The sequence below is a fragment of the Agelaius phoeniceus genome, chromosome 3 (assembly GCF_051311805.1).
Source record: "Agelaius phoeniceus isolate bAgePho1 chromosome 3, bAgePho1.hap1, whole genome shotgun sequence".
Taxonomy (NCBI): domain Eukaryota; kingdom Metazoa; phylum Chordata; class Aves; order Passeriformes; family Icteridae; genus Agelaius; species Agelaius phoeniceus.
In genome coordinates, this window is record NC_135267.1 from 21,163,168 (window position 1) to 21,284,542 (window position 121,375).

The window sequence follows — 121,375 nt, forward strand, 5'->3', positions numbered from 1 at the left end:
TTATGAATCATAAACTTACATTCATAATGAATTGGCTTTATATTAAAATTTAGACAAGGAAAAATATTTTTTACTTCGACTGGGACCTTTTAAGTCTAGACTTAATTTTGGAATACCATTTTACTTGTATCCTACTCATATTTAAAAGCTGAAGTTTATTTCAGGCATGTCACCATCACTTTCAAATAGCCAGGAATTTTAGTCCAGCTGAGCTTAGTGTAGATCTTAACATGGATAGGTTTCAATTCCCAAGTAATGTTTTGAAGACAGAAGATCTGGGTCACTACAATGTTCATTCTGCTTCACAGTAAACTGAAATGTGGCATGCACTAAACTTTATTCACCTCAGCTGTATTGCTCTCTAAAAGCTGGAATTTTTCTCAGCTTGCACTAAAATATGATCTACAGACACAACTATGTTATTGGCATATATTGTCTGTTGTACAAAAAAAAAAACCCACTCCTTACAAAACATGGTGTACCAGCTAAGTATAAGCTATACCAACGAAATTATTCTTCTGCCAGGATAAGCAGCGCTTAATTTTGATTCCTCAGTATGGCTGTATTAGTAAACACAATGGAGATCAGCTCCACAAAAGTTCATACAGGTGCCAGAATATCCTGCTTCTCTAGAGTGTCAGCATTTGCTGCAGAACTCATATGTAAAAGGAAAAACAGCTCCCATGGCTCCCATGAAGACCAAATTGACTACACAGCAGTGTGATATTCCAGCTTCAAAGATGGACCAACCTAACCATCCCAGTGGGATGCTGCATTAATGCAGTCTTTCTGGCATCTCACAGCACATCTCCTGCAAGCAACACGGTTTTCCTTTCCAAAAATTAATTTCTCCCAGTAGCTTCTGCAGTTAAAAATCTGCAGTATTTTAGGTATGTGCCAGTGACTTAGATTAAAAATCGTTGCTTATGAAATATAAAAGAAAAAAAGACCCTGCCTGGATTGGGTGTAGCTTTATTTATCATTCATTCAAAAATCATGCTAAGTATAGCTGCCACAGAACTCTCTGGATGCTATTTGAGAAGCTACAGCCACCAGTGTAAAAGGGGCCCCTCAGCATGTCAAGAGTGCCTGGTGGCTAGTCCAGGACTAAAGATTCTGACAGTACCAGTCAAACATCTCTGCCTGTGCTGTGAAAGCACAAGGTTAGAAACAGTTAAGTCATTAAGGGCTTGGTGATTGGTCCATCTCTGTATCGTAACTTCTGAGCCTACAAGAAAGATGGCGAGATTTGCATGGGCATGTAGTGACAGAACAAGGAGGAATAGTTTCAAACTGAAAGACAATAGGTTTAGAGTAGATGCTAGGAAGAAGTTTTTCACCTTGAGGGTGAAAAACTGGAAACATTGAGGGTGAGACACTGGAACAAAATGCCCAGAGAAGCTGTTGAATGGCTTTCCTGGAAATGTTCAAGGCCAGGTTGGATGGGGCTTTGAGAAACCTGATCTAGTGGAAGGTGTCTCTGCCCATGGCAGGGGGATTGGAACTACACAATCCTTAAGGGCCTTCCAACCCAAACCATTCTATGATTCTATGAATCAGTTTCACCCTGTACATCACTGTGACACTGTATGAGACACCAGTCAAAAAAAGGAACTTCCAAACCCATATTCTGTTCCCATAAACAAATACATAGATGAGCAATGCCAACCTTAAGAAACTGGAGGGTAAATTTAAACACCTGATTACATTTGCATAGTTGTGAAAATTTATTAGTTACAGTGTAATGAAAATCAACTTTTTTGGTACAGGCAGAAGTAAAAACATACTTTATATAGAAAAAAAAAATCACAGCTTTAAAAACTGACTTACATAGTTTAAAATGAGTAAATTTGGTTGTATTTCAAGGCATTGGACTTTAATACTTAATTTTATGCCAAACCATCACACAGTGCAAGAAATATTCTGCAACAAATTCCATACAGCAGACTTCAGAGTATTTAGTCTCACAGAATCTCATGGTGGCAAAAAAAATATACTGAATACTTTTCCATTTAAACAGAAAACATTGCTGAAGTTACATTTTTCTTTCTTCACGTACTATTACAAAAATATCAAATTGCAAATTTGACAGTGTATTCTACAAATAAATGCGTCATAAGCAAAAGGAATTGCAACTTTGGCACAGCTACTTTACAAAGTGTATTATAAAAATAAATTATATGGCAAATATCAAACAAAATCAAGCACGTGCCTTAGGCTTTGCAATTAAAAGTGAAATTCAGCTGGCGGAAAGACTGCTGCTCTCTCTCTGATTAGATACTTTTAAAATACCAGCAAGGCCATTGGTTTTTAAAGCTCTACCAAGAAAAAAAATATATATATAAAACCTAATGGAAGCACTAATACTTCCATAAGTAATCAGTAGCACAAGTGACCCTGGTGTTGATGGCAGAGAGCTTCTGCAGTGATCCATCCACAGGCATGGAGGGTAGTGCACACAGAGAGCTCTAGCGGGCGGTAACTCATCTAGAGCTGACGCGTAACTGGTGAATGATGACACTCTCTAAAAGAAAAGAGAGCAAAACATTCGGGTTTATGGAACTACAAACGCATCGCAGCTTACTTTAAAGAAGAACAATTACAGTGGAAGTGCAAGGCATTTTTCTAAAAAGTGTCACAAACATACTCTCACATCACTGCTTGATAAAACTGTCCTGGCTAATGCTAGAAAGGGAAACTAAATTAGTACCTGTTGAGGGCTCAGAGGGCCTTGGCTTCCACTTCAATGTCAAGACCATCATTTGGTTGTCCATAGGGAAAAAGGAGTAATACAGTTGAATGGATTAAAGCAGACGGACACCAAAATTCCAGTTCCACATCCAAATAGGTAGAGAAAGACTTGGAGTTGGGTGTCTAGTATATTTTCTAAGCAAACTTCATCATAAATCTGGTGGCAATTCATAAATAGGCATGAGGAAGAGGTATGGGGTCATTTCTCATTTTTTTAAATTTAAACTTGGTTTATAAACCTATGCTGTGTTTATTAAGCAACTCTTCTTGAATTTTGCTACTGACTTTATGGGGATAAATTTCAGCCACAGCTTGCAAGATTGGGTGTTGGCATTTTCTTTAAAATGCTGGGTTTAATTTGCCCTGTGTGTAGTACCAGAGGTCCCTGACCCTGATTAATCTGCTGAAGTACTAATGGCCTGGTCTTCTGTTCTTCTACCTATATATGCAGCTCTTACAGGCGACCTTTTTAACATAAGAATTTAACTGTCAATTAATGTTTTTCTCTGAAAAGGTGTATTTTATGAATTTCAAATAATGTAACTGTACCAATACTAATTAAAGCATACAGTTATACATTTTCAGAAATATTCATCCTAATTGAAATTACTTTTGTTACCTTCCTTTCTTAATAGTATGAAGATTTTTCAAAATTTAGAGGACCCAAGAAATGACACTTGATATAATTTTTGCCTTTTTTATAAATATATATATATATATTTAAAATAAATATATATATAAATTTTGCAATTTTTTTGGCTTCTGCCTTTGTGTGCTTCCTAACTAATATTTGCAAGGTGTTTCATTAAATTACATTCTAAGAAGAAAGAAAAATGAAAATATTTTCCATGCACTCTTACTGTCAGAACTTTGCCACTAGATGGCAGATCCCAGTGCTGCTTTTCATACGTGGTGAAGTAAGAACAGGGATGAGGCAACGTCCAATAAAATACGTTAAGGCAAATGAAATAATAGAATTTCCCGAATTGAAAGTATTTATTTTCCATAAAATTTATCAATAACAAAATATTTTCAACAAGAAATGTATACCAGTTCCACCATATTTGAGCAGTGAATGTGAAAGAACCACAAACTATTGCATGATTTTACCTTACTGTTCTAACCGTGCTGTTCTAACTTGAAGCTCTTGTGGAATATGATGTTAAAAGCTATATTTACAAATTATTTTCTTAATATTAAAAATATTTTTTAAAGAAAAAAATATTTTTTCAATATTCACTGTGCACATTTCTTAAGGTTTCAAAATTCTAAAAAAATGGGCAGCCGAAAAATATCACGCTCTTTGTTAAGGCTCAGTCACTGAATAAACAGCAAAACTACAGTCGGTGTCTGAATCAGACACCTTTCTCCTACAGACCCAAAGAGTAATTGTGCAGAAAAAAGTAGGAGAAAAAATAATTTTTTTAAAAAATCAAATAATTTCCACTGTATTTATCTTCCATTCATTTTTCACATATCTAGAGAACACACACTCTAAGTTTGTCTCAGTTGTTTCTACTTGAAATCCTTACATACTGATTTGTATGTATGAATATATATATATATTATGTACACACACACACGTCTAGTTACTAAAAGAGGTGTCTGAACAGTTACTAAGCTAAAATTAGAGTAGGGCCAATTTTGTCAGAGTGCTTTTGGGCCACCCTCTGTAGGAATATGATTATATTTGAAGGATATGATTAAATAAATTTTTCTAGGATTCTAGATGGGAATATTTCAAAGAGCTAAGTATTCCCTTAAACAAAACAATTTATTTTAGTGACAGAAAAAGAAAATGAAGTTAATGTAAAACAGCTAATTCTGCTTTCAGTCCTCCTGATGTAAAGCAGAACTTCTCGAGGAAACACATCAGGATACCAGTTCATATAATGAAGCACATCAAGTGACATTTTAACATATAAAGTTTAATTTCTCCTTACAATATATACAAGTATCACCAGATAATACAAAAATGAATGTACCACAGACAATGCACACCCAAGCAACGGAAGAGAATCATACATCAGTATTTCTGTTTTTAAAATCCCAAGGAGAGGTTTTTTTCATTTAGAGAACCTGAGTGTTTCATACCCAAGAGCTGATAGCTCTGCACCTGACAGTAGTTAACCCTGGTTACATTTTAAGGAAAAAAAGCCAAGGTAAGAGCAATGTGTAGGGAGTAAGATTCAAAGTGAAGTTAATATCTATAATGAGAAATATTGCATATGATTTTACCCAAGAGAGCTCAAGCAAAATAAGGAGAAAGAGGGTAACTCACACTGACACAGGGGAGAAAACCATTCCCCTAAAGGAAAGCAAGTTCAAAAGATGAGCTCACAAAAATTCCTGCCAGCAAACTGTGTTTCAAAGCAACTCAATGAAATTGGCCACTGATGTGTGATGGGAACATATAATTGGTCTGAAAACTGTCCTGACTGTTGCAGCTTATGCCAAGTACCTGAAACCCAGCGGGACAGTAGCTTACTCTATTTAAAGACCTGCTCTTCCACATCTGATCAGAATTACTGAATGTATTCATGTATTCTGCATGGCATATTTCAAGCAGTGACATATGACTTGGCATCCTGTTGGCTTGGATCAACATATTAATGTGGCTTTAGAGATTACTCCCATGGTGGTAATTACTATGTGCTGTAAGTGACTTGAGGTTTAAATACAGTAACGTGTTCTCCATGGGCATATTACAAAGAGTCACAAAGTGTTTGGTTTTTGGAAAGTCACACTAACAGGTGTCCCAAAAGGAAAAAAGGTGAGCAAAGTAAATCAAAATCTCTATTTTTCTTCTACCATTTGCCTAGGATGTTTACTATTCTGAGAGAAATCCCTCTAGGCATTACAGTTGAAGCTCTGTGCTCCTTTCTCAGTCACACTTACTCAAATGTATTGATCTACTAATGACTACATTAGCAATACCCCTGTAGCAGTAAATCTGGTGGGATGGGATCTAACTCAGGGAACACAGTAGAAAACTTGCTAGGAACTAAACTTAAAATCAGAGAGATCATCTGAAGAAGTGAGGATGCACCTTCTCAGTCCATGTGTGCTGCTCATGAATGGGCTGGCATTTTCCCTGCTCTTCCCCCTCTCTACCTTACTGCTGGTGCTAAGTCATGTATTACTACTGCTGGGCTTGAGTTATCACAACTGCTTATATGGCCATGTCATCAGCCAAAACAGGGCTTCTCTCCAGCTGACACTGAGTATGACTAAAAGTACAAAGATTACTCTGTCATCTGAGTTCCTGACAAAGCATTGTAACTATCATTATGATTCTGAGTGCATTATTTTGCTACTGAAATTGTTCCATTTAATTACAAAAAATCCAAACAAAATGACAGAAAAAAGTTAAGAGAGAGAAAACATAAGGATGAGTGAAATGGTCATTTAGGAAGGCTTAGTTTATTACACATTATAATCCAGTAATGCAAAATACATGAAAGTCCTGTAAATAAAGCCCTAATATTATCCTTTGGATTGATGTGTCAGAGATTGATTCTTTGGTGCCCAGTAAAATCTGAGGTCTGAACAAAGCTTGTCCTTGTGGCATTTATGACATCACTCTTGTGTCCATTCTTTGATGCTGTATGAAGGTGAGCTCATGCCCTACTCTTCCACACAGTGAGGCACTGCTAAGGTCTTGCTCCTCTTCTCTGCCCTCCTTTTCATTAAACTGGAAAAACTTCTTATTCTGGAGATTCCTATCGTTCTGTCAGGTTTGCATGAAATTGGTTGGTTGTTCAGTGTTATTCATTAGGGAAGGAGAGATGGAAGGATGGATGAACACAGACACTTCATCTTATAAGCCTCCTTTTCAACAGGGCCAGGCTCAAAGGCAGCCTTTGGAACAGGGACACAGATCTGGGGAGGGCTCCCTCCTAGTTCAATATCCTGAGCCCTCAACCACTCCCTTGTTTCTGCTCAGTGAATACTGAAACATTCCATGCAGAACGGCTCAGCCTTTCCAGGAGGGAATGAGAATGCCACCTTCTTCCTCCTCAGCTGTCAGTGCTACTAGTGAACCTGCCTGCAGCTGATGTGGGTTTGAGTCTCCTCAGATACTGTCTCCTACCTTTGAAAAAAGGTTTCAATCAAAAGCTTTTGAAAATAAGCAGCACTACCCCTGCGTTTGTGTGGTATTTGATCTACTAGAAGGCATTCATGATCCTACAGTCATTTTAAAACACCAACTGGTTTCCTGTGCCCTCCTTCTTTCTTTTTCTGGCCTGTGAGCCTGGCACTAAGTTATGTTAAAGCCAGCCTTTATGCTTTTTTGCCAGATTCCTTTTAATTCATATCAGTTCCCCAGTTAAATTCAAACACTTGTGCCGGCTCAAAGGACAACCACATAGTCAGTGAGTACTTTCTTGGCTGGAGGTGACAAAAACAGGACTACAGCTTTTCAGTCCAGTGTGGAGTTATATCCTGACTTTAAGTGACCATGAAATCCTGGCTTGACTTAAAAGCCTCGGAGGAAATACGAGAATACCTGCATTATGGATCTCAGTGAGGTACAGCAGCTGCAGTGCTACATTTAAGTCATAACAGAAACACTGACTAGATAAGGTCTGTGGAAGAACATCAGGAAGATCTTCAGGATGCCTCTTGGGCTTAGGCACTGTTTTTAGATTTGGTTGTTTAAATTGCCTTTTGGAGCTGACCTACTGAATGGAGTATCTTAATGTAGTCACTAAACGTAACTGTCTTCAGATTCAGAGGCAATTTCAGTGTAATACAAGGAGTTAGGCTTGAACTTTTAAGACTTCTGAACTATAGGCTTTCTTTTCTCTTTATCTTACCCTTCTTTTACCTTCAGGAAACAAGAATATCAGGTCAATTAAAACAGATGTCAAAAGTTTTGAGTATAACAAAATACCTGGCTTTAGCTAACAGTTTAACCAGCTGCCCAATTCCAACTCTTTAGACTTATGCTGCAGAGCAAAAGTCCATTTTTGTTGTGCAGCCCCTGGGGAAAAATAGCAGAATCCTAAGTCTGACCTCTCTGGAATTTCTGAAGTCTGTCTCATCAAATCCTATGGACTCTACAGGAGCAACTCCCAGGCTATGCCTGCAATTCTGGCTCTAGCTGTGCCAGTTTGTGTGCCCTAGGTTTCAGGTCCTGTGAGGCTGGCTAGTTTCTTCAGGTGAATTAGTTTCTTAGACCTCAAACAAAAACAAAATTTTCAACCACAGGCACACACAGAACATTGAATATGGCAACAGTTAACTAAGGAATTAAGCTTCTTTGACACAAGAAAGGCTTAAGGCAGCTGTATCAAGCTACATTAGCTTGGGATCATGTTTGCAATATTATTTGACTGTTTTGACCTTACAGCTTCCTTCAGTAACAGTATTTAGAGTGAATATCCAGAAAAAACACTTTTTTTTCCTTTAAATATTTGTTTAAAAGTTTGTATTACAAAAAGAACAGTGAGATCTCAGCAACAATTTATTGACATACTGAGGCTTTTAAGTGATAAGAATTCCTTGAGAGGATCTGATGTATTTCTGACATATTAACTCACATTGCTTGCTAATTCCAGTTTCCAAGTTTTATCCAAAGTACTGGGAATAGGAGTTATGAAAAAATGCTACTAATACTGATCTTATTTTTGGATGTCATAGGAACTAGAACCTTAAAATTAACAGGCATTTTAGGTGCTACACATGTAAAAAGCCAAAACCTACTTTTTTTTTTTAATGTGGCAAAGAAAAAATGCCCTTCATGTGAATAATAAAATGCCAGCTTTACAATGGGATAATTGTCATATCTGGATGTGAAATTGGAAAGCAGTGCAAAGCAGATGGAAAACTAAACATTGCTTGGATTGAATATAATTTTGTTGACCTTTGGTGACAGAGTTCTTCCATCAAATATCTTCTCCCAGACTAAACTTCATATTTCAGTGCATTTTCCTTTCTGTGAATTTTATTTATAATTTATTGGTGGTCTTCCCACCTTGCTTTCTGTTTTAACCACTGGGCCCTTTACAGCTCTCTGAGGTGAGTGAAGCATTATACAACTTTAAATCCATCATTTATTGGTCTGCTCAGCTTCATTTCTTTTGGTTGTGACTTTCTTCTATGAAAACTGATTGCTTAATGGAAATGTGCTTTAATAACTCTACTGTTATTAAATAAACAATCATAACAATCATTAGCATCCACACTATTTCCATGCTGGAAAAATTCCTTAAAACATGCTTGAAAAATGCAAACATACAAATGAGGAAATCACAAAGAGGGAAGGAAAAATGATGAATCACCATGGTATTGTAAGGTAGTCTTCATTTTATGACAAAATATTTTAAACAACTGAAAACTGAGGGTAATTTCCTTACCAAACCCTCTCTCTTTCATTGTGTGTACCTGAGCTATGCCTTCAGATAGCAATTCCTGCCACCAGCAGGCTGTGCTGCCTTACCCTATAAGACATAAGGATGCTTGGCAAGTAAGGTTTAAATGTAAGACCCAAGACCCAACCAGGAAAACTGAAAACCTAGTCAGGTCAATGGAATGAGGTGCTTCATAGCCATTAGTGGTCTTTGGAGCAGGCATAAATTAATTGTATTGATTTTTGCCAGATAGTGTTTCTCAAGCTTTTGCTGAAGACTAAACACCTTCTGGCTCACAAGCCTTCATCTGAGCCCTGAGCTAGCAGTATTCCAGTGTGTGTAAGGTCAAGGACCTGCTTCTAAGTGTTGTTTACAAGTGTTGACTCTCTCTGGAAGAATTAAATTGCTGGCAAACGTTGTGCAACATCCCTCTGCCCCTGAATTTAGTAACTATCTTGAGAAAGCAGCTCACCACTGAGAAATGGTGCTTTTCATGGGAGGCTCCTAAGGAGGAGGCCACATGGTCACATGGTGCCCATCCTTCCTCTCCTCCCCTCCCACACACGAGGTACTGGCTTTCATTAAAACAGGACCTCAATGCACATGGCAAGTCTTCTGGCATTGCTTCCCTAGGCCATGTGGCATTTCAATAATGTGATCAAGGCAGGAAGGAAAGTAGAGCATGCAGCTGCAAAGGTGGAAAGTGATCCATTAAGGTGGAAAACAATCTAGTAAAAGTGACCACACCTCCTTTGACCTACTAAAAAGTGACCAAGTCTATCATTAAGAATTCCTGATACAGATTAATAACTTATTTCAGTTACCCATTCTCACTTCCTAGACTGGAAACCTTAATTGCCTTTTTGACAGCTTTTTTTTTTTTTAACTTGAGTAAGAAAACAAAAGGATTTTGTTATTTAAGTAGTCAGTGCACACACTTATTAGTTTGTTGTTAAGTGATAGCTGCAGGACTTTGTTAGTACAGGCAAACGTGAACAGCTACACAGACAGGGGAGCTGACTTCCATGGCAGCAGTAAAACCTGCAGAACGTACCCCCTGAGCCACCGCCATCAGCCCTGGCCCCCGCCCAGGGAGGCAGAGCTGCTGGCTGAAGATTTCTTCAGTTCTATTTTCATAGACTGAGTCTCAGCACGAGGCTCGAATTTTGTCACATTTCCTGCTCCTGGGGCTGCCACTACTGGCTTTCCTGCTTTCATACCTTTTGACACAGGAATGCGGGTGGGTGTAGGTCTCGGGGATGACCCATCCTGTCCTGTCTGCAAAACAAAGAGACAGAGAAAAATACAGTGAATCAAGGACTTTTTCTCATACATGCTCATCTTATACTTTGCTTTGGTTCTTCATTTACCTCTCAAACAACAATAGCCCAAATCATAGCTATTAGCAAAGTAATATTCACACTTGGAATCTGGCCGTGGTACATACTGCTAGAGTAGGGCCAAAGGTACAGCTGCGATCAAATGAGTTTCCCAGAGGTGAGGTGCAGTGTTTTGAATCAAGGTGTCACAAGGATGGGAATTTGTGCAAATCTCCCCATTCTACAGCATGACACAGTTCAGGATGACCTTAGAGGCTACTACAACATTGGCTTGGCTCTCAGGACAGGTAAAATATTAGCATCTTGTATAGACACTAGCACAGGTCTTCAGAACAGCATAGTCAGGTGAGGCTGATGAACCCAGGGTAACTGCCAGATTTTAGGAGCTGGGGCATGATCACTCAGTATTGTAAATAAAATTGAATTTTATTTCCCAAAGTATGCTGAGCTCATGGCTGGGGCCACTTATTTCTGCACCGGGAAGAGCAGGGGGTTGGGAGAGAAAGAGACAGAGAGAAGACCTGTATTTCCTTTTCCTGTGGCTGTGGCAGGAGGGATGTGGGAAAGGGCTCTCCCAGTCCAAGCACAAATCACAACTTGAGAAACTCTGGTAAGGGTGAAGCTGCTAACCCAGATTTCCAAGGATACCTCAAGGCAGTATGGACATGGTCATTTTACTATCTCTGCCAGTCTTCTGCCCTGGACAACAGCCTAGCAAGCACACTAATCCTCAAGTTTGAGTAATTCAGAATTAAAAAAAAAAAAAAAAAAAAAAATGAACAGCCTAAGTGGTTGGCTTGGGGCTGGCAGACCCAACACAACTCCTGTGTCCGTCTGGAGCCCCATCTGGAGACCAGGCCAAAGCTATCCCATAGCTCTGGCTGGATAATGATGTGCATACTCTTCAAGGTCAAATCTGGAGCTACCTCATATGAACCATGACTTAAAGAAAATACTTATAAACATGACAGTTCTGGAAGGAAAATGGGCTTTATCTCCTGCAGTGTGCAATACAGACACAAATGATAATGGTGACAGCTTCAGTGTCTTGGCTAAATTTCATATGTGATTGACATTGCTGTTCAGATTATGGATAAAGACTTTGATCTCACAAAAGAGAACAATTCTCCTAAAATCCTGTAATCCTAGCTAGACCCACCTGCTAAATGACTATACTCTGCAATTTATGACATATAAGCAAAGTAAAACTTAACTGCTGAAATAGACTGGATTGGGGGCCCGTGTCAGCTGCAACATGCATTTTTACATTTACTTAAAAATGCTCTACAAATGTTTTTCAGCCAGTGGCATCAGAGCTTTCTGCCTGCATCCTGAGCATGCAAAGGAAACCCATTCCTTAATCTTCTAAGAACAGTTCAAAACCCCATGTGTACACTCAAAAAAAAATCACAATTGGAAAACTTGAATGCTGTCTGCCTGACAGGAAGGAAGCCATTTTCAATAACTAAAAGCAACATTTACAATAGCAGTCTAAAGGCTAATATGGAACTCACATGTAGATGTCAAAACAAGTTAGGCCCATACAATTCTGTAGGGCAAAACATGCAAATGCATTCCATCAGCCTTGGAAAATATGTCAACATCCCAGGGAACCCAAATGACAAACATCTTGTACTCCCTGAAAGAGTCCTACAGTGAGTAAACATGAGGCAATCAAATGGAGTAGCTGGAATCTCAGGCATTTCTTCAGCTTTATTCACATGTAAATTATTAACTAAGGATTTGGGCGCTTTCAAGTTACTCATTTCAAGCCTAAATCATTCAAAAGCACTTTGAAAAGAACTCTAACTTGCTTTAAATTTCTTCGTTGCCTTCATTCCAGCATACTAACGTGTTGATTGCATGGAAGCTAATGCCTGCTTCCCAGGCAGCTGCAAAAGCATTTTGTGTTTGCCAAGTGAGATGGCACAAAGGTGCCTCCCCAGCCGGCTGTGCCCTTGGGCGCGGGAAGGGGCAGCGAGCAGAGACACATCCAGCCCGCGTCTGTAGCATCTGCGGCAGAGAACCCACACGACTGCCTGTCTCTCCATCATTTCTTCCGAGAACTCAAAGCCATTTCTTCCAGCTGTTTGTCTGTAGGCTGCTGTCTTCTGGTTGGCCCAGGGCTGTGGCTCCAACCAGAAATTAACCCTTACACAGCTGGAATGGAGTGCCCGAGATGCGGCCCCGTGGGACACTGGGTGATGCAAGCTGGATCTGAGCTGGCAAGGCAAGACATGGTGCTGGAACAGGACCCAGTGAGGCCACACAAGACATTACTGAGACTGAGATGAACACATGCAGCTGCTATGGTGCAGTCATGATCAGCTCTCGCTGCAGACACAGATGTATTAACCTGTGAAGCTGCAGTAAGTTTGGGCAGTCCCATTAAAGGAAAAAAGCAAACTGAACATACAGAACACGTAGCACATTTGAGTAGTTTGTAACAGATCCTGTTTGGTGCATTTTATTGATACATGAAGAGAATGCTTTCATGTACACACTGGCTTCTGGAATATTTTAACTGAAAAAGTGCTTTTCCATCATTTGTTCTCAACCTGATCAGGCCCCAGCTTGCCCTGGACAGAAATGGTTCAGTTCAGTGACCAACAGACACCTTGTGCAATTTGAAATGCCCTGGGCTACTCAAGCAATGTGCACAGAGCTGGTAGACAACACAGATGACCCAAAGAGACCTAGAACTTCTGAATAAGCAGCTGGAAGGTAGGTAGACTACTTGACAGCACCGAAAATGGCACTAAAATAAAGTATGTTTAGGTAACTTTGTCCTGAAAGGGTGGCACTTGAGAATCTAGGCAATATAGTCAGCAGAGCCAGTGGGCAATTCAGCTCACACAGAAGCCAGCCCTGTCTCAGCTGGATCACCCCCCAGTCACCACAGGCCAGCACACAGGGGTCAGTGCTGCCATGGGGAGCACACAGACTACAGACTGACTCAGCTGCCCACACTGAGGCATCTTGTGCCATCTGAGGCGTCCCATCAGCTGCCACTGCAGAAAGGGACGGGTCAGTCAAAACCCTCCCAGCCTCACACAGGCACACAGCTGCCAGCACTTCTCAGCTGCCACAGGCACACAGCCAGCACCACCACACCTCTGCACAGGCAGGCAAGCTGCTCCCTGCCCCTCCAGCAGCTCTAGCAACAGCTTAGAGCACACATGGGACACCTACACAGAGCTACATTTAGGTGCTGGTCTCAAACTAAATGCTGTCCAATTGCAAGTGGCCTTCCAGCTGCACAAACACTTGTCCCCTTCACTCTGGCACCCAGCAGCTTCTCAGCTGGGCCCTCCTGCCCTGGTCACAGGATGCCCTGCATGGTTGGTGCTGTGCCACCGTGCTGGCTCTGCTGCAGCCGGGATTCCCTCTGCTCCCTGCGGATTTGCATGGCACTGGAGTCACTGTGTACCCTGGCACCATAAACAGATGGCACTCAATGCCAGGCTTGTAGGAGGTGGGGAGCACAGGGATTAAGTGATTATAGGACTGACACCCATCATGGTAGCCAAAGAAGATCCACATTCACCAGCAATCCTATAACCAAACGAAAGCCTAAATCAAACAGGATGTAGGCACCGCTGTTTTGGGGATTTTCGCAAAGAATACTTGGGTTTATTCTGTGGAATTTTTTCTGCAAACTATATGAACTGTCCTGGGAACAGAAATTTGGGCCTATGTGCTAAGGGAAAACTAACAAGCAGGCTCATTTTGGTTTCTATATCCTCTGGTCTCTGTGGTCCATTTGCAATAAAAAAAATCATATCCTAGGTCTGCTGTGATAGTCCAAGTATTTTCCTGAGAGTGAGTTTGACTCTAATCAAGCTAAGGAGGACTAAACTCCATTTTTTCTGTTTCTATGGCAACCATCCAAATACATAGGCTGCCATAAAAAAGGCATTAATACATTGTACAAAGCATGTTGTGTGAGGAGAGTTAAGAGAAAAATTAAAACCAGTGAAAGCAGCTGTGTATCAGTTTGTCTTGTACGATTTTATTAACTTAAACCTTCAAAACTGTATCTGTTGGTTTCGTCTAGGGTTACTGAGTAAATGATCACAGCTTGGGTTTTCTGACTAGGAGCAGTGAAGTGTGTTTGTAAAGTTGTCATTTGCAAAACAGATGGTGAATACACTTTTTTTCCTTTCCAAGAGGCTGGGGAGGAAAAGACACATTTGAGCTTGTTCGAAGTTGCCTGCTCAGCTGACTAGGGACATTAAAAAACAAAGGGAAGCATAAGATAAAGTAAATCTTATGGCTGAACTATTTTCCTTACATTCCAAATCTGGGAGGATAAAGTGAAGAAAGAAGCCAGTTTTTAGCCAGGGAAAAAAAAAAAAAACCAAAACAAAAAAGTTCTGTCTGCCATGGTTCACTGCATCATCACAGTAGAGACAGACATCTAGTTAAAAGAAAAAGTTTAAAAAAAAGTTTTCCAGGCTTCTGAGAGACAAAGGAGTTTGTAAATTAATTCAAGACTTTAAAAAATGAACAGTTGCCTCTAATATGTAAGGAAACACTGTATAATAAAGTATCTATAATACTTTATATAGGTGAGAAGAGAGAGCGAGCACATGTGCAATCTCAAACAGATCTGTGTGATGAATGCAAGTTTTCTTAATTCAGAAGCCTTAAATGGGAATGGCAGCTTCTCTCCAGAAGTGTGAAAGTGTATCTTAAACACATTTTGACATTTCAGCTCGGGAAGAGACGGCTTACGAGGCGTGTTGTGGGGCTCTGCTGACTCCCGAGCAGCACAGACAAATGAGTAGGGGATAACTATTCAGTATTTGTCAAGATACAAGAAAAAGGCTGTAACCAATGAAGGTATTGCATGAAAGGTATCAAACAAAAGAGCTTTTCCCAAAGCCCACAGATGAATTCACTGCCCCCTGATGTTGTGGAAACAACAGTGTAAATGAGTTCAAAAAGCAATTAAAAGAATAAATAGAAAAAACCTCTGCCATGGTCTATTAAAGACAAAGATGTGGCTACAGGCTCTGGTTCAGAAAGAAATACCCACCTATTGCCAAAAACTGGGAACAGACACTGAGGGAAACATTACTGTGTGTTTACCCACTCAAAATAATCTTCCCCTAAGCATCTGTTGCAGACTCTGTCTAGCTAAGTAAGTTTTTGGACTAATACAGTACTGCTAGTTTTCTGTTTTGGTTAAATTCTTTCCCGGGGTATTTCCAACTCAAGCAATAAAAACTTATGTCCAGTAATAAACTGGGGGAGGACTATCAATAAATACTGCCCACTATGGTTAAAGACAGGTGAGAAGTCTTTCACTATGAAAAAGAAGCTGGGGTACCACCACAGAAGCCCAAAGAGAAAGCAAAAACAATATGCTACAGGAAGCTCTATTGTAATACAGCACTTACAGAAGTTCAGAGGAACAGAAAGAGCTCTACTATTCACTGGCTAAAGAAGCTTGGAGCTGTAAGCAATGATAACATGTCTGCTTAATTATTCCTTTGGAGCTCAGTAATATAGCAGATATTAACTGAATTATATGGGGATCATGGGATTATATCAAAGAAATGCCAGCCTGCATAATTAGAGTCTAAAGACTTGCCAGCTGAGCCAAAAAACATGAGGTGTATTTTCAAAATTTGGATATTGCACTCATCAAAAATAAAAATACAGTTTCCTGCTCTGTCATGCCCATTATTCTTTGTCCCTCTGGCTCTCACCTGTAATTTTTCTGGGTTGCCATTATGAAAATAACTTTGAAAGGACTTTCTCTGGAAGTTAACTGCTTTGGGAGATAATACCAAAAGCGTACCGCATCCAACACTGGTACAAAAATACATGAATTGGGCAAATTCTGATTTTATAATTAATCTTGAGCCTGGAAGAAATGTAAGGAAGACAAGAGTTTCTCCTCACCCCTCCCATTTTCCCTGCTGGTGTCTCAAACCCGAGCTATGGTTTGTCCTTCTCCCTGCCATGAAGACCACACCATGAGACCACACTGCTTACCACTGATTGTGTTCCTCGTGTGGAAGATGTTGTAACAGGTGTGATGGTGATAGTGCTTGTCACCTTGCTGGCTGCAGGTCGTGGGGACAGGTTGTTCCGAGGCGATCGAAGGACAGTACCAGTCACCACCTCTTTCTCTGCCGCGATGTTCACCGGCCGGACTGTTATCACAGGGCTTGCGCCGTCAGGCACGGCACTGGGAGAACGTTTAAACTGGGAGCCCAAGTGGATGTGGATTTTGTTGTCCTCTGTTGTGATAATGTTGGCATTGGTGTTGTACTTGCGGATTGGAGTCGGGACGGTTTGCTTTTCTGGCGTGACCTTGAAGACAGCCCTGCCCATGGTCATGTCTTGTGACTGTGGAGAGACAGAGATTTCTGCCGGCGCCGCAGATGTCGACACTGTCATGATCTGAATCGGCGATGCAGGTCTGTCAGCGAAGGGTGCTCTCCCTCCCTCTGGGGACTTTTCCCTGGAGAATGTAGTTATAGTGACTGGAGACATGGAACGATCTGGGCCCATGGGACTTTCACTGCTTTTTCCTTTTGGTGGCATAACATTTGGAGAGGGAATGATGGTTATTCGTGGCTTCTGATTTCCCAAAGTAGGAATGACAGTGGTACTTGAAAAAAATTCCTCTGCGGATGGACTGGTTATCTCCAAAGTTGCTGTACTGTTCTCATGGTCTGGTGTCACCCGAATATGAAGAGGTTGACCCTGCTTTGGTGAAAGGACAACCTCCCCAGGATGTGCTGGACTACTGTGGCTTCGGGTGCCTTTATCAGGAGTTGTCTGCGCCCCAGTTTCCCTCTTTTTCATCCATGGTATCCAGGATTTCCTCATAGCAAGCTCATTTGCTGCCGGAGGATATCTCTCAAGCACTGAGGAACGCTCCATGGGTTTTTTCAGACCTACCTGCCGCAGATTGCTCATGATATGATTCTCCTCCTGGAAGGATTTCCTTATAAAGACTGCTGGAGTTTCTTCTTCTGCTGCTTCATTGCTTAGAGCATCTGTCTGCACGCCAGTGGATGTCAGGGGAACATCAACCATTCTTCTCCCGTTCATGCTGGGCCTCAGAGCGCGGCTGTAACGCTTAGAGAGCTCCAGCTCTCTTGTCAGGTTCAAAACTTCCTGCCCCATGCTCTTGTTTTTGTTCTCCTCTTCCATAAACCTTTGCTGAAGAACTGAATAATCAACTTGGAGCTGAGAAAGTTGGTCTTCTTTGTTCATGAGCTCATGGATTTTTTCCTTAAGTGCTTGAACTTCTGCTGTCAAATCTCTGCTTTTGGCCTCTTCCAGACGAAACCTGTGCCTCAGCTCTGCCTCCTGGCTCACGACTTCACCTTTTTCTATTGCTTTCGTTTTGGCAATCTGGAGTTTCATCTCCTCCAACTGTTGAGAAAGAAAATTAGCTTTATCCTGCTCAGTCCTAAATTTCTGCTCTAGCTGATCATACTCATCTTCAGTCTTCATCAAATCTCCTTCAACCACTTCCAGTTGTTTGAGACGTTTTTTCAATCTTTCGATTTCAATGGTAAGTTCCTTAATCTTGTTGTCCTCATGACAAACATGCTCAGCTCCTTTCCTAGTTCGACCTCTTGTAATTTCTCTTTCTACTTCCTCCATACCATCAATTCTTTTCTTTAACAGGTCAACTCTACAGCTTAATTCAGATGATTTTTCTTCTTCACTTCTCAGTTTGCCAATTAACTCATCCCTTTCCTTTGTCAAACTAGATACTTTTTCCTCCATTTCAGATTTCAGTTTCAAAAATTTCTTACTTTCTTCTATCAATTTCTCTGTTACATCCATAACTTTCCCTTGTTCAACTTTAAAATTCTTGTTTAGGCCCTCAACCTTTTTTTCCTCCTGTTTTATTTTTTCCATCATGTTTTTTCGCTCATCAACCAACATTACAGTAAACGACTTCAGCTTTGTAAGGTCGTCTTTTAAGCTTATTTCAGCCTTTTCCAACTTGCTTTCAGATGTCTCAAGGTCCTTCACTCGAGTCTTCACCACTTCCAACTCATTTATCAAATCTTTAGTCAAATTTTTTTCTCTCTCCAAGTTTAAGTGTAGCTGAGTGCATTCTGACTTACTTTTACTGAAAGCCTCTTCCAGCTTCTCTAATTCTGACATTCTTTTCTGCAGTTTTTCCACTTCAAGTTTCAACTCTTTGCTATGATGCTCTTCCTCCTGCAGTTTATTTTTCAGCTCTTTGCACTGGGATTCAGTTTTTGTGATCTCTTCATCCTTCCCCTCCATTTCAAGCACACGCTTACGGAGGTTTTCCACTTCTGCCATTAAGCTAGAGTTCCCACATTCCCCTTTCGCTATTTTATCTCTTAATTCTTGAAGCTCCTCCTCAGTTTTTTGAAGATTTTTGTTAGTTTCTTCTAGCTCCTCTATTCTGCGAGTCAACCCCACTAGCTTGAGCCTTAGTTGTCTATTATGTGACTCTTGATTAGCCAGTTTAGCAGTCATCTCCTCATGTTCTTGACAAAACGATGATGTTTTGTGTTCAAGTTCTGCCTCTAATTTCATCAGTTTTTGTCCATCTTCTTTTGTTTTTGCAGTAATAATTTTAAGCTTTTCTTCTTCTTCCTTTAGTTTTTGAGTTAAGTCCTGTATTTTCTGGCTTTGTTGACCAAGTTGTTCAATATGCATTTGTCTTTCATCCACCAGCATGAGTGCAAATGATTTGAGCTTGACTAGTTCTTCTCTTAGTTTATTGATTCTCTTTGTATGCTCCTTCTCCTTCCGGGCTTGATAGATCTTCTCCTGCTCAAGAAGTTTCTTCAATCTGAAACAAGTCAAAAGAGGTGTGTTAGACTAAAATGTATATATATATATTTTTTTTTTTTTAAATCACATTTTAGCTTTTTTTACTAATTCATTAATAATTAGGTAATTTATTAGTTCTATTTCATTTTCAAGAAATAACTACCTACTACAGTTGTATTCCCAAACCAAGTACTTTGAATTACAGAAGTTGAATGAAAAATACATAAAATCATCTAGAAATCTGAAACACAGTAAGATTTTATACATGTACAGATAACAAATACATCAGGTTTTAATTTCCTTACATTTATTTCTCTCTTAGGATGATGTTATAATATCCCAACAGGACAAGTATTATCTACTCACTAATCCATTTATATGAAATTACAAGGTGAATTCCTCTTTATGTCTTGCATACAGAAAAAATGTGTAAAATAAAGTAAAAGATTAAACTAATTGTTATATGCAGCCACACATAAACAGACTAATCCTGGTTACAAACAAACCAGCAGGACAGAAGATCAGGCATATGAAATTAGCAGGAAGATAAATTTTCCAGCTCAGTCACTATTATGCTAAAAGGTTTCTTCTTCTACATTTCATTTAGTAGATGTTGTGAACCACAAGGACCAGACTAGTCAAACCTTGGCTATAGCTGACCTCATCTGGAAAATGCTCTTCTCTGTATGGCCTCTAAATCTGCGTTTTCAGACAATATAAAAACTTGCCATATATCCAAATTAGGTGTCTCCTCAGAAAGATAATAAAGGCATACATTACCCAGTGGTAGCCATGCAACATGGAGTAAGATAACTATTTTATACCTGTGATTTATCTTCAGGATCTGTTGACACTAACATAGGAAGTTCCTGCACATGTTCTAAGCACAGATTTATGAGGCTGGTGATCCTCAATTGAAAGAGGTACAGATAACACAGGGATGCATCCCAACCAATCTAAGAGCCTTATTGTAAAAGCAGCAGTCTGACTGAGAAAGACACAGGTATGCACACTGAAGTTACTGTGAAATAATATTTTTTTCCAAACCACTGTCACAGCACCTACAGTTCCCACATCCTCTGTCAAGACACAGGATAATTCAAATCCACTTGCTTTGCTTACCCTAAATCTGAGGCTTCTCAGCTTCCTTTTTACAACTGAGATGCACATCCAGGTGGTAATAGCAGAGCAATTAATGCCTGGTAATTAACTTGCAGTAACTGGAACATTCATATCTTAGCAAATATCAACTTTTATCAATATTCTTCTCTTACGTGTTGGATTGTAGATGACAGCAGGTGGAGCACAGATATACATTCCTCTCTGCTACTCCAGCAATGAAGTGGTGCCAAGGGCCCCGGGGCACAATGTCATACACAAAGGATGTCTCCCAGAGCCCTCACCTGAACTCTACACTCCTAGCAAGAGCCAGATTAACTCTGTACTCAGCAACTGTTAATGTTTCATTCCTTGTTCCTGGGGGACTAGAATCAAAAGGAACTAGAAAGAAAAGCTTTAAGGAAAGAGAAGGAAGTCAGAAAGCAGAACACAGGATGCAGTAGGTAGGGAAGGAGAAGGCTGAAGAATGCATTTGAAAACAAGACTCAGATAGGATGTGGGAGTAAGAGAATAGTAGGAACCAGCAGTAGAGAGAAAAACAAACAAACATTGCAGCCAACCTTGCTGGGTCACAGATTATTCTCAAAAGAAAAGTCTCTTTAGTTGTGGCAGCTCTTTGGAAAGGACTGAAAAGGCGTGCTGGTGGATTCCTCATTATTGGTCAAGTTAGAATGTCAGAAGGTAAAAAAAGACCCACTGTCACTCACAAAGCATGCACTTTTCACACTGAAGAGGGAACTTTATTAGCATGCAATATATTCCCTGGCTGCTCTGTCTCAGTGCTTCATGCAAATGTTTCAGCCAAGAACTCTTCCTCATCTCCCCCAGGCTACATTTTTTAAGGAATAGTATGTATCCTTCCACAAAAATAGTTTTCCATGACAGAATAGTGAAGTCGAACCTGGTGGTGCTCTAAATGACACATCTCCCAAAGTCACAAACACAGGAGAATACTTCCAGCCTCCCTTGTCCCACAGGAAAATTTTAAGGTGACCCCTATGAATTAAAAAACCCCAGAGAACTGCTTTAAAAAAAAAATCTTGACACCCAAATGCCTAGAGATGCTTAGAAAACTGTCTTCGATTTGTAATTCCTAGGCCTGCACATGTGATTTTTACCCAGCAATTGCTCCAGGCAATACAAATCAGCTAGGCTGCTTAGCAGAGTGCAAAATAATGCACTGACCATACACGGTTCCACGTGATTACCTGAGAGTCTACTGGGGAATACTGCCGAGAAAGCCACTGAAAAAAATTGCAAATACCTGTTAAGCTAAGACAAGAAAATGCCAGTCATGAGGCTGAGCAAGAGAAGAAAGCATGTTAGCCCTGTCACTGCCTTGCATGAGTGCTAGCAGTGGGGAATAACCAGCTTGGCTCCTCTGGGAAAATAAAGCAACATTCAGCACTTCATTCTGCCTCCACCTTAGCACAGGGAAACTACATGTCTTAGATATGACAAGCCAACTTTCGGAGAAGATACTTATCAATACTTCTGTTTTTCATGTCTATGGGAACTTCTTCTAAAATCTGGGTCTGTGGGGGAGTTGGAAGGCAGCACACCAATGTATGTGTTAATTGCCAAAGTAATTGAAAATCTACACCTTTTCAGTGTTACTTCTAGAGACTAAAATAAAGTTGAGTTTAAGCTTGCTCCTGCTTTTCCATCTTTGTACAACTTTCATACCTCAGTGGTTAAACTGGAATTTCAGAAGGACTGCAAGGTGAAGTTGTCCCCTCTTGACCCTCACAGCACATTTGCTGCTATCAGGCTTTTCATCTGACTGCTGCTGCTAATGTTTGCTAAGTAACACCGATCTACAGGGGCTCCTATACAACACTAAAAGCCCTTAGACTCCCAGCACCTGGTCTTCAATGTGTTAGCCAGAGCAACTGCACGCTGGATTGTCAAGAGGCTGAAAGCACCTGCATTCAGGATCAAAATCAAAACAAACAAAACCTTTAGTACTGAAACATTAGATACAGCCAAAACACTGATAATCCAACAATTTGATACCCCCCAGCCTGCATGTGGTGTCTTTGTTTGTATTTTTTTTAGAAATAGAAATGAGAACTGTGTGGATACAACTGGACAACCTGCATTCATCACGAAGAGTCTCAGGGGTTTGGCTGAATGTCCCCAGAATGAAGCACACAGATGTGATCCAGGTCCCTGCCCAGCGAGGGACCACACTGCCTGCCCTCCTGTGGACAGCCCTGCTGCAGTCTGTGTGGCACCGCTTTCCCCACGAGCTACCACAGGTACCATGGCAAAGCCTGCAGCCCGAGTCAGTCCCTGAATACACAACCTGAACACACAGTCATTGCTGCCATGGCGGTCCTGGTGGTCTCTCCCTCTCCTTACTATCTGTCCTCCCCAGAGTATTTGAGGAACAGGTCCAGTACTCAAGGCAGGCACATTGCCCCTTGCAGTACTGTATAAATAAGCAGCAAACCCTTGGGTACAATGACTGTGTGCAACTGTTAACTGCCTCAGTTACAAACAAATACCCCAGGATGCTGCTGCTCCGATTCTGTTCTATAAAGAAAGACCTGACTGGCATGGTGCAGGATGCTGGAGTACAGAAGCTACTGCTGCAAGCTGACATGGTTCCAGCTGCACAGGGAGCTGCCTCTCCTGGATCCCCACCAGCCTCAGCTGTTCACAGCCACACCAGGCAGTGCTGGGGCAGCAGGAGAGCTCTGTTGGCAGCTGTGCTGGGGAGGCAGGAGCCTGAAAACTTTCAGCAACCAATCTCAGTTGCAGAGAAAGCAGACATTGGACTGAAGGAAGAACAACTATGGAATTAGTTTTAACAACTCTCGTGAATGGTTACTGGAAGTAGCTAGCATGGAAGATGTAGGAGGGGATCGGCAATAACCAGGCTCTCCCTCTCCTCCTGCCTTTAGGTTTGGTGCTGAAGTGTTTCTGCTTCCCCTTCCCTCCTCCAAGCTATGAATCGATCAACAGAAGGGCAGTGGGATGCTGACAGCTATAACTCTATCCCTCTAGTGATGTGCCTTCATTTCTTTAGTCATGGCTTCTCTCAAAAAAACACATCCACTTCCAAGTGTTTAAAACAGAGCATGCAAAAGCAAATAGCCCCCCAAACATTTATTGAAAATCATCCCAGCGTGTGTATCTCCCTTCCTGTTTGTACTTCCAGCAAGATGAGAAAACATCACAGGTACTCAGACAACCTTTTCCACCTCTAGCATGGAAATAGACACTCACCTACACAAGGAAATCCTGGGAAAGCAGGGCAAGCCAGATGCCCTGAAAGGCCATAAGCTGCTCCCATGGTGTGCATACACATCAACACTTGAGCACCACAGTTCAGCTGTGTTGGCCTGTTTTAGCCCCCTGCTCGGCAAACAAACAAAGCCAAGCTTTCCAAGGTGTCTCCCAGTGTTTAATAAAGCACTCAAAGGAGGGGCTAATGTAGAGGGCAATCTGGAGAAGTGGAGAGCTATTTCTCCTGCTATCAAAACTGGCAGTAAGAGAACAGCAGTTCGAAGAAAGAGGATGGAAAGGAGTCAAGCAGGTAAGGTCTCCAGGGGACCTTATTAATTGAGTTCATACTCAGCCTGGAGACCCACAGACTTTCTCATTGCTGCTCTAGCACAAAGCCATGTGACTTCCCACTCCTGTAGTACCTTACTTTGCCATTTACATTCCAAAAGTCTGTTGCTATGGGGTGTAATGACTTCTATCCCATTTCACGGATGGCCAGTAAGTGGGGGTTAAGGCAAATACATTAATGAGGACTTGGTCACTCTAAGGATCAGATGACTGAGTGCTGATGAAGGCTGCTTCCTCCTGAGGGGCCAACAGCATTTCTCTGCCACTCACACAGCAATCCCCAGGGAATTTCTACTGGGAAAGCAAATGTCTTTGCAAACTCATCTTTCCACTTCAAACCCAAAATCTGCTACTGTACATGCAGAGTTAGAGAGACTGGACAACTTCCTAGTGGTAGCTAGAAAGCTGCTGCCCATTAAGTGATGCAAGAGTCTGTAATCCCAGGACAATGAAAACCAGCAAGAGGTGGTTTAACTCAATAAAGGAGTTCCTTTTTTTTTCTGTTTAATGTACAACAGCTGATTTTGAAGATTATTTCTACAGCCACTGGGAAATCCTCCACATGTCAGGACTATTTCCCAGTGCTTCTGTGTTTGGGGCCAGGCTGAGATACCCAAAAGGCTGAATTTTGCTAGTTCTGAGTACTTACAACTTGAGCTGAAGTCAAAGAGAGCCAAAAGGTGGTCAGGCTCTCTAGGAAACAAAACAATAGGGCCTAAGACTCAAATTAGGTGATTAGGTCACCCTTTCGAATCATCAGCTTCAATACTTCCCATGCATCCACCTCAACTGGGAGAAGAAATATGTAAACGAGATCAGATCCCATGGCAAGACAAAGAATAAAGCACATCTGTATTACTTTTCTCCTTACTATCCATTACATTTTAAAGGTAAGGAATGAGAAAAATGTTTGAATAACCTTACTACAGAACTTTCCAACTTCTTGTTCAGTTTATCACAGGGTGAACTCTGAAAACAAACACAAGCTTGTTTAAAGTTCTAGTAAATCTAAAGACAATTTTTTGGGGCTACCTAATGTACAAACTCAAAGTGTAAAAAAGTGCATGCTCGTCATTGCTGAAGAACTGAATTAACTTTGGAAAGTGATTGTATCAAACTATATAACAAAAAATTAATATTCTTGCTGCTTCTAAACTACATGATAGTTTCTAAAATACACTGAAAGTAAAGGAAATGTTTTCTTCCTTAGGAGGACACATTGCTTGTAATCTACAACAGTTTATCTTCTGTTTCTAACACTGATTTTGGAAAAATTGAAATCCAGTTTGCTGAAATAGTTCATTTGTGTTGAAAGTGTCTTACTCCAGCTGAGCAGTGACTGAAGGCAGTATTTTGGAATACAAACACTTACTAAATTCAGTGTCCCCCCAACCCTTCCAGCACATTGGTCACGTAAGAAAAACACTAAAGATCTTTAAGAACAAAACCCGACTGACATCCTTTCAGACTGCACAACAGTATCATCCACATTCATTCCGGAGGTTAGAGGAGGGGAAAGGGAAAGAGCGAAGGCGAAGCAGCGTTCAGCTGAGAGATGAGAATTGCCAAACCTGTCTCCGGGCTGCGGTTATCCTTCCCTGACCCCTCGGTGCGCGCTTCGGGAGGGGGAACCGCACAGCACAGCCCCACCAGGTGCACCTTCCAAGGCTCCAGCCCAACGCTGCATCAGCCCCGGCCGCTCGGCGCTGTCCTGCTCCGTCCGGCCCGCCTGGAGCCGGGGCCGCCGCGCATCCCGGCGCGTCCGCTGCCCGCACACTCCGCTCCAGCCCCGCTCCAGCCCCGCTGCAGCCCCGCTGCAGCCCCGCTCCGTCCCGCCCGCGCCTACGCCACTGCCCGGTGCGCTCGCTGAGCCAGCCAATGGCGCATGCACACGGCAATTAGCGGCGCTCAAATTAAAAAACAATTAAAATATTAAAAATAAGAAAAAAGAAAAAATAGTTATCTTACCTTATGACTAGACCTACTTTTTTTCTTTCTTTTTTCTTAAGCAAGCAAAGCAGAACCCCAGAGGGGCGATGCGGGGCCCGGCTCCGCGGCGCCGCTGCCAGGTGAGGCTGCGCCCCGGGCGGGCGGGGCTGGAGCGGCCGGGCCGGGGCAGCGCCGGGGCAGCAGCGGCTCCCCTCCGCCGCCCCTCTGCCGGCGTTTATTATTGACAGCCCCGCCGGGCTCTCTGTGGCTACAGTTCATAGGTGAACGATTAAGAAATAATAATTTGATCGCAGAGAACCCCTCGGAGCTGGTTTTGCTTAAGTGGACTGGGATGCACGAAGCGCTGCTGCTTCCCAGTCCCAGCTGCCGATTCATTCCGCCGTCTCAACAAAAGTTCCTGTTGCTTTCCTCTTGTCTTGCCGGCGTTTGAAGTGGCAGTACTACTGCTGATACGCGCTGGCTGATCTTAAGATCGGCTGATAAAGGCATGAATACATGAAGAAAATCCCCTGGGGATTTAGTATACGGGCGTGTTTGTTTTTGAAAATCCATGCATAGTAGCAAGCCTAACCAAGTCTGGTGAGGTCTGAAAAGCACCATTCTGCTAGCTCCCTGCTTTAAAGAAGTCCTAAACCAGCCCTTTTGTTCCCAAAACAGCATAAAAGAACTTGAGGATTCCTTCTGTTTCCCTTATGATTCACTGTACTGCTCTCAGTCACTTTTTCAGGCTTTGTGAGGGGAGCTAGGAAGAAGGCTTCCCTTCCCTTCCCTTCCCTTCCCTTCCCTTCCCTTCCCTTCCCTTCCCTTCCCTTCCCTTCCCTTCCCCTTTCCCTTTCTCTTATGCCTTTGCTTTCCTCTTTCCCTTCCCATTCACATTCCGCTTTTCTTAGAAAGAGTTCAAGAACCACAAGCACTGAAAACATAGAATTTCAAATATTTCAAATATTATTATCCACTAAAAATGGATGTGAGTTTACATTTTTGAGAAACTGTCTAATTTAATGATCTCTCATTATTTTTCCTTAGGACTCTCATTCAGTGCACAGAATGGACAGAGCTCATTTGAAAAGCAGGTGCTTAGAGACTGGATTTATGCTTTTTATTCAAGATGTTATTTACCTCACCCTCTTCAAACTCTGCTGAGAACACAATTAATAATTTCTGGGTGGGAGGTATAAGTACAAAAGGACCAAGGTTTTCCTTGGAACACCTGCTCTGGGATACATTGGGTGTGGGTTTCAGAGTGCATGCAGATCACAATCCCTGTGATTTTGCCTGTTCCCAGGAATGGATGCTCCAGACTCCTGCACATCTGAGCCCAGATCCAGTATGCTCCCCAAAATGAGAACCATTCTTAGAGTGAAAAACATTCACAATCCATGTAAATTAGCTTCACATGACTTTACTAGCCCCATGTAGGAAATCTGTCACACCAACACAACAATGAAGTCACATTTTCCAGGGAAATCTAAACAAGTCTTAATCATTCTCTCCCATTTCAATTTCCTTTACCTCATTTACTAAATACTTTCCAAAAGATGAAGCTGGGGTCCTATAGAGAGATTGTTGCTTCCTGTGTGCAAAGCTGATGCATCGTGATATGTTTCTGTTTTTCCAGTGTCAGAGGAAAGGTTTCTGTACAAAATGTGTTTGATTGTGCAATTACAAATGATCACATGCATTGAGCAGACCAATGATCTGCTTACTCTATTTACTGTGTCCCTTGCAATCCCATTGTTTGGTAGAGCTAAACATTCTTTTAAAAGAGGAAATTGCATACACAATGGCAAACACTAAGATATTGACCATTGAAATGTAATGATGTGGCATTATACAGGCACTTTAATAGTTCATCAAAAGAGCTTAGATCCTTTGCATGGCCTGCATAAAAAAAGTCTGCACTCTAAGTTAACAAAATAATTTATAGCAATAGCAGGGTGTCAGCCTCGAGGCAGTTTGATACTAGAAAGGCATGGAGCACTTTGCAAGCAAGTTTCAAAACTATCTGCTGACAGATGGGTTTGGCTGTGATCAGCAGCCAGGAGCGAGGCTGTGCTCCACCGGGCTGCTGGCTCGGCAGGAGGATCTCTGCTCACACACCCCATCCCAGCTGGCTCTGGGCTTGGAGCTCATTGCACAGCCATCCCAGTCCCACTGCACCCACTGCTGAGTCCCAGGCTCTCCTCACCTCTGCACTGCATTGCTAACCCCCACCTCCCAGATCAACAACCCTTCCAGGTGTCCTCTGGTGTCTGCTCTGGCTGTCCTTTTGTCTGGGTTGCCACGCTTGGGCCAGGCTGGCACTGCAAGAGACACATCTTCCCTCATCTGTGTTTTCATAGTCTCAGCTCTGAGCAGAAAGGTCAGGGATGTCAAGAGGATGTCAGAGAAAGTGCAGTGTAGTAGTAGTGAGCCTACGTACCTGCACTGGTTAAGTCTGTACCACCATGAGATTTCACAATTAAAGGATTCTCCCATCACCATTTCAACTACTCTGAGTACCCATCACTACACTGGTACCTGACCTACAGGGAATATCAGGTAGGATGTCACAGCTAAGGCCGAGCAGGCCTTTAATATTTACAGCTTTTCTTTTACAGCTTAGAAATCACATTATGTGTCTATATAAAAATAGAAAGGTACTTCATAAGTTGTTATTTCTCAAGAGTACCTCAACTTTAGGTCACTTCAAAGGCTGGGAAAATTTAACTTGCTCATGAATTTTTTTGTTCACACATTCATTGGGATGAAGTAATTCGAGAAATGCATTCCTGAGTAAAGTAGCATTTACAACATTGTGAGAGCAGATAAGAAAAACAACAAGAAATAAAAGCAGCAGAGGCAATAGATATGAATCCCAAATTTCAACTCATCTTGAAAATCAGAAATTATACTTTGCATCTGGCATGATTGCCTACTACAGAGAAGAGTAACTGGGAAGCAAAAGATGGAATTGGAAATAAATGAAAATTGAATGATGTGCTAATAGACTGCACATTTCTTTGATAAGCTGCTTTCTTTAAAAATTTCCTAACTATGCACAGCAATAGATTCCTCTTGTGGATCTCAGAGACTTGTAACAAATTATTGCCTGATTATAAAATTCTCTGTAAAGAGAGCTTTGTAACCTTCCCAGCAGACTGTCCCTGCTCTCAGTTGCCTCTTTACCTTCAGTGCAGAAACACATGGAACATTTATAGTGAAGGCAGAGAGCTTGTAACTCTCTCCAACTTCTCAAACATGTTAGAAAAAGCCCAAAAATTTCTGTTTGTGCAAAGCAAAGCTTTTCCTAAATTTGTGTTTACTTACATACATGAAAAGGTACACTGTGTGCTTGCCAGACTTTTTTATTTTTTGTTCACAAAAGCTTCAAAGCAGTGAAAATCTTACATCACTATCTTGTTTTTCTTTTTTTTCCCTTCTCTTGGTTAAGTCAAACTCATTTCATAAGTCAGACTTGACCTCCACTTTCTGCTTACAGTTGTCTGCTCTGAGTGCAACAGATACAAACTGATTGAGTGTCATATTGATAGAACAATAAAATTTTGAATATTTAGGGAGGGAAGAGGCTGATTTTAATTTGCTGCTGAAGATATAATGAGCAAGGTGATCCATTTGGAGAAGAGAAATAAATAGTGAAGATAAATGCAATAAATTCTTGAAACATGACTTTGTAGGAAAAGCCTGAGAAAAATACTTCAAGTTGGACTCTGTGCTGTTGTATCTCAGGCAATACACTTTATATGGAATACGTCATTCACATTAAAAAACTTCATTTAGTGAGCTGCCCTGACAACTGGCTTTGTTCACCTTTGTTATTTAAAACAGGTTGTTCCATGCAGCTGTTAAAGAAACTGTGTGCACACAGGTTTTTTTATTACCCCTCAGATCTTTCAGAATAAGTCATGCTGCCTAGGTTTTAAATTATTTTTCTGTTTATTACAGCATGAAAATCACCTTACGTTGGGATCTGCTGCCTTTTGTCAAAGCATGATTCAAAAGTTTAACAAAAGCATTTCTGGGGCTTTTTTTTTTCCCTGTTGCACTCTACCCCCTTCCTTTTGGTTTTCTGCTTTCTTAGCACTTGTGTGTAACCTTCTGATAGCTGGAAAGCTCAGCATCTCCTATACTGCTGGAATTAGTTTAAGTAAAAGTGATTACAGCTGAAGCAGAACCTGCCTGTGTCACAGTTATTGCTTCATAGTATGATTTGGTCATATTTTGGGAATAAGCACCAGGAGTCTCATAGAAGCCTCTTGTGGCCCTTCAACAAGAGCATCTTGGGAGCCAAGGGAAAAGGTGTCCTGGAGCTTAGACAGGGACACTTGGCAGGCTGCCACTTGCTGCCCTCTGTGCACCCACCACTGAGAGTGCTGGCTGCTTCACCTGCCTGTGCTCTGTCAGAGCCCCTCACCAACGCCGTCTGCCTGCTCTGGGCTCCATCCTGGTTCTTCTAAGTTACTTGCTTTTGAGGTGCTAGGTGTTCATGGGGAAACATCAGGTGGAAGAGTGAGCTCAAGACTTTAAAATCAGGGAGAACATGCCTATTCTTAGTTTACCCAGAGAGAATTAGTCTTCTGGGAGTGTCTTGGCTTCTTTTGCTCCAGCTGGGTCTAGGATGTGAAATTAATCCTGATTGATTTTCTCCTTTCTGTTGCTTTTGTTTTGTTGGCCTACACCTGTCTCTTTGCTATTCCTCTTTTTTTACAATCCAGGTCCATCAGTTCAGTTCTTGCCCCATTGCTCTCACTCCTACTGATCTTTTCTGGACATTCTTTTCTTTTGTGTTTCTTCCCACTGACCCTTCCTTCAAGCAAGGTAACCCAGTAACCCACTGGAGTTGAAAGTCACCTGGGTCCTACACCTAAAACTAAAGGTTGTCTACCTCACTGCTCCACATTTGAAACACCACTGGAATACAGTATTTGATAGAGTGAGTAAAACTAGTGGGCAGAGAAAATGAGAGAAAACAGAATCCAAAGAATTCCTGCTTCATTTTCACATCAAACCATACAAGTGATGGTTTGTGTCTGGAGTCACCACGAGAGGGTCACCAACATTGGAAAGTGTGCCAAAAAAAATGAAAGAGTGACAAAATTTAAAATCTGGATTTAGGAAATAGCATCATTAATATTGTCATCGTTTTTGCATGCAATTGCACACACTGGGCTAGTCAAGCATGGAGAAGCTCACACAGCTGTACAACAGCAATGCAGCTTGAGAGCAAGTATCTGTTCAAGTGGAGTCAATATAAAAACTCATCTCTGTCAATGCAGGGTCTCAGACTTTTTCAGAAATGCAGCCTTTGTGTGCACTTGTCCATAGCATATTCAGCCACCTTGGTCACAGTGACCTAAGAATAATACAGTACACACCTATAAAAGCAGAGAAAAATAATCTAATGAAGATTCCTTCTTGATTTTTAATTACTTCCTTGTGAGTGTCATATTATCAATGATTTAGCAAATAATGAATCCTCAGAAAAATTTTCAAATGCTGTAAAAGAGCAGCCAGCAGCTGCTTTTATGATCTAGAGAGGGACCGATAGATTTTAACAACATCAGCATAGAGTAATCCTGGCTGTCACACCTCATCCTAATATGCCATGTGCCAGCTCTCAGTCTGAAAGGTTGTGAAGGTATTTCCATTACTTTTGATGCCAGGACTCTCAGTTCTTGCCCTGAACACAAAAGTCCACACACATTCCACCACATCCATCCCACAGTCCCACCTTTGCTACTGCTTTTTGCCTGTGTTCTGAAGGTGCAGCATAAATAGGCACCTCTCCCCTCAAAACAAAACAAAACAAAACAGACAAAAACCAACCAACCAAACAAAAAACAAACAAAAAAAACCCCCAAAAAACAACAAATCCATTACAACTCTGCAAAACTACCAAATAAACCCCCCTACACCTAAACAAAGCTTTTGGATTACCACATAGCTGTTTACTACAGCTCATGCAATTCTAAGGTTTGCTGATTGCATTAGATTTGTGTCTATTGAGAGACAATTGGAGAAGAGTCTTTCCTCACAGCTCCCCTCCCCAGCCAACACAAAGGGCCTAGACTCACCCGAGGTTTGAGCCTGCTATTTTACCCTCTTACTTCTGGTTCCTCAGAGCAGAATTCAAAAAAGACTCCCATAAATATCTGGAATGCAATCGATGAAGAATTTTAAAAGGAAAAGATAAAGAAAACAAACAAACAAAAAACCAAAAAACTCCCACCAAAGCCCAAAACAAAAATACTGAACCAGTACACATATAAATATGAACGGTCACAGGCATCTGATTTTTGAGCAGATCTGTATTTTGGTTGCCCAGATTTGCTGTTGCACATCCTTGGTAGTCCTGTCATCTTGCCTGAACTGAGCATCATTCTTCACCTGAAGTTATTTGGACCTTATGAAATACATGTCTTTAAAAGCCAGGGCTTTGTTCTGAGGACAAGAGAGACAGGGGGTGATGACAGCCCTTGCACAAGAACAGGACCTGTCAGTGCTTCCATTCAAAGAAACTCTTACTTGCACCAGCCCCTGTGCATCCCTTGCCACAAAAACAGCATGTGTGGCTTTACTTCTCTCCTCAGTCTGAAATACTTCTAGTTTGCACTACCCCTTTCCAAGATCACGTCCTGACTGTAGCCTGTTGAGTATATGAACAACTTAAAAAAAGGACAGGGAAAACTCAGGTTCTGAGATGGAGAGCAAGCAAGGAGAAAGTGGGCCAGTTTCATACAATAAGTGGGAATTAGAAGGTGCTGTGCTTGCCTTGGTCTTCAAATTTCTTTCTTCCATGTCTGTATTGCCCTCTGAATAACTGCAGGGTTTAAACAATCTGGCCTTGTTGCTCTCCAATCAGTTATTCAGTCATCAGCTGTTGACTTCCACTGGACATCCTCACTTACAAATCACTATTATTTTTTAAAATCACTATTATTTTTTAATAATATTCTTCTATTGACATAAGTGCAGATAATGCCTCATGCACAAGGAGGCAAAAGCTTACAGCCTCCTTAGTGGAATCAATAGGCAATACTGACCAAAATGAATGCAGAACACAAAGGCATAATTTGGCTGTGGAAATTATGTAAAAAATTATAGGCATTAAAACTATTGCTATTATCATTGCTGTTGTTATAATTATTATTGTTATTATTGTTATTATTACTATTATGCTTTATTGTTGTTGTTGTTGTTATTGTTATTACAATTGCTATGATGAACCAAAATGCTTACATAAGTTATATAAAAATATTATTTTACAGGAAATATGTATTGCTGACAAGTTAATTTTCTGGATTGCAGACTCCCATGCAGAAACTGCAATTCCACCCAACAAACTGCTGTACGTAATACATTTATATGTGCATGTATAGACTTCTACAGGTACAAGCATTCACGCCTTTCGGAATTCCTACTCTGATTCTATTAATCCCATTAATCAAGAAGAGCTCTACTGACTTCAAAGGAGTTGCAGCAATGCCAGCTTTGTGCTCATAAAAATCCAGCACAGGATTAATTATTTCCTAAGACCTGAAGAAGGTGGATGTAGAAAGCTTGGATGAGCTAATGGTGGGCACGAGGCAATGGTCTCGTCACTGAAAGCCAGTTGGAGCGGCAGCACTGGTTCTGTCAGGTGGGGACACGAGGCAGTGAAAGCAGGACAGACTCTCCTCCATTGCAGGGTGAGCTGTGCCAGTGTCACATGAGCTGTTCTCCACACTGCCTTTCACTGTGACAGACACAGCTCTGCCCCTGCTGCTTTTGGAAACCACGGCTGTGTCCCAGGCAGTAATTTTCAAAATGAAAAAATGTTGACAGCTATGCATCATTTTAAAACGAGTTAAATCATCTAGGAAAAGCCTGACATTTAAATGATGAAAGAGAACACATCTATCCCTTTCTGGTTCCTCTGAAAATGAACTTTTTAAATGGAATTGTACAGGAACTTTCATTCTATGATATATGTACTTATCACCAAGAGATACTTTTTCAGCTATGACATAATTGCTATCATCAGAAAAACATTGCTGTCATTCTGCTATAATTTAGTGTCATTTTCTGCTCATTTCTTTATCTTCCCTCATTAAGGCATTACATGTTACTATTAATCATTCCCTAACATAAGCGACTGCATAACAAAGCTGTGTAATTGATTTTTCAGTTTCAGAGCTTAACCAAAAATTTAAAAATATATTTAAGAAAGCTTATTCTTTTTCTCTCGTTCAAGTGAAAAAGTGTTTCATGTGGATTTCAGTGAAACATTTGTTTGTTTCAGATCAGTCATTTCATTTCCATTTTTGTCATTTTAAGAAAAGCAGGGGATAGAAAGGACTGTATCTTGGCCCAATTCACCAAACCAACCATAGTTTTTTGTTTTTTCAGAAAATCAAATGATCTGCCTGGACCAGTGAATTCCTCTGCCTGCGAAATTTGAATACTCAGGCCCTGACCTACAAGAAGATTCTCATCTCTTTGGTGAAAAGAACCCAAAATTATATAAGTGACTTGTAAAACTATAACTATTTTTCCCAGGAAAAATGAGAACAGACACCCCAAGGAACCAGTGATGTGGCCAGGAAGGCCTCCTTTGAGAGGTGGATTCAGGTCCCAACAAGTTGACAGAAGGATTAAAAGTCTATCATGGTCCAGGTGAGTGGCATAATCACAGGGTTATTTGATATGGTTTTTTGACTAGCTGGTCTTGTGAATTAGGTCACCAGATTTTCTTTGTTGACATTAATAATAGTCTTACACCCAAAATGGTATGTCTTAATGAGTTTTTAAAAAGTTAGTTGAAATACTAACTATGGTAACACAATATTTTAGTCAGGCACCTACTCAAGTACCTTACAAATATGTGGTGAATTACACATTTTGCATTTCTCTGCCCTCACATTTGCACAGGCCCTGGCAAATTTCACAGGAACACTTCGTCTGGATATTTGCACCCCCTGGATTTTTTTACTTCTGCCTTAAGATTTCTTCACATACAAGCCTTAAAAAGAAATGAAAACTGAAATGATGCAAATATAAAACTGAGTATTTCTAATCTCCACTGCTGCTGGAGATGCTGCAGGAATGAGAAGAGATGCACGACTTAGCACCCTTCTGGGGAAAGAAGATGGAGAAAGCATTACATCTGTTTAGGGTTAGGAAAGCTTCCATACAGGCTCACTGATTCAGAATAACCCCCCTAGTCAGATGATGTCTTGAGGTTCTTGATACAACTTATGGAGGTTATCAGACCATACAGAACAGGTCTTGGATATTAGTAGGGCATTAGGGCAGTAGGTCACATACTTCACTAATTAGACTGTGCATCTCTGCACAGGTAAACTTGCATTTAAACACGAAGCAAATATCCAACATGTTCAATTTCAAGACCCCATTATATATTTATACTTGTAAATAAGTGGTATCTATTTAAATTTTTTAGAAATTCACTGAAACCTGGCATTTCAACTGAAACCTGTTTCTAATCTCTCCGAATGAGGAAGCAATTTTCCCTACATGACCCTGATTCAATTCTTGTTTTCTTTGCCTAAAAAATGACAACTTAAAAAGATGGCCTCAGTAGAGCTGCGAACTGATATTTATTTCAGTAGTATAATAACTCTGAAACATGCCAAAGGCCTCCTAAATGTTCAAATTGTTACCTATTGCACCCTGGACAGAGTTTGAGTTCGTGAGTGGATTTTGAATGAAGTAATTTTTTCCCCCTGTCTGACCCTGGGAGCATTTGAATTGATGATTTTAGCAAGCAAACTTGCTAGGAATAATGAAGTACATATAGTTTTGTATAATAATTCTCTCTCAAGGGCTGTGAAGCTGATGCCTACTTAGAAAAAATTTTGGAAAAGTAGCTGAAACAACACATGATGCCATTTTATATAATCCCAGAAGTGACTGAAAGACTGGACAGTTTTGAGGACTATCCAAGTGTAAAGAGATGGATTTGGATTAGTCCCAGCTCACATTGTGTAAGACTTGCAATACTTTCATATTGTTTCTCCACAGTCAGATGTAACTGTTTGTTCTCTCGTTTTCAAATTACCTTTGGAACCATTTTGTTGGAAGCTGGGACCAGATTCATTAGTTAAAACATAAACTTTTAGTCATCTCTGCCTTGCAGTCAGCTAGAGCTGTAAAACAGGACCTGCAAAATGGACTGCCTTCAGATCTACTTAACTGTGCAGAGATTGTATTTGTATTTTCCAGGTTTTAATTAATTTCTTTTAATAGACTACCCCAGAATTTCTTATCTGTGACCCTGTGAATATATTATATTGACAGAAAATAACCAGCTTTTTCAAACCATACTGATAGCATGCCAGCCTGAAAAGAACAAAAATGCAATGCTGCTCTTGTCTTCTACATTATAATATTCAAAGTTTAGAGATGCACTTACTGAAAAGTAGACAGAGTGACTCAGTGCTCTAGTAAGGCCAATAAAGTGCAGTAAAATGAGTAACTGATGTAGGCAATGGTGAAGTCCCTTTGGGATGGCTTTTCCTTTTTTTTGGTCACAATTTGGAAACCAGGACATAGAAACAATCTCCATAGGAGAAAAAAAAAATCCAGAGTACAAATATGGCTAAAAACTCTTGGGGGGGGTGTGAAGAAGATAGCAAAAATATTTCTGTAAAGTCACCTAATTTCCAGACTTCAGAGGAATCACCAACAGATTACAGTTACAGGCCAAAGTCTTTGTTACAGGTTTGGATCTTATACCTCACCCCAATTCTTCTGTATGGGCCTATTCTTACCACAGAATCTGGCTTTATGGTGATAAATCACAGAAATGTATTAGTCCTGAACACTTCATTTTCTTGGCTTGATTGTTCTCTAAACAAGTAATTGACTGATGGATACTCTGCCCTGCTGTCTTCCCGCCAGCTCCTTTATTTTACAGTCTTCATAAAAATTGAGGGAAAACACAAACTGGAAAGGCAACACACACAAAATCCCCAATCTATATCACACTCCAGCCTTTACACTTGCTTGGATCCATGAAATACAGGGAAGCAGAAAGGCAAACACTTCCCAATGAAAGGCTTGGTGCTGCCGTCTCGTGGGAAAAGGGAGAAGGGAAGCCTTGGTACTAAAAGCAGAAATGCAAAAAGGGGAGAAAAGGGAGTTTGTAAACTTGTTAACATCAACACTCCCATTTTTGTTTCAAGAGGGCTGTGTGCTTTATTGCTCACAGATCAGTTTCCTTTGCAGGTGATGTGGGCCCAGAATTACATCACCAGCAGAGCAGCCAAGAGCATCTCGGTGCCAGCATGACTGAAGTCCAGAGGAATGTATTATCACAGACCTCCGAGGGCCTTGCCAGTGCATTCCTTGCTGGGGGTGCTGCAGTGGGGAAGGCAAAGAGGAGACAATTTTACGTGAAGACTGAAAGGGAACTTTGTGGAGGAAAGAGCTGGGGTCACAGTCTTGCTGTCTCCTCTAGGCAGATCTAATTATGGCCATGTACTTCAAAAAGAGGGTTTAACTAAAACCAGATTTAGCAGGGCAATGCTTAGGAAGTACAGACTGAATCCTCAGCCTTGCCTTTGAGGAAAATGTGACATGCTTCAGTGCACGGAGAACACTCACAGTGCTTGTAAAGAATAATTTGAAGCACTGAGGAAAGCAAGAACCAATATTAAATCCTCATCACTTCAGTGAATACAATAAAGTATTCAGCCTTACAATAAAATATATCTATCCTTTAGCACAGACAACACTGAGATACTGGGTGTACATTTCCTGATCACCATGTGGTGGGGTGACAGAGTCTCAGCAGGCTCAGGCATCGTGCTGGAAATGATCAAATGACTCACAAAGCAGTCATACGGATGGATCCCCCATAACAGAGCTCCAACAGAGCCTTTCTGCCACATCACACCCTCTGTTTGGCAACCCACTTCTCATCCATATAAAAGAAATTCCCTGCTCTTCCTTTTTGCAGGCTTTCAGACTATTTCTTCTATCCATCCTGGATGGCAGGACTGGCTCAGTGGTCTTCACCTCAAGCCTCTTTCTGAACCTTTAAAATCAATGGGAGCTTTCCAGTGCTTTTAATATGAGCAAAATGTGCTGTCAGCTGACAGGGTTGAAAGGAGGGCACTAGAAAAAATTTTTGGACATTAGCACCTCTAAAAATGTCAGCATTTTAAACCTCATCTCCTAGGTCAATCAAAACATCAAAGAAATGCTGAGATTGCAAAGATCTCTACCCTTTTCAACCAGAAAAAAAAGCCCTGCTGATCAAATGAAAAAGTTTATATTTGATAAACTAAAGATTTCCCCCCAACCCTGCCCCCAGTTCCCTAAAAGGGAAGGCAGGAGGGCTGGGACTAGGCAGCACAGAGAACAGCCAAGTACCATTTCATGTTAAGCCTGCTTTATACAAGAATTTTTGGGGTCATGAAGTACTAATAGCTGGTTTAGCTGTGCCCGGCTCAGCCCAAAGTCATGCCACCAGCTCCCTCCCCAAAGCACAGCTGAAGTTCAGGAGGGTGCCTGTGCTGGGAAGACTAATTTTATCCCTGGGGCTGCTGATGCCTGCTCTGCTGCTCTCCAAGTGCCCACTGCAAGCCACAGCACCAATGCAGTTCTGACCAGACCCTTCATTCTCCACCTCTCAGACCAGAGACTCCTTACACCACCATCTTTCATCCAAGTCTTTGAGGGGGCCTGGGGGCCTCAGCTCTTCTCCATATTCCTCAGCCTCTTCAGGAGGCTCCAGGAAGATGTCTGTTCTGCATTCCCCAGAGTCAGAGATACCCAAGCACAACTTGATGTTAGAGAAACAGCAGCTGAGGTGGGCAAGCGTTGAAGAGGGAAATTTGATAGCACAGAAAAATAGAAAATACCCTCCATAACTTTCAAACATCATTAGATGCTATTATAGCATACTGTATGGAAATTTGCAAAACCCTTCAGCCACCATGCCTGTAGAAGCGCCCTCCACTAAAATGACCAGATTTCTTTCTTCTCCACCTGGCAAATGGTCATCACTACTCTTTTCCTGTAACATGCAAACCTTTTCCACAATCTTTCTTCAGGTCAGTTGCACCTGGTCTTGCAGAGCCAACAGCAAAAGTGAGGCCCTTCAGCCTTCTCCATTTACCCCCACATCCCCAGCTGTCTACATTTTGAATATCCCAGTGCACAATTTTGTCTTTTTCATATTTTTCACGCATCATTATTTTTGAGAAATCATGTTTTCCTGTTACTTCCTTCCTGTATGAGGCTGGCCTAATAATTAGTCACTCATAGGAACTGTTTGCTTTCATAGTATGTTGTTGTAGATGGATTAGAGATAATGTATGAAAGCACATGTAAAAAATGTTCCAAAGTAAATACATTAAGAGAGTGTTAGACATATGTTAGAACTGAGGCATATCTCTTTCTTAAAGAATCCCCTTTTTGCTTTGTTCAAACTTTTTCACAAGACAGCAAAAGCAGATGTGTCCTGTGAAAGTTGATGTAGACAACAATGTTTAGGGAAGATTGATAAAATGCTGTGAGGAAAGAAACTGCTGAAATTACTTAGAGCCAGTGTAGAAATTATTACTTCTCTCATTGTAGCAGACTGCTGTGAGATGGCCATCCTGCAGCACTGTTCTTCCTCTGGCTCACCCTGTCTCATTAACATTATAACTGCGAGTGCAGCAGAGTGGCTGACGGGCAAAGTTCAACTCTGTGTCCCTTTTCGTTTTCATGGAGACTACAAGTCTGTTCAGCTCTTAATAAAATAACCCTCAAAGTACCACAGTAAAATGAATTATATGTATAGTGGTACTTATAAAACAAGAATGCCTATGCAGGGCCTTAAACATGCCTTTGGGCAGGTCAGTTCTCTGTCCCAATACGTAGACTGAGTATGAGATTTTTATATGCTTTAATCTGTTGCAACTTAATTTTGCCTCTTCAAACTTTCTTTTTGACAAAATCTATTGCCACTTTGGGGCTTTCCTAAGAAGTCATCCTATCACCCTCTCTTTGTGAGTATAGCCTCAAACAATACTACTTCTAGTTTTTAATATCTACAAAGATGTGGGTGCAGCCTCAGTTTCATGTGCACTGAGAAAACAAAGGTAAGAAATTGAGATTGTTTAAGACTTTATGCTTAACAAGTAAGCCCATCCTGATTTTGCCGATCTGCTCTGCAAGTGATCTGAGAGGAGGAACCTGAAGAGGGAGGTACATGCATCTTGGTTTTCTATGTTTAGCTGCATTTCATGTTCTCTCTGCTTGGCCACTACTATCTTGAAACAAATTAGTGTCATAGACAAACAAAGTGGATTAAATAGCAAACATCAGATTTCTTGTGTTACTCAACATAAATCAAAAGGGCTTCAGCACTGCAGTTATTCCCCTGCAGCCACCAGTACAGAGGCACTGGTGAATAAAGCCAGTGGATTTAGTTGCTCTTAAAGATCTGCTTCCAAGAGAAATTAAAATTCAAATTTTCCTTGTCTTATTGCCGTTTTTCCAAAAATTGTAGAATGTAGAAAACTTGAAGTTTGAGAGAGCAGGAAGGGTAAGAGAAATGCCCACAGATGTGGGACATGATATCTTAGTGGCAAGACAAAAAGCTCTTTAATCACTTCATTAAAGGAAGTCAATTCAACCAGGTCATAATTGTAGACTATTTAGTAGCTTTCACACATTGTGAGGGAATAATAAGAAGGCAACAATTGTCAAATTAATGTGAATATTAAAATGTAAGGACAAATGTAAATGGTATTTTAATACCACTTTTGTGTCCACACATTGTATGTGTCCACACATACATGGATATTCAGTATAGAGACAAAATGTCTTTGAGAATCAGATGTGAAGTTGCTCCTTACTTGAAAATACAACATCTTTTATTTCTTAAAACATATTTATTTTTTACATTTTTCCTTTTCTACTGTGAGAATCAATTTGCTAAGACGCAAAAGCATTTTTGTTCTTTAAAGTTTGCCAATCAACCCAGGAAAGTAAAGACAGAACAAAACCAAAACCTATTAAAGCAGGAAATACGGTCACTGTAGCTCATGTGCCACCTACTCAAAGTTGGCACTGAACTGAGTTCAGGAAATACACTAAAAAGTTTTGCTCCTAGCTTTTTGCAAATGTCTGCCACAAGCCTGTGGTTTCCTCAAAAGCATTTCTTCTTTGAACTTGGCTTAAGTATTTTTCTTAGAGCCTTAAAAAAAAAAAAAAAAAGCAAAACACAAAAAGAAACACAACATGGATTGATTTCAAGCAGTTTGGTATAAGCAAAAAAATTTCATATTGAAAAACAGGCTGTTACTGAGTGCTCAGTCTTCAGCTAAGGTAGGTGATATCTTTCTTTACTTAGAGACACAGAGAACAAATTACTCATCCAACAAGCAGGATAAACACGCAAAAAAAAGAATTGTGGGGTGTATGGGACTGTGAGATAAACACTGCAGATAGTCCATCACAGGCTGGGCACATTTTATAATGCACAATAATATTTTCTTCCAGATAACTTGCCTGAGGCATGCGTCTTCAGAATACGAAAAAGAATGCAAATGGTTTGTGACTTTGCAAGCCTAAACACAAAGGGCAGGGCAGAGTCCCACCACTTGTGTGCCAGTCTCCTAATGTGCGTTGTGGTTTTCTTTACCCTGCCCTCCTGCTGTGACAACAGTGCTCTGTCCTTCACAAACTCAGCACTTAGCTAAGCAAGCCAGTCCCAAACTTAGCCAACACAAATAACATCTGATCAAAAGCTACCTGGAGGTGAACCCAAAATGGCCATGACTAAATCAAATTTGTTTCTTAAGTCAAGCTCACACTACAGGAACATTCAGTGGTATTCTTCCAGCTCCAGACTTGCACAGTAACATGTATACAAATGACAGGAGTGGGCCAACATTTACAGATGTTTTACGCAAAAGTTTAGTGTCATTTAAACACAGAAAATTCCTGGCCGTGTCACTGCTGAAGGGACAAGCACTGGTACACTGGGGTCGGTCTTTTACTCACCTCTCCCGCTCCTGTTCCAAGAGGTTGGTAAAGTCATCACTCTTGTTCATGTAATCCGTGTGTTTATGTTTCTCATTCTCTAGCTCGTAGACGGTGCGACGATGGCACTTCTCTGCCAGCAGGAGCTGCTCCAGCATGCGCCGGTACGTCTCCTTCTGCTTTTCTTCAAGTCTGTCCAGCTGGATTGTAGGAAAGGAGAACAGACTGTTTTAAAGGTCTCCTTGCTTACTTAATCTGATTTATTGACCAACAATGTTGTGTTTGGTAAATGCAAGTCCTGTAATTATATGTCTTGGGTTTTACATAAAGCAGTGACTAGAAATAAGAATAACTGCCCTGTGAAAGTAATGATTTATTTGGATGACATATTAGCAATAAACATTTGCACAGCTTTCAGATGCAGAAAGGACAGAATTTCACTTAGCTTTAGGGTAACAAATAATATTGTTGCAGTGCTGTATTTCTCCTGTGGTGAGGTGCTGTGCACACTTTCTTCATTTCATTGGGAAAAAGCTGTAACTCAGAACTCAGAGCCTGGGAGCCTGATTCACACACCTGTATGGGGACTGGACACTTGCATGAAGAGCATAAAGTGTAATTTGAAGGCTGAAACTTGAGTTACACATCTTTAACACACCTGTAACTCTGCTGAGATAAAAGACCCAAATTATTTAGGTTCTGCTCAGATTCAGTTTTACATTACCAAATACAATTAAATATAAGCCTTAGGAATTTCCCCTCAGCCTGTGTTTTGACAGAAATTCTCTTTATTTATTCACAACCTTTTACCCTTTTTGTCCTCTGCATTTTTTATTAATTTAATATGCCAACTATTATTCAAACAAACAAGGAAAAAAAAACCAGGAAGGTGTGTCTAAAACTTGCCAGAGCACTCCAAATCCACCATGGCTATTCATGTTGCTCCTTTTGCTATTTCTTGGGTGCAGATGACCAGCTCCAGCCTCCTCCCTGCCAAAGCAGCCCTCGGCCTTGGTGCTTGTCTGGTTGCTCTGCCCACTCCCAACCCTTGCCCAACATCTTCCTCAGCCCCAGCTGCCCTGGGCTGCTGTTGTTTCACATCATATCTCAGTAAGCTGAGGGAAATAAGAGAGCAGGAGGACCATGGCAGTTTGCTCTCCTGAAGCTGAACATAGCAGTCAAAGTGAAAAAATCATTGCATTTTATAAAAGAGCCAGGTTGGATTCAGCTTTTCAGAGTAGATTTTTGCACTTAGTTTTTCTACTTTATTTCAACGTAAGCCTTGTGAATCTGTACATGATGAAAGTTTTACATTGAAGTCCCTGTCAAATTTTCAGCTTCTTTGGAAAAAAGCCTTGCTAAACTCTTTTAATCTTGTTTGAAAGGATTTTATGTATGCTCCCAGATACTATGGTTTGATTTCCTTATTTACTAACATCCCAAAAAATCCAAGAGATGCTTCAATGAGAATACACAGTACAGAAATATCCCATGGTAGACACAACTCCTGGTGAACAAATTAAATGTTCTAATTGGATGAACTGTGTTGTTGCATGCTCCTTCCCCATGACCTGGACTGTTATGAAACTATGAACAGGAGCAATGGCTGTTTATTTTGGCATTCACTCTGGCCTCAGACATTCTCAGGTCTACTCTAATTCTCAGGTCTACTTGACATTCATTTATTGCTTAAATTTTAAAGCAAGGAGTCCTATAAGTCTCCTTTAGGGGCTGAACTGACTTTGCAGTCCTAGAGTTTAAGTGATGTAAAATGAATATGGATTTATGATCCCATAAATATGGTCAAAGTCAATCTCCAAAGGTCTTCTTTTCTTAACTACCCTCATGATAGTGTTCTAGTATGCAAAGAAAATCAAGGAGTAGTTACCAGTGCTGTGAGCAGTAGAGGTTGAAGCCTATAATTGAAAGGAATTAAAAAACTAAAAATTTAGCACCCAAAGATTTTGGTCTTGCTTATCAGCACCAGCTCTTGGAAGCACACAACCTCTTTGTGGTTTGTGTTCAAATCCAGTGACTTCGCTTACAAATTATTCTGCATATGAGTGAACAAGATTTTATTTTCAGTGTACAAATTCTGTGTTATCCTCTTACATGCTTTGCATACATCCAAAATATATGGAGTCTCACTTCTGGTTAGGCTTCCCCCTGCACATACATAACGTTGTCAAGCAAGAAGTTGTTACCTCTGAAATTGGTTTCTCGTAGACGTCTTCCCCTACGGACTTTTCTTGGGCAAGGATGGCATCCCTGTGCAGCACCCGAAGCACGTTCTCTGGAGTTGCAGACCCATAATGAGCTTCTAAAACTTCAGGTTTGGTTTTCTCTGTCTTCAGCATGTGGATCACATCCTCCCTTGCCTGTAATATTGCAAATCACTGTCATGAGTCAACCTCTTAACCAAGAGGGAACATGGGGAAAAGAGGGGCATTTCATATGTACAGACTGCATACACAAAAATAAAATAATTAGAAAATGACAGTCTGTCAATGCAAATATAAAAATGTTGGAAGATCTCAGACTAAACATGATCAGTCCAATACAAATATTGTACTTTAAGGGATGAATTATTCTGTTCCTGCATGACATTACATTTGAATGCTATGAATTTTTATCTGAGTTGCAACTATAGCCAGAGAACATCATTATTCTTCATACACTGAATCTTAGTTGTTGCCTATGGTGTTCCCTGAAGGGATAAGAAAATGAGAAGAACAAGCAGCACAAGTGAGCTGAACTAATATTTCTCTGACAGTTACTTCCTAGTCACTCCCTAACTGAATTTGTGACTAAATACTCTTTTCAAGTAACCTTTAAAATAATTTTTCATTTTTTCTTTTTTTTTTCAACAAAACCCTAGACCTTGCAGACCCCAGCTAATGAGACGTGGGAAGTCTGAGCAAATCCTCCCAGCTGTGGAGGATGGCTGTGCTGCTGGAGCAGGGGCTGGGAGCAGGGGTGCACCTGTGGCCAAGGGCAGCCTGGAGCTCCCTGCCCCGGTGGAAGCTCCCAGCATGAGCAAACATCTGGGCATGACCAGACAGCTCTGCAGGGCCACCTGGCTATGAACAATGAGCACTTTAGGGCTGTGCTGTGGACAAACACTTAAGCCAGGGCTCTGCTTTTAATGATACTTGCCAACACCTGTTAAGCCATCTGTAAAATGGGGGCAGGGCACCTGCTTGTCTTTCAAGGCATGTTTATGATGTTTATGAGGCCATAGTCCAGGGAGGGACTGTAAAACCTACAGGTTTTTGGTGGGCAAAGGGGAGCTCCTGGATTTCCCTAGAGAACATCTTTCCCACAAGTGCAAATGGATGGGGGAGTAGAAGAGTATGGGCATTTTTCTCTTGCCTGCCTTTCTGACAACCCATGTGAGCTTGGGAAGTAAATTAAGCACTAAGGAAAGGTTCAGACATTTTAGGAAAAAATTCTTTACAAATCCTGCCCCTATGTAAGCAATAACTATTTTAAGATTTATGAACTGACCAACTCTTCATGCTTTTCCATGCTGTTCATAACAGCATTCAATTCATCCCTGTAGCAAATCTTAAATCTTTACCCAGAACCACAGAAGCACCACAGCTCAACAAAATTACTTGATTTTAAAATGAGCAAGAAAATAATTTTGGGAAATGGCAAAGATCCTTTAATTTATTTTTTTTATTTAAAACAGTCTGTCATGAAAATAAGTAATGAACTTCAGGCAAAGATCATGCCATCTAATTAAGAACTAGCCCAATATATGTAACATTATGCATAACATTTTGTAACCTGAAGTAAAATATTTGCACTTGTCTGCAAGGTACAAAATGCAAATTGGAATGGTATTAATCTTATTCCAAAATGAGAGCAGGAAAGGTTCATCACTCATGGATGTTACAACTAAGTGAATTATGTGAGCTAGTCTCAAAGAAAGGCAGAAGAGCATGTACACCTCACTACATCACATCCTAAGACTGTGCCATTCTCAATACAGGAAAAGTGTTATTTTAGGCAGGTTCTTGACAGGTTTGTGAATGTATTACTTTTCTCTATCCCTGTAGAAATAACAGATGTCTTAGTGTCTTCATCACCATGTGGCCAATGCTTCTATATTGAAGAAAAAGCCTTTAAAAAGTCCAGTAGGATAGCATGGGAGTATGGAGGAATTCCTAAATGTCCAGATTTTATGATGTGTTGTCTTAAGCCCTTTTAGGAAGAGGCAGTTCTGAGGCCATGAGGTTCACCCTGTCCCAATGAACTAATTTGGCATCCTGCTGTGTGCTTCCAGCAGGGACCCTGTGCCACAGGCATGCTCAGGGAGAGCACTGTGCAAAGGGAGCACCCACACAGAGGGATGGGGATGGGGGAGCAACTCCTTTCTAGCCTCTGCACCGAGGGACACAACCAATCATGTTGAAACATTGTTTTGTTTTGATTCTGAGCACACAAAGCTTCATGCCCCACACAGCCCTTTCCTCAGGGACAGGCACACCTCAGACCCTGTTTGGGAGGGGAGGAGGATGAGTTCATTCTCTCACGTTGGAGCTGTTGGGCCCTGGATGGCACAATTAAACACTGGCAGGGCTGGGCAGAGCAGACAGAGATAGCTCAGGATTGAGGATTTAACACTGTGAATAAGCAGAGCAAAAAGCTGGACTCCATTCCCTGCAGTGGTTATTTGATACAGAAATAGCTGTGCAGGCAGCTGCTCTGCCCAGCAAGTGCCCCAGCCCCTCTTCAGTTGTGCACTGCCTGATTTTCCTTCAGGCCTCATTAGTCTGTCATCACTCACTGTTAAAATGGAGCAACTTTAGCACAAGGGAGTAGGAATAAGAGTTCCTGAAACAGCTAAGAGTCCCTGCTAACTGAAAAAGGCTTCTGGATGCTGCAGGTTTGGGTCCCCCAAAAGCCAGAGAAATGGATAATGCTGAATGGAGGAACTGACACCCCAAGAAGGAAGATAGGTGCCCAAGCTCAGTTCAGAACTTTGAAGAAAAAAAACCCATTCATTGCTTCATCTTTAAAGGGAAGCAGTGACGTGCCTGGCTCCAAGGGAGCAGGGCAGGACAGTCAGCACTGAACAGCCCTTGCTGCAGCCCATGGGAGGGTACCTAGCCCAGAATCAGGCTGGGTGGCACCATGCCCTGTCCTGTACCCTTCTTGGGTACCCCACACTCTGCTGCCCCTCAGATTTGGATGGCATTAATGGGGCAGGCTGCCTTTTGCCTTTTCTGGGCTCAGCCATTTCTCCTATCCTTATCTTTCCAAGGGTATCGGTTAATTCACCAAGGACTTTGTTTCAGTTGTGATAACAGCTTGTGAAAAACAAATTACAAACAGACCCACAGGTTGCTAGGAAGCATTGGACTAAAAAGGGAACCTAATGCTAATAATAAACAGGAGACAAATTTGCTTTTATTTGGTCAGAAACAAGCTCCATCACGGGGAGATTCTGAAGGGTGGCTAACCTAGGTCAGAGAGACATCCAGGCAACATCCATCAGCCTCAGGGTTTGTGAATTCCAGTTAGTCTCTCTGAAACTCCTCAGGATGATACAGAGGGAAGGAGCTGAAACAGCATGCCTGTGTATCTTGTGATTTCATATTTCTCCAGGTGACCAATTTTCCCCCGAAACAACTAGAAGAGAGGTCAGATAGAGGTATTTTCTTGCAATGTACAGTGATCTGCAGGAAACAGACCATTTTCAGAAAACAAGTCAGAATAATCCTGCAGAGGAGTGCTGGGGCTACTTCAAAATCCATACCTGTGAATTTTGAAGTAGCATACCTTTGAGCATGAGAGGCTCAAAGTGGGGGGGGTCCCTGGCTAAGAAGAGGGAGTTTTCTGGCAAGCTCTTTCTACTGATGGACATCTACTGCTGGTGCCTCTCTTGCCCCAAAGCACAATCCTGTGTTGTGAAAATCATAAGCTAGGAGACAAACTCAAGGAAGATATTTCAAACTGCGAGTAAAGTTGTGTATAAATCTCACAGAACAGTTTTTAGCTGTTTTGGTAGAAGGAACATGATGTTTGGCACAGGAAAATCATCTCTCAAGTCCTGCTTTTGTTTTGTTTTGTTGGTGCTGTGATGAGAAAGAGCATCCAGGCTTGAGAAGACTGCATATTGCAACAGCTTGTAACACAATGAAACTCATTTGCAAAAGTCCAGAAGACTGCAATTAGTCAGAAAAGCTCTTTAAAGTTGAAATATGGAATTTAAAAAATTTACTTTTATTAGTTTTTCATTACTTCAGTTGTCTTAGAGAAAACACTGAGCTACCTTTCTGTCTATATTGTTAAGGTTGTGAGTTCTTGAAAATAAAGATACTTTTCCATTAATGAAGTGTCCCAAGTACCAGATTCTCTAAGCAGTAGAAGTAATAAAGACAGATTAAAGATGTACTCATTTAACACCTTCTGTTGCTCCTGCTGATAGAAGAACTGCAAAGCTGAACTATGTCTAAGCTTGTTTTATGCTTACTGGAGATGCCAAAATCTAAAGGCTGATGACCTCAGTTCCTGAGCACGCCATGGATGGCCTGAGGTGCTGTGGAGCACTGCTGTCCCACAAAGTTTTGTCTGCTCTCCTTTCCCTCCCCTCTATTCCCCACTCATGAGTGCACTTACCAAAGAGATGGGCTCTGTGTTACTACCTGAGAAATCCAAGACAATGCTCCCCTTCTCTCATGAGTGCACACTGCTTGCTGCTTGCCCAGATGGAAGGCTGATGTGAGCCCACTCCTCATCCTGAAACACTCACTTTTTGGCAGAATAAAGGAGGAGGACTTTGTTCTGCTCACCGACTTGAGCGGAGCAGGGGGCCATGTTCCAAACCTCGCTTTACTACATGCCTAGTAAAATATTTAAAAGATATAGAAAGGATGTAAAGAGGTTCCTGCATAAAATTGAAACCATTTAGGAAACAATAGCATGACTCTGCTGCTTGTAAAAGGGGTCTGGCAGCCTAGCAACCAGATTCTTGGTCAATGGAAGGACTGTTACATGAGCTAGGCGTTCAGACGTGCCTCTTCCTCATGCCCTGCCCTGCCAATTTACTACAGCCCTCTCTCCCCATTCCCACAGTCTTTGGCCTCTCCCATGAGCCTGCTGACAAAACTCAGCACCCACTAAACGGGGAATTTTTGCCTCAGGCCATTTGTCACCTGGGAAATGGGACTGAACTGATCAAACTCGTTTCATATAAGGCATCTAGTAAATCGGGAGAAAAATTCAATTGAATTCAAGATGGGTTGAATGGAGTCAAAGAAATCACTGTCAGCTAGGTGTAAAACCTAGCTCAAGATCATTTGCCAGTACATGTCCTAAACTCTTCTGCTGATTTTTTTTTCCTAAGTAGCCTTCCTGCAAATTCATAATTTGTATCTCTCAAAATCAGTTACTGGTACCTATTACCTTCATAGCTCCACATCTGGAGTCATCTAACTACTTTAGAGAAATCTCAATATTTCAGTTACATTCCAACAATCCTCTTAATTAGATGAAAGAAATTTTGAAAATTCAGGAGCAGGAGTAGCGTTTACAAGAAATGCAATTATTTAATATTTTAGCAACCTGATATTTCCAGCTTTTGAATATTTCTTTTCTGGTTATGAAGACACTTTATTATACCTACACAAGGAAGTATACTAAGTAGCAGATGTTTAACATTTATGAAGTTGTATTTTTCTTGCCAGAGATTAATGACAAAAATTAACTATGAAACCACAGACAGGAACCTTTACTTCTACTTGTGTTGTTGTTCCTTGCATTGCACACAGTTCAGGTTATTTATAGCACAACAGCTGCTCTCTTCAGCATCCGAAACTAGATAAGGTCACAGGTTATCCATGTAATGTTGGGGTCTTACCAGTGACTGATTTCCTAAATGCCAGTAGGCTTTACAAATATTTCACCTAGAGTTAATAAACATCACACTCAAAGCATCCAGAGGGAGATCAGGAGAATGTTCTCACACTGCTTTCCCTGCTATCCAGAACATGATGTGCTGCTATCAGGGCAGGAATAGCCTCATTTCTGAAAAGTTCCATTAGAGACCTCAGAAAGTGGATATCATATTTTAATGAAAGAAAATTACCTTCAAGCAGGGGCATTCAAACACCTGTATCTGAAAATCTTTTCTAACACTAATGCACTAGTCCCTGTTTAAGACAAATAACTTCCCTTCATTCTTATCTTAGGAGGAAACAAAAATAATTAGAAGGAAAGTGTATTTTCTTAATTTTGTCTCATAATACTATAAATATGTATACAGAATGTAATAAATACTACTCCTGACAGCTGGAATGACACTTTTGTTAGAGGCCTGATTGCTCTCTCTAGCCCTTCTATTGTACAATGTGTGTTTCAAAGCAGGGAGGTTAGATGCTCTATTGCATATTGCATCACACAAAGATCTTTGTGCAAAAACTGAGTAAATATTTTTTTTCTCCTGTACCAGATATCTGAAGTAGCTAGCATCACTCAGTGATGCTAGCCATGCAAAATGCTGGATAATTACATAAAATCATAGAATCATAGAAGTCCTGAGTTGGAAGGGGCTCACAGAGAATATCAAATCCAAATCCTGGCCCTGCACAGGACAGCCCCAAGAGTCACACCCTGTGCCTGAGAGCATTATCCAAACACTTCTTGAACTCTGTCAGGCTGGTGCTGTGATCACTTCCCTGGGGAGCCTGTTCCAGTGCCCAACCACCCTCTGGGTGAAAAAACCTTTTCCTGATATCCAACCTAAACCTCCCTGACACAGCTTCAGGCCATTCCCTTGGGTCCTGTCACTGTCACCACAGAGCAGAGATCAGTGCCTGCCCCTCCTCTTCCCCTCATGAGGAAGTTGCAGACTGTGATGAGATCTCCCCTCAGCCTCCTCCAGGCTGAACAAACCAAGGGACTCCAGCTGCTCTATGGTTTCCCCTCTAAACCCTTCACCATCTTCACAGCTGTCTTTTGGACATGCTCTAATAGCTTTATATCTTTTAATATTGTGGCACCACAACTACACACTCGAGTCAAAGTAAGGCTGTACCAGCAATAGGAATACATCGGGGTTGTTTTGCAAGGAAGACTTTTTGTACAGCAAAGTTTTATTTACACCTTTCATCTTAGCCTAACTTCCTAATACTTGACACTGGAAATTTCACTTGCATGGATTTCTTTTAACTTTTCTGTATTCAAGTCTAGGTACATGATGTACTCTGGAGGTAGAGATTACTTCAGTGATGAAAAGTGACCATTGTTGATTTTGTACAAAAGGTAAGTGAAATATATATCCAGAAATACAAATGACCCCTCATGACCCTGAGGATATTGAACAGAACTGCCCTGTCTTCTCCACACCATGCAGAACTTTCTGGCCTTGTATGATGCCTTTGGAGTTCTACACTGTATTTAATTTTGTTGTGCTTTATCTTGTGATAGCTCAGAAAGCTCTTCTAAAATCAATACTGGAGAAGAGGCACATGATAGACTAGCTCAGCCACTGCATAAATCTTCTGAAGTGGCTCCAGACGAATTACATCAGAAATTAATTTGGCCTCCTATGTTTGAAAAAGTCCCTGCTAAAGATTGCAGAGCTGAGGAGAAGCAGCACTGAGCAATGTATTACTTCTTCCAGCAAGCCTTGAAACAGATCAAATGAGCACTAGAAGACATCTGTCTGTTATTTCCTGCCCACACAGCTTTGTTCTGCTTTATTGCCAGAGCGCTCCATGGATGATGTCACTTTTTTTCTGAAGAAAACAGGCCACCAGAGCCTTTCACTGACATAATTAATTATCTGTAGTCTGGGCCACAGCCAGCAAAATTCCCATGGCAAGACCCTGAGAAGTATTAACTCCACTCTGCTTGATGTTTTCAGAATTATTATGGTCTGGGATACCCTGTCTTGTCTTTTCACACTGAAAGAGTGCTTTGCTTGATATTATCAAGCCGTGGGGCAGTTACTGCAGCATAGAGAATTACAGTGTCATGATCCAGTCAGCACAGAGACACCAGGGCAAGGGGTCAAGTTATGTGCATGACTCTGCATGTTGGGATATGTTCTACATGCTTCAGCAATGCCTCACAATGGCTAAACCCACTGGTTTGGGTTTGCTGCACCCAGTCATAGAGTTTTTGTCTCAGCCAACATTAACTGTATAATATTTTTCACATGGCCTGAAGCCCAGCAGCAAGCAGAAACCACAGACTGATCCAACTAGCCATCAAGCTGCCATGTTCCTTTTGTAACCAGAACTTATTTTGTGATCCGTTAGAAGCGCTTTAGGAGGGGAAAAAAAGTGACTAATGAAAGGGCAATAACAGGAAAAGCATTTCTTTTCCTCTTTCTTCTCTTATCATTTGGCCCTATTAGTAAGTCTGGACCAAGACACTAGAGACCCATGGATCATGAACCTCTTTCTTATGCTTCACACATAAAATTAACCCCACCATGCTCCAATTTCCATTCCTTAAAGGAAATAACATTTCTCATGAATGAGATATAATTTCCAAGTATATAGAAGATCTAGATATGCTATGAATGCTACAAAAAATATGGCACTCTGACATCAATATCAGTGTTCTCCTATTAATTTTTCCCCTTTTGTTATATTTTATTTCTTCCACGTACAGATTCTTCTGTACTATCATCCAATTTGTTGAAATCCATTAGAAACTAAAAAGTATCTTCATTAAATGTGTAAATCGTCTAAATTGCTGTTTGCATGTGCTACGGTGGCAGTATAAAGAACAGAAGCATCTGAAATTAGGTGCTCTGAGTTGAATTTCAGGGATGCACTTCAAGCAGCTGCTGTGAGCACCCTGTCTCCAAGAGGAACAAATCAGCCCAGGCATTTTTTTTTTCCACAGTGATCTTGCTGCCTTCTGGCAGGAGCAAGCACACAAGGAGCAGGATGGAGCAAGACAAGCTGGAGCCAGCAGGGCTGTAACCAGCAGGATGATGAAGTCAGAGGCATTCCTTCTGCCTCTTCTGTGGAGACAGGAGCATGTGGGACACTAACAGACCTAAATCTGTGTACATGTGTAATAAACTGTATACACAACTTTCTCTTGTCCAAGCATTTTGTTGGCTTCGACGAGATGTTTTTGAGTACTCTGTGCTGCACAATGTGCATCCAAGTTACTGGTGGCTGATGAATGGGCAAGAACAGTAGGACTGCATTTCAGCAAGCACTCACCAACACAACCAATTATTTGAACAGAGGATTTGTCTGAGGAAATGAGGGAAGTGGCCAAACTCTGAGTGTGAAGCAACTAGGGTGAGTGGGCAGTGAAAGGTGCAGAGTGAGAGCTCCCAGCCATGCCCGTGATGCCCTCAGTTGTCTCCAAAATCCCCCATATTCCCCCCAATGTCTGTCCTTCCCTTTGCCCTCCCCAAGCCCCACTTGGAGACATCCTTGCCCCTCTCTATTCTCCCACTGCATTTCCAAGAATGACTCTGAAGCCCTTCAAAGTTCTGTTTTACCTGAACTGCTGAGATTGCCCGAGCCAATACTGGAGAATTGGGGTTTCATATTCATATCAATATTTCTGTTTCTGATTTGTTTAAACTTGAAGGTAACAAATGTCTGGAAGTTACCATGCAACTGTATATTTGAGTTAGTTCAGTTCCACTCATTTTTCTGGCTTGGAAGAGTTGATGCTAATTTTTTGCAAAGAAATCAAATAATTTCCAGGATAAGAAAGACATCACTTGCAAAATCCAAACCCTTGCTGTCTCAGGAAAGGACTTCCCTTCATAGTGCCTCCCTCAGCAGTGCATCATTTTGGGTGCCACAACTGCCCAGCCCTCTGAAATAAGTCAGAGTTTACTGCATTTTGGGCATCAGACAAACTCTCAAGGCAGCAATTTTGTAAGATGTGGCAAGACACAGGATGTTCAGTTTCCTATGTGAAAATGTTACATTTCTCTCACTTTAGTCAACCAATAGGTGGAGCCTTTAACCCTAGAAACAAGACATTTTCTCAGCCATGTAATGACAATTATTATGTAAAGATTTATATTTGCATTTATTAAAGCTTGTTTTGGATGAAAAATAATCTGTTTTGCTCTCAAGAGCTTATCTGATCCTCAGCTAGAGGACAACAGACAAAAACCTAATAAACACAGAACTGGGGCAGCAAAGTTAATCAAAACAGGTTCATCTACCACTGTTAAATTAACAACTGGTGACTCAGAGTACTGGACAGCATTATGACACATAAGACATATGCTCGTTGCAAGCTCTCCAAAGAATCCCAGATATTTTAAAGCCAGAAAGCTCATGCATTTAACATTGATTGCAAAATGACCAGCCATGTTCTCTCCCACAGAGTGAACTTTCAAGAAAAATGAGAAGAGATACTAACTTCTTTATTACTGTTGCACTGAATATACAATTTCTACTAAGTAAATGTAAAGAAAAAGAAAAATAAATAGTCAAATTATATTGCTATTTAAAACTAATTTTTAAAAGTTTGCAAGAGAGGATCAGTTTGGAAAAAGACCAAAACTTTAAAAGCTGGTTGTGGGCAATTCTGTTTTGAACAGAAGATGAAGAATTTTTGGAAAAAAACCCCCAAACTGTTCCTACTCTTCCTTCCACTCTAGATAAGATGTTCAATGGGTCAGAGACACTTGCCAGTTATTCCTCTCTCTTCTGATCCTTCAAGCCTAACTAACACAACAGATACTGCTCAGGCATTACTAGAGAAGGATGTTAAAATATCTTTGTGAAAGAGGTCTTCAGCCTACAGCTGTCCAGTGACAGGGGCATTTTACTGAGGATCATTACTTTGAAAAGCTGAAAAGCATACATGTAATTCCAAAGCAATTTTAGTACCAAAGAGATGGATGGCTACCGTGCCTCTAGTTGACAGTACCTTTGCCCTTTATTTCAGATGGAGCAGGAAATTGCCTAAATAGCACAATTTAACTATATTTCAGTATACTGTCCTACCTTTGCTAATTTTTTTTTCCTCTCACAAAACAGCCAGGTTCTATTTTAAAATTGATGATTTTGGGACTTGCTAGACAAGTTCTTCTTACCTCCTATGGTATGTTCTGCACTTTGCACAGCAGAAAATGCAAGCTACGGAAAATAAACCATACTATTCTGGACAAAATTAATCTCTGGTTATAAATTATTCAATAAAAATAGAAGAGAGCATCTGTGGTCTGATTTTTTTTTTTTTGTGCTGCAAAAGCATTCTTCACCAGCAAAACACAAACAAACCAGGGGTCAGTCAAGAGAGGAGAGAATTTACTCATTTACTGATATGCCAGACATTTTTAGGGTTTGTTTTTAGGCTTTTATTTTGTAACACTGTGGATACCATCTATCCCTTCATTTTCTTGCCTTTTGTGCGCCCACTTTCTGTGTGTCTAGCTTGGCTCCATTTATCTCTGTTGTATTCCCCTTTTGCTTACACTCTTTTTCTTCTATTGCCCAGCCTCTTTTCCCTCATTCCATTCTGCTTAAGTCACCTCTCCCTCCACACATTAACCCTATCTTCTCTTTTTCCCTGTAGCTCTGTACTTGCCAAGGTTTTTCCCGTGGGGAATTTGTATTTCATCTATGATATGCTCATAAATCCTAAATTATTTCAGTTCAATCAACAGGACTGCACAGATACCCTGCATTGCACTTTTCTCTGGTTTTACCTATTCTTTCTGCCTTGGCTCATCTGCTGCTTGCTAATCTGTGCTATTTTGCTAATGACCATTTGAAAACTCCTTCTCTTCACTGCTTTCTCTGGTGCCAAGGCAACTTGCCCCAGCTTTCTCTTCTGATTTCTGTACCTGCACAAGAAACACATCTGGTTTCTACCCACCTATCTATCCCACATTCCTGGCTTGAGCTTTCAGGCAGATCCATATTTATTAATATTAATGCAAGAGTATAAAAAGAAGGCACTGGAGAAAAATATAGAAGTTTGTACAGTGTTTTTAACTAAACAACTAGGTGGCTCTCCCAGTGTGGTTACAGTACCTTGGAAAAGCCAATACAAAACCAGTTTGAGGCATTACACACAAGGCAGGAAGAGCAAAAACAGACAGAAAAAACCATCACAACAACAGCCACAGAGTCAAATTCTCTTGCTTATACCAGTTAGAGTGACAAGTGATGGGAAGGCCAGGTAATGCCCTGCCTAAGGAGAAAGGCAAGTATGAAAGCAAATGCACAAGGCACAGGGAGCTCTGTCCTACAGCCACCAAGAAGGTGACCCCAGGGTGTGACTGCTGCTGGTCAAAGGGCAATGAGGACATGGAGAGCCCATTTTGCCAGAGGAAAAGGAAAGGATGTGGTACAGTAGCACAGCAAAAACAAAGGCTCAGAGGATGCAAGGCTGCTGCCTACAAACACATCAGGCATTAAAGGCAGGAGGGACAGAGGTGGGCTTTCAAAGCAGGATCACTGTATAGCAGAGTTTCATAAAGGTTTCACTAGGCATAATGAAAAATGCTTTAGAAATTAAATAGAAGAAATCAGATAAACATTAAAGATTTTCAGTTCTGGGACTGTTTTCCAATAGGAGTAGTCAAAGTAAACAACCTACCTAATCTTAAAACACAGCTTACTAAGTTAACAAAAAGGTTAAAGGGAGCATTTGCCTAAAAAATTACATTATGGGATTTGATATACAGTAGATCTTCTACAGTTTTATCTCCAGAATTCTCAAGTCAGTCAATGCATCTGCAGTATAAGGATGAGGGAAGCCTGAGCTGGGAAGTGACGAAAAGGTAGAGTAAGAAAAAAGGTCACAACTAGAAAAATAAAGAAGGGAATAAAAATGAATATGGAAATTTAGATCTTGGGAAAAAGAGCTGAACAGAGCAATTATAGAATAAAAGGTATTATATAATATGTACCCTGCAAAAGGGAAAGAAAGTAGAAAGCAGAAAGATGGAAACAGTAAAGAATTTTCCTTTCCTTTCCCTTGCATTTACAAAGCACAGTTTTCTGCTAGAGAGACAGACAGAAAAATACTAAAATACCTTTTAAAGTGTTAAAATGCAATGGGTAGTTTATCACCTATACCCATTGAGGTCATTGACTTTGTTAAGAGAGAGGATTTTCCTGGTGGTTGGATGCGCAGCCACTGATACCAAAGTGTTTCATAAGGACCTTGCCAGGGAGAACAAAACGGAGTCCTCTGCTAACCTTTCCCTGATCCTCCCAGGTTGAAAGGAAAGTCTTGCAGCCCACCTGAAGGTGATCTCCTCCTGTCTCTGTTGGATGAGAGAGCTCCTTCCCCCACGCCTGTCTTGTCTCAGCAACCAGCCTCCCACACTGCCCTTCAACAAGATATTGCTCTGGCACCTTGTGTAAGCACTCAAATTAACCATTAAATGCAGTCTTGATTAAATACTTGTAAGGAAGGGATTTCTTTCACAGCAGAGTGGTTTAGTCTCTCCCTTTGAACCAGCAATGCTATATAAATAGGTTTACCTCTGAATATCTGCTACACAGTGTTTCCCTTAAAATCTCAAAGCAAACCCAACCCAGTGTTACATTAGACCATTTGGCAGTCTGAGGACTTGTCAGAAATTGTGTCTTGTCTAATGAATAAATATGAATTTATATATCCCTTGTATATTACACATACTGTTCCTCTGCAACACAGGAAATGTGACAGCAGCTGACAACTTAACATGCATTTCCTGTACACCCCATGGCTGCATGGCTTTGAGGAGCTCTGCTCCCCAGCAGTGCCAGGCTCTCAGGAAACATTTCCCTCAGCCCTAAAGCATGCAAGGGACCTCGACAGGAATGAGGGGCTGAGCTGCAGGGGATGAATGCCACGCTGGCACTGGAGAAACCCAGTAAAACATGGACTATAATAAAGGCCTTGAGTGGAAAAGTTGCTCCTTTTTGAATTGGTGTGAAATATAGGAAACTGTCTCCCAAGCTTAAATTGTCCTCCAGCAACAGGCACAGAATCTGGATAAGAAATTATTTTCCTTGAGAAATCTAATGATTTGTAGTGGGATGCTGTCATTATAAATATACTTTTATTTTTGTGGGTTTTTTCCCCAAACATGCAATAAAAGAGTGAGTCGTAAACATGTAGGAATACTCCTCCTCATTTCCTTTTGGGCCCCCAATCAGGAAATGTTGAAAATCAGTGTTGGTATTGCTGAAGATTAATGGCTGCTGCTCAGAAACCATACAGAAAAGGAATATATTCCTGCCAGGACAAATACATAGGCCATTGGACAAAAATCTGTGAACCACAGATAGTATTATATCATCATTGTAAAGATCCACACTGCCTGTCTTGCTCTGTAATTAATTATATTCACATGTGGGTTTGACTGAAATCACTGTATCAACCAGGCAAATTAATGCCATGCCTTCATGGTCCAATTTATTCTACTGGTATTTGAAGTTTTCTTTTCAAATCAGCTTTGCAGTATTTAAAAATTAGATTTTTTTTCCAGGTATAGGAAGCAATACTTCATGGATTTTTTTGCCACTATATGTTCAATATGGGTTTAAAGACCATGTAATCACTATTTTTTTTATATGAGCAGTTAGATCTTAGAAGAGAAAATACACTCCACTGAGCTGTAGGACCATTAAAATAAATCCCTGTCATCAGTTCATTTGCTTCCCACTCTCCTTCAGAGAGGCTGTACTTAAGAGCTCTCCTGCCATGTATATTGGGACATATTCTCATCACCACAGCTTCTTTTCTTCCCTTTTGTTTTCTTACAAAATAAGGCATAGGCTATTTGGTGACCTCAGATGTTTGTGAAAAGCTTTCCTTCTCTACATTCAGTAAATGTACAGGGTCCAGCCAGGAAACATGAAGACAGGCACAGCTGAGTCCAAATTGGTTCTAGAAGCTAAAGCACAAGCAAGCTACCTGAGGGTATTATAATTTTGAAAACCAATCAAGGTAAAAATGAGGACACAAACATCATTTCCAGGGCATCTCTCCACGGTTTTCTGGCACGTTTGACTTCAAAATTAAGAGCTGGAGCATCAAATTGTGAAGTAAGTGCTCAATATTGGTACCAAGATCAATGTGGTGTGGGTCTATGATGTGAGATGGTGTGAGTAGTGAACTAAGCACATGATGCATGTGAATGCATTACCAGTTTACCCTGCTAACCCCACACACTGTCACAGGTTACCTTCCATGGCTTAGCTCACTGTTTGAGGGTTCCAAGGCAGTGTCACCCTGGTGGAACAGCCATAAGATGCCTTCTACTCATGGCCGAGTAAACAATTATGGTATTTTATCCCATTTTTTTTATGTAGAAAATAATGCATCTCCCTACAGGTACAGCCTGATGCTATTCTCAAAATAAATTCTTCTTACATATGCCTAGATAATGTTTGCTTTGCCAGAATTGAAATGGCTTCAAAGTAAACCCGCAATATGATTTGTCAGTCCAACAAAATGCCAGCCAGCCACCAGAGATGTCTGAAAAGATCTGAAAATAAAAAGCCATGAAATGACTCAGTGCATTAGGTCACTGTGACAGCCAGGAGGTAATACCAGAGTATTTACTTTGGCTGGAGCCTTCCTTGGCTCATCTTCCTTTGTAGTGTTAAAGCCAGGCTCTCATCTCTAGCCAAAGTGCTGGAGCTTGCCCACGTCAGAAATGGGTCAACACAGGTACCAGGGAAATAACTAAAATGGGGGGGTTGGCATGAAATTAAAGCTTTTGTGGATTAAAAATAATTACTCTCTTCCCTGCCTGGCTGCAAGGAGCAGAACAGATGCACTCTATGGCCACCAGTGTGGGTGTCCCCATACCCTCCTGTCATGCCAGGAAGATTCAGCAGTGCCTGACATCCTTTTGGGGTCTGTATGTAGAAAACCCCTAAAAGTATTGTCCAGGATCTATTCCCATCATCCCCATAGGGATAATGAGAACATGGGCAGGCCTTCAAAGCTTGTGTAACTACCCCACAAAGTAAAAGACTATGGTGAAGAACAGGAGAATTACTCAAGCAATAAAGACCACATTTATTGCCACACAGGAAACATTAGTGACTTTCTTCACCTCATCTTTCCAGACCACAAAGGTGACTTCAGGGTAAATCTTTGTGAACAACATGAGCATGATACATTTCTATTGAGGTTTGGCTCTGTTCACCACAGAAGCTGCACGCTAACTCCATCTCTAAGGAAATTACATATACAAGATTTTGAATAAAGTCAAATGAAGCACAATAAAAATGGTTACTTTTCTGTAATGGTAATTTCTTTTTTCCTCTGCAAAATTGCATTCAACATATTTTCTTCCTTTTTTTCCTGCAGGTTTTCATTGTAAAATGACTATTCTCCATCTTTGACAAAATTATTTATTTTGAATGCATACTTCTTATAAGTTGACAGTAGTTTCTGACAAACTAGAGGTGAATTATGTGCAGAAAAAGTGATACTTAATGATACTTAGTGAGATGGAATCTCAGAGTTGTGCTAATGGTGACTCATGTACTGAAGAAATTAACAAAACAATTGCTTCTTTTAATCAGATAAGATGATAACAAGTTCAACAAAGTAATGTTATGAATGTGGGTTTCAGGGGAAAAGTAAAGCCTTCTATGCAAAGATAAATAGTAATGGTTAATTGGAATAAGGGGATTAAGACAAAATATTTTCACACAGGTCAGGTGGCTTTTTTCTGCTTGTCCATAGGTTCAGTGAAAAAGGTCACTAAAAATATAACCAAAAGAGTGTATGAATTTGAAAAGCAGTCCTACTACAAAAGGGGATAACTTTTGAAAAGCTACAAGTCTTCATACTGACTTTTTCAAATACCACATTTCAGCTTCTTATTTTGAAATTCTCTGGAGAGAATCTCTCACACTACAAAGAGATCAGTGATGTATTAGCATTAAAGAGAATCTCAAAAGTGGACAGACATTTGGGGACAAGTTAAGTGCAAAATCAGGCTGACTGCCATCAGGGACTTACTACTGGGCTGAATTAACATGCAAACCAGGATAACTGAGAAAGCTTTCAAGCACGACTCCAAGAAATAAACGAATGGATCTTTGAAAGACAAGGAATGTGCAAAGCACTGGGCTCTGGAAATCAGACAGGACAGGCAGAGCTTTGGCTGAGGCCTCAGTAACATCTAAATATGCAGAAGTTCCAGGGGACATCCTAAGTCCATTTTCAGTATTCCTGACTTGTACATTGGCCTCTTGAATATTTTCAGTAATGATTGTAATTACATTCCCTATGTTTACTTATCTTCCTCCGCTCCCTCCTTCCCACCCACCACTGGTTCCCCTGTGGTTGTTTCCAGCCTCACCTGCAGATCTACATTTGTTTGTCAGGTGTTTCTTTGACAGGTGTTTATAATTTATCTTCCTTGGGTCGCTGCAGTGGTAAATAAAACATCACTTAAAACTATGGCTGTTAAAGACCAGCTACCACTGATCTCTCCTTGTGGTCCTTTGCCTTAAATATGATGTTCCTGTTAGTTGAGCCCTGTGCTCTTTGGACAACCTAAAAATAGATAGGTACATTGAAAATATGGTTTAGAATATGTTTCATTTACCTGCAGTTCTCCTTCCATTATACTGAGTAGTTTTATCAAGTCTTCTTTAGAAAGCTCTATGGACTTCTTGTTCTTTCTCTCACTAGGACCGGGTGATTTTGAGTGCCGTTTGACAGTTGCTGAAACCATGACCTCATCTTCCTTCCGATGAGGTTTGTTCTTTTTCTTGGCATCCTCCTGAAGTTTTTCATTCTCTGTGTGGCTGATGACAGGCTTGGAACTGGAGAAGTGCCCGTTAGACGAGCTTTCTCCACCTTGGTTTCGGGACCTCATCCCTGCCTAGAAAGAAACAAACATAAAGATGCATTTGTAAACAAAATTACTTACAAAAAAAGAAAGCCACAGTGGAAATACTGCCTTTGGTAAGAACAACAGTCTTCTAAAAACTGGAGAATACTGTCATGCTCAAGAGACTGTGGTAGAAAGCTCAACCATTCCAATAACTCTGTGTGTGGCAGAAAAAAAGTCCCGAGGTAAGGTTAGCCATCTTTTTCAGCAAGCCAAATGCTGATATGAGTTTAAATGTATGGAACTTAAAAGTGATGTGGGACAACATGTTCCAGTGTTTCCTTTTCTTCAGTTGACGTGTTGATCATTCACAATTCAACACTACAAAGCAAAGCAGGTTGTCAGAGAGATCTTATTTAATATGTGGCTTACTAGAGAAACAGAAATGCGATTATATTTTTCAAAAGCATATTGCTGGAGAAATTCTCTGTGAGAGTGGAGTGCCAAAGCTTGATTAATGTCAGTCTGCTGTTCCTCTGAAATAAGCAATGATTTTATTGCAGGTAACCAAGAAAAATGGAGAATGCAGAGTAAATCAGGTGGCAAATACTGCACAGGATTATTAGACAATGAGTTCCATAAAGCAAAGTTGAAAAGAAGTTTGAAAAATGAGCACAAATGGTATGAAATCACTAACAGGTAAATAGGCAATATCAACACACTCTTTCCAGAAGATTCAGGGTTTGTCCAAAATGTCAGGTCGTGGTTATTCAATGCTCACATTTCTGTCTTCTTAAGCACCTACATTGAGCCTTAGACTACGATAGCAAACATTTCTCAGCTCTGTCACCTGACCAACTGTACTGCTAAATTTTTATAGCAATAAATCTAATGAAAAATATTCCACTGCTTCCAAGTATTCCTCTCATTTGAAGTAATCTCTGGTGCTAGTTTGCAGTTTGTTCATTAGTCAAACAGATGCTTTTCAACATCAATAACATCACACACACTTCCGATAAGGAGTTCAGAGCAGCAGTTCACTAGTTAGGGAGCAAAACCTAAAATACATTGGCTAATCAGCTTTGCTAAATTGCCCTGAGTCTGCAGTGGCTTGCCTACGTACTTGACTCAGGCCAGCATTATAAATCTCTTGCCACAATTAGCCTTGCACTTTTGTAGTTTCACAGTCAGCATGAAGATTGTCTTTTTATTATGACTGGTTACTCATGTCTTCACTAATTCAGTGGAATTCATCCAGCAGCATAAATAGGGAGAGAATTAGACCCTCTATTTTGGAGTGAGAGAGTTTCACAAAGAGATTCCTTGCATTGTAGGCCTGCTCTTATCCAAACAATATGTGATACAGGTATACAATGGCCTTTAGCTTCCTGAATGCTTATGCAGGGTGTTTTTCATCAAACAGTTTGGATTAAATACATGAATTACACTTTCTAAAAACAGATCTCCATTATAAGCATGAACAATACCTGAGAACCTCAGGAAATCTTTTAGGTTTCAGATTTATAATGGAAAAATAAACATAGTACTATGTTTCCTCTCAGATAGGGCTTTTCAATTTGTTTAACTTTAATGGGTTTGAAACTTTCCAACCATGCTTCCTCTCAGGAGAGAGCACTTGGGATTCAGTCTGTCTCTATTTTCTAAGTGTTTCCTTCTGAGTCCCTGTGGGTCACAGCCTCCAGCCACTTTCATCTCTAAACTAAACCTATTTTTTATGGCTTACAGTGAATAGCTTCATGGATCCAGGAGATCCCACATGTTTTGAGAACAAATATTTGAAGACTGTCTTGTATATGTTTTGCAGTGGAAAACAGATTATTATATTACAGTATATTCTGCTTAGTAGCGTGCCATTTTAGGGATTTCTCTGTAGCAAGGTGACTCAACTTATAGACCTGAAAGTGCACAATTAATGTTAAATTTAACTTATGTCTAGTTGAGACACATCAACAACCTGAAACATTGCATAATCAACCAGAAGCACTTAGTTGAGTATGTTAGACTCCATGAAAGGTGGTGTGTCACCCAGGCACATCATAACTCAAGACAGACACTTTGATCCATCTGTCCTTGTGGGAGCTGAGAAAACAATTCATGAGGCTGTGTAAAGACTGAGCAGTTGACTATAGGTTTATCAACCTGTTAACAGAGAATTTAGGAATGCATATTTCAAGTGTGCTTATGCTCAATGTAAATCAGTAGAGGCCCACCAAGGACAAATGCAAAGTTATGTTCATTAAAATGGCAACAGAGAGGCTTAACCAATTGACCTGGTGTCTTGTATCATCTGGCTAATTAGCATATGATTGCTGTTAGAGGAGATCGAACTTGGCCTCTTTCAAAACTTCTTTTAAACTTGTAGATTTATTTTGCAGCAAGCCTTACCTGACAGTAAGTGTGGCAGACATTCTGCCACACTCAGGGACACTGCCCCTAACAGCCTTTCTTAGTGTGAAAGCCGCCTGCCAAAGTCAGGGTAATGCTAACACTTGCTCTGTCTTCCCTTATGATGTTGATACTTTTTCAACACATTACCCAAATGGAAAGGTGTCATGTGCTGAAGCCAGAGATGCAGGTGACAGAAGCTTAAATGGTGACAGAAAAGGCCAAGGTTTCGATATTCACACAGTAATTTCCAAGAAGTTTAAGGGCCAAAATCAACGGCACGATCCAGCTGTTGTGCAGTGCTCTAGGAACACAAAGCAGCTGTAAGGATGACTGAGTTTTAATCAGAGCAGCGTGAAGCAGCCAGAACATACCAGTGATGTTGGCTGAAATACTGTGTGCTGGAAAGTAGTGCTCAGCATTATCATTTTGGATATCCGTCTGCATTTCTGATGGCATCACGATAAAGGAAAGTTTCTGAGTATTTGCATGACATTATTTCAGTATGCAAATATCCAAATCCCAAAACTTTGCTTATCTGTTGTTTCGCCGGGGTTCCAAAACTGATTCTGGGGACACTGCCAGTCCAACACTGGTAACAAATGACCTCCTGCTGTCAGTCCTGACCACATCTCCATATCTTACAGCATTCCTGATCTGCTGAAGGGATTGTGTTCCCTGAAGAAATAGCTCATATGATTTATAACAACTCTAGCATTTAACTCTACTTCTTTTTTTCCCACTCCTTATCAAATTGCATATTAAGCTGGAAACCTTTCCTAACAGTTTCCAGTCAAACAAGAAGACTTTATGTGATCAGTCACCTTGACTTTGACATTTATTGGCTACTCATTTCAATATGTGCTCACAGCATTGGTACTCGGCATGGGAACTCTTCAGCCCCTCCTCTGGTTCAGTCATTTGTTAAGCTTTATGCACAAAGGACAAATGCTATGGTTATTTACATGAGCCTGTATTGTTGTTCTGGGCATGGATCCTTCAGTTTTCACAAGTTAGAATCCACAGAAGATTTTATGAAATAACCTTTATGTTAGTTTTACTGACATCAGGAGGAAATCTGTGAGGAATTTGCTGAGTAGGATGTCAGGAGAGGACAGGCTGCATGCAATTCCAAGTCTTTCCCCCTCTGATGGCAATTTGTTCTCCCCAAAGCTCTTGAAATGGCAGGTTAGATTAGGCTCTGTTACTAGTTCTGTTGGAATTAGATAACGCAAAGGGGCTCTTTGAACTTAATGTGCAGCCCCTCTTGCTAATTGGACATGATGATTTTGGCTCCATAGTACTTTCCCTTAAGATAATAATAATAATGTTATAATACATACACACATGCACAAAAGTTGATTTAAAGCCATGATATGGTTGTTGCCATTGGCAATAAGTTTGTAGTCTGGATCTCAGTTGCAGATCTAACTGATTAGAGTATGACATGAAAGTGCTGGGTTTCTGACAGGCTAACAAAGTATTGCAGGGACAGTGCAGCTGGGTTAGTGAACCAAAACTGGAATTTGTTTCTCTGCTGTGGCTTTGGGAACTGTATCTTTCAGGAGCTCTGCTGTGCAGGAATTTGGAGTGGAGCAAAGTGATGTGCAGAAGTGCCTGGGTACACAGGGTTGATTGAGGAGAACTCAAGCAATTCAAGTTTCTGCCTGGGGATTATGGATCACTATATAAGACTAGGAGAGAAAAATAATTTAAATATACTCAAACTGGACACCAAATAATATAAACCCTCCATCAGATCTGAAACACCCCACAAATGATGAGGAGAGCTAGAAAATTTTTTACGTGGTGTCAGTCTGTATCTGAAAGTAGTAGGTACAAATCAAAAAAAACAAAACACCAAAGACAAGATGAGAAAAGGGAAGGGAAGGGAAAAAGACATTTTCTCAAATTTCAGGCGGAGAGGAGGATGGGGGCATCAAATTGACCTTGTTGTCTTAGAAGTCCTCAGCAAGAACCACCCCAGATGGGAATGGATGGCTTTAGCTCCAAGGGATCTGGATAACCACAACTAAGTTTACCTGGCTTCAATGGTGTGACTTTCACAGGACAATCATGTAGAGATACAACTGTTCATACCACCTCAGAGACTGATTAAAATTATTAGTTTTCATATTGGTTATTCCAGGTCATTTTCCTGGGCTCTGCAGATGTTCATCATTTTGTCTGGCTGGAAGAGATTAAAAGGAGTCACATTCCCAAGAGGTTGTGATAGGCCCAGTAGGAGCTGTGGCTGCACTGAATGAGCAATGCTGTGCAGTTGGACTCTAATGCTGTGTGGAGCAGCTCTGGATGTGACAGACTCTGGACTGTGAATGAACTAGGCCAAGGGAATGCAGACCTCAATCTTGCTTTTGCTTTTGCAGATGACTCCTATGTTTGTTTCAGTCATGATGGTCAGAGGAGAGCAATAAACCTAATGACTAATACAATGAAGAACAGAAAAAATATCTGACCTTAGTCATTCTGGAGTTTCCTGAATTTCTAAATTTTTAAGCCTAAAGTACTAATCTGTTGTGCTGTCTAACCCCAGTCTCTTGTCCTCATATGCATCATGATTTGAGCAAACAAGAAAAGGTCTTTGTTCCTTTTGACAGTGTTATACTTTGCCAATGTGCTTTTGTGAGAGCACATGTTTGCTGCTTGCCCTTCTTGTTGGACTCTTGGCACGGAGCTATGGATACTCTTTGAATCAGGACAATTCTCTATTTAGTGAACAGCTTGAATAACCAAACCACAGGGCTGTAATTCCTGTACAGACTAGGAGAGGACCTGTGGCTAGTCTAGCTGTGTAAACCATTGCTGCTTTCATCCTTTCACCTGGTCTGCTTGCTGCCCTGGAAAAGTGTCAGTCATACAGGTGTTAGGAGGAACAGCACCCAGTGCTGAGCCTCATGCACTGAACAATAAATATTTGCTTCATCCTGTTGACACTGCTGCCATAGTGGGGTTTGCTGTTTGCAAGTAGTGTAGAAAAGTAGCAAGGTTATAGCAGACATGCTTGCTGAGGTGCAGCATGAGAATCAGCAAAGCCTTTTTGCTTTATCAAAGACTTATTTTTTTATTTTAAAATTGATTCTTGTAACAGCAGCGCATAGTAACACATGGACTGTGTTCACCAAGGAATATATCAAAAATAGTTCCTTTGCTTGGAAAAGAAAAAAAAGGGGAATAAGCATAAATGTACTCTCAGGAAGAAAATAGATTTCTGAAAATTCCATATCCAGTTATCTTTCTAAATAAGTATAATCAGCATGAAAGCAGAAAAGGATTTCACAAAATTAAAAGAGGAAACAGTCATCACCAAGGCAGATTTATACCACTTTAACTCCATTTTCTTAATTCCAAGGTAAACTCTTCTCTAGCTAAATTATGGCACAGATTTACAAAGAACAGAGTTTGTGCTGGTATAATTCCATTAATTTTGTCATTTTCAGGAAAACTTGTGGTTTCATCTGGAATACTTTTACATGAGTAATGCATGCTGACCAACTAAGGAGTAACATAGACTTGTTTCACAAAGATTCATGTTTCCCAGGCTTCATCTGGAAAAACATCTTGGATGCATGAGGCATGAGGAATGATAAGCTATTAGATCATAATTGAGTCAAAAAAATAAACTTTTATATATCACCCTACCCATGTTTTGATTACTGTGCTTCCCAGCTGCCAGAAAGCACAAACAGGAGTCACAGAGGAGACAGTTCAAGTAGCTGACACCACTAGACAAACATGCCACAGGGTCTGATGAGGGCTGAGACATTTATTCTCTGGAGTGGCCATGTGGCTGAAAGGGACTAGCCAGGAGCAAGGAGGGTGGCAGCAGTGCCAAGGGCCTGCAGTGCAGCCTTTCTAGCCCATTTCAGCTGAGCTGGGAGAGGTGGGCAAGTCATCCCTCTTCCCAGCACACTGGGGCGTCCCATGCCCAGGAATGCCTCTGATTTGAAGGAAATGAATCTTTGGAGGAAAGTAATGCTGCTGCTTTCTGAGGCCTTGCACCCAGCTGATGCAGCCTGTCTTGAGACACAGCCACTCTCGGAGTGCTGTGCCTTGTCATGACTTGTCACATACTGTTTTACAACTTTCTGCTCTTTTGAGTTAACCCATTTTCAAATCAAACTGTGAACTTCACAGGAAGACAATGCTAGCAGTGTCACCATTAGTTCCAGTCCAAACCTCCTAAACATTTGTTTTATCACCTGACAGCCAGAACGTGCCTGGAGAATGGTAAGAGAGGTGATGCAGATTAGCTGGCCTACCAAAGGTTTTTCACTCCTGCAGCTGGGAAATCCCTGGTGTTAGGTAAGCTCTGGTCATTTCTTTCTGTTGGCAGCACAGAACCAAGCTAATAACCCAAAAGGTGAAATACACTGTGGACATAGGAAGAACACTCTAGTAAGTGGTTTCTAAAGATCACTGCTCCTATAACAGTGCACAGTCTCCTGCCAAGGTGGTAGAAAACTGCTGAAAGCAGCAGTACACAGGAGCAGGTTGAAAATCATCACAGGTCTTGCCTTGTTTGTATCCTCACTATGACCAACCAAAATACCTAAAAATGAAATATCATTGAGGGAATACAGCATGGAAACTAAAGTCATTCCCTGAGCCTTGTAAGCCTGCTTCAACCTAGGGATGAACCATGGGACAAATAGCAAATACAATTAGGAAATGAGGAAGCCCTTAGCTTTCTACAAGATAAGTTTCAACTTTTCACTTTGAAATTACTTTTTATTTCAAAATTAACTTGTATTTTTAACAAGTGTGAGATGAGACAGAAAGATTAATGTCCCAAAAGCAAACTCTAAGCTTTGGGAAGAGGTAAACATTTTCCTGTCTCCTTCTGACCTGATGTGGATCTTGAATTTGTCTTCTTTTCAGTAGCCATAATTTGCACAGCTCTGATTTTGCTGAAACTGTAAACTATAGCTATGTTTTACATGTGACTAATTTATCTTTCTTTTGCTTTAAAAAAATGCAAAAATTAATCACAAGTAGATACCCATACAGATTTTATGGCAGAAGAAAAAAAATTAGACAGAGGACCTGTATCATCTACAAATATAGTCTCCAAGAGACAACAGGGTAAAAAAAGCCATCTGCAGCATCTCAAATTTCAACTGTCAACCAAAGCAGGGAGCAAGTTCCAAATCTCTGTCAGTGACTCCTTTGTAGGAAGTTTCAGTTGTTGATAGACACAGAGTACCAGCTTGCACATGAATGCCTTGTCATCTGGTGAGATGTGAATTTAACCCCCTCCATTAGACTGGGCTGCCTTCCACCTCCCAAAAGCTTCCTCCTCTGCCAAGTTTAATTGGTTTCAAAATAAGGAGTTAAAAATAGTCTCTGATACTAAACCTGCCCATGGGTTTCACTATCAATTTTGGTGGTTTTACAACAATATTTTTCCCATTGGGAAAAAAAAAAATTCTCTGGCTACACGTATGCTGCAGATTAACTATGCCCAGGACTCCTCTCTAACTGTGAGGCCAGCTGTCCTGGAAAATACTTCAGGCTCTTAAGCCCTCTTAGCATCCATAACATGTTGGCTGCATCCACAGTGCCCCCTGGGAATCGCTCCTAGCCCATGCTGACTCCTGAAACGTGCTCTCAGATGGGATGGGAGGGTGTTAAGTGGCCTGGCCACAGGTGTGCCAAGGAGCACTGCAAGAGTTTAGCAAGAATACATTCATTCACCTTCCAGTATCTGTGCTCATGCCCCCTCACTGTTTTAATTTACAACCTCTCCTTTCCACAGCCTTTACAAACAAAGGAAATGGAAAACTAATCAGCCGTGCTAAGGGAAAGTGCAACTCACCATAAATACACAGTCTGGAGAGAGAAAATAAGCAGTGGGTGGTGGGAAAACAGAAAAAAACCCCGAATTCTTCAAGTTAGATCAAGGCACACAGAACTCTAGTACTTATTCTAGAGGCATATTTCTAAGTTGCTACTGAGGGATATTTTGGTGATACAGAGGTTCAGCAGGAGTCAGGAAGAGACAGAGAAGCTGAAGCACAGAGAGAGGTTGTTCAACATCCTCACTTCACACCAGCCTTATCCTGGCTTTTGCTGGGCTTGGTGGCACAAACTTGGAGCTCTTTGTGTCACTGATAAGGGGACTGGCACTGTGAGGCTCCAGAGTGGCCCTTGCATTATTCAAAGCCCTGGCCTTCACTTGTCATTACTGTTTGCAAAGAGGTAAAAGGAAAGGAGAGTCTTACTTCATTCCTGGCAGTGCCAGCCCAGTGACTGTCATCATTTCCCTGTAATCCTGCAGGCTTTCCACTGACTTCAGAACTTGTGGCAAAGAAAGTAAAGAAGTAAATGTCAGCCTAAATGATTTAAATAATACCAATGTCTCACATTGCTGACAGGGAGCAGCACAAAAATCTGCAGATGCCTCACCTGGCATTGAGAATGGCCTCAGCCACTTAAATAGTTTTCATTTTTAGAAACAATATTTGCATGCCTCTTCTAATGTCATGGTTTCAAAATCCCTATACAACAATTTCTTCACTTGAAAAGAATGAAGTTAAAGAGTTATCCTGCATGTACAGGTTGAGCTGCTTTTGAGGGTTTTTTTTAACAGCCTTTTAATGTTAATCTGCTTAAATCTTCACCTGGCCTTTTAATTCAGAGCAAAAATTCAGGCTAAGCTGAAATACAGCATAGTTACTTTGAGTAAGGAAGGAAAGGAGAAGGAAGAAGCAAATAAATATTTCTGCATAGGCTTGGTCTGGCATCAGCATTACTAGGATTACCTGTTGCCAGATTCTTTAATGTCTGTGACATCTTAAAATCCAATTTCATCAGGGATAAAATATAAGATAATTGTGTTTGTCTTGTTGCAACTAGCCAAACACCCTACCTTTCTTAACTTCATTAAAAGGGTTTAATTTTCTTTTTTTTTTTTTTTTTTAACTAGGAAGGATAGCTGCTCAGTTGCTTTTCTTAGAAAGTAATTTCAGAGCCATGGAAAGATATTAAAAAGAGATCCAACAAATGGAGTGGGTGTTTTACAAGCCTACATGATGTTAAAGTTGTCTGCACTGGTATAAATTCATAATGCTCAGCTTTAAGTATTTCACTTGTGCGATTTAGGTAGAGGTTTAGGTTCCATGCATAATCTGCAGTGTCTTTGAAATGGAGTCTGAGCTCTCTGAGGCCATGTTAGGACTGCAGGTCCATCCTCCTCCTCCTCAGTCAGGCAGTTCCAGTGACCAAAGCCCACCATGGCTCCTATTTATCAGGGAAAGCATCCCCTGATCATCTTCCCACGGTAAAAGGTGCTGGGTAGAGGGTGGTATTGTTCCTGTGGCCCTGTGAGAGTTCATGGCCGGAGGTCTCAGTTTTGCCCCTCTGAGTCAGCCCCAATCTCTCTAAAGAGGCTGCACCCTTAATTTGGGCCCATCAGTGAACGGACTGATAAACTGGGGCTGGATCCAGAAATGCATCATCACAAAGGCCGATTTTGCTGATGGGTGGGGAGGCAATAGCAGGTGTTTGGCGCCTCGTTATCAGCATCTGACACAGTGCCACACTTGGTGGCAAGTGTTAGGACATGGCAGAGGCTGTGGGACTGTGTCTGCCCCTCACAGTCCCTGCCATAACCAACCCTGCCAACTTTGTATTAATGAAGTCACAAACTGGAGCGGCTTGTGCTGTTGGGATGGGTTTTCTACAATGCATCAGACCTCTGCTGCAGGCACACTTCTGCCTGAGAGGGGCAGAGAACACAGTATTTCTAAAAATACTGTGAAGAAATAGGTGAAAAGAGTCAATAGGTGACCCTTACTGAGCTCCCTAACTTGGAAATGAGCTCATTTGGTACTCCAGCTACAACCTCTCATGCTAAACTCTTTTCTTGGGAGGAAGAGTGGGGAGAATTTGGCTGTAATTGTACAAAACAACTAATTAAGGAAAGAGCAATAAAAATGGATGTACGTTAGGTTTCTTCCAGTTAGGGAAGGTGAAAGAAGAAACTAATTTTTATTAATAAAAAATCTGAAAAAAATTATTCATAAAATTTTCAAGCTCCTATTTCATATGAGGAACTGAATGACAGAAAAGCAGAGGAGGTCTCTGTTGCTGAAGGGAATTGGTGGGATGTCTCTAAATATTAAGGCATCACTGGGTCTTGGAATACAAATTTTCAAGCCTGTTTTGACATTTCACAAAATTTTGGTCACCATCCAAAAAGAAAAAAGAGAGAGAGAGAGGTGCATATACAGATGGCATATTATTGGTAGGTCAGGTAAGAAAGCAGCAGACATAAGTACATTACTGGTTTTCTTCATTTAGTGAAAAGCTGTCTGATCCTGCAGTTATGTAATGTCTCAGCATTCCTTATTTGTTTCCTAAATATTTTTCATCTGCCTTCAAGGAAGTTTAGGTGACTGAGAAATTACTTGGAGCTGCTTCTCCTGTGTGGTGGACCCAGGGCCAGGTGCTGCTGCTGCTGGCAGCTCTGCCATGTCTTGGCTCTGCTGTGACCAAGCTGGACCAAGCTGTGGTTGGGAAAGGGGAGATTAGCCAGTTTTCCTCCTTTGAGGAAGCAAATCCACCTCTTGTCATACTCAAGGTGCTATACTTAGTTATCTTAAGAAACAAGATTTCATTTAGTGTTTTACATTTCACATTTCTTTTACTGTTTTACTTCCAGTGAGAATAAACCTCACTCAGTTTTATATGCCTAGTGAGAGTGTCTGAGTGAGCTCTCACTGCCACTGCTTGCTGTGGTACTGTTCACTACAGAGACCACAGATGAGAGCTTTTCCTTATCTGCATTTGTCCACACACAGACTGCATGAATTTCAGAGGTAAGAGGGTTTTTTTCAGACCTGCCCAGAGGAAAGTTAAAGGGCAGCTCTCCAGAGCATCCAATAGCCAACTGCTAAGCACAGCTGTGCCAAAAAAGCAAGCTCAAACTAAACAGCTGAGCCTCCACTGTATATATACTGAAAATATTTCCCAAGGCTTTCAGAAAAGTTAGAATTAAGTCCCCATGTTGAATAAATATTTCCTTACATTTACTAATTAAGAATATTTTATACCTTTAAACCTGAAAGACTCTGCTCAATGAAATGGAATTTGAGGAATACATACACCCTATGCCCCTATATTAAATAGTGCAACTCATTTAAGCAAAGTAAATTCAGAAATTTGGTAAATTCAGAAACATGGTATCCATCTTTTCAATTCATCCTGAACAACATCATTGACTGCAAAAAAACCCCAACATAAATTAAAAAAAAAAAAAAAAAAAAAAAAAAAAAAAGAAAAAATCAATCAGCAGTTTGTCAGTGACTTCTAGGCCTGCAAAACCACCCTGCTATGAAATGGCCAGAGAGTTTAGAGAAACCCTGTACAGCTGGCAGATGGCCACGAGCTCAGCCTAAGGTGGCTGTCATGCTTGCAAAAAATATCTTTATTCTGACTGTGCTTACTGGTACTGTTATTACTTTTTGCCATCAAGAAAAACCAAAATCCTGCATGGAAAAGTGCTCAGCAGCACATCCCAGTGTTGTGGGATGACTTGGCTGCACCACTGGATTTCCAGGCACTATAATTCACCATGGGGAAGCAGCAAACACCAAGGATTTGACAAACATTGGACTTGTTAGATAAGCATACCTGTCAATGACAAAGGATTACAATCAAAGGGACAGGAAAGCCTAGAAAATAAAAATACTGGCAGAACCCAACATTTAGGAATGTACAAAAGTCATGAACTGGTGTGGCAAGTCCCCTGTCCTCTGCTCAGCCAGGGTGTGACACAAGGTCTTGCAAAGGATTTTTGCAGGTAGCCAAACAACTATTTAAATAAGCAAGAACAAGGCTGGGGAGATCAGTGTAAATACTTGCCACTGACTCATCTCTTATACCTTGAAGATGCATTTCTAGAAAAAAACCCTGAAAATTGTTCTTCGCATTGTGTATTCAAAAAAGCTGAGAAGTGCCATTATATTAGTCTTTCTCAAACCTCAGAGAAACTTTTCCAAATGTCTATACAGGCAAATATTAAATAAATGGCTTGCTGAAATAATGGAACAGTTGTTGGACTTTATAACACATGCATATTTTTAAAAGAAAGAAAGAAAATACTCGGGGGGGAGTTTTTTTTTTTTTGTTAATTGTTTTGAAGTCCATAACTAGAAACACATCGTTACCAGTTTGTACTCACATCAATTTTATATCAGAGAAAAATAAAGTTTTGTTTGTTTAACATTGTTAGATAAAACAGTAACTGTATAAATTTAAGAAAGCAAATTGCTTATGCCAAGTTAGTGTCAATTAGCATTATGGATGACAGTTTAAGGAGGATTAGATGATGTATTGCAGGTTTGAAACAACTAAAAATAGAAAAGCCATACAAGTCATAAAAATTGCACAATGTGCAACTTTCAGTTCCAGGAAGATTGTGTTTGCAATCCTTGACTACAAATGGAGTTGCTTTCTGACTGTTGGATAGATCTTCTGGGGCCATAATTAATACAGACAGTCCCAAGCTTTCCAAATGACTCAGAGATTTAAAAATATGATATGATATTGGGCTTAAAGCAGTGAAATTTTTATAAAATAATTTAGTGTTTGCCTTCCAGTTTCTGAGCTGGGTTCACAGCTCCAAAGTATGTTCTAGCACCTTGAGGAACTTTAAAACTGGAAATAAAGAATGCTGTATAACCAATGTGATACTACCAATGGGGCTTTTAAAAGACAGAAAAGTCCAAGATGAACATGTCACATGGTCATAGGATTCCATGGTGCCTGCTGCAGAGTTCCTTGTTACACTAAGTCCTTAACTCAGGATGCTTATTTTTAACTCATTGTGCTAACAAATTTCAGAGAAAATAATGCTCATTGAGGATGTCGTTGGGAATTGTCAACAGTCCCCAAGGGCTTTAACAGCTCTACAATTCAGATAAGCCTTTGAAAAACTCTTGGTTTTCTTGTTCACATGTTCTTGGTTTGAAATAAGCAATTTTGGTTGCCTCCTGGAGCTGACATCTGCAGAAAGCTCAGGTATTGCTTTCCAGCCATGCTATTGCAACATTGCTGAGTGTTATTTATTTAGGTGTGTGGCTCCAGCTGGGAGCTGTGTCAGCAGAACAGCCCATGCTGTGCAGGAATACCTGTGTCAGGGATGCTCCCAGGGCAGGGGCTCCACTAGAATCTAGGTCCGGAGTGGGGAGGAGGGAGTCGAGGGTAGAGGTGTCCCTGTGCCATCTCTGCTGCTCCCACCTGAGGCTGACTGGGGTCCCTGCTGCTCCCTGGAGAAGAGATAAGGCTCAGGGGCCACAAGCCAGGACAAAGAGAGAAGCAGCACATTCTGCTTGTCTGCCAGCCAGCCAGCAGGCCAGCTAGAAAACAGAGGTTTCCAGACATTAAGTGCCTTGAAAATACTAATACTTTTTATTAGAGACTCCTGTTGACTTTATCCTTGTGTTTCCAAAGCTGTGACAGTGCACAGAAGAATCCAGGAGGATTTGCAGGTATGATACAGTACAGCAACTGGGTGGTGACACCTCACACTCCATTTGCCTCCAAAGAGCCGTGCCACAAGTCACAGCTTTCTGCTGTAATTAGGCAATCAGCACCAAAAACCCCTCCATCCCAAAAAGCAGCTGTAAGGAGGGAAGGGAAAAGCTGGTAGGTGGGGTGCTGGGTTCCTCACTGAGCAGAGCAGTTCGGCAGAGTATGTGCAGGGCAGTGACACAACGTGGTGACAGCACAGCAGAGTATCAGTGGCCCTGCAGGCAGCCTGCAGAGTCCTGCCTGCTCAGCTGGCTGAGCTGCCTACCTGCAGCACTGCAAGACGTGGTTTCTCTCACAGCCCACAAAACAAAGGAAGGCTGGGGACATGGCGACAACTCCAAATGCTGTGGAGGTACAGAAGATGTGCAGGGAACCAGGAGCTCTGCTCCAGGACAGCTGGGGATGTTGCTGGGCCTATGGGGATCAGAGCCATCGCACTGGACAAAGGCAGGGTCTCGTGTTGATAAAAGCACATTCATGCATTTGGTTGGGTTGCCTAAACAAACAGAATGGTGGACTCCCTGAATTCTGCCCTGACCCTCCTGACTGAGCAGCATGGTTATGGCATAGACAAAGTTCTGCAGGTCAAATACTCTCCAGACACAGCTGACATGGAAACACCAGAGCCAGTGGGTCTGAGAAATGCTGCATCCAGGCAGGCTCAGTGGCAGGGCTCACAGAGATTCTGAGGGCTGTGAGACCATGGAGGTCCTTCCTGGGCAAGGAAATCATGGTGTTCTGGGGGGCTATGATATTTTTAAATAAAACAGTAACAATTTTGTTCAATTCTACAAAATTACTGTTATTTAAATAATTTATATAGTTCTAATAACAGTATAGTCATACAAGGAATGTTACCATTCAAGGGACAAAGAAGAACTACTGCACTAAGTTAGTAGCAGTCAGAGCAGTGTATGACCCATTTGCCAATTATTTCTTAACAAACTGTATGTGAGTTCTTGCAAAATAGTAAGTATCAACTTGGTATTTGTATATTTTGTCCTTTGCTCTAAGTGAAAAGAACAAGATCTATTGGATTATGGGCAATATAAGGAGAGATACAGTAATGAAATCTTAACCAGCTGTAATTGGTGCATACATATTAAGAAAAACTTAGATTTAAAGGAAGGTTATTTTACAGATAAGTATTTTCATTTTCTAGAAAATTTGCTTAGCGAGCTTCAATCTTGAGCAGCAGCTACTTCTTGGAAAAGATTGAGCAATTACCTATTTATTTATTTATGAATAGCAGAAAGCATTTCCTACATGTGCAAGAATTCAGGTTATCACACTGTTATACCACAAGCCCTGAATCACATGTCTCATGACAATCCACAAGAAGCAGAATAGAGATAACTTGTATGAGACACATGGGATTTACAGTAATTAATTCTTTGGCCTGTGAAAGGTTTGTCCTTTAAAATAATTCAGTGAGAGTTTTTTTCATTTATTTGAGGAAGGATCAAGACTACTGTCTTTAAAAGTATCTAGACCTAGAAAAAGAAAATGAGTCATGTTTTTGTAATGAAGAGCTGAATTTGCAACGCAATTCACACAATGTAAGAAGCAAAGAAGAGTTTGCTGTCAACAAGCACATAATAATTATTAAGATACAAAAAGGGTGGACGAAGGCTTAGTGGGTCAAATTCTGGCCTCATTTGCCTTTACTCTTCTGAGTTTAAAGAGGTTACTTTGGATTTTCATCAGCCTAAATGAGATTGAAGTCTGATGTTCTGTAAGCAAACAAAAGTGGCATTATTCATGATTTGCAGAAACCTTGTTCACTGAAGACATTGTTTAAAAATAGGCCCTTAAGGGTACTTTCTTTCCTTTATTTATTGTTTTAAAGTAATTTTACAAGTGTAGTAATAACACCTATATCTTCCCAAGAAGAGACATCCTGGAACACAGATAGGACTTAAGTAATTTCCATCCTCTAATTCTTGACGAAGCAGCAGGATAAGGTAGACACAGTACACTCTTTGGATAAGCTTTTTTTCCATTAAACATTAAAATATATCAGGATAATATTTATGTCTATACATATCTTCTTCATTTTAATTAAGTGATGACACAGTAAATAGTGATCAAAAGAAAGAGTCAAGGTGAATATCACTGCAGCACTTAAAATATTCCCCATTATACAACATTGTGTTGTATTAAGAAGCCCATGAGATTTTGCTGCTGAGCTGAATACTGGTACAGCTTGACTTGATACTTGACTCACAGACTTCACACAGGTGCATCAAAATGCTCCTAAACTCCTGTTAGGCTAATGAAAGACAAAGCTTTGGTTGCAGACTGTCCCTCACGAGCAACTTAACCCTAGCAGGGCTGCAATGGCATCACAACTTTTTGGGCTGCCTTTTCCATCCCAACTGTTGAGAATTTTATCATGTGCATTAAACAGAATAATTTTTGTTTGTTACTCTCAGCAGAGTAGTGAGAAGCTATTGATTCTCTGTAGATTAGTTTTGGAGAAAGCCTCTCGTCTTTCCTCATTCACATGCACATGTTCTCTCTCCTCCAGTGAAGCATGGATCAGGAAACCAAACGTAGCAGAAAGAAAGCTGAAGTTTTCTTTGGCAGGTTTGCCAAGAAGCCCTAATGAAAGGGGTCAGTAAAAGTCCCCATATTCCCATTGATCTACAAGCCACCATTCCCAGGACTTTCAAAGGAAAAGCCAGGGAAAGCAAAGAGCTCTCAAAGCTGCTTTTCACTCCAAGCCCCAGCAGCTACACTGGAGATCGCACAACAAGGGGCAAGTCCTGGGCAGACAGTCTGGTGGGCTTCTGTGAAGGTCTGGCTGTGCACAGTTTGTAGAATGGGACACAAAATGAAGCTGATTTTGTCAAGCACCCTACACCCCACCAGCACCACTGGACAAGGCTTTGGGATTCAGGAAGGGGCACCTCCTTCCCACAACCCACAGGCCACCACGGGGGCAGGACCCATGTGATGGCTTCCACCATCAAATCAAACCTTTGACTATCACTGTTTTCATCAGAAGTGTTTGTTAGAATTACAGTCCCATTTATTATCAGTGCCCCAAGAACCCAGGACCCCACATCAGCCCACCTGGGGCCACCAGCCCCAGTCCCAGGGTTGCCACACAGCCACACACAGCCCAACCCTGGAGGCCACCAAGCTGGGCCCACAGCCCATCCTGGGCTCCTCCTATCTCCAGGAATGTGCCTGATGCCAAGGCCTGGGGCTGTCCCCAGCTGTCTCCCTCAGGCCTCTGTTCCCCAGGGGATTGCCATCCCCAGTCCTCAGAAATCAGCCACTCCTGCATGTATTTCTTTAATTGTCTACTTAACTGCTTGTATTCACAGTTGGGATTCTCCTTTGCTCTTGTTCAAGTGTTTTAAAAGTTTGTCATTTTCATTGATCTTCATATGTGCATGTAGTAGCTTAAATTTGTGCTTCCCTTTTCCTACCGTATATTACAAAAGCTCTTTTTGCCTTTTGCCACAGGGCAGAAAAATGGAAATCAACCTGTTTATTCCTGAGAAAAGAAGGACTGTAGAAAAACATATGCTCCCCCAGTATCTCTCCTTTACACTTACAGAGACATCCTGTTCTGCAATGGTCCTGATGCCAAGCACTGGGATTTCAGGCTCAGAATGACTGGGGAAAAGTTTATCTCTGAAGCTCCAAAAAAAGATTGCTGTCACAGTCTTAATAGCTGGCAGTCAGAAGTCTCCTGGAGTTTTCCAAGAAGCTATGGCACAAGAGACATGGGGGATACTGGATTTGACCAAACATCCTTTTCTCTGTGGTCCTGGGAGGTGGTGGGATCAGTTGTACCCACATTCTCTTCTGCTTTCCATTGGCTCACACCAACAGGAGCACTCTGCAGAGGCAATTCCAGGGTAATTCCAACCCTCTGAACTCTGTAACTGAGATTTCTTAAGAGCAACATGTGAATGAAATTGTGCCTTCTCCAGGAAAGGTTCATCACATATTATACAGTATTCATAGGAATTTTCCCAATCAATAATTGTAAAACTTTGCCAAACAAACTTTAAAAATACCAGACCCATTTCTTCAATTATCACTGTTAGAAATCTAACGAACTGCATACAATGGTGGCTGAAGGTCTCCACCAAATAAAAATTTTCATCAATTTCCCAGCTTTTGATTAAAAACCTAAAACCTTTCATACTCCAATTTCAATCAACAACTTGGGGAGGCAGAGGGGGACCCACATTTTTTCTAATGAAGATCCCCTCAGAAGATTCAAAACCTTTACTCAACCTCCTAAATATTTGGCACAGCACATCCTTGCAAGCCTGAAATTATTACTCTGTTTGCTATGGTTTCTTTTATTGTGCTATTATGCAAGACTTGTACTTTGTCATTTGTAGCACATTACCTCAGACTTGTCCAGGTACAAAGATGGACTTCTGGGATGATCAGGGTAATGGAGAGCCTATCATATGAGAGGACAGAATGAAGAGCTTGGCTTGTTTAACTTGGCAAAATAAAGGCTGTTAAGGGATCCAGTTGCTGTGTATAAATATATCACAGAGGCAAACATCAGGGAGATGGGAGAGCCATTTCAACTAAATGACAGTGTTGGCAGTGGAACCCAATGGCATAGATTGGCCAGAATTCAACCTATGTGAGAAACCAAAAACAGGTTCTCACATCGGGCAATGGGATTTGGGAACAATTTTCCAGCTGGAGAAAAAGCAGCAAAACTCCTAAATGCACTCACAGTGGAACTTGATAAGTGTATGAAGGGGAATATAAAACATGATTCCTGCAATATTATAACAATATATTTGATGACCCCTTAGATCCTTTCCAGTCCTCTGTTGCCATATAAAGCTATAATATCTCATGCAGATTCTCTACACCTCAGTCATGTATGCTTCAAAACAAGATATGCCAGCATACTTAATATGTTTTAAGCTATTTAAAACCAAACGAAACCAAACCAACAACTCTAACCAAATAGTTCAGTTTAGTAAGTGTGTTTGTTCAGGATAGGGATAAAACTTAAATTAATTTTCTCTCCCACAATGACAATAAATTCAATAGAACCCAAATATATTACAAAATAAAAATATTTTACATTCAGTTGTCCACCACCAAAATTCCTAAGATTATTGATAATTAGTTCTACTTGTCATCTAGAACTGTTTAAGCTTTATTACATTTTTTTATAAAATATTTCATCCATGGATTTAAAATTGCAGCTGAAGTTCAACTGTTATTTATGGTATTCTGCTCTAAGCTATAAATTAATTAAGGACAAGAACATTTTTGTGCTAATGCATTTTATGTTGGAGGGGATCCAAAAGATATAGCCAAGGGAACAGAATTATGATTGTTTCTAATTTATGTTGGTCATAGCATGGGTTGAACACATGAGAGGGAAGACTTCTTTTAAAAAAGAGTCATCTGGTTTTGGAGATACTTCATTTTTTTCATGTTTAAAAGGTTTCTTATGCTGAGCTTGAAGTAAAAATGCATGAACTCTACAAAGCAGAAAATTTCTTGGGTAAAAAGAAACAGTTTGTAAAAATCTACTTCCACCAAAAGCAGTAAAATGGTTACATAAAAATTAATAATTTACGAAAAGCTCTTCTTTCTAAATGCAAACCCACACACATACACACAGAGAGCCCCTGTGAATGGGACCCAACTATAGCCATGACAGTACTACACAGAGTTTCACTTTCCTGTAGCTCTTTCTTGAAGTTTTGATGAAAATACTCATACTCATATAGCTCAGTGAAGGCAAATTTTACTCTGAAGATGCCCCAAATTTACTGTAATATCATATCTTATGGTAATTAATAATATCAAATTCTGATTCACTCTACTCTCAACTAAGATGGCTTCATAAACCTGGCTTGAGGTTTCCTGGTTTTATTAGCAGTTCACTGTCTTAGTCAGCATTAAAAATTAGTTCCAAATCTCTCACCATTTTCTTGAGAGCAATGCTGAATTCAGCTCTCGAGATTCAGCATTAGATACTCAGGAAGAAAGGATCTAGGAGAATGGAAAACATGTCTCCATTGTCATCAGTTAATGGATGGCTCAGGACCTGAATTACTGACTTCTAACATCTTTTCCTATCTTATATAAAAATTATTCTGAAAGCATTCTAAGTTTCTGACTTTAATAGAAGACAGTGAAAATCAATTTACGTATATCTACATAACTTTGCATGCATTTCTTCATTTTAAATTTTTTTTTATCATATGCACATTCACATATATTGTGAAGGAACATCCACCCATTCATCTTCTCTAGCCTCTTGTTATTCAACATCCTTCCTCCATGCTCTTCATACCTTTGTCTCTCGAGTAAACAAATCAAAAGTTTCACTTTTGACTCTGACATTGCTGATGATTTTCATCATAGCCTCTGTTCCTGTTCCCATTTGTGCTGGTTTTGGCTGGGATAGAAGTAATCACAGTAGCTGGTATGGGGCTGTATTTTGGATTTGTGCTGGAAACAGGGCTGATAACTCAGGGAGGTTTTCTTTACTGCTGAGCAGAACTTGCACAGAGTCAAGGCCTTTTCTGCTCCTCACCCCACCCCACCAGTGAGGAGGCAGGGGGTGTGTGACAGTGTCCACAGGGGTTCTTGGATGAGGCAAGAGATGAGAATGTTGACTCCATGTTCAGAAGGCTTGAACATGGAGTCAACATTGAATTCAATATATATTACATTACAACTATACTAAAAAGAAATAGAAGGAAAGGTTTCGTCTCTCAGAAGGCTAGCTAAGAATAGAAAAGAATGAATAGCAAAGATCTGTGGCTCAGACAGAGAGTCCAAGCCATCTGGTCTGTGGTTGGCCATTAATTGTAAACATTCAAGATGGCCCAATCAAAAATCCACTATTGTTTACATTCTGTTTCTGAGGCCTCAGCTTCTCAGAAGGGAAAAAATCCTAAGAAAAGATTTTCACAAAAAGATGTCTGCAACAGGGGTGTGCAAGGACTTGGGAAGGGACACATCCCATACCATATGGTGTCACCTTCAGTATATAAAGCTGGGGGAGGAAGAAGGGAAAGAGGGGACATTTGGGGTGATGGCATTCATCTTCTCAAGCGACTGACACCCATGATGGGGCTGTGCTCTCCTGGGGATGGCTGAACACCTGCCTGCCCATGGGAAGTGGTGGATGAATTATTTGGTTTGCTTTGCTTGCATGTGCAGCTCTCGCTTTACCTGTTAAACTGTCTCTATCTCAACCCACAAATTTTCTCACTTTTACTTTTCTGATTCTCTCCCCATCCCACTGGGGGGAGGAATTGAGTGGCTTTGTGGGGCTGAGTTGCCAGTTGGGATTAAACCATGACACCGTTATATATGATTAGGGATTCAATCAGAAGAGATAGGCATTTTTCAAGTTCCTGATTTGCCTCAGCAGTCCATGTGACACATATACATCAAAACAGCCATGTTTCCTCCTTAAACTGCTACTTTTAAATTTTCCTCCTTAAACTGCTACTTTTATCTCAAGCAAAATTAGTTCTTGATTTGAACAGAAACCGTCCACATGCTTTGAGCTCTTTCAGAAGCAAATTGGTCATGAGTAAATGAAGACTGATCAATTTTCAGAAGACTGATATTCTGAAATATTTTCTCTTACAGGAGAAAAATGTCTGTGCTAATTTTAAGAAAAAAACTTGATCCATATTCAAAAGAAAAAGTTATATACTGTCTGACACTAGATTCTGGGTTTACACATTATTCTGGGAAATTCTGATACAATCCTCATGGGCCACATTATTTTGTTCATGTTTGTATGTCAGAAACAAGACATAGCTTCACCAAGGAATCTCCAGCACTGTAGGTTTTAAGTCCCTATTGTGACTGGTCAAAGTATAGTAGAGCCTCTGTAAGGACTGCTAGTTTCTGTGCTCTTCTGAAATATTAGTGAGAAACAGTGTAAAGATGCTCAGAAAGTGTATGATACTAACTCTAGGTTTAGAGCCCTGAACAACAATTTCATGTGCTTATGTGCTTCCCTTGTTTTTTTGTTTGTTTTCATTTCTTGTGGAAGACAAATCTGTTCTCAAGGATCTCTCAGTTATCAGATGATTTCTGTGCATCACAGCAGCCAGAGAGCATTTGCTTTGGCTTTCCTTGGTCATCCACAGCTCAGGGATCTGAGCTCTGCAGGGCTCTGGCACTGTCTGCCTTCCATCCTGGCTGGGTCTGGGAAGAGAGCCAGAAAGGTGAGTGATGCTGGCATCTTTCAAACCCATAGAGTTCTAGTAGAAAACTAGTCTATGCTCCTATCACATTTGGCACCTGCTCTCTTTTGCTGATTATTGTTGCTTTACATGGGCTTTGAAGCAGTCTCCACCAACAAACAGAACAGGATGGTTCTTCACACACTGAAGAGCAGAACTACAGAATGCCTTCTCCACAAATGCAGAAGTTAACATGACTTGGGAGCAGACATTCTTGGCACAAATACTCACTGATGGTTGCTACCCAGATAAACCACATCAGTTTAGGCCAATCTCTTGAACTGAAAATAGCTGGAGGCAGAAAGAGTGCTTTGGGGAAGTTTCAAATCCTTACCATGCACTTGCTTTCCCCTGCTGGCAGTTTTCAGCTGCTGGTTTGTGAGTTGGTTGGTTTGTTTGCTTGCCCAGAGTGGAGCACAAATGCAATCCCCAGCTGCCACTAATTATACTGCAGAGTTCCTTGCAGCTGATTGAATTTCAGGGGCTCACACAGAGAAGCCTTGAACCTCACTTTGGGAAACCAGTGGTGGCTTACTACTAACTCAGTAGACTTCCCTCTCTTCATCTGATTGCTTATGACATGGAAGTAAAACTGAAGGACTTGATGCTCAGCTATTTTAAATTACTGTGGCTTGGCTGGTACCCTTGAAAGCAGGCTTCTTTGTCCCACTGTAGTTCTGACATGAAAAACATACTGTTATCTCAGCAAGGATGGTTTATTGAACTATTTTGTTCAAATACAAAGGACTCCTATTTTTAGAAGCAAAACTGTAATTCATACCCTACAACAGCAAAAGCCAACTGTATCCTGAGCTGAGGTACACAAAAAATTATAATACCTCCCGGCAGGTATCTGGAGCTGACTTTTGTTAGTCTTAAACCACAAAAATTTATTGCCATTACTAAGCGGTTCAAATGTGAAAGCTATTCTTGCAAAACAGTCACTAATGAGCCTGCAAATAAGAACTGAGCAGCAGGGAACTGCAAAACGTTATCTCAAAAGTACTTGCCTCACCCTCAAATGAAATCCAAAAGCAACTCTTCCTATGGACAGAAAAGAAGGGCAGAGCACGTTGCTTGTTGCTGAGCATGTGAACAAATTGCATACCATAGCTCAGATGTCACAGCACTTTTTCAATAACACTTTTAAGCTTTCGCTAATGCCTCAAGCACTTAAAATTAAAGGTGAAATATCTTGGATAGGAAGGATCTTAATCTTACGTATATTTAGATATTTATATTTATTGATGTAACAGTTGTTTCTCAGAAACTGTTCTGTTGAATTAGTGTTGGAGCTGCAAGTTTTCAAAGAATCTGTATCTAAATTTTTGTAAAGTCAAGAAGATTATTTAAGATAAAAGTAACGGAAACATAAATTATGTTTTCAGAGCTACAATTTAAAAGTATATTGAGTTGCTTCTTAATTGCAGAACAATCTTATATCTGAAATCATTAGCAATGTTCACAGTGCATGTCACAACTAAAATTCCATTTAAGCATATTTTTAAAATTATCTCTTCTTTCACTTAGCCATTTTGTTCAAGAATCTCTTTCTCATGGATGGGTTGGTAAAATATGCATCACTTAAAGCTCTGTAAAGAATGCAGCCTCTGCTCTGCTTTATGTCAGATCATTTCATCAGCTCTTGGAGAAGGATTTGAAAGGCATGTTGGCAGATGAAAGTCTCTTGGTTTGCTCTAAAACTGTGATTTTCAAACTTTAACAAAACATGCACTGAACACAGGGCATTGAAAACTTGTGGAAGAAAATGGGTGGTCATTTTTGCTTCATGCTATCTTTTCAGGATGGAGCTGCCTCTGAGGTTCTGCTTCACTTACAGGAGTGAGCAACTCCTGGGACTCTAAAGCACCACTACAGTCCTTTCACAGGACAGGAAGGCCAAGGGATTCCTCTGGTCAGTCCTCATGAGCTGCAAGTTCCAATGCTCTACTTTTGCATGGAACACTGTAGAAGGCCCTGCAAGACCTGATATCCCCACAAATATAAGAGTTGTGTGCGCTATTCTGCTGAAGACAAGGGCTAAAAGTGGTTCTTTGAGTTTCTGGTTGGTTTGTTGGCTGTTTACAGTTTAGTTGTTGATGTATCAAGAAGTTTTGGGAAGTTTTTTTCTGATGGAGCTTAGAATTGCCCGTATGAGTTTTTTGTGTTACTCATCGAATTGCTGTTCAATAAAATACAGTCTTCCAAAAGCACATATGGCTAAAATTAACCTTTTTTATCAGCATTCTTTTTCTTGCTTACATGTTGCCTTTTGAAAAGGAGATAGTCCTGTGAAATCATGTGCCCAATTGTGCTTGTAGCTCTAGGCACTGTTTGTCCATAAGACCCAATGAGGTGTTATTAGCTTTGACTCATCTGACTGAAGTATCATCTGCTGTGCTCATTAATGAAGGTAGTTCAGGTGGAAACACTGATCCCTGAGTGTTATTAAAATTGTCTCTGTAGTTTTTACTCATCTAATGAAAAGAGAAAAAGAAAAGTAGATAGTAAAGAAAGATGCATACAGAGGATATATACTAAAATAATGCCTAAGGAACTAACTCGGAAAATCAGTTTAAACATGTGTCACAAAATTTTTTCCAATTCTAGAATTTTCCAGTGTTAGATGTTCAAAATATGCTTGGAAAACAGTCTCCTAGCTGTAATCTTAGAGAAGTCGGATTCAATAATAGTAAGTATAGCTTTATAATGTAGAAATGTTTTATGTGATTGTTCAGATGATCCCAGGTACTTGGTGGGCTCAGGTGAGTGTGACATAAGGATTACATCTAAACTAGGAGATTAAGCAGTGCCAGGACTTGGTCAAAATTTTGGCATGGACTAACCAGGGGTCTTCCTAGAATGGTTCAGGAGCTAGCCCTGCCTGGGGATTAGCCTAGTCAAAGTTTGGTAGCCTGAACATAGTGAACCTGTTCTGAAGTCCATGTTTAATAATGTAGGTATGACCAGACAATGGCTGAGGGTCAGAGAGCCAGCACTGGCATTGTTTTGTGTCACCCACAACTGTTTCTGGGTGGCTTTCAAACTGTGAGAAATGGAAACACAGATTTTTGCTTTACAGAACTGCAGCAGAACTGCAAAGCCCTGGCTTTGGGGAGGAGGGCAAGCAAGTGAGGAACACTGAGACAGATGGCACAGTCAGATTGAATGAATTCCTTGGGGGGACTGCAGCAGGGAGAAGAGCATGGTAAAAATGCGGGAACAGCAGCTGCCATAGCTGCTTCTACAAGAGCAAAGCAGGTTGAGCAAATTGCCTTAGGAGCCTGCCCTGTGCCCAAATCCAAAGGGAAGAGCTAAGAAGACAGCTTTGTAGGGAAGTGTGGTACCTTGCAGATGGGTGAAGTTGGAGAGTCGCAGCTACTAGAGGGGGATTGGAGACTGAACACTTCCAAAGCTCACAGCTGGAAGATGAGCTGAGGTGGATGCTGGGACCCAGAGAGGAGTCCAACTTGCTTGTCAGGCAATGGTGAATGCCAGACAGTGCAATGGCATAAATCTCACACCACAGAAAGACACAAACTGAGATAATTCTGATTCCAAATGTGAATCAGCTGAAGATTGAGATAAATTCCTAATAAAAGCATATTTACGCTGGCAAAGAGTCAGTGTGATTGTTGATTATTCTCTGCCTTCCCAAAGGCAAGAATTCCATCCCACAGCAAAGGTGATGACCAATATTTATTGCTGGCAAAGAAATCCTGACAGACAAGGTACAACAGCATCACAAAAGGAGTTATCACTGTGCTGTTCCTCACCAGTGACCCTCCCAGCAGCTAGAGCAATCATGCTATCCAAACATCTTTTGCCACCATGGCATAGGCTCTGCTGAGGAAGTATTGTTGAAACAGAAAAAGCAAGGACTTTAATCTCATTTTGTTTTGAGCTGTAAGCTGAAGCACTAGAGGAAGAGTGTTTCTTAACCCAGTGGTGCACAGAGGTGCTCTCTGGAAATGGCATGTGCCTAAGTCATCTGCAATAGGTGAGATAGCAGGAACTGGGGCAGCTTTCAGCATGTCTGGGCTGTTCTGAGAAGCCAGTTACAAATCTCTACCAGGTATCTTTTCACAAGATATCCTTGATGAAATGTTTTGCTCAGTGGCTCTTAGCCTGGCATAATTTTCACAGAAATGGCAAAAGTCAATTTGCTGCCACAGAGCAGTTTCCTGGCTGAATTTCAGTAGATCACTCTGGAACACAGAGACCTTAAAGCTCTTCACTAAATGGTTATGGGATTGTTTTCACATGGGCAAACAAGAATTTTCTCTCAACTAATTCTTGGAAATGCTCAAAGCATTCTAGCTGAAACTTCCAAAAACAATTCAGACTCAGCCAGACATCCAGCCTGAGCAACTGAAGTCTGGCAAAGCTGTAAACAACTGGGCTTCATATAAGACTAGATTTTTAATGAAAAGTGTCAGGAAAACTCAGATAGGGCTTTGTTATCAGCTTGCTCTGCAGTATGTGCTCTTTTCTTATATCCCAGCCTAACATTTCATTTGTAAATCAATTGTCATGACTGTTTATTATAGTGTTTTGATATAGCATTTCATATCTGCTCACATTTATACTTCAAATTTTCATATATTGTGAATTACCAGTTGATTATGTATATTTTACCAATAGCAAAGCAGACCTTCAAACTAAAAGAAATCCATCAAGTGCCACCACTAACAGAGTTTCAAGTTATTGTCTAGATAAGAGAAATCTGTCAGATGTATAAAAGTATCTCATGGAAAACCTTGATTTTTACCAGTTTTTTCCTTGACTTTAGGGAAGGATTTGCAATGAAAATTTAAGAGGAATCCACTGAAGAGACTCAAAATGTACCAACTAATGTTGATAAGACTGTTTATCAACAAATCCATTCCCTCCCTTCTGTGTTCTAAAAGAAGTATTTTTAAAGATGCTAAAAATAAAACCAGATGTTTTATTAAATAAATTAATAGATTTTTGTTTGTAGTCAAAACATCAGAAGGGATGTCTGTTTTGACTTTCGCTATCTTATTCTTGGTTGATTTTGTGGTTTCTTAGAGAATACATAAAAAAGGACATGACCACAATCTGTGAGCTGACATACACAGCACATTCTCAGACATGCTCTAAGAAATTTCTAAATATTCCTTATTATTATTTCAGCCAAACTTGCCAAGTTTTTTTTTTCTGTATTTGACCTGCAAATGATGCCTATTTTGGCAGCACTCAAAAAATATGTAAAAATAATATAATGTCTGCAGTTTGTGTTTTCCTGCCTGCAGTGCTCTATGACAGCATTTTTAAGATGAACCGGTCTGACACTGCCAGACTTTTGTGCAATGTCCTTGGGAATTTTGACCTATTAACTACAGCAGATTTTTAATGCAAGCTGTTTCAGGCAGGCTCATTTCCATGAAGAAAGTGTTTTGATTTGAGGGGTCACTCAGATGAAATGCCACTTGTCAGAGTTAGAAACCAGATGATTGCACTGAACTGCAGGACAGAATTGAGAAGTTTTGCCTTCCTTGAGAAACCTGTGGAAGGGGAGTTGCACCAAAGAGAAAATGGATCCAGTATAACACAACAATGACTATATTAGGTATTTCTTGAACTGTCAAATACTACATAATCTAATATCATCACCTGACACAGCAAACTGAGGTTCACTGCTTTCTTCATTGAATAGTGACACTGTATTATTTATTTGTATCGGCAGGTATGGCTTTCAGTGGTGGTTTTGTGCTTGCTTAGGTACTCTCTCTGCAGAGAAATGGAAATATGAGGTTAATACCAATATTCTCCAGCTGTAAATTGGGTCCCATGGGCCCTAGAGAAGGGCTAGGACACCTTCACACTACCTGTCAAGGCTCAAGGATGTGCTTTTCTCAGCCCCTGGTGTAACAGCTATGCAACCATCCTGCTGCTTGCCTCGTGTGGATTCCCACCACAGGGGAACTGGAGGCACAGCAGTCTGATTAGAGACTGCAGCTGAAATTATGCTGGGCAATTTCTTCTAGTAAACAATTCATTCTGCCTAAAAGAATGGGTTTGAGTACTCTGAAGCAGATTTGGGTCAAATTCAGCATAATTTGAAAAGAAACAAGAAATGAAAATTGAATATATGAACTGCAGAAACAGTTCCTTTTCCTATTTCTGATATTTTTTTCCCCACACTAAGATCACAAACAGTCAAAGGTACTATAGGAGGGGAAGTAGAACAATTTAAAGAAACTTATTTTTCTGCCTTCTTTTACCAAAAGTCCCAATTTTCTGTCAAAGCCAAGTAGTGTCTTAAATTCTTACAATACAGAAACTGTTTTTCAAATTGTCTGTAGGATTCAAAAATGGGTATTTGAACAAAAATGTGTGGATTTTGGGTCACAGGGAGCCAACCAACTCTATCACTTTGCATGTAGCTTTGGGTCTTCCCAAGTGCTAGCTCTTGCTCCATGAATAATTAAAGATTTCCCACAAAGTTGACTTTTTTTCTGTGAAGTGAAACAGTCAAAGTATTTTCCTGGGAGATGTTTTAATGGCTATACTGTAGTCAAAAGGTACTGTAACCTTTTCCTTTCTGGGTTGTTTTGAAGGGTGTTTTTCATGATTCCAAACTCCCCCTTGCCATCCTGTTCTTTAAATTTTGATAGATGAGCCCCATAATAAAAGCAGTATTTTGAAGTCTAGTAAAATATTAAATGCAAACAAAAGTTAATGAATCTCACTGCAAATCCTAAAAAAAAAAAAAAACAACAAAACAAAACAACCCCAAACAACCAGAAAACATAGCAAAACATTAATTTTTCTTTTTTTTAACTCTGTTGTCAATCAAAAAGGTACAGTTATATATCATAAATAGTTTTCCTGAGAATTTCTCTGGAGGACTAAGTGAGCAATGCCTCCTTCTCACTTTTCTTTGTCTCTCTCTCGTACATGTTGACTGCTTTCCTGTCCTCCAGCTTCTTCTTTCTAACAGATATGGATGTTCAAGGACAGAACTGGGAGCACTGTATATGTTCTTTCTTTCTCTCAGGGAGGAAAACAGTCCTGCATTTGTGAATAGTTCCTTTTGTGGGTGGATCACCACAGTATTACTGAGTGCTTGGTTATGATATGAAAACTCCTATGGACCAAGAAATCAAGGTCTGTTTGCTAGAGAATTATATATTAAGATGGATTAAATAGCTTTTATGTTGGCTATAGTAACAAATATAATTAAAACAAAAATATAAGGCAACAACTAATGTAAAATGTAAAATATCAGTTGACATACTGCAGAGGTATATATGCAAAATTATTTTTATTCCCAGGCTCAGGTGCATATTTTCTTAGGACATGGGAGAAGGAATGAAGGGAAAGCAGAGAAGCTGTTGCTGCACCTTTCCCAGATGAGAGATGGGTGATGTGCTCCCCCCAGCACACGACCTGCCTGCAGCCCTGAGGCTGCTGCTCAAGTGGCCACTGAATATTGCACACTTGCAGAGCTGCACTGTGATGCAGGTAAAGGCACAGGGAAGGCAGCATTTTCAGCCTCAAGGAGCCTTGAGACACAGTTGATGTTGGGGTGAACTGAAATGTTATCTGTCAGCTGTAGCTGTCAGCAAAAATATTAAAGGAATAGCAGCTGCATCATGCCACAAGCAGGGGAGTGGAGCAGCCGTAGCTCCAAAATAGATTTTAGAGCCAGACAAGAGTTTTCTTTTCATGAACTCCAGTAATAGTCAAGGACCATTTATTTTCTAAGCTGCTTTGAGCCAGTTGATAATGCTACTGCTTTTAAAATGTTTTAAATGTTTGAGACTCAAGTAAAGAAGAGCTATTTAGAATAGGATGTACTGAAAGGTATGTTACTAAACCTACTAATTGTTTTCTGCTTCTGTAGCTTTAAATTTGCCCTCACGATTTTATTCTGTAAGTTCTGATACAGCAATAAACCTGATATGACAATAAAAAATCATAACAATGTTTCTCAGCTGGAACAAAAATTATTGGCTTAATATAGCTTCTGTAGCATTTATTCTTCCTTTTTAGATAATTTAATTAATAAGAGGCCAAGTTATCCTGAAGGTATTTATTAAAGAATAGCATCTTACAATCTTTTTGGATAGTCATTAAAGAAAATAACAACAAGCAGTCATGTCTTCAGGATCTTAAATTCCAAGATAAATGCAATAAAATTTGTGGCAGTGTGTTATTGTTTACTGCTCGGAAGAACTTATGCAACAGCAGAATATTGCTCTGATTTTTGAGCTGCTGCTAATGAAGTACAACCAGACAGGGCACAGTTGTTATGAGTCAGGAAATGTGGATGTTCCTGGACAGAGGCCAGGGGGGCTTAGACACACAGGGATGAGATGTATATGCATCCTTTGGAGGAAATACACTGGGTTGTTTTGAAGCATCTCAAGCTGCCTGATCCAAGAAGCACCGAAATGACCACCCAGAAAAAAGGTTATTAGCTCTCACTTTCTCAGGGTCCCTTGTTTTTATATCAGGAAAACAACAATGAAGTAGTCTGTCCAGGGGAGCTTACAGATCAGATATTAGGTTCAGCCATGAGACAGTAGGCTCAAAATCCTGAGGGCTTAACTTTGTTCTTTCACTATGAAAAGAAGAAAAAACAATTCCACAAAAAAACCCCACCATTCCCATAACCCTAAATAATAAAAAAAACCAAACAACCCAGCAACAGCAAGAGCAAGAAAACACCAACCAACCAATTAACCAAAAATGCCCCTGATGTGCTACAATTTGCTGTGAGACTTTAAACAAACCATTTGAACTCATATTCTGCTATAGTATGGGATGAGTTTTTTGTAAGAGAATGGGTGTTACCACTGTACACATGGGGAGAAGCTCCCCTCTCCACAATGACAAAGCATTTGGTGAAATGCTGCTACATTTCAGTACATGGTACATATGCAACTCTTTCCTTCTGAGCATTCTAAATGTCATCATTGTGGGTCACTAATTTTAAGTGAAATTAACTAGGATCATTTAAAAGAAACTACTGATTTCTTTTCCTTTCCACATCTCTTTCTTGCATCTGAATATAACTTCCCCAGAAGACTGATTTTTTCATTCTTTTGGTAGGTGACTTTTCCTTATCTTCCTGCAACCCCTCCCTGCATCATTCCCCAAAAGGGGATTACAGGTCTCACTCTTCTCCCAGCAGAGCAGCACATGCAGACCATTTTTCTGTGCTGGTAAACCTAGGATGTGTGTAGCTGCTTGGACTTGCACATTTCACACCTTTTTTTCAGGGGAACCCTCACAAGACCTGAGCTCACTTTCATGAAATCCAAGGAAGGGTCATTTATTACCCCATTCTCCCCTCAATCTGAGAGGCTCACAACTGAACTAAGAAATTATTTCCAGACCTCCTGCTTTGGTCTGGGCTAGTTTTGAGGCCACCTGTGCAGTTGTCACTGCTGTCACCATGGCAGAGCACAGTGTGGCAGGCCCAGGCTGCCCTCAGCCATGTCCCAGCAGCCATGGCCTCTCCTGAGCAGTGGCACATCTGTAAGGGTGAGACTCTGCCCTGCTCCCAAATTCACCATCCCCTCTGGTCACTGGCATCACCAACCACACAGACTCAAACTCTCGAGAAAATCTTCCATAGTTGTTTTTCAGGGCATTTTAAAGCATCATGGCATCAGATCATCTAGAGATCAGAGATTTCAACTTCCTTGAAGACATCAGAACTGCATTTTCTTCTAATTTTCTCTGGTTTTAATTAAAGCTGAGTACCATGTTATGGCAGCTTAATTCCTTGGTAAGCCCTCATCAAAAATCCCAGTTGGCAAGAGTCAATTGAGCTGCCACCATTGCTTTAACAAAGCAGGCACGACTGGAGACACTGCAGGAGCTTGCTGGAGACAGGCAGCACCACAGGACATTTCTGTTTTCCAGGTGCTCCCTCTTCCTCCCTCCCCACAGCCCCATAGTGGCTCCAGAGCTTCCAAACACCAGCTAATTTTGGCAGTCACATTCGGCTCACCCCCTCTCTCAAAGGTTCTTTTTCCTTCAGGATTATTTTTTTTCCCAGTGGTCTCCTCCTTGTACTAGAGAGCTTGTCCTGAGCATTCCCAAAATAACAACAAGCTCACAAGCTGACAGCACCCCCTTTGCCCTGAATTACTTCTGGTACAACTGAACCTGAGGGAATGGTTTTGATTTTCCCGAAACATCTTAGTATTGACATTAGTTTGGTTTCTATTCTGGTATGGTTTTGTTCCTGTTCTGGTCACATCCCTGGTCCTCCTCCTTCCTTTCTTTGCTGTGCTTTACCAGTATGGCTGATTATGGTGACCTACAACTAAGGGCACAGCTAAGCTTCCCTCTGGAGAGCTCCTCTAAAAATACATATTCTTGTCATGCAGACTAATTCAACTTCTATCCTACTTCTCCCTGCAGAATCTGGTTTCTAAAGAGGGCTATTTAAGTCTTCTTATTCAAAGCTGTTGACATGATGTTCAACACTGCAACATCTCAGAGTGTCAAAGTCACTACTGTGTTTATTCTTGTAACATTCCAGGTTGTTATTAAACGTGGAAAAGTAACTTGCTGAGAGTCACGCAGGGAGTCACTGATGTGAAAGTCAGCAATTTAAGCAGCATTTCTCCTCCCTGGCATGACAACTATCACCTTACATTTTAAGGTAGCATTATTTTAAACAACAAAATTCAAACATGACGTGAATATTTTGGAGAGGGAACCTGAATTTAGCAAAGTGTTTCTGGTGAATAAGGAACCAGAAACACTGGTTTAGTATTATTTTAAACAACAAAATTCAAACATGACGTGAATATTTTGGAGAGGGAACCTGAATTTAGCAAAGTGTTTCTGGTGAATAAGGACTCTATGAGATGTGCTGCCACTCTTACAGCCTTGCAGTTCAATCACACTCACAGTGTTATTTAGACTTTGTTTACACAACTAGTGCTGGGGGTAAGTAAACTAACCCTCCTTGTGTGCAATTATGCTTGCCTTATTTCTAGACACTCACTGCTGTCCTGGAGGGATTTTTGGAGCTGACACCAACAGCCATTGTAGAATTGTTGCCATTCTACCAATCCCTTAACAAGCTGTTACAAACTGTTGTGTTAGGATGAGTGTATTCACTGAACACTTCTGTAGATTATTCAGTTTATTTCTGTTTATTTTCCTTGGCTTCTTTTGTGCTAGGATGAGAAACTCATAACACTGCCTACAGCTCTCTACATATTTCTCTAGCACTCCATTAGTTCTCATGGACCTGTAGTGATAAAGGTTGTGTGGCTGATAGTGATACAGAACAGGGGCTAGAAACTTGTATCACTGCAGGGAGTTTGTTTTGTTGGAATGAGGCAGCTGTGCCACTATCACAGAGAGGGCTCTGAACAGCTCCTCCTGGGCCCCCAAGTACCACAGCAGTACAATCCTCTTGTGTAAGTTCTGTAAATTTTCATTTGCAAACGGATGGAATTCTGTACCAAAGATACTTACATTGCATCCCCTCCATGGTTCTAATAAAAAGCCGTTCCAAAATAATTTGAGGTTTTAGAATATGTTCTCTGAAAGCAAAGGAAAATCAATTTCGGTATTTTTTTTCTCCAACCCACTAGCTACTTTTGAAACCTCTATCCATATGGATTCAAAGCAGGGTAGTTAAAGATGTTTACCTGGTAATTCTTGGTTAAGAGGTTTAGAGTTTAGCTTTAAAACACTCAACTTCCTGGCCTCCTGCTAAAGCATTTCTTGTCTGTCCTAGCCTGTTCTGGTGTCTTTCAGAGCATGAGCTCTTCTTCCTAAGTCTCACTATGTTTCTCACTAAATTAACCCCACTGAAGCATATGTCAGTTTTTTTTTATTAAAAAGGCTGCAAGGGTTTATATGACCAGTGTGTGTGTGTGTACCAGCTCCTCCAGTTCCTCTCTGCAGCCAATGCTGAGCTTGCTCCAGACAAGTGCAATGGGATCTGAGATCTCTGAAAACCACCAACTACAATAATTTCCTCTCTTTTTTCCCTCTAGATGTACAGATGATGACAATATTCTAGTTAAAGTTCCAGTTTTAGGAACATTATTTATCTACAGAGAAGACTACCTGTCATCAGTGGTTATTCTTGTTAGATATAAGAAATCCTATATGGAAAGACTGACTGCCACATCCCTTTGAGTGTCACAAGCCCTCTGCTTTGTCCTTGTTTCATGCTACAATAGTCACTAACAGGTAAATTTAGATGCTTCCACAAGTTGGGCTTTTTTTAAACTAGCCTAAGCTAGTCAGGTTAACCAGAACTCCATCTAGGAATCCTGTTTGCCATATGTGCATCATGCTCTGCTCCTGATTAGGATACAATTGGAAAGAGATGTTCAATGAGAAAATGAAACTTGGCAGTGGAAACAGTCTCCAGACTTTCCTTCCTCAAAAGCAGCATCTCTGTTATCCTTTCCTATACACTTACTTTCTTATTACTTACATTTTCCATGCTAGCCTTGCAGCTTATTGGACTACCTGGATAGAATATACTTAACATTTTTCAGAATTGTTTGTGCAGAAAGATGGCACCTCAGCTGTGCCTAAATCTAAATATTTGGCATTCAAACAGAATGTAGCAGGTAGAAGGAAAGGAAGAGGGTGTGCACTCTGAAAGCTGGAGTAAACTAAGATAAAATATTACATACAAGATTTTTTTGTCCTTATTATTCCTATTTTAGGACATAACACATCAAACACAACAAAAAATCAAACAAAAACCCCCAAACAAACAAATAAACAAAAAACACTACAGGTGGGCTTTTTGCAATTTTGAAAGTGCCAAAGACCTGTGATTTGTTACTATCAAGCCATCTTTTATTCAGTGTATTATGCATTTTGATATACTGATTATGATTTCTTGCAAAATATTCCATAGCCAACCATGACCAAAACTTTCTGATCCAAAGATCACAAAGGTGAGACACCTTTTATAAATTAAAAATACTCAAGATATATGAAAATAATCAAAGCCCTGGGCAACCTGATCAGAGTCTGGAGATGGTTCCACTTTGAGGGAAACTGGATGATTTCTGCCAGCTCCTCCCACCTAAGTTCTGGTTCTGTAAATAAATGGCAGAGGATATGCTACTGTGGCCCTGCCTTTTACTATTTGCACCCTGGTGCCTTTTGTGCTGGGATTCCAGCCTCTGTCTGATGCCACTGAAGCAGCAGTGGTTCCCACACTGAGGCAGCTGCCTCAGAACAGAGGCTCCCTGGCACTCAGGAGCCCTGCTGCCATGTGTGACCCTCTGTGCACAGGGACATCTTGTTCTGTGCTGTGTTTGACATGCCTCAGGACATCCAGCATGGCATCATTCCCTTCCTGCCATCTCCTGCCCAGAGTCAAGAACTGGAATGTATCATTTTCTCTAAAGAATTTTATCAGACTGAGGGACTGAAATCCTTATCTACTGGAATAAAATGTATGTTTCTTTTCATTACAGAAGTCCTTGTTGAAAAATAAAAGGAGAAATAACACACTATAGAAGAACTACTGTAGCCTTTACCTTAGAAGTTAGATCCAAGAGGCTTTGCAATTAGAGATGGTGAGACAAGTGAGATTTTCAGGATAAGTGTGAATGACAGACACAGGACTAGAGTAACTTCAGCATGAGAAATATATGCTTAAATAATTTTTTAGCCAGCCCAACACTAAACCAGTCATCATTAACCACATGTTCTTTCCCACCCTTTTGTTTATGCCCTTTCTTATGGCTTTTAAAGGGTTATTTTTTGAACAATCTGGACTACATATTTTAAAAGTAAGAATGTTCTTTAGGACACATAACTAGATAGTGTGGGATTTTATGAATACCCTTTCTACTGTGTTCACCAATTTGAACTTGAGGATAAATTGTGTATGTTTTTTTCAGTGTATATTTGTTGTCACAGTAACTGCAGTTTTCCCAATAAATGGAAATGGCATCGTTTCCTTAGCATTCAGGTTATTGCACTGAAATAGCACCATGAACTCACCATTACTTCTCCCTTCCTGTTGTCAAATTAGAGCGCATTTAGTTGCAGGAGCAGGCACTAAAACAGGTTGGTTTAGATTTGTGTGCATTAGAAAGCTGAAGCAAGTCTGCTTAGCTGCATTACATCCTATGACTCATGCCTGTGTGGGAAAGACCTTATTTTCACAGAGATCTCTTAGATAAACAAGGCAAGTTGGCAGCAATTGGATTACACTGATGCAAGCAGTCTCTGCTTTCTGTTGCATTCATTTCCTTTATATTTTCTGAAAAACACAAGCAGGCTGATAAACTCCAGTGAGAATTCTTCTACCAAGGACACATGAGCTTTCATTTTCAATTACTTTTTTTTTAATAATAGGAGCAGCCTTAAAGCCAGTTTCTTAAAAAAACCCTATTCTGTTACTGCAATAAAATCAATTTTTTATCAGTTGGGTTTTTTCAAAGTTTGTTAGCAAAGCTGTAGCTCTCACTGTCGACAGCCATAACACACTAGTCAGTTTGATACCTCTCTCCCACAAACACACAAGACTCTAAATATTAGATTTAGAGGATTTCAGATTGAAAATGGATTTAGATTCCAAAATATCACTTTTACATACGCGCTGGAACAGATTTTTGACCAGCATAAATCACAAAACATTGCACTCTTTGTCACCATTTCCTCAAAAAGGAAAAGTGAAGAAAGTAACCATTACTGTATTGCAGAGCTCTAAAAGTGTGTAAATCAAACTGGACAAGTTTAGTGCAAATTCATCAAGGTTTCTGCTAGTTTTGAAACCCCACCAGTTTATACCTGAATGACTTTGGCCACATCTTAGATAATTAAGATTTTAATTGCCATTTTATCAGCTTTGAAATGAAACTCACTTGGACAAAGTGCAGCAATCTTTCGGATTCACACCCCCCTCTGCCTCTGTCAGCACACAGCAACCAGGGTTGTCCATTTAAGGGAAAAAGTACAAGCTCCAGCCTGTTTCCCTGTGCTCTGGATGTGTTTGTCCCACTCCTTCAGCAAAGCTTTCCGTTGTGCCAAAAAGCACTTCCTTCCTTGCAAAAGTCATGCACACATGACCACATACACTCCCATTTCTGATGAAGGTTTAATTTAGCTTTTAATTGTATTTTCTCTGTATTTCTGAGTGTGTAAAATATTGTGAAGGATGCCACAATCTATGTAATCTTACAGATCACCTTTACAGCTACAATTTGCATGCTTTACTTGTAGAAAAGGTTTAGAGGGATAATCCACACAAAGCAGAATGAGAATCACAGGGCCAAGCCATCTTGAATAAAAAAAAAAAACAACAAAACACAGCTGTCCCAACCTAGGAAGATTTTCTATTTGCACTTATATTAGGACTTATTTTACTATGATGCTGAGAATAAAAAGTAATACAGAAAGTACAGATTATCTGCAGAAGCAGGAAGAGTAGGTGCAAAGACCCAAAATAAAAGGAAAAATCTAATCAAGTGTCCTAAAATGCAGGATTCTCACAAATACATGAGGCATCACAGATTTTCAACACGACCAGAGACTCCCACTGTCTCTTGTGAACAGAACACTGGCAGAATTGTTTCTGCCTTCACCTCAAAGCATAACTGCAGGACCATGTTACAAGTTCTAGTGCCACTAGCTTGGTACAAATACTGGCTACTAAGTAGAAAAAGAGATGTTAAAAAAATTTATCATTTTCTCTGTTATCCACTATGCTCCAAAATGAAGAAAAGCCTGTCATCCCCAAATAGTTACCAATATTCCATATAAAATTAGGAAACAACTTTCAGTAGAAAACAATAAGAGAAAGGAGAACAGAAAAGGCTAAAAATGAAAACTACCACAAGCTGAAAAGTTTAGACATTTGAGCTTCTTGTAAAGAAGTATTTAAACATCTCTATACAATAGGATATCCTTATTTTATCTTTCTAGTTTTCAGTTCTTATCCTAGGTTTTATACACTAAATATTTTGGTGAAATAGGAGGTATGAATAGATAGAGTTCCTTCTCATTTGTAATGTTGTTTTATCTGGCTTCTTCACAAATATTCACTTCATTTTTCCAATTGTCATTTTAGATATGTAGAAGGACAAAACCCCTGACCAAAATTCAGTTTATACATTTAAATAACAGGGCAACTTGCAACAACAGACCTTGAGAAAGGAAGAAACAGGAAATTGGAAGAAAAGTAAAATGTCTCTTAGAAAAAAAAATATTTGGACAGAAATAGAGATGATCTCTTTTGTTAAATGCTCTTAAGGGGACTGGAAATGTATCTGCTAATTCCTGAGTACTAAAACTTGATCTTATTCAATTCAAAGGAAATCTCAGTCTGAATTCAATGGCATAAACCTGACCTTTGACTGGCACAGCTCTGAAGCACATTCTTAATTTCTGCCTGGAGGTACCTGAACTGAGTTAGATAAGATTACCAAAAGCCTTAAATAAGTATGTGTGGAATGTCTGCCAGCAGAAAGATCCTGTATCAGGAGGAGTTTCACTGATACACCTCTATCAATAGGAAGCTTTTATTATGGAAATGGCTGTAGTGGTGAAATTGTAACCCAGAGGAGCAAAACAGGCCATACCAGCAAAACAGAGATTTCCTAATATTCTAATGCTTAGTCCACAGGCTACTTCCAGGAAGCACATCCATTTTTTTCAGGAATCCTACCTTGGCTGACACATCTCTATCAATATGAATGTTTAGTCTTTCCATTTGTGTCAGGTGTGACAGTGAGAGGCACTACAGAAAACTCAGATGTCATGAGGTGTCATCAAGCTCAGTAAAACCAGCAGCATGAAGGGTGTACCAGTAAACACCAGAGCCAAAGGTCAATCATCTACCACACATGAGCAGGAGGAGCTCAGGAAAATCAAGGCATACATAAGAAGGGACAGAACAGTGCTGAGCTTTGAAGATGAATTTCAAGTCCTTGAATTTGGTGTTAAAAACAATCAGATCCTCTATAGAGAGACTGAAAGACTCAGGTGATGAAAGCATTTAGTCAAGATGGTGACTTTAGCTGGGACTAGATCAGCTAAAATTATAACAAAATTAATGTAATAATGAAATAATAATAATACATAATAACCATAACTATGAAAACATTATCACAAAATCAAAAAAGTCACCAACATATTCTGGAAGTGGATTCAGATTGGAAGGAGTCTTTAGCACCATGAAAGGCACCATCCATTCCACAGTTATGTAAATATAAACAAAATCAAAATAATGCATGAGGGAGAAAATAAATGGGGATGCTATGTCTACTTGTCTTCCACAAAAATGTGTATCACCAAAACATAAATTACTTTTGATTTGATATAAAATCGACCTTGGTTTCACTGTAGCCATTAGAAGAATTGGCTGTCTTTCAAATATGAAACCATCTGTTGAATAGCCACATTATATATTCCACAGATTTGATTGGAAAATCCCAGAGCCTCTTTGTGGACACCTGTTGAAAAGAGTAATTTTAGCCTCTTCCTCCATTTTGAAGTGGGAAGGAAGACAGATGTATGTAAAACCACAACTCCATGTGTTAGAGTTTGAAGTTGCTATTAGACTGTTCAAATGTCACTTCATTTGACAGTTATCAAGCTAATAATTTGCCTTTTGATTTAAAAAACTTGGCTAAAAGTAAATTGTGTGAAAAAAGGGAAGTTGTATAACCACACGTTACACTGAGCAACAACTAAACCAAAAAAGGAGTCAATATTACCATAGCATTTTCCCAGATTTTGCGATCCCTACATTTTCAGAAGGTCAAATTTGTCATTTCTCCACAGTTTAATTTGCCAGATATTTCATTAAAGAGTCAGTAATTTTCACTCTATTGTCAAGATGACAAAGACTGTACAAATAATATTGTGTCAGATTTATTTCTCACTGTGTAGCCTTCTTATGAAAAAAATAACTTTCTCAGGATATGTCCTTATTAAAAAGTAATTCCAAAGTTTCCTTTTGAGACTAAGATTTGGGATACCATAGTGCTTTAGTAATTCCACAATAATGATTATCACATTAAATGATAGCTGCCAAAAAGTGGTTAGTGCTTTAGTGTGCCCCTTGCTATGAAAAAAATGTACACTGTGTTACTTTTTTCTTTTAAGAATTTTATTCCATCCTAATACTTAACTTATTTTATCATTTCACAGGCAGTTACCTTCTCAGTCACCAAGTACAAGTTGCTTCAGATTATTTTAATTCCATCCAATCCATCCAGTGCTAAGATGTGGTATTGATGTCATTTATGTAGTATGCAGGGATGCAACTAGAATTATTTTGTTAAAGCAAGACATTCTCATCTCCCTGAGGCAGTCCCAGCGTCCACAGACTAAGTGTCAAACACCACAGACAGGCAGCACAGACTCAGTTAGTTCATTCCTTCTTTAGGACAAATATTTTTCATCTGAGACAATTCTACATAAATCTGTGAACAGGGTTTTAGCACAGGGTAAGTGCATTCTTTAAATCTCTGCCTTCATAACTGAATTTATATTGCATATGAACTTACAATCAGTCTATTAAAAATTCATGCGCACTAGATTTTTTTGTTTGCAGAAAACAGCTTTAAAAGAGGTGGCAGGGAGGAGTGGAATTCATTCTCCAATGGATCAAACAGCTTTTGTCAGTTAAGACAAAGTAAATCACACTAAGCAATTCCTTCCCCTAAATTACATGACCACTATGGGGCCATGGGATATGCATTTCCAACAACAAACAGGCTTCCATCCTGCTGCCAGGATAAAAAAACCAGCTGAGAACTGGCTTCTCATTTATGATTTCGCTGATAGAAACATACATTTACCAACAATGACCCAGCTCAAGCACACTTAGGTACAATGAACATAAGATCAGTCCTTAGGACGGTTGCATTATGCTGCTAATCAAAGCAGCAGAGATTAATATTCATTCTATGTAAATAAGCACAAGAACCAAGAGCATTTCTGACAGAGGTAATATAAAAGGCACCAGGTGTGTCCTAAAAGATAGTAAGGAAACAGAAAGTACAAATGCACTGGGTCACGAACTATTTGGTTAATTCTGTTACTGAAAGGCTGCTTCCTTTTATTTATCACACAGGTTGTCACTGTTTTTAATAGCTGCTGGACTATCACTGGACTAGCAGAGATGATATGTATTCTATTATTAAATGTTGATTTGTCTTCTGTCTGCATGTAAGCAGATATAAACAAGATACATGTCAAAATCTATACTTTTTTTCATATTACTGCTGGCTAGTTCATTATGCTTGTTCTCAGAACTGCAAAAATTATTTAAGCAATGCTTTTCTATCATGAAGACATAAAAAAAACCTCTAAAAGTTTTATCCCAGCTTTCATCTATTGACATTTTCAAATCATTCAGAAGATTATTCAAAGAAGGAAAGAAACAATAGACATTAGAAAAGAAATTTTTTGTAAAAAAAGACACTAGAAAATAAAGGTTGTTGTAAAATAAAACAAACGATGGCGTGGTTAACTCAGTCTTACCTGTGAGCAACACGGACCTAGGAATATATCCTTTACACTGCAAGATCACAGTAGCCTGTCCCACAGCACTACCACAGGAGTAGAATGATCCAGCTCAGGAGATCACAAAGACAGAAACTTTTCCCACTTCTCTGGGTCTACCAGCAGTTGAAGTAACAAAGGAAACAAGGTAGAGAGCTGAAGACCGGAGCTGCTTCTCGCAGAAATCCCAGGCAGGAGAAGTAGGAGGTATACTCTGTCTGTGTCTCACCCAGACTTTTGTTTAAAAGTTTTTTCAACTGTTGCTAGGTGGTGTTAGGCTTTGGCAGTTTAGTTCTCAGATTGTATTTCCCCTCTTCTGGTCTCTTCACACAGTGTTACAGCAATGACTTTGTTGAGCTCAGCTCGCTTGTGCTATATTTAACCAGTGTTCTCAGCAAGTCAAGCCTGTCAACAGCTGAGAAGTTTGGAGCAGGCTTTGCTGAGTTCCTCAGCTGCTGAATTATCAGTGGATGTTGCACTGCACAGCCCAGCTACTACATTCACTGAAAGATTGTGGGGAAACTGTCAAATCCTTTTAAGGGCTTCCAGTGACTTCACAGGAGTAATTACTATTTAAAGCACTAAGTACAAGATGTGTATTTAGGCATATATTTTAGACTGCTAGAGAAAGAATACTTGTGTTCAGTGCAGATGAGTTCAATTATTTATACAGTGAGAATTTTCCTAGGACAAGTAGGAAGTTTATAATTTGAAAGGTATGCACTTCACTTGAGGAAAAATTACACGTGGGAAGAACTTTTTGCAGCATAATTTCTTACAGAGTTTAAATATACTAAGATGACATGGAGAAATTAATGAAGGCTTAGGGTGGAAAGTTTTCACTGTGATATTTATTCCAAAGACAACCTTTTTCTCCCAGACCAAGAGCTTCCTGCAGTTATTCCTATACTGTCTCTCACTGAAGAAAAGGAAAGCCACACAAATCACAATTGGTTTGACAGGAGTATTCAGAACACATTACCCCAGGGCTGTATGCATTCTGATGTACCCACACTTGCTTCTGGATCTAATTACTATTCCTAATTCTAAGCCACAAATCTCCTTATCAACAGACCAGCAGTAACATTGGATAGCTTTCAGCCCACAAACTGTCATGATATCAAGACTCAAAGATGTTGCAGATCTCAGATTCTAGAACAAGGTTCTACCATCTCATGGCAGAACAGCCTCTGAAAATGTCTCTGGCAAGGAAAATTCCCTACCCCAACAACTCTGTTCTCGTCTGAGCAGTACTTCAGAGTTAAATGCAGAAAGAGCCTCCTTTGGAAGCCTTTTCTCGAGTGATGATCTGAGGTATTGATCAAGGGCTAGATGAAGAGGCAGGGAAGAAAGAAGATGAGGAAAAAAAGCAAAATTATGCTAAAAAATTCGCTTGTGGATATTTGTATGTGAGGACACACCAACCTTGCAGAGCAAAAAAATATTCAAGCAGGTCATAACAGTACCCTGCAGCAATGCTGGGTCTCTGTGCAAGGAGTAGGATGGGGAAAAGGTATCACACTGTGGCAATTTCAACATGCAGGAACATAATTGGCCACAAGGATATGAGATACCAGAGGGTGAGTACAAGCCCTTACTGGAAGCAGCTGTGGGATGAGCTGTAGCCTGGTGCTCTAACCCTGTCTCTGGAATGACTTCTGCTTGATCTGTGTCATTATCTAAACAAGCAAGGAACAATGAAAAAATACTTTCATTCCCAAGTTGCTCATAAAGAGAAAATGAAGTAAATATTAGGTATTATGTCAAGTAACTGATATTAAGACATTGATGACACATTTATGAAAGCCCCAAACACTTCCATCATGTCAAATATATTTTGTTTTGGAGACCAAGTAATAATCACTAATTTCCATTTGCATTTCAATATTCTACTTGGACAGAATAGTTAGAATGTACAAAAAATGGTAAAACTTCTGGTTTTCAAAAACAGTTATTTGGAAGATTATTTTAGAGACAAATAATATATTGGCACAAAGTTTGCTGGTATATGCTTCCACTTTGAACTGAAGTGGGATACAGATATCCACATTCTAAAATGAATCTCTAACTTAGTTCCCTCATAAAGTTGAGGTGCTCCAACCAGATGTATAACTTTTTGACTATTCTGGCTTTAAATTCTTGCTCAAAGTGCAGTACTAACAGCACTTTATTCATTCAAGTATAATAAATCAGGCAAACAAAACAATTAACTTGGCTTATAGATCTCAAAAAAACCCAAGCTATTCTCAACATTTCTCTCCCATTAGTTCCTGGCACATTCACTGAGTGGAAAACAATACAACTTCTTAGGAGGCATTCTCTGCTGCCAGCCCTTGTGGGTGAGTTTCAACAGTGACCTGCTGGTGCGAGTCTGCTTATTCTCCTACACTTGCAAACTCACTCCCCAGCTGTGCAACATGGATATAATCCTCTAAGACCAGGGGAATTTCAGAAAAAAAATAGGTAAAATAGAATAGATTAGGTTTTGCAAGTCAGAAAATATATAAAGATTGTATGGGAAAGGGTGCAATTAATCAGAGATACTGGAAGTGTAACGTTTTTAACTTTGTGCAGTATGAAATTGGTTCTCATCTATATTTTTCCCCTACTGAATGATGGAAAAAATAATTATAAATAGGTGTAGAGGGTGGGAAATAAAAGGAAAAACAAAACCATGAAAGAGACTTTTTAGTTTGGCATCCTATGTTAGGTCTAATGTCAATAAAGACCATCATGCAAAGTCTTAGTGACATCCTCCAACTAAGTCTAAAGAGAAACTTTCTTTTAATTTCTGATAATTATGTTCTCTCTTGGTCAAGCAACCAAGATAATGGAGTCCAAAGTAAATAATTCTAAAAAAATTTGTAATGGAAGCCAAATGTCTCAGTATTACTTCAATCAAGCAACCAAAGGCCAGAGCAATGCTAAATAAGAGAATAAAATGTGGCACTAGAGAGAGAAGAAGAGCAGCAGCAAGACTTATTGCCATTTTCAAAGATAATGCTAATCACAAATACAGATGAGGGCCTGTCACTGTTCACACAATCATATTTCTTTGTACTTGCATTGCTAGAAAATGAAAGAAAATTTTTTATGATATGAGCTGTTCTAGAGAAATTCCAGGCTTGAGGCAGAAATTACTGGCAGAAAATCTATGGTTTTTATGGAGAAGATCAAAACAGATGTCTTCTTCTGACCTTACTGGTTTCTCTTGACCTTAAAATGTATGCCTGTAAATAAGATTTTTCTGGAACACATACAATAGTATTACTATGTAATTTTTACCTCAGCCATCCATCACTTTGATGTACAAGTATATCTCATTCTCTAAGTCATAAAGGCATTCAGAGATACAGCCTACCACCTTTGTCCTTTTGATATATTTGACATCAGCCTTAACTGGACCAATATACTGGAAAAAAATCCATGTGAAAAGACTTAGAGTTTCTTAACTGCATGTCCTGAAGAGCTCTGGTATGTGTATAATTCTGTGTGAGCAACCACTGTGAGTTCTTCATTAAGCTGCCCCTTAAAATGCATTGAAGTAATCAATATTTTAGTTTCTAACAAATTATTTTTTCATTTGCTTGAAAGGTAATGCACCACAGTTTTGTGATAACCTGCTTTCATACTTATTGCTGACTTCCACAGATCTCTATTATTTTACACTATGCTACTGCTTTTAGCTTTGTTTTGGCTTTACAGTATAAGTTGTGCTTCTTTACAGTTTGTTGGAAGGGAGGGTGTTGAATCATGTTTTGATTAATAAGATCTTGGCTATGCCCCCTCAAATCTGTATTTTGGGAGGGATAGGTATTGATTTTTTTTAGTTTTCCAGATATTATTGTCACCTTATAAAAGCCAATGCTGCCTTTTAGCTGTTAGGTCTACTATATTTTCATCTCAGCCCCTGCTTTTTTATAACCAAAGAAAGAAACATATTTCTGCATTTAGTTCATAGATTCAGTTTAGCTGTCTATTTTATTATCCTGCCAAAAAGATCCCCACCACAGTCACAAACCTCCAGGAACACTTGGAATGTTATATTATTTTCTGTAATAGTTTTGCATGCTTTATCAGCAAAATAAAACCAGGGTGTCTTTCATTAGAATTCTTCATATGCTGTCTTGATCCATATATTGTCTTCAAGAAACATGTTTTTGTGTTTCTTAAGTTATATTTTTAATGAAAGAAATATATTAAAAGACATGTCTATTTCAGTTATTTTATATTTATTTTTACATTCTCCAAAGAAAAATATTGGCATCCCATAAGGTGTCTTCAAATGAAATGAGGTGCACATCAAATATGGGGCAGTTAGATCTACAGCCACATCAAGAACATCAGATGACCCATTGGACTTAGGCACAACCCTGTCTCCAAAAAGGACAGAAAAAATAGTGCTAACTTTAGAATAATTTGAAAACGTTTGAACACTTCTGAATCCAAAGCCCCAGAATCTGGCTCTCACTACAGCTGGGTCAAATGGAGACAGAAGGAAGCACCAGTCTGTAGGAAAGTGTCAAATCAGACCTCTGGAAATGGAGTAAATCATCTTATTAACTTTACTGCCACACCCTAGGAGTGGTATGCAACTTGCCCAAAAAGTAAGATAAAAATGAGCTGAAAATGGACTATTTGCTTTTAAGGCCAGAATAAACTATTTTCATAAACTAATAGAGCCTCCTATACGGGAAAGATTGTGGAATTTTCTCCATGCAAAACAGCAAGTTGCAGCGAATTAAAGCACTTCTTTGAGAAAGATTACATAAATCAAACATGGATAATTTGCCACAGTGATGTATAAATCCAAGAGTAAATTATATTTCCTGTTTCAAGCAATCCCAACCTTTGCAATCTATTTCCAGTTTGATCTCAGCTGGCTTAAGCTCCTAGACCATGATGGTTAGTCAGTGGCCTTCAATCTCTCTCAATTTGTTCAATTCTAAATAAATTTCTGTGGTTATTAACAACCTTGAAGAGGAAATCTCTTTACCAGCTCCTCCCCGACGCCCCCCCCCCCCAATTAATAATTTTCAAGTGAAATGAAGAATTCTGAGGTGAAACGCAGCAGTGTGTGTAAACTAACATTATGCAGTAAACACGTAAACTAGGAGCAAAGAGTATTTTCTCCAAACAAAACAGATCATCTGAATTTATTATTAAAGCTGTGGCACCTAAGGGCCAGCTCCCCAAGGAGGGTGGCTGTGTCCTTGTCAGCAGCGCCAAGCACTGATGGATGCGCAGCTCTGCTCTGCCATCCCCAAGAGCACAGTGCCACCTACCAGCGGCAGGGTTAACTCATCGCGGGCCGTGGCACAGGACGGCGAGAGGGAGTTCTGGTCCTTTCACCCAGTTCTGCACCATCCCTTCCTTCCTTGCTTGGTCTTCTGTGGGCTAGGGGGAGGATTCTTCCATTGCACATCCCCAGATTGCAGCTGGGTTTCCTATAAAACGCTGGCTTCTGTCATCCACCCAGTGCCATGCACATGGTTCACTACAAGCTCAGACTGGTCATATCCTACTGCAATTGAGACATTGTAAGCCAACCCTCATTCATTAGTGCTTCTCCAGATTTTACTGACAGGAGCCTAAACTCATTATTACCTTATCTGTGGATCTGGAGGACTTGAACTGCTGTGGAGAAAGAAGTGCCTAAAACATCCCAATCGTTTAAAAATAGGTGCCTGGCCAGACTCCTCTACCAAGGAACAGCTAGGCTAGGAAGAAGTGGTCTTTCCCAGTTTTGTTTCCCTGAAAGCCTCAGGACAAGATGCCCCAGAGATAAACCATAGTTGTATTCCAGATGTAAATAACAGTCCAACTAACTTTTTCCTGTAGAGCTGTTTCCAGTCCCATGATCAAACTGTACACAAACACCTCTCAGAGACAGTCACAGCACTGGTAGAAATAATTTGTGTGCAACTGAGGAGGAGAACAAGAGGGAAGGGATAAGGTGTTTAGATTCAGGCACAAATCTGTGCTTGAGGAATATTTCTGCAAGGGGTCAGAGGCAGAGTTTTGAGATTCAAGATTTTAATCTCCATGAAGTATCAAACATTTGATCAAACATCAAATATTTCTTTACATTCAAGGTAAAGAAATAGAGGATATATGCAAAATAACCTTATTGGACATAATTTACAATTTCTGGTTTTACTTTCACAGATGTGGGGAAGAGGAATCTGCTTTCTTCTTTCCTTTATTTAAAATGTGGTAAACAATAATGAAGAGGGCTCAGTTAAATTGGTGTTCCAGTAACTTGCTTATGAAAAAACATTGCTTGCCAGTGATAGATAAATTGCTTAAAAAGGACTTGTTTTTAAGCAATGCTGTTTAGAACAGCTCCCTAAGCACAGTGTTTACTGGGGAATGTTAGGAGAGATTATTTTTGCTTTTTTATTGACTGTTGAAAGGGCAGTATAATATAGATAACAAAATATTAATAGTAACAAGTGCAGGTGGAAATAGGAAATCTGGGGGGAAAGAAGATTCTATTGCTTTACAGTCAGTTTTGCCCATACTAGCATACAAACTTTCTGTATATTTTGGCACAAAAACTATAAAAATACTTTTGTTTTGGTTTGATTTTGGAAACAGCAGAAGGATTTCTATTTTTAAATCATATCTGTTGGAAAACATCCTCTGTGAAAAAATCCCCAAATGCTACTCCTGTTATTACCAGTAAGTCATCAGCTGGGATTACAGAAAAAGTTTGAGCTATAACATGTTTGGGCTGAATATAAAATCTGCCACCTTCATTCTGACTACAAAGCACTGTGCTGGAACACCACCCATCATATGTGACTTACTTAAACCACATGTTCATTGTGCCAAAGAGTAAACTAACAAATCTAAAGCCCTTTCTTTGGTATGTAGAGCCCATGCAACTGCCTAGGAAATCTGAACCAAAACCTGCAATGAATGTCTGATAATCTCAGTACAGCCTGGTGTCAATATCTGTCTACTAACACAGATTACTTAGAGGAAAACCCCTCTAAGCTGGAAGAAACTACCTGAGACTCCTTAGTCCTCATAATTAGAATTCAATTTTTAGAGAAACAGTGATAGGAAATGAGATGGGGAATCCACAGGCAACAGGGAAATGTTTCAGTGCACAATGCAGAAATCAAGAGAAGGGATACAGAGGAAACTGAACTTGAAACAGCAAGAACACTACAGGAGACTTCCTCATAAGGCATCCCTTCCTAAAAAAGGAAAGGGAAATAAAGCAAGTACCTTAAACACTCCCCCATCCTCTAAACTTCTGCCTTTCAGGATATGAAAATCTCAGCAGAACAAGGTACTTACTGAGTCAAGGGTAAGCATCAATCCCCACGGACAACCATGTAAGTTTCCTTCTTTTTCATTACCTGACTAATTTAAGCAGACCTATATTCAGTCAGTTCCTGAGGATCCCCACTTGTAGTAATCAAAAGCATAATAGCACAAAGACTGCTTAGCAGAGAAGCCATAGACAGTACTGCCCAAAGAAATTTGTAAAAAAAACTACATCATATTATTCATTTTATTAGGTCACCTTTCTCTTTACAAATTAACATATTACTAGTTTCTATTTACAATGACTGGTTTGGTTTGGTTTGGTTTGGTTTGGTTTGGTTTGGTTTGGTTTGGTTTGGTTTGGCTTGTGGGGGTTTTTTTGGGGGTGTTTGTTTGTTTGTTTGTTTGTTTTTGTTTTTTAACATATGTCACAGAATCAGATAACAATTCAGATTCAGAAGACCCTCTGGAGGTCATCTCATCCAATTCTGCTCAAACAAGGTGACCTAGAGCAGGCTGCCTAGCACCATGTCCAGACATCTTCTGAGTATCTCCAAAGATGGAGTGAGCACAGCAAATGAACAGTACCTTGAACAGATCTGTCTCCTCTAGATCAGCCATTAATTACTACTCAGTCTGAGCTGCTTGGTTTTGCTTCCTCTGTAGTAAATCAACATCAGTCATTGAGAGGACATGATTGACCACTCATTTTAGGACAGTAAAAGTAATCTGATAAGAACCTAGTCTGCAGCACAATTCCACATCTTCTCTTTTTCCCAGAGTAATGATTTGGGTTTTTTCATTAATGTGTTTAGTAGTATTTCTCATGTGTTATTTTACGTAATGCATTATTAAGAAGTAAATAAAGTTTAGACTGCAAAAGAAAGTGAAATAACCAGATAACTCTTTGGGGTTTTTTCCCCAGAAATTTCAGAAGTTTAACTTCAGAAGTCAGAGTTTAACTACCTAAGAAAAGTCCAAAGAATATCTTGAACTATGCATTTCAGTAATACTGAGAAAATTGACAATTCAATTCATATTCAGAGATGATGCACTTTATGCTACTTCTGTTGTATTATCCCTAGAATCCATATTAAGTCTAAGATTTCTTTAACCAAAACCAGATCTCTTTTTGGCAAATATTCCTCCTTTACAGAATGTGGGAGGCCAAGATTTTTGAGTATTTTGTGCTTCCCTCCCACATACATAACTCTAAAAATTGAGGCTTGCTTTATTTTGTCATGTTTTTCCCCCCAACTCTTTCAAATTAAGCAGATTTTCTTTCTCCCTGAGGTCTAAGTAAATCCTTCTAGAAACTCAAGAATACACTCAGGCATCTCAAACTGTTCTTCTGCATATCTGTCAGAAGGATGGCCTCCTGCTCATCCACTAAGTGCTTCTGCATCGCTTGTGTTTTATTAGTGCTGCAGCTATGATAGGTTGGGGTATAAAAAAATTTGCAGCCAATAACAAATCTCCAAGGCATCATAACTAAGACTCTTTTAGGGACAGTTTATCCTTCAGAAAACAACTAATAGAAAAAGAAAAGTTAATCTCCAGACCATAGTGGCATATTTGGGAATTAAACAAAATAGAACAGCATGACCATTTTAAACTAAACCCAAGACAAATCAATGAAACATTGCAAAACAAGTAAAATAAATCATTATCAACAGAGAGTACAAAGTACTGAAGTAAAACCGGAGCACCTGAAGAAAATGTTAATTCTGCTGTAGCTCAAAGATATGGCTGGTTTGTCATATATTGCTGTAGTGCTCTATAAGACAAAAAAAAAAGGCACAGAATTGCTTACTAGTCAAAGGAGCAAAATTTGACACAGAAGGGCTCTGTATTATTCACTGTTAATATTAGTAGGAATTGTTACTTCTCTAGTCTACAATAGGCTGACAAATAAGAGGGAAAAAAGCTCCTCAGATACAGACAAATAATCTAACCAGGAGAGGGAAGAAAACAGAAAAATGTCCTGATGCAAACAAGAAAAGAAAGCAGTGAAAAGGTGGGAAGGGCAGTTTAGTGCACCCAATATATTTTAGCAGGAGTGCAGAAGTTTCAGTGGTGAAGGCAGCCTAAGAACCTAACTAGAGAGAAACAGCAGTTTTGTGCAATCAGTTTGGCTTACACTGCCAGCTGACACACACTGTGAAACCCAAGGCTTTTCTAATCCAAGATTAACAAACACTTTTTAGGAGTGTGAGTTTCAAACCTTTACCTGCATTAAGGTTTACTTCTACCATTCATAACAAAAATAGGAGGTGTCACACAGAGCAAGGAGTGGCTATCAAGATAGAATCTGAGCTTCAAACAAGGGGATTTGTTATTTTTTCATACCTACATATAAAGACACATAACAAAGCTTTACCTTCAAACATTTAAATAAACGTCAACAATCATGGATTATTGTAATGTCAGAAGAGAAGTATGATGAGAAATAATGAAGCAAATTAGTAAGGGATTTTAACCAGCTTCCTGTACTGATAACAGAAGCCAGCTAACCCTTACATTTTAGGAAGTAGCTGCATGTGAACACTGACTACTATAAAGACCTTAGGTTTCGTCAGGTCTGAGGGAAAGACTTGAACTCAAGAAGCTGAAATGCACCTGAAGGAACCATTCATCTCTAAGAGGCCAAAATATTGTACAAATATTTTCTTTTTGGAAGCAAGCAGCAGAAAGAGATGGGCAGCCCATCCCCATGTACAGTAAAGGTGAAGGGCAGCCAGAGTGCTGGCTTTCCATCTGATTCCACACCGATAACCGTTGTATATCCTGCCACTCACAGGATCAGCCTAGTCACCCTGCTCAAACCACAAAGGAAATATTCTCTACATTCCTACAGGAAGTACATTAAAAATAGAGAAAAAATACAGAAAATTACCATTTTGCATTAGCTCATCAGCATTTTTGGGGTTAGGTCTTAGGGATAATGGAGTGCTCCAGGCAGCAGCACAGAGTCAGAGTAGTGGTAAGTGGGCACAGCAGCACATCACAGGCCTTTCACACCCTGGGAAGATCTAAAACTGATGGGACAAAGCAAACCTGGACAAACACTGCACTTGAATGTGGTTGGTAAATCTATGCAGCACTCCTGGGCAATCAGATTACTGATCTCAAATCATCGGGATGCCACAGGTGGAACTGAGATGGATGTAGAATGAGATTTACATTTGAGAAGTTTTATTAGGATGGTAGGAAAGGATGCAGCTCCTCACCAGCTCCTCACTACACATTTTTCCACCTGAATATAAGGGAGTTGCCAGTAGCTGATTGTAGTAAACTAGAAAGGCAAGTCAAAGAATGTTGTATTGTGTTCGTACAAGTTAGACTGTTCTGTTTCCCCTTTTTATGTAATGGTTCTGCCCTGGTTATCTCCTCCCTCCCTTGTGCTGCCAGTTATCCCAACTCCTCCCCAGTTGCCTTGGAGATTAATGTACCCTTTCTCAAATCCCTCCCCAGTGCCCTGTCCGTCACTCAGCGCTCCCACCCTTCTCTCTAGAACTCTCTAGAAACTTCCACCTAGAGCATCAAGTGATTGGCTCAGGGGCCAGGGCCCCACCCTCAAGTTATCCCCATTGGTGTTCTCCCTAAGTCAATCTTTTGTATCCCACTCCCCTCTAAAACTCTATTCGCCAGAGGACCAACTCCTCCCCTGTTTCCTTCCCTCCTTATAGGCTGTTGCAACGTGCCTGATGTCTTTCTTGGGTTGTTGGTTCCTGTGGGACCCAATAAGCCTGGATTCACCACGGCTGGAGAGCGCTCTTTTACTTCTGTTGACTGTAGCCACAAGCCAAGCCACGTTGTACCACAAGGTCACGCTGCTGTCACAGCACAGAGCGTTTGCCTCAGGCGCTGTCCCGAACCACGGAGATTGGGATAGAGCCCCCATACTGCTAGCGGTGCTGGATAGCTGGCCGGGACGTCCGAGAAGGACAATCCTTCTCCAGCTGGACCGCTTCAAAAGGATAGCCAGAGTTTGAAGTTACACAGAAACAGCCTCCACTGTGCTGCCAAGGACATAGGCAAGACTAGTCACCCCTAGGAAAGCATTCTAAAGAAAAAGGGATTCACTTCCCAGTAATGAGCAGTATTCCCTTACTTTGAGATCTCTCTCCATCAAAATATTTATTTACAGAGGCACTGTGGGAAGAAGTCCTTCCACTACTGTCTTCAGGTCATGGACAGAAGCTGGAGGGACTTTAGAGAATACTATCTGACAGTTTAGTTGTTTTTTTTTTTGCTATCACTGATTACCTGTGCTTTTTTATTTAATCCCAGCTAGTGCATGTCCTTTTACTTTATCCTGGATTTTTTCCTGGATACATGACAAATATGTATGGAAAAATAGATTACTCCACAAATATTATGACCTGTACTTTTGAAAGGTTCCACAAATGACAAAATCTAGTAAAAAAAAAACGTGGATCATAGAAGCTCCAAAGCCATTTATAGAACTGAATATCAATATATCTCTATTCTTTTACGTACATTTTCTGAGGTCCCAGATCTCACCTCAGGTTTATTCAATGAATAAATAAGTTAAAGAGAAGGCAGCAGAATAAATTTGACATATTTTTAATAATTCTTCAACATCTTTGTCTTCACAAATTAGAATTTTATAAATATTATGACATTTCCTTGTAACAAAATCATAAGCACAAGTATAGCAAACTATATTTATGAAGAGAACTTCAGAAACAAAGACAAATTTTTGTCTTCTCTACTGTTTGAATAAAAAAAAATAGATGAGATGAAGCATATAGAAGGACAGGAAGGAGCACTGAAATGTTGCCCAGAAAGATTCATGAACAAACCCTCCCAAATTCCTCTTCTTTGACTTCACTGCAATCGTGACATTAATTGCTGTGAAACGTAAACAGGTTTGTCTTCTGTTACCAGCTACCAAAAAAATGAGGTCAGTCTTTGCCTGACCTTTGCAAAAAATAGAATCACAGAAATACACATTCCCCTGGACTGCCCACAGCTTCTAAAGCTTCTGATTCTTTCTGTGGTACACCTCATATTAAAGCAGCAATGCACTATTTGTTAAAAAAGCAGCATGACACTTCCTTGGTTAACTTGTATTACTTGTCTAGTTCCATCAATTTAACAAACTTCATATTGCAACTTTTCAGTGTATTGTAATATGAAAATGTTGCTTAAACTTTATCCCACAGCACTGAGACTACTTCATGAGGCTCATAGTGGTTACACAAAAATACATAATTTTAATACTGCTCAGAAAAATAAACCCCACAATTACACTTCATACAAGGAGTGTGTCTGTGATAAATCTGACTAGATACCCTCATCTAACAAAACTTCATGGCACTGTTTGTGACTTTGGGCTTCAGCCAATGAACTTTACATTAAATGGAAGGAAAACACAACCATAGTGAGCTCGAGATAACTATATATTATATGGTATATAGAGAGATTTCAACAGAGCAGCTAAAACATACCTAATTGATTGATTGATTTATTTGAATCAGTTTTAAAAAGTTTTGCAAGCCAGGCTTGAGGAATTTCTACAGGAAGGAGGACTAAGGAGGCTCTTTGCCCCACACTTTGATTTGAGCTGTAAGTGATAGCCCCCATCATTATATTTTGATACCCATAACACAGGTCATGTACATCACAGTCACCTTAGGATTCAGTTGAACTAATATACTCTTGAGTTATTTACCCAGTCTCCCTGTGCTATTGAGAGAAACAAGCACTTCTAAAGCAGAGCTCCTCTTCTGCTAAAACAGTTGGTGAAATCACTCCCTGGAAGCATTTTGTTCTCTCCACTGATCATAAGCTGAGTTTAATTCAGGTGCCCATGACAAAATAAGTTACATGACTTTCATCCTTCCTATCTCAACTTGTTGCTCTGGGATCCCACGTATCTGTCTCCTCTCCTCTCCTCTTCACAGATATGAAGCTTTCATTCAAACAGCTATTTTAGACAGTTAATTTTCTGTTCTCCATTTTTATCACATTAGGCAGCCCTATGTTTTCCATTTTTTCTTCAGCTTTTCTGTCTAGCCAGAAGGTCATGCTAGTGAAGACTCTCAGTGAAGACTACTGAGACCTACTGACAAGATCAACAGAGATGTGGATTTAGCTAAGCTGATAAATGTTTTTCTCCAAGTTTCAACCCATCTTTGCTAAGTGAACTTGAGCCTGATGTAAACTATCTCTGTGGTCATGCTTATATCAGCTGAATGCAGTATAAACAAGAAATGGCATAGCACAAAATACCAAAACCTCTTGAAAGCATCCTCATTATCTCAGGTAAATTTAATGACTCTGATTCAGGCCTTATTTATATCAGATCTTTATAAAGAATGCTCAGTGTATGCAGAAAAAATCACAAACAAACCAACTACCCCACAAACCGAGAAAGAGAAAGAAAGAAAGAAAGAAAGAAAGAAAGAAAGAAAGAAAGAAAGAAAGAAAGAAAGAAAGAAAGAAAGACTACTTCAGACAGACCTGAGTTGGCAGCAGACAGACTCACCTATGAAGGCTAAATGAAAAACACTTGTGTAATATATATATAAAATATATATATATATATATATATATATATATGTCCCAGTACATTATATAATATAGTAAGCTTATTCTATTATACTATGCAGTATAGAGGGAGTGAATGTGACTAGTGAAATAACAAACTACGTTTATTATACCTTAATTTGAATAAAAATTTGTTAGATTAATCCTGAAAGAATTACATATATTTTTATATCATCTGCTCTCATGTTCTAATGACAAATATTAAAAGCATACAGGATAGGAAATTTTTTCCAGTAGTGATCCACTTAGGGGTTTGGCTACTCAGGCATTCACTAAAAAAGCTGCCTGCAAACTTTGACAGCCTCCTGCATCTGGAAGAGACTGCTGCCACAAATTTAGGTTTTCCATCATGACCAGATCTGAAGACCCTCCACTCCCTGCTAGCACCATTACCAACAGGAAATTTAATGAAAGTAAGAAATAAGAATTTTTAAAATGAACTTTAACTAAAAACATGCCTAAACAAGACTCACAGATGAGTGAAATCTGAATTTTTATCAAAACTCATGAGAGAAATTAAAAAACTAATTTTACTTTAATTTACAAAGGTGAATCAGCAAAAGCTCTATGCCTGTAGAGGAGTGTTCAGAACTGGAGCCATTATTAACAAGATCAGCCTTTGGGCTACAGACTTTGTCTGCAGAACTGAAGCACTGGAAAAGCAGCTTCTCATGGATATTTTCTCTCATTTCAAAGCCATCACAGCAAAGAACCAACTGAATAAGCTTTGTCAAAAAAAGGCCCAGCAGCCGCAGTACTCTTGGTAGAGATACACTGAGGCAGCAAATTTTGCATCTGAGACTGGATTTCAAGCACAGTAAAAGTTATGAATAATTGGTCCCAGTAGTTAGTTTCATCCTAAACACTGGGAACATTTGCAAAATTCCTTACTGGAAATGAGTGTTGAATATCATCAGACTTTGGAGTTATTCATCTCCAGGGTTTTCAGTGAAACCCATCTGTAGCAGTAAATCAAGATTGAATACAAATGGTGATACTGCAGAAGAAACCTTAGATTGTATGACTGCATTGCACTCACAATGCCTTTATCATCTGTCCCCATTTTTAATATTATTAAATATTAACCCCAGAGATCATTTTAAGTGTATATGAACTCCTAGTCTGAGTTAATAAACTAGCAATTAATGGTATGCTGTTACAAAAACAATATGCAAATGCATCTTATTTCCTGGACTTACACTGATACCTTTTAAAGTTGTATGAGATGTTTTTATTGCTATTTGTAACGAAAAATATTTGTTGTGGTGCACCCATTTTCAATTTTCTACAGATTTTCAGGTAACCTGTATGGGTTATTAGGAGTCTGCTCCTTTTTATACATCCTCAATGACCACAGGATGACATCTAGTGGTACTAGAGGGCTTCAGTCTTTGTTTACTTTAAACTGCTAAATTTGAATTAAACACACATTACAGTTTCCAGGATGGGAACTTCCTTCACATATAGGAACCATAATTCAAAATATGAAAATAGTTCATGAGGAAGAGTAAAGAAACCAAAAACCAAAACCAAATCAAATCAATTAATATTCCATTTTGTGCTCTCTGCCTTCTTGTAGAAATGTATAATCTTCTGCCACAAAATCTGTGAAACAGTGATAAAAATACCTTCCTAAAAATGAGAAGTGAAATTATTTTTTCAAACTAATAAATTTACTAAATATCTGAATATCATGTGCCTTACATATATGTATATGTATATATAAGCATATATTGTCAAAAAATCCAAGTCAAACAACAAAGCCCTTAACAACATCATAAATTACATCAGGTCTTCTGTCATACTGTGTTTGACTTGAGAGAAATATTTGAAAAGGTATTAATAAGTATATTATATTTTTTCTACTGAACTAAGATTCAAAATTAATTTTCCAACATTTTAATTCTATACATGCTATAATATAAAATTGAATTAAAAAAAAAAACATTTCCTTACCATCACCTTTGTCACTGTTTTCCAAAAGTTTCTGGTCATTCTGCTTTGTTAGTAAAAGCAAAATCAAAGAGAAGAGATCAGATACACATCCTAAATGATGTTTTAAAGTGCATAAGAAGTAAAAAGTCCATTCATATCCAGAAAGATTTTAAAGGGCACACTGAAATTTGTAGACACAGGGTGCTGAATGTTTGCCATCTGGTCTGTATCTCTGGTTAGATTCTAGAAAATGTCTTAAAGAGAACTTTGATTCTGTTTAAGTGTGGGATGTACTGTCCACAACAACATTATGCATATTTTTCCCTTACATAATGTCCTGGACACAATGAATATGGTCAGTACACACCAGATATACAAGTAGGAGTAATGGTAGCATGGAATAAATATTTGGCATAATAAATACATTTCTGTTTCTCTCATTAACTATTACCATAGGGCTCTTAAAAATACAAGAGGTATACATAGCAATTATGGAAATGTAAATAAGCTGTTATTATGAAAAAAAAGTCAAAGGCAAGTTGACATCTCGCTCTTTTAAAAATAAAGCACAAATTTCAACAACAAGGCTTTGTAATGCCTTTCACTTGATCTTAGAACAATCACCACTCTGTGCTTCATCCCACGTACATATGACCTGCAGACTGAGAAAAGAGATCTATGGCATTCACTCCTTTGTACCAAATCCAGACATTTGAGGGTGTGTGTTTATACATATGAAGATATATAATCCCATTTAAATAATTTGTGTTTGAATTTGTCATCAGAATTTAATCATATTTCACAATTTGTCACATATTTTAATCAAATGCCATTTCCTTTGACAGTTTTTATTACTACATCTATATATTTTACACACACACATATATACACATATATATGTAAATAATGTGAAATTAACAGCTAGATTCTATTTCCTATCCTTTCTCATACCTGAAACATTTGAGCTGACATTTTCTACTGGTGATTTCAGTTTCAGGCTCAGGCTACTTTTATTTGGTTTGAGATGTTTTATTCCAGAAAAAAAAATCTTGCCATCCCCTTGTAAAGATTAATTGCCACTGCTAAAAATAAGATTTTTTTATCTTGCCTTACATAGAAGACCTGATACTTCTGAAGATGGGTTGCTTTTACAGTATAAAGCCACTAATTGTTAGCAAACTATAACCTTCTGAATGATCTCATTTTGCACATGCTTAAGAGGAAAATGCTTAAAACTCTACCTGCTTATTAAGAGTTTTGTAGATAGAAGATTCTGCCTGTATAGACCAACCTGCATAATGAGGGAAGGCAGAGTATTTTGGTGAAATTCATCCCTGAAGTGCATTTAGATGTATACTTTGATTCATCATCTCTTGTCTATTTTCAGCAGGTGTCACTGATAGTAGTTCTGTTACATGTGGTTAAAAGTGGAATTCTATGGAATTATTACTGGTTTTCTCTGTATACAAAACAAAGTTTTGTTGTTTATTTTCTGGGTCAAACTTCAGGAGATTCTTTAACATCTCATTTGAATTAGACACTAGCATGTACTAAGTGTTTAATCAGTCTTGAGCACAGACTGATCTTGACAAAGCTGGAGCACTATTCCTTTTTCATTAATATGTAATATAGTGAAGCCTAATTGTAACATAAATAATTTTGGATGCTGTTACTTTGAATTCCATAACAAGGTTAAAAGCCACAATAAAGATTTTTTTAACGTTTTATGGGGGTGTTATTGTTTATGTTTTTTAAGAAAGATGTTTATTTATGGAACTATATTTCTATTGGTTTAATTTATCTTCATAAATAAATTTTATTTTTAAAGGGTACTACATAGTGTTAACACATGATTACCAGAAACTGGTTTGTGAGTTTGAAGTATTGAAAACAAGCTTTAATTAATCAAATATTTCTTACTTGCCTTCTGAAATTATAAAAGTTAGGAAAATTATATTAGCTAACAATTTGCAGTGGTTGACTGAACACTGTGTGAGTAGTGAGTAGAATGGAAAATCCATGACAATATATTGTTTAATTTCACTTCTTGCATTAAAAAGTGAAAAATACAATCTCCCAGAATGAGCATTCATTTTGTAACTGAAGTATTTAAATAAACCCCTTACCAGTCAATATTGATAAGGAAAGCAACCTGCAGACAGCAATGTATTTTAAGAATTCCCAAATGATGAATCTGCTGCTCCTGCTGACTGCTGGGGGAAGTCACAAAGTTCAACAGCACCGATCTGCCCC

General features: G+C 39.9%; 1 protein-coding gene across 5 annotated transcripts; it reads right to left on the reverse strand.

The window, feature by feature from the left end:
- Nucleotides 1–1,703: 1,703 nt before the first annotated feature.
- Nucleotides 1,704–103,766, reverse strand: FILIP1 (filamin A interacting protein 1). Of its 5 annotated transcripts, XM_077174837.1 has the most exons (8): nt 103,307–103,766; nt 75,194–75,331; nt 61,407–61,685; nt 44,080–44,253; nt 41,897–42,075; nt 16,454–19,259; nt 10,162–10,385; nt 1,704–2,524 (listed from the first exon to the last, which is right to left on the reverse strand). In XM_077174837.1, exons 3-7 carry the CDS (start codon nt 61,677–61,679, stop codon nt 10,179–10,181), a joined length of 3,639 nt encoding a protein of 1,212 aa, XP_077030952.1. In that variant the 5' UTR covers nt 61,680–61,685; nt 75,194–75,331; nt 103,307–103,766; the 3' UTR covers nt 1,704–2,524; nt 10,162–10,178. The 5 variants fall into 5 exon arrangements, with proteins under 5 accessions (XP_077030952.1, XP_077030951.1, XP_077030953.1 ...); XM_077174836.1 differs by lacking the exon at nt 75,194–75,331; XM_077174838.1 differs by lacking the exon at nt 75,194–75,331 and having other exon boundaries at nt 10,328–10,385; nt 103,307–103,765.
- Between the last annotated feature and the right edge of the window lie 17,609 nt (nt 103,767–121,375).

Excerpts from the sequence above, each read along its gene's own strand:
- FILIP1 (XM_077174836.1), bottom strand. The coding sequence starts at position 61,679 with ATGAGGTCCCGAAACCAAGGTGGAGAAAGCTCGTCTAACGGGCACTTC. Across the intron at positions 44,254-61,406 it reads TAATGGAAGGAGAACTGCAG|GCAAGGGAGGATGTGATCCA; the intron begins GTAAATGAAACA and ends GCAATATTACAG. Across the intron at positions 19,260-41,896 it reads TTGGAACAGGAGCGGGAGAG|ATTGAAGAAACTTCTTGAGC; the intron begins GTGAGTAAAAGA and ends GACTTGTTTCAG.